This window comes from Delphinapterus leucas, chromosome 17 (genome assembly GCF_059928025.1).
Source record: "Delphinapterus leucas isolate spDelLeu-1000000601 "Yukka" chromosome 17, BTC_Dleu_Yukka2, whole genome shotgun sequence".
NCBI lineage: Eukaryota > Metazoa > Chordata > Mammalia > Artiodactyla > Monodontidae > Delphinapterus > Delphinapterus leucas.
Genome location: NC_143145.1, coordinates 36,325,652 through 36,445,860, shown reverse-complemented (window position 1 = coordinate 36,445,860; position 120,209 = coordinate 36,325,652). Strand labels below are relative to the sequence as shown.

General features: G+C 43.5%; 1 protein-coding gene and 1 long non-coding RNA gene across 8 annotated transcripts; one reads left to right on the top strand and one right to left on the bottom strand.

The window, feature by feature from the left end:
- Window positions 1–9,612: 9,612 nt before the first annotated feature.
- Window positions 9,613–36,176, top strand: LOC111180374 (uncharacterized). Its single transcript, XR_002646202.3, has 3 exons — window positions 9,613–9,846; window positions 28,007–28,153; window positions 29,025–36,176. It is a non-coding gene; the product is annotated as an uncharacterized LOC111180374 (long non-coding RNA).
- On the bottom strand, window positions 26,448–64,239 carry ZNF706 (zinc finger protein 706). 7 transcript variants are annotated; one of them, XR_016388362.1, is made up of 7 exons: window positions 63,934–64,035; window positions 60,672–60,808; window positions 58,418–58,525; window positions 57,570–57,614; window positions 44,083–46,332; window positions 31,815–31,878; window positions 26,448–27,688 (listed from the first exon to the last, which is right to left on the bottom strand). XR_016388362.1 is itself a non-coding variant. In XM_022584677.3 (4 exons), the coding sequence occupies exons 2-3, from the start codon at window positions 60,804–60,806 to the stop codon at window positions 58,430–58,432; spliced, it is 231 nt and encodes a 76-aa protein (XP_022440385.1). In that variant the 5' UTR covers window positions 60,807–60,808; window positions 64,157–64,239; the 3' UTR covers window positions 57,310–57,614; window positions 58,418–58,429. The 7 variants fall into 7 exon arrangements, 3 of the variants coding, with proteins under 3 accessions (XP_022440385.1, XP_022440383.1, XP_022440386.1); XR_016388364.1 differs by lacking the exon at window positions 44,083–46,332; XR_016388363.1 differs by lacking the exons at window positions 31,815–31,878; window positions 44,083–46,332.
- Window positions 64,240–120,209: the final 55,970 nt, after the last annotated feature.

The following is a 120,209-nucleotide window of genomic DNA, read 5'->3' as shown; positions in this document are numbered from 1 at the left end:
GGCCGTACTCCCACCAGCCTGGCTGACACCACATGGAACAGTCCTGAGACAGCACTGCCGAGCTCTGCCCAGAGTCCTGGCCCACAGAATCAGGAGCAAGAAAATGCTTTTGTGGGTTAAGCCACTACGTTTTAGGCTGGTTTGTTACACAGCAATAGGTAGCTGAAGCACCATACTCTCTGGATTCTAATTTCTTCATTTGAAAAATGATGGCTCTGTCTTCCATCTTTGAAGGCAAGCTGATGCTGCCATAGCTGGTGTCAGAGCCTCTCACCATAAATAAGCCTTCTGATATCTGGGCCCCATTCAAGGGTTTGAAATCAAGAAAAATACCTTTGAATCCTAGAGACTACCGTACTAATGCAACCGAAATTCATCAAGGAAAACAAAAGAACACACCATCTCGAAGCATTGATTTTGGACTGGGAGTCCCTGGCTTTGAATTCCAGTTCTGCCTCTTCCTAGCCATCTGATCTTGGACAAATTTCTTTCTCCAAGTCTCAGTCTTCTCATCTGTGACGTGGGGGTAATGATATTACCTACATATAGGATCACTGTGAGGATTAAATAAAATAATGTCCATACATTGCTTAGCGTGGTACCTGGCTATTGAAAGTATTCAATAAACGTTAGCTGTTCTCTTTATTGGCTCGGATAATATTTTTTGCTTTTACACCTGTCTATAGAGGGACTACACGTTAACCAAAACACGATAACCTTGCCCCAGCCAAGAAGAAAATGAATTATACATTAACAGGGGCACTCATGACATTGGTGTATACTAGCTCTGTAGGTTCAGAGAAAACGTGTTAAGATTTCTTCTGTGTAAAGAAATACAGACTGCATGGGAGGGGCAGAGAGAAGATGCTGGGTAGTGATTTGCTTTTGTTTCTAGGAAGATATTGCTCACTGAGTTTATGATTAGAGAGGAAGGTTGGATGGAATGGATTTAAAAAATCAATTCGTGGCTTTGTCGAAATAAAGCACAAGAAAGCGGCGCGTTGGTTAGCACATTTTTAGAGAAAAAGAACAGTGGAACAAGAGAAATTAAAACCTAACCTTCTACCATCTGCCACAGCTGATTCTGTAGCTCTAACAAGAATCTCATTAGCATCTTCTAAGAGGCTGGTTGTGTCACCAGCACAACAGTGATGGGGAGAGGGACGCCCACACCCACGCAGCACACACTCTCACACAACCTGAGCCCGCTCTGGTAGCGAGGTGGCCAGACGGCACTTGGTCCTCTCTCCCAATTCCCTCCTTTGCACACAGGAATTCCATGAGCCTGCGAAAGCTCCGGTTCAGCAAGGAGAGAGTTACCCTTTAAAAAAGATCTGCTCCAGGCAGCAAGCACAGGGAGGAGGAGTGATTGGCCTAGCGAAGACAAGAATAACACCGCACACCCACATTTGCTTCTCGTTCTGGGCCTCCTGGGTCTCCAATCGCCTGGCTACATTTTCAAGTGCTGCATTTTCTGGAGCTGTTTCAACCTGGGCCTGCCTGATTTGAGGTGCTGGGAAAATGTCCTCCCCTCCCCAGCTCCTCAAGTCACCTTCCCATCTCACTTCCCAGAAGAAGGCAAGACAATAGAAGTCTGTTCTTGAAGGGCTTTCACCTACTTAGCTGCTGTGAAAAGAATTTAGAGCTTTGAGATGAAAAATGTCACAGGAGGAAAGGAGGCCAAGTCCAGGAGATGATTCCCAAGGAAGTTTTAAGGAATTTGAGGGGGGCGGGGCTTTTCAGCATCTTTCTAATTCTTTTCTGGAGAAGTGTGTGAGTCTGGAGCCGGGGTGTATATATACGTACATATACATCCCTACACACACACACACACACACACACACACACACACACACATGAATGAAGCAAATATCACCTAGTGATTTACTCTCTCTATGAAGATTGGAATCTATGAGATTCCAGAAATCCACTAAAACTTTCAGGAACTCCTGATTCAACCAGACCCTTTTACTGGGGCCAGAATTAGAGAAACTCAAGACCAAAGGGTCACTTTGATCCATTCCAGTGTGATTTCAATTCAGAGCCACTTGACTCCTTTGCCCCAGTCTCCTTGTCTAGAGACATCCCAGGTCCCCAAGCAAAGCACTGCCCAATTTAGTGTCCCCTTGTCTCCAAACATTCTGACCGCATGAGCTTGGGGCTCCTTTCTTTTAGGGGGTCCCCAAGGATTTCAGAGCCCACATGGGCAGATTGGTCCGTCTATATGGAGGGTGATGAAATAAAAATAGACTACATAAGCTCTGGTGGTCAGTCATTAAAATGCCGTGAGCTCTTGGGCTGGAAGTCTTAACCTGCTAGGTTCATCATTCATGAAACTGAATGATAACACTGAATTGCTTTCAGGAGAATCTCAGCTAAGGCTGTGAAAATTTGCACTACTCAAGTCAAACTTACCATGAACCAGTTAATCCTGTAAGGCTGTGAGGGACCCCAACCCCGACTAGCCTGAGCAAACAGAGGGGATGTATTGACATCTATGACTGAGCAGAGCAGGAGGGGTGGGCTCAGGCAGAACAAAGCCACCAGAGCTCTCGTATTTACCTATTGAGCTCTCTCCTTTGGCTTTATTCTCCCCATGGCTGATGGGTAAAGGGAGGTATGGATACTAACAGTCCCTTTCTTATGGCACCACAGGTTAGCAACCCCCGTGGAAAGAAAGGGTCTTCTCCCAATATCTGTAAAAGCGAAGGGAAATTTCTGATTGGTGCAGCTCAGATCATGCATCCACTCTTTGGGCAAACACTAAGGACATGGGCATGGGTCTGTGAATGGCACGGGGTGGGGATAGGGGCAGTGACTCCAAAGAGCGGAGGGGATGCCATTACCAAAATAGGGGACAAGGGACCCTGTGTGCCCCATGTGCATATGTTACCTTCAACATTTACTAGATTTTTCCCTTTTCTTGCCTTTAGATTCAGCTTTCATCGCCTAGGAGCTAACTGAAGGGATTCTGCGTCATGGTCTGATGTGTGTTTTCCAACACTATCAACCAATTCTCCAGTTCTCAGCGGACACTGACTGGTGTCCTACAATTCACCTCAACTCTGGAGATCGCATCAGATCGCACAGGTTAAGGGCTCAGTCCCACAAGACCAGCCCCCACTTCAGACGCCAATTATAAATGCAGGTTGTCACCTGTGCTCCTGACCAAATGGCTGTAAGTCAGAGGTTCCCACAACCCCGTCCTTGGATTTGAGTAATTTGGTAGAGCAGCTCACAGAACTCAGAGAAACATTTACTAATGCTTCAAAGTTTATTATAAAGGATACAGATAAACAGCCAGATGAAGAGGAATATAGGGTGAGGTCTGGAAGGGTCCGGAGCACAGGGGCTTCTGACCCAATGGAAGTGGGGTGCGCCATCCTCCCAGCACTTGGATGTATTCACCAACCCAGAAGCTCATCAAAAATATTGTTCAGGAGTTTTTATAGAGCCTAATCTGCAGCCACCACCTCCACTTCTCCTCCCCAGAGGTCAGTGGGTGGGGCTGAATTCCAACCTTCTAACCTCTTGGTCTTTCTGGTGACCAGACCCATCCTGAGGCTACACAGGGTCCCAGTCTAAGGCACCTCATCCGCATGAACTCTGTTGTACTCCAAAGGGGCTCCTTATGATAACAGAAGACACTCCTGTGGCTCAGGAAATTCCAAGAGTTTTAAGATCTTTGTACCAGGAACCGGGGACAAGGACCAAATATATTTCTTATGATACCATGCACGGTTAAACAGTAAATGCCAACAAGAGCAGAATAGAAGGCATTAGGCAGTGCTCCTGTGTACGCTTCCGGGGTTAAAGCCATCCCGGGCTGGCTTTGCTCCTAGTCTGGGCCACGGTGCCCTCTGCCTGCAGTCCTGTTCTTACCCAGTTACTGACCTGATCCCAAAGTGCCAAGTCCACCTACTCGAGGGGGATATTTGGGGTTCCTCCACGCCCCGGGATTGGTTATCGGAACAAGTGTCAAAGAGCTCCTTCCTGAGACAGACTTAGCCTCTTCAGAGCCAGGGTGACTCACAGCTAACACCACAGTCTGCCAAGCACTGTTCCAAGCGCTTTAATTATACTCATCTAGTTCATACACACACCGCCCTATGCAGGGTGTTTAACTATTGTAATCCCTACTTTATCGTGGAGGAAATTGAGGCACCAAGGAGTTAAGTAACTCACCTGAGGTCATGTGGCATCTAAGCGGCAGAGCTGAGAAGTCTTAAGGCATTCATGTGAAGCGTGAAGGAGGCAGACCCTGAAGTAAGACGGACTGTCCTACCGTGTGACCTCGGGCAATTTGCTCGGCTCAGCTTCTCTGAGCCTCACTCTCGTCATCTGCACAACGGCACATGGAAATTCTCAGTCTATTCCAAGACTCCTTCTAGGTCATCCCATCCAGTCTGGGAGCTTTAAAAGCCATCTACCTGCCGGTGATTCTCAAGGTCAGATCTTCGGGCTGGCTCTCTCCCTAGAACTCCTGCCTCTTGAACGTTCGCACTTGAAGGTTCCTTTGCATCTCAAACATAGCAAAATGGAACGTGCTTTTCCTCACCGAATTCTTTCCTCGCCCCCCGTCCTCCTGACCTCAGGGCATGGTACCCTCCACCCACCCAGCTGCTAAGGCTAAGGCCCTGGAATCTGAATTGCATTCTTCATGCTGCTCACCCCGTAACCAATCTTCCACTAAGTCCTATTGGCTCAAGCTCCAGAATATCTCCTGAATGCTGGTCATGTTCACTGTTTCCACGGCCACAGCTGTAGTCCCAACCCAGAGTCTCCAGCCCAGATCACTACCTGGCCTTCTAATGAGTCTCCCTTACTGCATCCTTGCTCCATCCCCGTAAATCAGATCATTTTCACATCTCTGCTTAAACCCCTTCTGTGTTTTCCCACTGCTCCAGGATAAAATCCAAGCTCCTTTCTATGGTCTACACACGATCCTACTTAACCTGCCTCTGGTTCCTCCTCCAAATCCTCCCACCTGCTCTTTCCTTCTTGTTCTGTGACAGCAGGTTGGTCATCTCTTTTGTCCCCTGCTGGATCCCCAGAACCTAGAATAGCAGAAGCTCAGTCCATATTTCCCTGTTGAATGAATGAATGAATGACTGTGTGTCAGCCTCACAGACCCCGTCTCTCCCCAAACCCACCACGCTTTTTCCTGCCCCAGGGCAGCTGCACTTGCTGTCCCTCTGCTTCTCACACTCTTCCCCATGCCCTGCGTGGCCACATCCTCCCCATCTTTCAGATGGTGACTCAGATTCAGCTTCTCAAAGACACCTCCCGGAGGGCTTCCCTGGTGGCGCAGTGGTTAAGAATCCACCTGCCAACGCAGGGGACACGTGTTCGAGCCCTGGTCCGGGAAGATCCCACATGCCGCGGAGCAACTAAGCCCGTGCGCCACAACTACTGAGCCCAGGTGCCACAACTACTGGAGCCCACGCACCTAGAGCCCGTGCTCCGCAACAAGAGAAGCCACTGCCATGAGAAGCCCGCGTGCAGCAATGAAGAGTAGCCCCAGCTCGCCGCAACTAGAGAAAGCCCGCGTGCAGCAACGAAGACCCAATGCAGCCAAAAATAAATAAATAAATAAATTAATTAATTTAAAAAAATGAAAACACCTTCATTAAACTCACATGCTGTACACTTGAATTCTGTGTTACCTCCCTCCTTAATTTCTGGGCCTGAATATAAACCTGGAATGTTTGCAGGGTTTGTTGCTGTATTTTTTCCTCCTTCTGAATTGTCCTTTTTTTTCCTCTCTAGTTTTCATGTATTACTTCGATAATCCTGGTGGCCAAATTCCATCTTGGCTCATTAACTGGTTCACCAAGGTGAGATCCCAGGAGGCAGGAGGGGAAGTAAAAATTTTTTTAAAAAATAAAATAAATAAATAAACAAATTCACATGCTGCTAAAAAGAAAAGACACCTCCCAGGAGCTCTGCGCAAAGCAGCACCCTCCTCCATAGAGCTCCATCCCATTACACACTCTATTCTACATAGCCTGTGTCCGCATCTGAAATGATCTTCTCTGTTTATTTAGGTTTTATTGCCTGTCCCCCCGCCCCACGAGAATGTGTCTCAACGACAGGGACCTTGTCTGCCTATTCACTGCTGTATCCCAGCACCTAGATCAGTGCTTAGCACATAGTAGGTGCTCAACTGCAAACTGACTGATGAACACTTAAGACTGTTGTGATGATTAAACATATATTAAAACAACCATGTTGAAAAACTGGCCATTTCTAGTAAAGCTAAGGATACACTTACAAGGACCAGTGCTTCGACCGCGCAGTATATACACCAGAGAAATGAGTACATACATCCAGAAAACGCCTTGTACAAGAATGTTCACAGCAGCCTGATTCACAATAGTCAGAACTGGAAGTAACCTGAATGTCCATCAATAAGGGAACTGACAATCTGTGGTCATACAAGGGAATAAGAAGGGCTTAACATCCTTCGTCTAGGATGAATCTCCTAGACGAAGCGCTGACCAAAAGAAGCCACACACAAAAAGGACACACTGTGTGATTCTATTTATATGAAATTCAAGAATAGAGGAAACTATTCCTGGCTGTGCCTGGTGACCTGTTTCCAGCGCCGCTCACGGGCCAGAGTGACGCAGGCAGCTTTTTTTGGGAGGAGGAAGTGAGACAAACTCAGTAAGAAGGGGGAAGGATTTGCATTCACAAAGGTGGAGGGTCATTGCGGATCCTGTGGGTGGAAAGAATGCTGACAGTAATTTTGGAAAGCTATGTGCAAGGCCGCCCTGGCCAACAAAGGTTTGTGGAACAGCTGGAAAAACACAGAACTTTCAAAGAACACCAAAGAGGATGCTGCGGCTTCACGCAGGAATCAGATCTCAAAATGTAAAGCACACGATGAGGGTGACCTCAGCAGTGACCGTTGCTGTGGCAGGTGGCTTCCTGCTCGGCGTGGGGGAGGGACGAGGGGGGCTGACAAAGGTTGGGTTGGGTGGCAGTAGATCCTTTTCCTGGCCCTTGTCTCCAGGGCTGCACGGGAGAAGGTATTCCTCCATCTAGTGGTGGAGCAAAGCCCCTTTGGGGGCCCTTTTCACTTCAACTGAAACTATGCAAAGTGTGAGCAAAACAGGAAGAGGCCTGTAAGGCATCTACTTAATAACCAAGAGATGGAGACTTCCTTTGTAATAAAACCCCCCAGAGGCAGCACACACAATGACAAGGGCCCTCTGTCCATCCCTTCCCCAGCATTCACCTTGCATTGCAGCCGTTTCCCCCCATCATTCATCTGTCATGTTGCCGCAATGGCTTCAGTGGGTTGGGAAAGTCTGAGATCAAAATTAGCTGCTCAGTGTGTCACCAGAAACTTGTGAAACCTAAAGTAAGCTGAATTCAGAAAACATGCCATGACAGAGCCCCAGAAATAAACCCCAGAGAATGAGATCCTTGGGGGTGCAGATATGCAGGGGAGCAGCTCTTTGATTATGCTGCTTATTCTGTTAATTACACACAGGTATTTACTGTGGTTTGTCTCCTCAAATACACTTTGCTCCAGCTGGCTTAAAAATTCTTTACTTCCTGGAAGGTTGGGAATGTGTTTTATTGTTCTTGATAGTGTCCAGTTTAAAAAAGGGAATCTGGTGAGTGCTATTTATTTACCACATGTGGATGAGCATACTCTAGGATTTTAATACCATGTGTAATTCCAATCATCTTTTGGTTTAAAAAAAAAAAATGCATTCCTAAAAGAGCTCCTCCAACCTGAAGATAAGCAAGTAAAGGAGATGAGAGGGACTTCCCTGGTGGCACAGGGGTTAAGAATCTGCCTGCCAATGCAGAGCACACGGGTTCGAGCCCTGGTCCGGGAAGCTCCCACATGCCACGGAGCAACGAAGCCCGTGCGCCGCAACTACTGAGCCTGCGTTCTAGAGCCCGCGAGCCACAACCTCTGAGCCCACGTGCCAGAACTACTGAAGCCCGCACGCCTAGAGCCCGTGCTCCTCAACAAGAGAAGCCACCGCAATGAGAAGCCCGTGCACCGCAAATGAAGGGTGGCCCCCGCTCACCACAACTAGAGAAAGCCCGCGTGCAGCAACAAAGACCCAACGCAGCCAAAAATACATAAATAAATTTATAAAAAAAAGGAGATGAAAGTTCAAAATTTCGAGGAAATGGAAACTTGGGTTTCAGTTTGAATTGAAATACTGTGTAGTCAGTAGCAAGAGGGACAGTATTGTCAGAAAATGATCCCAGAGTGAAATCACAAAGGAAACTTACGAGATCAGTCATCTGTGGGTGTGACAAGGAATCAGTGAATAAGCGGCTCCAGGGAATGAAGAACTGCAAATCCATCCAGGCAGCCGGGAGACAGACCAAGGGACAGACCAGGCAACGTCCCAGCCAAGCAATAATCTCCTCACTTGCAGTGGTTAAAAGACTTCAAGACAAGACCCCATCAAGCCTAAATCTCATTGGTTACGAAAAAATGGCTGAAGCAAATCACGCTGACAATAAATTACACCAAGAAAAAAAAAAACAAAAAAGATGAAGTGTAACTAGTCTTATTTAATTAGATGATGTGTACAGACTTTTCCTGCTCAGTCCTTTTAGATCTTTGAGGCACTTGCTCTGTCTCCAGGCCAAGTGTTTCTGGTAAGTTGTCAATCAAGATTCCTGACCACAGGGGTGGGTTTGTACCCCAGCCCTTAGCAACAGTGATCGGAATAAAAAGGATAAGGAGACCCAAGCAGGACAGATCCATTGCTATGTGGATGCGGGGAGAAAGAACTTTGTTATTTAAAAATTTTTTTTTTCTGTTGAGATTGTTATGGGAGGACAGACATGGAAGCCGTGGAATAGATTTCTATAGAATGAAACAAACAGAGAACAGCAAAGACCAGAGGCCGATGAACTGAGATCTAGGCAGGAGTTCTCAGCTGGGGCTGCACGTTGGACTTGCCTGGGGAGCTTTAAAAACTGGAATTTTTATTTGATTGGTCAGGGATGCAGCCTGGGCCTTGGGACTCTAAAAAGCCCTGTGGATGATTCTTACGGGCAGTCAAGGATATGAACTCTTTGTCTAGAAGGACCGCATCCGATCCCCAAGGCCTTGATCCTGGCAGTTCTTTCTGATCTCGTAACCCACCTCGGTGCCCTCAGCCGCCAGTGACTTTCCTTGTCTTGCTTAATTTAGTTTGAATGGCATTTCTGTCATTTGCGGCCAAAAGAAATCTAACCGAAAAGCTGAAAGAGAGTGTAATCCTAGCTACCACTGATTCAGCACGAGTGATGGGCTAGGTACTGTTCCAAGTGCTTTCCTTATACTAACTCATTTAGCTTAATCATTACAACATCCCTGGATGTTGTTGTTGTGGGAACTATTATTGTTCCCATTTTACAGATGAGGAAATGAGACATCGAAAGATGAAGGGACTTGCCAATATTTACACAGCTTGTAAAAGCGAAGCTGGAATGGGAACCTAGACACTTCCTTAACCACCTCATCTCAAGGTAGAACCAAGAAAGGAGGCCATTTCTCTGCATGAAGCTCCGAAAGGGGATCTCCAGTGAGAATATGAGTGCTTTTATCAGGAAGAAACTTTTGTCTGTAAAACAGAAAACCCCAACCCCAGCGGCTTGTGCAATTTAACCCATCAACAGGAAAGGAAGGGGGGCAGTTCTGGGGTTGGCTCATTCAGTGGCTCGTTTTAAGTCAGCGGGTACCCCACTTCTTCCCACCGCTCTCCTCTGCCTGCGCCCCGCATTGGCCTCCTCCTTGGGCTGGCTCTCTGGATGACAGCGAGATGATAGCAGTCCCCAGGCCTCATATCGTCATAGAACAACCGCAGGCAGAGAAAGGTACCGTTTACGCACCTTGTGTTTCTTATTATCGGGTAGAAACACCTTGAGCCAAAGGCCGTCAGTAGCATTCCCCTGGTGTTTCATCACAGGACAGGGTATGGGAGCACCGGGGTTCACCTGGATCTGTCCTTCTCAACTGGGACATTGGACAAATGTGGAGGAGGGCGTTGTCTATTGTTTCAATGATTCAAGGCTATTAGTGGCCTTGAATTAGTAGCTAGAGATGTAAAGACAGGAGATGGTTAACGACCCACAATGCATGGAACACCCATTCTTGTGACCTTCATGAATTTTGAACATTCACAAAGGTGAAGAAACTGTTCAAAATATTGGAGCTAAACCTAACTCTTCTTATCTGTAAAACCAAAGCATTTTTTAAATGCACTGTATTTTCAAGGCAAGCAATTACTGCATACATCAAGGGAACACTGAGCTTTGTTTTATTTAGAACTTTTCCAAGAGTTTGTTCCCCATTTTGGAAAATCACATTAGCAATGTCAGCACCACTCATGGAGTCTGCATCTCCACTACAGCAGAACTGTATGGGCCTGCACTGCTAGCTGACACATTCACAGGGATTCTGGGTATCCAGCGCCTGCAACATTGTTATTCATTTCTTCTAGGCTAGTCCTGCTGCGCATTTGCACAGTTGACAGACTCGCTCTTTTACTGTAAATTATTTTCCTTTTAATTCTACTTTGTGCTTTAGTCAGTTCAGGCAGTTGGCTTATCAACAAGAGAAATTTATTTCTCACAATTCTAGAGGCTGGAAATGCAAGATCAGGGTGTCAGAATGATCATATTCTTATGAGGGTGGATGGTCATTTTCTCTTTGTATCTTTGCTTGGTGTAGAGGGAAAGAGAGCTCCCTGGGGGTCTCTGTTATAAGGACACTAATCCTATCCATGAGGGCTCCACCCTTAGGACCTAAGCAACTCCCAAAGGCTTCCACCTCCTAATACCGTCACTTTGGAGGTTAGAATTTCAACATACGAATTTTGGGGGGATACAAACATTCAGTCAATAACACTTTGTAATATGATTATTGAATTTTTAAAAAGATGTGTACATATTATCTATAAAATCCATTTCAGTGTAATAAAGGTGAAGTTATAAAAATACTTGTTATAAAAAGAGGGTGCTGGCTCCAACAGGATGAGAGCCACTGTTTGAGTGCTTGAGACAGGCATCACTGTCATCAAAGTGGACGGGATGGAGCTCAGCAAGTACCTCTTACAGGCGTGATACTTTTTTCTTTATGCTTTTCTGTATACAAATGGGCTTATGTTACTTTTAAAATTAGGGAAAATGTTATTAAAGTAAGTTATTAGAAAGAGTTTTTGAATAAATGTCCATGAAGGAAATAAAAATATAAAAAGGAAATACCAGCTAATTAAAACACCTGCAAGCACAGTAGACTTTGGACCCTGAGGAGGCCTTAGGAGGTGTGGTTAGAAAATCAACAGCAGATGGTTCTAGGGGAGTTGATTCTGAGCTGTTATTGTCAAAGAAATCCTAGGAGAAGAACATTTGCTGTCAGTTAGGCTGGTAAGGTTTCACTCGTTCACTTTCTACAAAGAAAAGCCCAAATAAACCACTTGAAGATACCAAGGCAGAACTGCTGTAACCATGCAGACGTATGGCTTGATTTCATATGCTTTGGGGTCAAATGTAGCTAGCTGGTGCTTCCATCACGACAATGTCCCCCACCTTAAACCAAGGAATTAACTTTCTTTGTGCTCCCAAAGGGCAGACTATTGGTTATAATTTTCCATATGGAGCCGGGCGTGGGGGTGGGTGCAGAAATGTAGGGGCCTCTGCTCAAACCACGAAGAGTATCAACTGTCAGGACAGAAACAGTGCTCCAGAAATTTGATCGTTCGGTCTTACATATTAAGAAACTATCACTAATTTGAGGGACGAGGGTAAGGGTAAACTTGACCCCATTTAAGATTGATCAAAATCTGGTTCTATTCTCCAGTATTTGGGTTCCCAGTAAAAATCTACTATGATTTGCCAACCCCTCATGTCTACAGGTATAATAAAAGAGAAATCACAGATTAGTTTTGATTAATTTCCATCATGAGGGTCAGGTCTTGGTTTTCAGGGAGACAGTAGGGGAGGAATGACATGGGTGATGAAAATCCACGGAAAGCACAGACACCCAATTTAACCAGCAATTCCAAATCCTCCTCCACTGAATTTTTTTTTTTTTTCATTAGAGGTGCCAAGTAGCAAGGCTCAGCCCACCTTTTAGGGCTGGATCTAACAACATGTTAACTCATCAGAAGGCAGGCAGGTGGGTGCAAGTGGAACAATGAGAAGTTGGGGGTTGCTGGCCTTTCTGAAATTGCAGATTGGCCACTCTTGCCTACTCTGTTGGTTTCATTGAGCAGAAACACCACATCAGCACTGTTGGTTTACATTGGGGGCTGCCAGGCAGAATTTTTAGAAAGACCAGTTCACTCTTTGGTCACCGCTAAAAAGCAGCTCACAGATAGAGGACGCCCCTGCGTAAAATGGGTTTGCAGTGACTGTAGGCAGAAAGATGTGATAGAGCAGAAGCTGAGCTCCTAGAGCAGAGGCCCTTCTCATTTGCCTCAAGTTCCAGTTTGAGCTTCTGATATGACTCAGACTCAACCCAACTTGCAACTGCCACCTATTTAGACTTCCTCACACCCAGCCCTTTCCGAAGGCCTTCCTTCATATGGCCTCCCATCTGCCTGCCATCAAGGCTGCACGTGACCTAACCCAAGTCAGACCTCACTTCTCGCTACTCTCTAAACCACACACGTCAACATCTGCCCAGGTTTACCCACTGGTTTTGGCATTTATCTGACTTCCCACCATCTTGCCTTTCCTCTGGTCATTCCTTAAACTCCCTTCTCTTGCTGAAAATGTAGCTATTTTTTCAAGGTCCAGCTCTTCCATGAAAGCTTCCCTGTTTCCCCAAACTCAAAGTGATCATTCTCTCCCATGACAGCACTTTGTTTGTCTTTTATGACACTTACCACATTATGCTTTTCATTATATCACAGTAGCTTATGTACCCTATGACTTTAATGTTCTCCAAAATGTGGGTCAGGAACCACCAGTGAGTTTTGAAATCACTTCAGTGAGTCATGACTTGAATTTTAGAAAATGAAATAGAGTCAAACAGAAGATTTTAGAGTGCATCACATGTAAACATATTTCTCACTTTGGTTTATGGTCAAAAAGCTTGAAAATCACTGCCTTACTTAGTAATGTTTTCAGCTTCTATGTACAGAAAGCCTCCATCCAAACAGTTTAAATAACAAAGGATTTATTATTTTCTATAATGAGAAGTCTGGAGGTAGGGGCAGCTCTAGGTTAGTTTATCAGTAACTTATCAACATCAAGGACCCAGATTTTTGTCATCTCTGTAATCCTTCAGGCTAACTACCCTCATGTTTGCAAGATGGCTGCAGGGGTTCCTTGTATCACAACAACATCCAACGGCAGAAAAAAAGGAGGTTATTCTTTGGATCTCTTTTTATCAGAAAATTTTTTTCCCCAGAACTCTCCCCAAGCCCCTAGTAGATCTCCTTCCATTTCTCTTCAAAATAAATTGAAATAAAATGAATGATATGCTTAGTCAAGTGTGGCAAGGAAAACCAAAATTAGTTTACATGAGGATAAGAGCACCTTCCCTGAGTATTTGTCTGATCAGAAATATGGGGAAGACTAATGAATCTGAGGTAGGCAAACAAAAGTATCTACCAGCCCCGCACAAGGTACATCGGACAGGGGTAGGACTAGGGTCCCTTTCTCTTCATATTCTCTGCAAGGCTTACCATGTAGTGAGTCTAGATAGTCACCTCATTTTCCAGTGATAAATTAAATCAATCACTTTGCCTCAAAGTATAAATATTCATGGGCTACATAGATCAAATATCTAATTTGAGATACTGGAGGCATTCTGCAGACATGATTTGCCAATACATAACTCACCAGAGGCTAGGATTTTTTGTCTTAATTTTTCTATTGAAATTTTAAGCATGAGGGCTAGACTAGCAGCGTTGTACATTGTAATACCATTTAAATAATAAAACACGTATTTGTCACCGTGCAGATGGCAACTGAAAATTCCACAGATGGAATTGTGGCTCTCCAGAGGAGACAGTAAACTTGTGATGGTGGGTGTAGAGAGACGGCTGTATTGGGGTGGAGAGACATTACATCATCCCAGATATGGGTTTTCTTTGGGAACCTGGCAGGATTACTGCTGAATCACTCAGCTAGGCAAATTATTGGCATGTTAGTTGTACGAAGGTCCCTGTAATTAAGCCCTTGTTCCACCACTCTCCTTGGCATCTTTCTGCTTATGTTGCCATTTAAGGCCAGACTTGAAAATAAGAATACATAAAATAATCCTATCTGCAAGAGTCAGTGGCTTGAAGTATGGAGTCAGTGCTATTTCTCCTCTCTTGCATGCACACGTATGTGTGTACACAAATACGCACATCAGAGAAACCACAGGTTCAGAGGACTTTGAACTGCAGAAAGACTTTTGTCTCTGAGATGGTTAGAATCTTTCTCTTTGTTCCTGTTATAAATGCAAGATCTTCCCATCTGACCAGTAGATAAGACTAGCCTTGTTAAGTGTCTTGCAACTCCTTCAAAAGTACACCTGAAACTAACATGATATTGTAAATCAACTATACTTCAATTAAAGAAAAAAAAAGAAAGAAAAGAAAAAAAGAAGAAGAAAACACAGGGGCCTTTTGTTCTGGAGTAACATGGCAAACTTTTTCTCACCTGCTGGACCACAGGATGCTGAGGGTGTATCTGGTTGGTCTGGGGGCAGCAGACTTGGGTTCTACTCTTGCTTCTGCTACTAACTTGTTACCTGGTTGTAAGGCCGTGTTGGGATTGTGGGTGCTCTCCCTGCTCTGCCAGAGCTTGCTTGAAGTTCCATGTTCAGTTTCAGGGGCCTTGTTTTAAGAAGGTTCTTGGCTGGCAAACTCAGTGGTGTGCTTGCAGCTATAACATGAGATGTCCAGAAACTATGGAGAAACTCTGAAGATATGACAATAGAAATAAGTACCTTTGCACAGGGCTTCTACATACATTGTTTGATTTGTACCCTCTATCAACCTTATAAGGTATTTACACTCATTTTAAAGAGATTCTAGAGATCGTAGGTCAGAGAGATTAAGGTTGGTGCCCCAGGCACATTCTTTTCTTTCTTCTTTTTTGGCCACACTGCGCAGCTTGTGGGATCTTAGTTTCCCAACCAGGGATCGAACCCGTGCCCCCTGCAGTGGAAACGTGGAGTCCTAACCACTAGAACACCAGGAATTCCCTCCCAGGCACATTCTTAACTGTGTTGTTTAACAGATGGCTTAGAACTTGGAAAGGAAGTGGCAATTACAGAGGACCACTGGACTGTACCCTCATTTCCTTTCGATAGCATTACCCCATAATAAGAGCTAAGATGTACCGAGTGCTTTCTAGGTGCCCTGCACTATGCTAAGTGTTTCAATGCATTTAAGCTTCACAAAAAATCATGAAGTGGGTGCTATGATTATTTCAATTTACAGATGAGGAAACTAAGCCTTAGAGAAAGAAGCAATTTTTTTCTGGTTGTGGCTATCCCCTGTTTTTCCTCCTGTTCTTTAAAGGACTCATTCTTCAGGACTCAGATCAAACGTTCCCAGCGAGGCTTTCCCTGCCCCCTCTCCATCATCAACGGTTGCCCACTGCCAACCTCACATCCTCTGTCACACGTCCCCTGTTCATTTCATTCACAGGACATATTAGAATCTGTAGATAGCTTGTTTACTTACTGATGTGCTTCTTTATTTTGTCTCTACTATTCAGATATAAACTTGTGAGGGTAGGGACTCTGTCCTCCTGATTCTCCAATGCTAGTGTCTAGCAGGGTGTCTGGAATATATTAAGTACTCAATAAAAATTTGACTGAATGAATGAGTACATGCATAAATGAATGAGTATAGTCAATCAATGGGATTTGGACATGAGTTTGTCTAATGACAGAGACAAAGCTTTAGCCCCTCTGCTCATGCATTTACTCACTCATCCTTTTAACAAGCATTTATTAAGTTTATCAACAAGTGCCAGGCACTGAGGTAGGTGATAAGAATCAAAAGAGTAAGATAGAGTCTCTGTCCTTGAAAAATCTCACCTATGAGGGGTGGAGGTGGTAGCTTGAAGGAGTGATTAAGTGGGGTTTATTAAAAAGCACAAATAAAAGTATGATGTGATATGGTTTAGAATAAAGTACAAAATGACACAGCAGGAAAGAAAGGGACCTCGGTGCCCCTGCTGGACTCTGCAGACTTCTGCAGAGCAGGTGACTTTGAACCTGACCTTGAAAGAGGACTCTGAACTGTGGAGGAGAACTCATGGTACATCTGGGGACAGCATGGAGCCTGTCTCCTGTCCTGCACTGTTGAGTCACATTTTGATCACAGTGCCCAGTTGTTAGAAGGGCTACTGACCAACTGACCTTTCAGTGGAAATGTCACAGAGGGGAATCCTGCCAGGGGTAGGGGTGGGAGGGCACCAGGAGGTAGGTCTGAGTGGCCTCTCGGTGTCCTCCAACCCTAAGAGTGACATGACAGGGAGCACTGTTTCTCAGAGGAAAGTACCAAAAGACAGTACAGCATGGAAACAGCCATATTCCTGTCCTAAATATAGAGAATTTCCTAACGAGAGAGCTGACTATAACCCAAGTGTATATATTGGCTTGTAGTTTTCAAAACATCTTCTCAAACATGATCTCATTTGATCCTCCAATAGCCTGCTAGATATTCTGAGGCTCAGCATGACCATTTATTATTCATTTATTTCGTCCACATTTACAGAGGGCTAAGCCCCATCCAGACCCGGGCAGTGCAAGGGGGAAGAGTACAGCCTCTGGCCCCAAAGCACTTAAGTGCGAAGATGCAACGAGGGCACAGTGTAGAGTGCCGTGACTCCACTCAGCATGTAGGAAAGAGACTTAGCCCCGGGGACGCATGAGCAGAGTGCTGAAGTGGTGAGTGACAGTGTGGGATCCTGAGTCAGGCAGTCTTGGGTTCAGATCCTTGCTCTGCGCCCCCTTGCTCTGCCACCTTGGGTAATTAAATGAGATCGTTAAAAATAAACGAAATGAAATAACACATGTGTACTAGTTAGGCTGTAGGCTGGCTGCTAAAACAAAGACTTAAAAAGACAGTCACTTATCCAAGATGGAAAGTGAATTGTCTTCTCTTTCGCGTACACATTCAGCCAGGCTCTGCTGTAGGAAGTCATTCCATCTCAGGCTCTTTCCACCTAGATGCTCTGCCAGGTCTAGGGGTTTGACCTCATCTACCTGGTCCAAAATGGCTCCTTATCACAGTGCATGCTGTGTTCAGGTGCAGCTTGATACAGGACCTTAAATGGTATCACCAGGACCCCATCCTCTCTCAGCGTGACTTCCTTCTCCTCTGGACATTGGCTGCAGTCTCACATAAGCTCTCCCATCATGGTTGCAGGAGGATTTGGGCAGCTTCCAACTTCATGTGCTCTTAACGTTCTGTCCAGTGTCTCCTTTCTAAGAGTCGAATCGGTAACCTACACTAATCCCAGTGGTCAAGTGGATGAGAGGGGTTGATTAGCTAAGACTAATTAGGGCTCCCTCACAACGGCATCGCTTAGAGTGGGGGAAGGATGAGTCCCTACATAAAACTCTCCATACTGTTTTACCAGGAGAAGGATGAATGTATGCCAGACGGTTAAAAAGAAAAAAAAAAAAAATCCCTCGGGATGCCTTTCTAGTTGCTAAACGGGATGCTGCCTGATTCATGAGTCGTTGAATGAAGGCAATTGAGCTTCAAATTTACTTGGTTGAGAAAAGAAAAAACCTCTATTCCTTCTTTCCATTAATTATATGCTTCTAGAGTACTATAATCCACAGCAATGGTCTTTAAACTTCACCCCAAAAGCCCCAATCTTGATTATGCACCCAACTAGTACATTTATTTCTTTGTAAGTATACATATGTGCTATTCTACTACTAACATATTACTATGGTAGAAACTGCTAGTGGCATCCCGTGTCCATCCTTCCCCGCTTCCTTAGTGTAGCATTTCCTAATGGGCGCATGACATCCTACAATTTCCCAGGACGCTTTGCAGCTAGATGTGGTCACATGACTAAATTCTAGCCAATGAATTGTCAGAAGTGTAAGGTGCAATTTCCAGGAAGTGTCCTCAATGGGAGGAACATGCAGTTCTTCCCTTCTTTCTCCTTCCTGCTGCCTCGAATGTGAACGGGATGGCTTGACCGTGAGCAACAGCCTTGGACAACGGAGTGGAAGCCACATGTTGAGGATGTGGAACAACCAGAAAGGACACTTCACCAGTTCTGGGCGCCCCACCGCCAGACTCCATTTGCACGAGAGAGAAATAAACTTCTCTCTTGTTTAAGCCTTTGTTGTTCTCTTCTCTTCTTTTTCTTCTTTCTTTTTTTTTTTTTGTTTTATAAATTTATTTATTTTATTTATTTATTTTTGGCTGTGTTCGGTCTTTGTTGCTATGCGCAGGCTTTCTCTAGTTGCGGTGAGCGTTGCAGTGTGTGGGCTTCTCATTGCGGTGGCTTCTCTTGTTGCAGAGCGCGTGCTCCAGGCGTGTGGGCTTCAGTAGTTGTGGCTCACAGGCTCTAGAGCGCAGGCTCAGTAGTTGTGGCGCACGGGCTTAGCTGCTCCGCGGCATGTGGGATCTTCCCGGACCAGGGCTCGAATCCGTGTCCCCTGCATTGGCAGGAGGATTCTCAACCACTGTGCCACCAGGGAAGCCCCTTCTCTTCTTTCTTAATCTCAGTCAAATCTGATCCTACGTGATAAAATTTTATACGTTATAATACATGTACCAAAATACATATAACAAGAAGAGATAACTCTAAATGGAGGTTCTAATATTTCTTGTACCCCACCGGATGGAGGTTCACATACCCCTGGGGTGCATACCTTCCCCCCTTCATTTTAGAGCCCTCTGGTCTCCTTGGCCCTGGCCCTGTGGTGCCCCATGGGGTTAGCTGCATTTGTGAGGCTGTTTGCCTCCTGTCTCTGAATGCACTTTGCTCTTTGAGGCAGTGACCCTGAAGCGAGGCCTCTGAATTGCCTAGCCCAGCTGCGGCAGAGTCCCTCCCTGGCCCTGCCTTTGCTGCCTGCTGACTCTGTGTCTGTTTCTATCATCCAGATTTTGCTTTTGCAATGGGGAAAGCAGACCAGAAAATGTGACGGAATCGATAAGATGAGATATGATCTGAACCCAAAGAAGTAGGCAATCCATAGTTGTCAGGGGAAAAGACCTGCCTCTCTAGTCTTGCTGTTGCAGCCCAGAACTTGAGCTAATTGGCCTGGTTCTGTAGGGAAGGAGAGGGGGAAGGGAAGAGGCAAAGAGCTTTGTCATTCTAGAGCTTTCTCCGAGGCCACGGTTTTCTCTTCCCAGGAAGGCGACAACCATGGGCCCATGCCCACCTCACCACATCAGACATGGTCAGAGTGGACCCAATTCTAAGACATCGAGGCTGGGCTGGGGAAAGCTGACCCTGCCCGGTCTCTTTAGGATCTGGGTGAGTCCATTCTCCCTCTCTTCACCCCTTTGAGGCATCAGTGCCCTGATGGTACCACAGCTTCAAAATTCCCTGACTCATGCCATCCTCGGATTTTAAAAGAGCTTATTCAAGAGTGGTGTAGGCAGCATGCTCCACCCTCCACTCAGCTCAGGGGTTCAGTACAGCACTCGTGTGTGTGCGCACACACACACACACACACACACACACACACACACACACACGCGCGCGCACGCGCACGCCTGCGCATGTGGGACAGAGGGACCAGAGAAGGAAGGGGCTGGAGTGGGGGAGAGGGGCTCCTGAAACCAGAAGGAAAATCTCTTGAGGGAAACTTGTGCTGCTCTCATTATGAAAGCAATGAATTGGTACCCCAAAGAGCGGCTGGCCCTTACCCCCTAAGTGGGCAGGTCAGAACGGGAAAGTGCTGCGTAGGTTTGCTCAGGAAAAGCAAACATGCTGGGGAGGAAAGCATCTTCCCTCTCCATCACAGTCTGAGCCGGCTGTTCTCCTACACTTCTAGGGAGCGAGGCTATCATGTGATTTGCTAGTAACCATGGCAACGAACCTTGTTCCGCGAAGTGGCGAAGTGTACGGAGAGAAATCCCACAGAAAGAGATCTGTCTCTTTCTGGATGTTGTCCTGTACCCAAGGGCAGCTCGACTCCAGCACAGTTTGTTCTCCGTCACTGCTGCGGCAATTGTTTGAGGAAATGACAGTGATTTGCTCTCTTCTGAGCTGGAGACCTTGGGTTTTTTTGGTTCTCCTCCTGATTCTTGCATCCCCTACTTTGGAACAGTCTCTGAAGACGAAAGACAAAAATAGCTCTCTCCGAAGGAGAGGGTGCTAATGCATGCTGTGCTTTCAGAGATGGGCTTCTCTTTGTAAAGCGTGCACCTCCAGTAAGTGAAGCCTGGGAGCAAGCTTTGCTTTCTTCCCCGGCCACAGAGAAAGCACTAGTGAAGCTGGGGGAGTGAACGCAGTGCTCTCTGCCAGGAGAGGCCGGAGGAGTGGTCTGTACTGAGGAAACCTAAACAGCAGTGAGTGGGGTGCAGCCAACCTGACCGTGGGCACTCACCACTCCCCTGCTCGCAGGCTTACCGGGAGGAAGCGGCTCTGATATTCTCTGTTGCAAACGAAGGACAAAATTATAACTTGGGGAAACGCACATTGTTAAATGATGCAGCCAAAAGACGGCTGCAGAGAGATGGGCACACACAAGGTGCCCCCTCTGAGCTGCAGCTTCCATCTGCCTTTAGGAGACCAGATAGCGGGCGTTGCCCTTTCAGTGGGATGCCATCACGTTTATTGCCTCAGTGACCTTGAACAAGCCACTGAGACTCTTTGGCTGTCAGTTTCTCCATCTTTAAAAGAGGCAGAGTAATATTTCTGTAGCCTTTCTCACTGGGTTTTTGTAACAATCCCATGTGATAATCTAAGGGAAAGGAGTTTAAAACTATAAATCTCTATGTGGTACCATTATCCTTCTTCTCAGTTACAAAAATATCCATTCTTAAAGGATTCTGAAAGTTGGAATGAGTAAGTAATTAGGTCAAAAAACTATGATAGTGCAAAGCCATAGCTGTTACCAAGATAGTGTTTTTAGCTAATGTTTAATGAATGCAAAGCAAATCGCACACTGCATGTAACCCTAACAACACCCCCGTTGGTATGACAGTTTCCATTTTACGGATGAGGCCCAAACTCACATAGCTGGTGATTCACGTCCTGGCCAGTCTGATTCCCAAGTCTAGGGTCTTAACTGCTGCTGGGGCCTTGTGCTGGGGGAAATTCACTGCAACATTTCCACGCTGCTGGAGTTAAGTCAGCAGGTGGTTTCCTGTCAGTTCACAGAGCAGCATAGGGGTGTGTATGCGTTTATAAAGAGGGGGCTGTCTTCCTTCCCCATCTGGGCGGTACCCATTCATCCCACGCAGACATGACCATCTCTTGGCTCCTCATGGAAAACTCCAGTAGCTAAAAGCTGGACTGCCTGGGTTCCCCCTCCTGGTACTGTCGAACCATCAGGCCTTGCCCTGTTTGCTCTTCCAGAGTCATTCTTGACTTTTCTCACCCTGCTCATGGCCTGAAGGCCCACCCCTCTGGACCACGTGGTTGCGGTTGCCTTTGGCCACTGGGGAGCCCTGGCAGGAGAAGAGTGAGGCCAGGGAGTTTGTTCTTCCAGCTCCCTCCCTCCTGGGTGGCTGCCGCTGGCGGCTCCTCTCATCCCTTCAGGAGGGATAAGGACTCCAGCTGTCACCAGCCCCAGGGACTACACTATTCCTTGCAGGGTTCCTTAAACCCTGCTCAAACTTTTATAAAATCCCTTTATTAAACATTCCTCAGTTCCCCAGCTTGGGTGAGCTAATCTGTCCCCTTCTGGGCCCCTGCCTGACACAGTAAAACAATTTCTCCCTCCTAGGACTATTATGGGAATGAAAGGAGCCCGTGAATGTAAGTGAGCGAGCTGTGTGCTCCGTAGGGGTCAGCAGGTGAAAGTGGGATGAGTGCCTCCCCCAGTGCCTCTGCGGGCATCATCCTCTCCAGGGGAGAGAGTGGCCAGCAACCTCGCCGACTGCCCGGCAGCCTGGCTTGTCCAGGAGCCCAGACTCCATTCTTCCTCAGGCGTTGGCTGGTTTGCAGTAGGAAAACAGTGCACACTGAATAAATAGAAGTCGATGATTTATACGATGTGAAAAAGGAAACAAGAACATTAAGCTCATTGAAGGTGAAAATGAAAAATCAAATAAGTGCATACAGCAGTTATTCATTTATCCTAAAAATATTTATTGAGCACCTGCCTTATGCAAAAGATGTAGCAATGAATAATACAGACCTGGCCCCATTTCCTCACAGAGCTTGCGCTCCAGTAGGGGAGACATACAGCTAAAGGATACTGATAAATCTTTTCCCATTTAATTAAAATTGTGGGGAATTCCCTGGTGGTCCAATGGTTAGGGCCCCGTGCTTCCACTTCAGGGGGCACGGGTTTGATCCCTGGTTGGGGAACTAAGATCCTGCATGCTGCACGGCACAGCCAAAAAAAAATGTGTTGCAGAAGTTGGAATGGTGGTGAGGGAAGTGACTGTCAGTTCAGTACTTACTATGTGCCAGGTACTGGGTAAGGCATTTCATTTGTATCATCTCATTTAATTCCACAACATAGGGTAGAGTCATCCTTTTTCTGCGATGAGGAAGCTGAAACCCAGAGAGTTTATCTGATTTACCAAGGTCAAGGACCATTCAAGAAACATTTATAGAGCACCTGCCTTGCTCTGTCCCTGCTTTTCAAGAATTTACATGTAGTAGGAGAGATAGGTATGCAAACAGATATTTATCAAACGCTTGGTTATGTGTGGTGACAGTGATGTGTTCAGGGCATAAAGGGAGCGCTGGGGGGGTCGGGGGGATTCTTAGCCTCACGTGAGATGTCAGGAAAGACTTAGGGAAGGGAAGGTCTCAACTGAGTTCTAGAGTTGATAATAGCCAAGTTGGAGGTAAGAGAGAGCAGGGGTCTCTTGGACAGAAGGGGTTCCATAAACAAAAACAGGCTGCAGAGCAGGGAGTGTGGACGGGGAACTGTAGGCAAGGGCAAGGCTCTGGCGGAATCTTATTTTATAGCAAGAAACGTGGACTGAAAATCCTATACTTTACCTTCCAGGTAAAGAGTTCAAACAGAGGAGTAACATGGTCAGTTTTGGGTTTTAGATACATCACTCTGGCTGTTATGTGGAGGACAAATTTGAGGTGGACAAGAATGGGAGCAGAGAGACTTTTCAAGAAGCTTAATTGTCATCAAGGCAAGAGATAGTAAGATCCCAACGGAGGTCAGAGGTCCAAGTAGTGGAGAGGAGGCAACTGTTTGGAGAACTGCTTTAAAAGGTAGTGTCAGGGACTTCCCTGGTGGTGCAGTGGTTAAAAATACACCTGCCAATGAAGGGGACATGGGTTCGATCCCTGGTCCGGGAAGATCCCACATGCTGTGGAGCAACTAAGCCCGTGCGCCACAACTACTGAGCCTATGCTCTAGAGCCTGAAGGCCACAACTACTGAGCCCATGTGCCACAACTACTGAAGCCTGCACGCCTAGAGCCTGTGCTCCGCAACAAGAGAAACCACCACAATGAGAAGCCCGTGTGCCACAACTACTGAGCCTGTGCTCTAGAGCCCACAAGCCACAACTACTGAGCCCATGTGCCACAACTACTGAAGCCCGCGTGCCTAGAGCCCGTGCTCCGCAACAAGAGAAGTCACAGCAATGAGAAGCCCGCGCACCACAACGAAGAGTAGCCCCCGCTCGCCGCAACTAGAGAAAGCCCACGTGTAGCAACAAAGACCCAACGCAGCCAAAAGTAAATAAATAAGTAAATTTATTTAAAAAAATAAAAAAGATAACAGGGTTCCATAACTTCTAAGCCACCATCCCACACAAATCAGGTGCTGGGTAAGCATTGTATGGAAATTAAAAAAAATAATAATAAAGGTAGTGTCAGAATGTAATGATTGGACTGGCTTTGTGATGAGAGGGAGAGAGAGAGAACCTTCTTCCCAGTCTAGGTGGTAGATGGATGGATGTCAGGGTTACCAATTGAAATGGAGAATGTAGAAGAAAAAACAGATTTGGGAGGCAGAGGCATGATGGCTATTGTCTGGACCCGTTGCACCTCTTGTCCCATGTTATTGCTATAACAGACCCAAGAAGTAGAGCCATGACCTAAGCTGGCCGTGTCAAGTTCACTCCTGGAAACTTGAATCTATGCAGTGACCTGGTTCTCGCCTCCAATCACTGGGTTGTTCAGTGATTGCTTTGACTCTAGGAACTACCTTGCAATCCTTCCGACTACTCTCTTCTATGCATAGGCTAGTCAGCATCAGTCCCTGTTGCTTACAACCAAAGAGCACTAATGAGAGATGAATTCAGCTCTGGACATGGTGGGTTTCAGGCCCATGTGACAGCCGCCACGGGAAGACCAGCACCTCCAGGAAATACGAATCAGAGGGGAACGGTCTGGGCTGGAGTTATCCACATACGAATCGTGGTTGAAACTAAGAATGAATCAGACCACTGAGAGAGGGGTGTGTGTGAGAATATGTGTGGGCAGAGGGCGGCACTCAGGACAACAAGAAGTAAAGGCCAGGAGAGGAAGAAACAGGAACTTAAATGTTCAGAGAGAGCCCAGAAGAACCAGGAGAGCGTGATTTCATAGAGACCAAAGGAATAAGAGTTTAAAGAATGAATAATTGAAGGTTTCACATATAGGCAAGGGGCCAAAGTAAACAAGGGGCTGAACTTCGACTTGACAAGTAGCTTGTTGATGATCCAGGGGGTAGCATCCCTGGAGGGAGGAGTAGGACGGAAGCCAGACTGTGCGAGGATGCAGAGCATATGGGACATTAGGGAGAAGAGGTAGTGCTCTGGAGAGTTTTAAATGAGAGGCTAGATCGGAGAAACTAGATAGTGATGGGGAGGGGCCAAGGTCAAGGGAGGGGTGTTTTTAGTAGCTCCAATCAGGATTAGCTGACTCAAAGCCCGAGCTCCTGGGACTTCCCTGGTGGTCCAGTGGTTAAGGCTCCATGCTCCTAATGCAGGCGGCCCGGGGTTCGATCCCTGGTCCGGGAAATAGAGCCCACATGCCACAATTAAAAGATCCCACATGCCACAATTAAAAGATCCCACATGCCTCACCTAAGACCCGGCGCAGCCAAATAAATAAATAAATGTCAAAAAAAAAAAAAAAAGCCTGTCCTCCTTCCGTTCAAAATCTGCTTTCCTGTGCCTGGAGAGAACGGGGGTTTGACTGGTGAAAAGAGCCCCGGCACAAAGAGTATTCTTTTCAGGTTGGTGGTTTTGTCTGCTGTCAGATGCCCCTTTGGGGCTTCATATCTGAGTGTGGGAGGGGCTGAGGAGCATTTGGAAAGCTGACAAAAGGACAAAAGCTGGTGGATTTCCTGCGCCTATTTCCGGCCTGACTTGGTTCCATATAGGCCCCAAACCAAAACAACAAGAAAAAGAGGGAAAACTTGATTTGCTCTTTTATATTCAAATTTATAAGCCCCTCTGCCCCTCCCCCCACAACACCAAATTCAGGGGGAAAAAAACAAAAAAACAAACAAAACAAAATCTCAAACCATTCCTGGGAAATGAATTCATATTAGAAGGACAGTAACTGCCCTGTGTTTGGGGAGTTTGTTCCTTCAAGGAAGACGTGGCTTGGCAGGTCCACTGTGCTAATGCTTCAGATAGACTTTTACTTTAAATATTTATTGGCAAAGGATGGATGAAATAGAGTTGAGCCAATGACAAGAGTTTAAAAAAATCATTTAAAAATTCCTTGATATTATAAAACTTATATATGCTCATTGGAGGAAGTTTGGAAAATACACAAAGACCTAAAATAACCTGAAGTCCCATCCCCAGGAGGACCATCTTGGAATACTTCTTTCTAGTCTTTGTACCTAGGAGCAGGGCCAATTTTCGAGAGCTGTTTTCATGGCCGATCCACTAATGTCAGTTGCAAGGCCATTTCTGGAGCGACTGTACGCCAGGATCCTACCCACGGTGTGTGAGGGGAAGGGAAAAGGATGGTAGGTGCAGGGAAAGAATGGTCTAGTGCTAACATCTATGGCAGAAAATAGCGACAAGAGAAAGGCTGAGTATGCCCCAGAGATAGATCTGGAACCCAGATCTCCTGACTGCAGTGTCAGAACCCTTTGCACCAGACAGATGGCTCTCATGTTCCAGGTATGCCTTGCTTTAAGAAACCTGACGTCTGGGGTATCACTTGTATTTCAGTTGCTGTGGCAGGTTGGATTCTTATTCTCTAGTCTCTCCTCCTCCCATCACGTGACCTTGTGGTGCCTCCTGGTAGAGCTGGCCTACTTCCCTGCCCCATTGTCTTTGGACTTGGCCACGTGACTTGCTTGGGCTAACAGAAACATTAGCGTGGGTGATGGGAGCAGGGGCTTTAAATATGCTTTCTTTTTTTTTTTTTGAAGATATATTTTTTTTAACGTGGACCATTTCTTAAATGTCTTTATTGAATTTGTTACAATATTGCTTCTGTTTAATGTTTTGGTTTTTTAGCTGCAAGGCATGTGGGATCTTAGCTCCCCAACCAAGCATTGAACCCGCACTCCCTACACTGGAAGGCGAAGTCCTAACCACTGGACCACCAGGGAAGTCCCTAAATAGGCTTTCATGGCTTGGCTTGGTCTCCAGCACTTCTGCCATCTGCCACAAGATGAATTTGCCTACCTAGCCTCTGGTCCCTGAATGAGGAGACACTTGGAATAGACCTGAACACAACTGGCAGCTTCAGCTGAACCTATCTGGTTCCAGCCATCACAGCCAATCTGCACACCCATAAGCAATAAATAAATGCTTATTGCTGTAATGCACTGAGATTATGGGGCCGTTTGTTACACAGCACTTGAGTAGCAGACACCTGACTACTATAATGGCTCAGATGTGCAACTTTAGTCATCTCTGACATTTGCATTTCCTTTATCCTCACAGCTATTCTTTGTCAAGCACTTGTAAGCTCCTTTGAACCATCTTCCAGATGATTCCCACTCCACTGTCCTCCCCCTTCATCACTTTATACTTGACTTCCTGCAAAGGCTTCTGTTTTTTCAGAGCTGAAGCAGCCCAGCAACTCAGAGCTAAACTTTGTGCGGTTTTAATAACCAGGCTTAGCCTAGGGTTCTGGTACAATTCTTTCCCCTGCTTTCCATAGGTCTTATCTTTTATCTTTATGGGATGGTCCTAGGGATTGTGGGTCATTTTAGTTTAATTCTCCTCAAGTCATTTTTTTAGAAGTAACAAATATAAAGGTCTCTTCACATTGAGGTCAAATTTCTCTCCTTGATTTTCCAAGCCCTGCTATAATTTGGCCTCACCTCATCCATTATTTAAAACAAAATAATAATCATACTTATCCAGCACATTGAATTGCTTACTATGTGCCAGACATCACTTTGTCTTTCACATTGTATAGGTTAAGATTAGGTTCAACCACGTAATAAAGGCCCCAAATCACAAAGGCTTACATAAGATAGTCGTTTCTCTCTCTGTTGTGTAAAAGCACAGAAGTAGGTAGCCAGGGGCTGCTATAGTAGATTTGCTCGTGAAGTCTTCAGGGACAAAGGCTTCTTCCGGCTCACAGCTCCACCATCCTTACGGTGTTACCCTTATCCTCAGGTCTGAAAGGGCAGCTAGGATGCCAGATACCACATCCACATTCCAGGCAGCAGGCTGGAAGAAGGGACAAAGAAGACAAAGGGAGCAAAGAGTACATGCTAGCTGGCCTTTCCAGGTAGAAGCCAAGTAGCATCTGCTTATATCTCACTGGCCATAGTTACCTGGCCAGGCAGAGCCACAAGGGAGGCTAGAAAGTACAGTTTTTATTCTGGGAGGCTATAGGCCCAGCTAAACATTGGAAGCCATTACTATGGAAAAAGAGGAAAAAGGGTATTGTGGGGCAACTAGCAGCCTCTGTCTCAGATATATTCACTCATTCAATCCTCAGGACAATCTTATGAGACAGATACTATTCTTATGTTCACTTTACAGATGGGGCAACTGAAGCATACAGAGGATAACTACCTTGGCCAAGGTCACACAGCTAGGATGAACTCAGGCAACCTGCCTCTGGAAGCTGTGTTCTTCACCCCCAAGCTACCCAATTTCCGTGGGAATGAGCCTGCCCACCTGACTCAGGTAATCCCTCAGCTGAGGTATCCTCTGTCCCGTCCACTGCCCCTCAGGACCCAGGTTCAGGCCCTGCCCTGTCCTCCTGTAAATTCTCCCCCGTGGCTTCACTGTCCTGGCTCGCAATGCCCAAGAGGGAGAGACACAGTCTATGCAACATCAGAGTACCTACTCCATCTAAGGAGTTCGATGTAGTGATTAAGAGCTTGGGCTCTGGAGTCCAGCAGAGTGAAGTTTGAATCCTGTGTGACCTTGCACAAGTCACTTGACCTCTCTGTGCTCAGTTTCCGCTTCTATAAAATGGGAGATATGAGGGAACCTGCCTCATAGGACCATTATGAGGGGCCAATGCTCAGTACAGGGAAGCTTCTGTGATTCTGCCAACATTATAGACGCTCCCACATTCCAAACAGAAGTGCTTTAGACACACAGAGTGGGGGGGACCTTTACTGGAGGCCTTTCCATTTATGCCTCCCTCTCTTCTATCAGGGATCTGCAGAGGCTGCTTGAGAACGTTCATCTGTGGCTCTGATCCTTTAGACATGGCCCTGAATGACCAGGAGGAGTTACAAGTTACGAATTCCTTGATTTGCAATACAAACTGGCCACCAGTGGAATCTGCTTAGTGGGGAAAATGCTAGTATTTAACAGATGTTAAGAAATACCGTTCTTGGACAGAACACAAAGCAACAACGGTATCCACCAAAGAGAATGACTTTTATTATTACACAAAACATTTCCTATCGGAGCACATATAAATCCAGAGAACAGCTGCATTTTCAAAACAAACAGATTAGATATCTTTGATGAATTGAGTGGGGTGGGGACTGGGAGACAGGGGAAAACGAAGCACATGATTTTTTTTTTTTTTTTTTTGCAGTACGCGGGCCTCTCACTGTTGTGGCCTCTCCCGCCGCAGAGCACAGGCTCCGGATGCACAGGCTCAGCGGCCACGGCAAAACAGGCCCAGCCACTCCGCGGCATGTGGGATCTTCCCGGACCGGGGCACGAACCCGCGTCCCCTGCATCGGCAGGCGGACTCTCAACCACTGCGCCACCAGGGAATCCCTAAGTACATTATTTTAAAATTTGGTAATGCTTTCACTGAATTTAAACAGAAATGAAAATTAGGATAGAGTGAGAAAAAAACACTTGTTCATGAACAAAATGCCTTCTCAGGAGCAGAGCTTACTGTGATGCTCATTGTTTTATGCAGGAAGAACTCGGTTCTATCAATATTTCCTGGGCTTGGGAAGAAGCAGCAACACCCATGCCTGGCACGGCAAAGGCTTCCTGGAGCCCACTTTTCTGAATCCCTAAGGTGGCTAAGCTAATGTGCTCCCCAGATCTGCCCTTCCCCTCCCCAGCAGCCTTCAGCCAAGCTCTGTTTATTCTCTCTTACATCTGTTCCTTCCAACCCATTCTCACTGCTCCCACCCTTATTTTCGCACATCGGGGCTAGTGTTGTAGTTTCCAGACAGTTTATAGGAACCTTTCCTCTCCATCCCACTATAATCACACAGCTAGAGTCTTAAAGGCTGACCTTTTACCCATCGTCCTTCTGACTGTATTCTTCTGACCATTTTCAGAGGTGGAGAAGTCTCTCAAGACAGCCCATTCCTCCTTTAAGAGTTCTAGTTTTTTCTTCTAAATTCAAATCTATGCTTCTGATAAGTTCCACGCAGCTGAGATAGAATTAATCCATTGACTTCCTCTTTTACAGTTTTTCTTCTCACACGGAATTCTTTTTCTCCTGTAGCTGATTGTTAATTGTCTTCCCAATATCTATTTTCTCCTTCAAAAGTAATAGTTTTAGCTGGGCATGAGGCTACCAGGGAAGGACTACATTTTGACTTCCTTTAGGCTGGGTGTGGTCACATGACTAAGTGCAGGCCAGTGTGATATGAATGGAAGCCATATAAGCAACTTCCTGTTATGTCCTCAAAGTGACTGAGTGGTACATCTTGGTCTCTATCACCTTTCTGGCTGGGAATGGTGAGGACGGGGGCAGTCACCTTGAACCCGCTAGTGGAAGCCTCGTATTGAGGACAGTGCAACTCGGTTGGACCACCTGCCACCTCAAGCACTGAGAGAGAAATGAACTGTCACTGCGGTAAAGCCTCTGTATTCTGGACTCTCTTTGTTACAGCAGCTTAGCCTGTACCTTAATCTCCTCATGCCCATTTAAGACAGTCCTACTCTGTAAGGCTTCACTCAACCAGAAATGTACCTCTCCATCCTTTGACTCCAAAGCCTTTTGACCTACCTCTCGTGTTGGGCCTCATACTTTACCTTGTACATGAGTCTCATTTGCTCCCTGAAGTTCAAACGGGACAAGGGGCCAAATCCTAATCAACACTTTATATTACACAAAGCCTAGTATGCTGCCTTACACCTGAATTGTTGTCAACAAACGAATGAAACGAATGCAGAGATTACACTTCAATGTCTATGTACGCGATGAATTATAACAAAATATAGTCATATGTGCTTAAATAACCATATCCAAAGACTGCAAGATAAGATGTCACTGTCAAGGGACTTCCTTGGTGGTCCAATGGTAAAGAATCCGCCTTCCAATGCAGCGGATGTGGGTTTGATCCCTGGTCAGGGAACTAAGGTCCCACATGCCACGGAGCAACTAAGCCCACACGCCACAACTACTGAACCCACGCTCCCTGGAGCCTGCGCATCACAACTAGAGAGGGAAAACCCGCACGCCACAACTAGAGAGGAGACCTCACGCTGTAATGAAAGATTCCGCATGCCGCAACAAAGATCCCGTGTGCCACCACTAAGACCAAATGCAGCCCAAAAGTAAGGAAAATAAATAAATAATAATAATTATTATTTTTTTAAATGCCACTGTCAAGCTAGAGAGTGAGATGACAAGCTGGCAAGCTACTGGTCTTTCTCCTGTTCAACATTTGTATCCACAACTGCAGTGAAACAGTCAGCATACCCATCACACCTGTGGGTAACACAATGGGACGACACTAAACTAGATAAGAGAACCAAGAATCAGAAAGATCTGTACAGACAAGAACAAGGGATGAAGATTAAACTCTAACAGGTGAAGTTTCTGAATATCAAGAATACAATGTGACGGCCAAAAAATGTTAGTGCAGTTCTGCGCTGAACAAATTTAGTCAACAACTACTTATTGAGTGCCTCCTAAGCATGAGGTGTTGTGTGGGAGACGAGGATGAGGAAGGGGTGACCCATTTGCGAGGCGCTTACAAAGACATGGCACGTGTCCCACCCACAGTGCCAGGTAGAAAGAAAGCACTTGGTGCTGCAGGAGCAAAGAGGTGGGAGCTTGGCACAAGTACGATGAAAAGGGAGTAGCCGAGTTCAGCTTGAGTGTGGGCTCGTGAAGAGCACGGAGCGTTAAGGGAGGAGAGTTGGATACCAATCTGCAGTGTTTCCTCAGTGCCAGGCTAAGGAGATTGGGATTTATGTGAAAGGAGGGGGCAACTGAGGGATTTTGCAGAAAAAAAAAAAAAGATCAGTATTTTAGGAAGATTTCTTTGGAAGCAGTCTGTTCAGCAGATTGGAGTGGGGAGACACATAGAAGATTAGAAATGGAGGCATCTCTTTAGAGACTGTCTTGTTCAACATCTTCATTTTATAAGTGGAGAAACGGAGGCCGAAGATATAAGTCATGTACCTAAAGCCACAGAGCTGGCAGACGCACAGCAGAACCAGAATCCGGAACTGGGGGTTTCTTGGTCCTGGGGGAGACAAACCAACAGCAATTAGACCTTGCATAGCAACCGAAGTTTAAGAAAGCATTTCTGGAGAGACTTGAGGCAAGAAAAGCAGTTAAGGGACTATTTCTACAGTCAAGGAAAAAAATCTGAGTAGTAGAAGTAGGAAGAGGGTAAGCTGTGGGAGAAATTGCGTGGATGCTGGGGGTTGGGAGAGAAGGAGAGGCAAAGCGACTGCGTTTTTAGGGCTGGGACACACAAAGGACGGCAGTGGGACTCATGGACACTGGAAACATAAGGATGAGGAACAAGTTGGAGGAGTCCCGTTTTGGGTGGGTCCCATCTTAATAAAACTGGAATGTGTCAAAGGAATATGTCCAGAAGACGGTAACTAGAAAGCAAATCACAGGAAGGTGTGATAGAACCGCTTAGTCTGGAGAAACCTAAATTGATTGCTAGAAGCAGAGTTGAGAAGATTTCTGGAGAGATATGGTAGCTGGCTTCACATCTTCACATTTTACAGAACATTTGTGAAACTGCCTCCTAATTAGCATGGCACCAGTGGAGGGTGCTGCAGGGCACGGGCCAAATGATTGGGGTAAATAATCTCTCTGTGAAGCACTGTAGCAGGAGCAAAGGCTTTGCAGTCACACAGACCTGGGTTCTAGGCTCAGCAGTGAGCTGTGTGACTTTGGGCAAGTTGCTGAGCCTCTCTGTGCCTTAGCTTCCCCAGATCCAAAATAAAGAGGCTAGATTGGAAGACTTGAAAGATCCAGTGCAGATATAAAACTCCTTGGTACCAAAAATGTGGCTTATATGCATAAAATAAACAAATGGAAATTTTAAGGTTATCTTTAGATTTTGCTCCTGAACTTGTACTAATATTGGTGATGAGTACGAACAGCCAGCTTGCTTCTGTTGCACTCCACGATGGCATGTAATGATGGAAAAGAGCTGACATGTTCACAAAAGCACTTTTCTCTGTGGGTAGGAGTGGGAAAGAGTCCCATTTAGCTGATATCACTAATTTTTAAAGAAAACCATATGAGCTAAAGAGAACTGAAGATGAATGTGGGAGCTATGAGTCAACCACTGAATTTCAACTGCATTAATTTTACATTATAAATGACACAGTTTTAAAGTTTCTTAGATTTTATAAAACTTGTGATTTTTCTTTAAAAAACCTCATCCAGATACATGCCAGTACATGTTAAAAAAATACTGAACATTTATCCCCATCCTAAAGCATCTTTAAAACAATGACTATGCTCTTAGCTATTTTCAATACAAAATCCATTTTCTAGCAGCCTTATAAACTGATAACAATACTTTTTGTGAAAATTAGCTTCTTCTTATAAAAAACAGTCTGTTATCCTTGTGTGATTTTTTTTTCCTTTTCAAATTGTTTTGTAAGAGATAATGTTGCTTAAAAACATCCAGCATTTCCATTAGAAAGGAAATATTCAGAAGGCTTCTGGATAAGCAATACCTACATATAGTTCCTTTAATCTTAGATATCTAAGTTTTAACAGCAGAAATAAGAGATTGCTTTCCTTTACTGTGGTAGAATCAAAGTAGCATTACAAATGTTCAGGTAGAGAACTAAAATGTAAGACCTAGAGATTATATAAGAGAGATCCGTGTTTGCCATCCACGCTTCAAAGCAAAACAAGACCCAGAGGCAGAAAAGCATTTCAAAGACTGACTTAGAGGACTATGGAAAATACTTCTATCAAATCAAATTTTAGGACAATCTTGAACTGTGGCAAGAAGAAAAGGACACTGTTAAAAATAAATATTCCTTCTCTTTTAACCACAGACAGTTCTGCAACATCTTACATTAGCAACACAGACAGACTGGACCCAGTTTTAGTTCATTCGCAGTCACTTAACTGCTCCCAGCCTCGGTTTTTTTCATCACCAAAATGGGGGTGATGTTATTGCTATTTATTTACTGCCAGGGTGAGCGTGAGGCTGAAATGAGACCATGCATGTGAAACGCTCTGTAAACCATACAGCACTTCACTTCACACCAGGGCTGTCCTGGTGTGGGTGGAACCCGCCTGCTCACGGCCATGCTAACGGCCTGGAAAGAACTAGGAACTGTTGTCTAGTAACACACGCTGCTGGTATCAAAACTGCAGTGGGCATTCAGTTAGAAATAGCATTATTAAGCGGAAAAACTCTGCTCTGCCCGTCGTGACAGCGACAGGGTGCTGCTTCTTGGCGTAGACCTGCCACTCAAGCTAAGTTCCACGCAGGTAGAAAGATTCACCATGTGGACCGAAAGGACAGAATTGTTTCCGGCTTTGGGTTTTTTGATTTTTGTAACAGAAAGCAGAATTCTCTTTGTTTAAAAAAGAATGTGGGGGAAGGAGAGTGTATGTGGGTTTGTTCAAAGGCTTGAGAAAATGGTTTAAGCGGCTGGAGGAATAAAGGAAGGAGCACTGAGGAAAGGATGCGCAAAGTCTAAAGGTGGAAGCGACCAGGAATGGATTGCATTTTGGTGACAAGTGAGGCAGGTAATGATGAGAAGGCAGGATGCTCGCATATTGAAGAGGCGCCCTTGGAAAACAGGCTTTTCCTTTTAATTAGCTCTGCTGCTGGAAGAATCTCCTCCTTCCAGTTCCTGACCATTCTCCCAGCCCAGAATCTTGTTTGTCGTCCTCACGTATCCTAAGGGTGCTGTGGGCCGGCTCTGATTGGGGGCGGGTCAGTAACTGCAAGGCCACTTCACACACTGGGCCCAGAGTCCCAGGAGGAAGAGCTCCTGCGACAGGGATTGTTCCCCCTCCAAAGGAAAACCAGGGGAGCACAGCCTTTTTGATGGTGACTTAGATACTTTTTAAGCCAGATGTCGTTCTTCGGATGAGGTAATGATTCCTCCCTCCCTGGCCCGCCCACTCCCCCTCTGAAATGTTCTATTTTCCAGGAATATGCTGGAGAGACTACTTGTTGTTCCCCAAAGTCTCTTCCCTTCCTCCCTCTTAAGAGAATCTGCTTTTACTGGTTGCCCAAAATAAAGACAACATTTCCCAGCTTTTCCTGTGGTTGGTTAAGTGCTGGGACCATCTTCTGGGGAGGCAGCATGCTCTGCCTCTCTCTCCTGCCTGGGCCGAGGATGTGGACATCTCGACCATGCAGATGAGGGCCATCCCTTAGGAATGATGAAGCAGTAAGACAAGGGGAGCTTTGGTCCCTGACATCATGGAGTCACTGTATAATTCCTAGATGGCCAACCTTCAGCCTATTTGTAAGAGAGCAATAAACCTCGATATTGTTTAAGCCATTGATACCGTAGGTCTCTGTTAGAGGCAGCTGAACCAATAGTCTAACAAATGCACCTTCTTGACTCAGTTTTACCTTCTTACTCTGATGATTTATATTCAGAGAATTCATTTAACTTTCTCTACAGCTGGGGTAAAGACAGTTTTGAAGGACCCAGCAGCTCTTCAATAAATCTAGTTTTCTCCAAAACTATTCCAGCAAATTCATGTGATTGGGAAATTAGTCTACTAAGTAGGGCTAAAAACGGGGTTTTTCACAGGAGATTGTTTGGGAGAGCAAGCATATCCAAAATATAGTCCTCAGCTACGTCTGCAGAATGCTCTTAGAGCCTGTCTGCTCAATTACGAGCTGGTGAGCCTGCGCAGAGACAGAGAATGTGGACGTACACGCATGACAGCAGGCTGGGCCCTGGACACCTATAGGGGAACAGAAATCAGCTCGGCTGTGCTAAAATGGTTCTCCACAATATCTGGATAAGAACTGAGCACAAGTGAGTCACCAAAGTTAAAGATGAAAAACAACAGCTGAGGTTGGACTAAGAGACCAAGAAGCCAAAGCCAAGTCTGTTATATATTATTTTACAGTGTTACAGGGAGAGGGAGAGGTTTTGGAAAGGAGCAATGTGGAAGAATCTGCGTTGGGCTAAGCACCCCCTGATATGTGTGTGTATATATGTGTATATGTACATACATACAGTATTCCAGGGTTAGAGGATAACGTCACTTTGGACAATATTCTTTACGTAAAAATTCATCTCCATAATAAACAATTTAACAACTATAGCTTTCAAAGAATCTTAGAAGTAGAAAGAAGACCCCTTGGGATACGGTTGTTCGAGCAGCTGTAGATTCACACAAGATGCATAATAACTCAGTCTTCATTCCACCTCCAGAGTGAGGATATTCTGAGTAATCTTGTCAGATGTAGGGATAACTTCCATCACCAGCACGCCCCCCTAGTTTACCCAAATAGGAATGGTCTACCCTTCCTTACTGATTCCTTTTTTAATAAAGTTTCATAAATTGTCTTTTTAATTAAGCATTCTACATTTTTTTTCAAGGAAAACAGATTCAAACTCATTGGCTTGTATTGTCCATGAGTCACCTTTTGGACAACCGGGTTGCTGTGTTCTTGGGTCCTGCCTTTGGGTCACTCATTTCTCACAAGCGGTGAGAGCTTATGGCTACTCAGTTATATCTGCAAATCTTTTCAGTGCCCTGAAAGCAAGTTTTTAGGACCTAGAGACAAATATATTTTGTACAGCCACTTATATGGAGTGTTGTTCTCTTTTAACCATGTTTGTTTCATCCTTTCTAATTCTGAGAGCACTATTTTTGATGGAGAAGAAATGGAGAGGAGTTATTGATTTGAAAAGAAACAGGTATCATGTAGAATAGAGCCTTTGAAAAAGTGTTACATTTTTCAAACATTTAAACAGCAGTGGTTCTCCACCCTGGCTGCACATCAGAACTGCTTAGAAAGCTCAAAACAAAATAAAACAGAAGAAAAACCGCACAAAACACAAAAATACCGTGCCTGGGGCCCCACTCCAGATATCCAACTTAACTGGTCTGAGGTGTGGCCTGGGTATCTGTATTTTTCTAATGTGCAGGATTGCAAGAATCACTGCAAATCTAACCATTAGAAAGTATAACTTTTTTTTTAAAGGCCTTATTCTATAGGTAATCTAGAGGTCCCATAAGTTAGGTTACAGCCATGCTTTGGCAGATAAAAAGGCATTTTCAGGCTGTAAGCCCACACACTCATGAGGGCCCTGGGCAACAAGGTGCTGGCAGGCTTGACTCAGCCCAGTGGTTCTGAAATTCTCTGTGGATAGAACCTTCTGAGGACCACGTCTGAAATGCAGATTCCTGGAGCTCCCTCCAAGCTTAGGTGTTCTGAATTGGTTGGGGAGAGAAGGAAGGTAAGGGCGACCAGGAATCTGCATTGGTAACACAAGGGCCAAGCAATTCTGATGCTGCCATCTCACAGACTTAGACAGCGGCACGTGGCCTCGTAACACACATGAACTACACATATTGAGCACAATTTAGGGTATTCAAAGTAGAGCTTTTCAGTGTCAGGTGTGAGCCTGACCGACCAGGGCTGGCTTAGAGTTCAGGTCTGCCCCTTGACCCGCAGACCCAACAGGAAAAAAGTCTGATTCTGGACCAGAGAAACACACTGACAAAGCCATGTTTTCTGGGTGGTGCCCATCATTTCTGGGGTCTGTCTTTACCAATCCCTCCCCAGCACAGGGTTCTGCTATTTCTTCTCACTCTCCTCCTCCCTTAACCTTTGCACACAATTTCTAAGTATTGACTAGCCCTGGTTGGAAAGCCTCAGCCTCACTGGCTTAGGCCTTCCTGCCGGGTTCCCACCGTCCACTGGAGAGCTCCATCACGCTCAGGGTCTTCGAGGCACCTGAGCCACCTCCTCCTCAGGTCAATCATGTGCTCGTGTGACAGAAAGGTCTTCTTTAGGACTCCATCTCTTTTGCACCATAGTCCCTTTTTCATTTCTGGCCATGAAATCCTACCTATAGTTTTCTAAGCTCTGTAATCTACACCTCATGAAAGGCGAGCCTTCTAGACCGCAGAGCTGGACTCTGCCCTGTCTCGGAGCGATATCTCTGCTTATCCAGGCCCTCCCCGGCTAGAAGCTGGGCACAGCTTGTGCTCTTTTTTGTTGGAGTTTTCGCACTTTTCCACTTTGGTCTCAATGCCTTTCTACGCATCACTGTGATCTTGGCAATGATGCATTTTTCCTTCTTGGTGAGAAGTATATCTAAATGCTTGACCCTCATCTTTCCTTCATCTTCTCAAAGACAAAACCGACATGTCAAAAATCTAACAAATGCACTCTTTTGGCAGAGTGAACGTTCTAGTAAGGGTTCAAAGAGCTGAAATACATTCTTATTTTTACCACATCTTGCCCCTCTTTGGATTCGGGATTAGGAAGCCATGGCCTACAGACGCTGGTAATGGCCTGCGGTCCCTAAGTTTTATGGAGCCCCCCATGGTGAGATCGCTTCTGATACTCTCTCCTTTCACCTCCACCCAAATACTCTCCATCACACTTCTTCATGCAGGGTTCCGGCTTTCTGTGTACTTTTATCATTTTTGGACATTTACTGCCCCTCTGCCACCCCTTATTTCAGGGCTTCCATATTCCAGTCTGAGCCCTCTGTTTCAGGGGTATCTGGGAAATGCTGATTTCTTCCAGGCGTTAACATCTCAAGTTCCCTTTGCTTAATACTCACAATCTCCTAACTTGAAATCAGATTTCCCCTTTTTTTTCCGTGCAAATTAAGGGATTCTTCAATTGCTCACTATGTCACTCGTTCTCTGATGAACACATAGCCAAGGGCTATAGTTTCACCTGAGTGATTTTCCCACCTTCGCAAATTCCAGCTCAAGTCTTCTTGGTGAAGTTACTGCAACTCTGACAAGCACATCTTCCCTGACCTTCACAGGGTGAGTTGTGGCCCTTGCCAGAAGTCCGTCTTTCTGGCATGACAGTTGTTCCCCAGGTCATCGGCCTGCCAAAGGCAATCAAGAGTTTCGGAAACCCTTACAAAGGAAATGACAAGAGATGGCTTGGGCTCGTGACTGACCGTGTTGCTGACACGTGGTGGTGCTTTCTGCCCAACGGCCAGGAAGCCCTCGATGGCGGGTCACGGCGCAGCTGGATCTCAGAGCCAGACCTCATTACTTGTCCAGTGTCAGTCTTAACGTTCGTTAAGTCCCCAGTGCTGACCTTTGTCCTGCCTGTAGCTGCTGCTCGCATTTGATGAGGTGGGAGAAGGCCTCTTGCCCCTCCTGTTACAGTTCCTTTATTTGAGTCCTCGGAGGCAGCCTTACTTACCAGTCAGCATTCTTAGAGGAGCCTCGGATTCACCACCTCAGAGCTGGTCAGATGCCTCAAGGACACCACTCAGAGCCAACGTCCAAGGGCTCTTGGACACTGGTTTCCTGCTGACGGGGACCTGCCTCCTAGTCCCTCAGGGCCCGGCCACCCTGACGGTCCTGAGCAGCGGCAGCCCTGCTGACCCGGGCACTGCCCATCCAGTAGTAGCTGGGGGCGGCTTGCGTTCTCTTTTTGTTTGAGAATCTAATCCCAGTGAAGTGGGGTGAAGAGTATGAGTTGCAATGTTCTTTTCACAACTTCTACCTAAATGAGAATTTAAGACTCCCCAGACCCCACGTCCTCCTCCTCTCTGTCCCCTGTCACAACAAAACTCTTGAATCGGGAGGTCTAAACAGGCTGTTTCTACTTGCTCATCTCCCATTAACCTGCCTTCTGTCCTCACGACACACTTGAAGATGATCGTGTTAAGATCACCAGCGTGCCCTGGTGTTGCCAGGGCGTTTCTCGTTCTGTCTCGCTGGCCCTGGTCTCTGCGGCACTGGCCAGCGAGTGTTCCCTCCCTGAAGGAACCCCCTCTCTGCGCTGCTTGACCCCATCCCCAATGCCGGTTCTTCTCTCCTTTCCTGCCTCCTAGCCGCCCTCTACCTAACTTCTGAATGTTGGGTTCCTCAGGGCTTGGGCCTACTACCTCTTCTCTTTTCTAAGTGATTTCACCCAGTCCTACAGCTTTCAATACCTTCCACAGGTTGACAATTCTGGAATTTATACCTGCAGCCCCCAGAATATGTCCACCGAGCATATGTCCACCAAGACATACTTGCTTCAAGTACAATGTACTGGACATTACCGCTTGGCTAACACACATCCCAAACATGTCCAAAGGTGAGTTACTAATTTTCTTGGCAAACTCCTCCCAAATCTTCCTTCTCTCATATTCTCCACCATCTCAGTATATGGCATCACCCTCCACTCAGCTGATTAAGCCAGGAATCTGAGTCATCTTTGACTCCCCCTTTTCTTTCGTCCACAGAGAAGCCATCAGTAGGCCCAGGTGGTTCTACCTCTAAAATACGTTCTCCATCAGCCCACTTCTCTATTGCCCCCACTCAGGTCCAAGTCTCCAGCGTCTTTTGCTTGAGTTAGTTATACTCTCCTAATCTGTCTCCACTACCACACTCATCGCCTTCCAAGTGACTTGTCCACATGGCAGGAAGAATGCTCTTGACAAGATGTAAGTCATAGCATGTCACTCTCCTGCTCTGAACATCTTCAGTTCTTCCCATTGCATTTAAAATAAAGCCCCAAAGCCTCACCACAGCCACCAAAGCCTTGTCTCCTGCTCACCTCTAAACCTCAGCCCATGCCACTCTATCCCTGGAGTGTTTGCTTCTCTCCAGCATATATAAGCCCTCTTCCCATTCTTAGAATAGGCTAAGTTCTTTCCTGCCTCTGGCCCTCTGTACTTGCTATTTCCTCAGCCTGCAAAGCCCAGGTTACCTGGCCTCCAGAGAGGGACCTGATGACCACCCTATGTGGAGGAACAGACACCTGTGATACTCTCATGGCACCTGGCTACCTGTCTGCCCAGCAGACTACAAGCTGCCTGAAGGCAGGGACCCTTCTATCATGCTCCGGGTTGCAGCCCCAGTGCCTGATACACAGATGATCAAAACTTAACAGTGATCTAGATATGGGTCCTTTCACCTATAGGATTCTTAAGGGCCTATCTTTATATGCCACAGTTCCCCAAAAAAGGTATGCAGTTTAGGGTCTGCAGCACCCCTGAAAGTGTACTGCTAAAATCTCCTTCAAGACAACCAACCAGCTGTGGGAAGTCTAGTTGACTGATAGCCCCTGCGGTTGCCTGTTTGGACCCACTACTGTCTTCACGCTAGGCTATGCTCTCCACCCCCTCCCCAGGCTGCCCCCAGCCACTGACAGCTGAGCGAGGGGACAGTGCTGGCCCATCCCTGCCCCACACGGGATTTCTCTCCTGGGCAACTTTTGAGGGCACCCCATGGGTCTGGCAGAAGCTTTCTCAGAACTGCACTGCAATCTGAGGGTTTTGCTACCCCATTCTTCCCTTCTTCTCGCCTTTCTCCCTTCACACGTTTGAGAACTGCACCACGGTCCAAAGGCTTTTATAGGCTATTCCCGCTCTCCCCCTTTTATCCTTCATAGGCTCTCCCCCTAATCTGTTAAAAATTCCAATCCTGTTTTGACATCAGCTTCCCAGGGGCCCCTTCAGAACCTTGAAAGATTTGAGACTATAAACCACGGTCCAGAACAACAAACTCTCCTATTTGACACTATGTATAAAACCATCTGTTCACTTCCCACACCCCTTTTCCAGGCATGACCTTCAACTAAGAGATTAAAAAATACCACCTATGCCCTGGAGCCCTGGTTTACCCCCCCCCAGGGCTCCAGATCACTACAGGTAGTGATCCAGTCCAGATTTCATTTCACATTTGTTCCCACAGGAGAATGGGTAACCACTTGCAGACCTGATCAATTCTGGCACAACTCAGGTCCATGCTCCAGAAAGGCAGCCTTAAATCCATGCTCAGGCATCTATAAATCCCTCAGTCACCAACTCCCGCCCCTGTTTTGGTGCGAGTGACATAATGCTTACAGCAGATAGTGACTAGAAAGCTTCAGTAATTCTGTGGAGGATAAAACCTGCTCTCTTCAGGAAAGAGAACCATATGTGATTTCATAACTTGTATGTATATACAAGTATATATGTGGCATTTCTTTGCCTTCCCTGATTGAAAATCAGTATTTATTTAGTCCTGCTCCGTGTAAAATCCATGAATACCAAAACTGTGTATCTGCTTCATTGCTGTACCCCATAAAGGCACTCAGTAATTATTTGTTGAGTAAACTGTCCTATAGGTTCTTTCACGTGATCTCATTTAAGCCTCAAAACAACATTGGGAGGTAGGTATTATGTTCATTTTACTAAAACTCAGAAGGATCAAGTGACTTTCCCAATGTTACCTGGCACTCTCCAACAATTCAGACACCAAACGTTCAAACAGCTTATATGGGGTCAGATCACTAGGTTGCTTATTGTGTTTGGCTTACATTTATTGAATACTCTGCTCCAAGCACTTAATAATACTTTTATCACATTTAAGAGGTAATTAACTTTTTATCATCCTTATTTTATGGCTACGTTGAATGACTTGCCTAAGGTCACATAGGTAAGGGGCAGGGCTGAAACTCAAACACAGGTGAGTTCAGAGCCTGTGTTCTAAATTCTCACACCACACTGCTTCATTCCAAATGACAAGAAACAATCACTGCCCCCCAGACTTTAAAAGAACAGATAGCTACATCTTTGGGAGACTAACAAAAGGTCTGGCAGAAGCAGTAAACCACAGGGCAGAATTACATTTTACCTTTCCCTAAAAGAAAAGTAAATGGATCTCAGTGTTATAACAGTAGCTTGGGGAGATCAGGTTTGACAGCGATCTTGTCATTGGCAGTATTCTGTTGACACTGACACTACATGACTTAAGGTACCCACGTCAAGATCTAATGATAAAAGGACAAAACAAAACGGGCAATGTCCTCTCAGGCTGCAGTGGAAAAAAAAAATTGTGTATATGAAAAAACGAGAAGGTACGACAGTACAGAAGAGTTCAGAGAGCTAACCAACCATGTGATGTTCTGCCTGAGGTTTGGTGTTCCCAGCAGTTTGGCATTTGACCATTTTACTCATACATCACATTCCTATACTCAGTACTAAGAAAAAATTTGCCAAATGTAGGTTTTTGGATTATCCACTGCTGTGCCATTCAGCCATCCTTGAAAAAGACAGGGATGAACATTCAAAATATGGTATTTAACAACTAGTAGGGCATGGGCTAATCAGACCAGATCCTGGAGCAGTGCTGGTATGTGGTCCAACAAGCCCCTTCTCTGCCAGGTGTCACGCCTCTAACTGCTGCATCATGAGGAGGCTGGTGGGGGGCTGAGGGACAGGATGGCTGAAGCAGTAGGCATCACTTGGGGTAGTCAGGCCAGTGGTTATTCCTAACTAGACAGAAGTATTTTAATATGGTAACTGGCAGGGCCATACAGGTTGGTACGGCTAAAAATCGGCTCTGGACACAGGTTAATTGGGCACCAACTAGTTTCAACCCTTTAAGTGGAAATGTTTGACACTGGACTTTTTCCTTATTTTACTATAATTATTTTAATAAAGAACCAGCTTAGAATATGAGAGAGCCAAACCTCTATGTTTGGACTTAAAGGTCACTTCATTGTCTTGATGCATTAAAAGTATTTTCTTCGAAATGCATTTTTCCTTTTAATCTGTCTTCTCCCAGGAATCTGATGGTAGTCACAACAGCCCAAAACAAGTAGATTTATTCTCTTAGGCTTGTAGTTAGACTTTCAAGAACCAAACCAAAAAAATACTAGTAAACTTCACTTTCTATGGTCATGTTGACATTCTTTATGGAAATGGCATTGAAAGTTGAGCTGTGACATCAAGCTGCAGGCCTCCCTCACACTGGGAGCTTTTGCATGTACCAGCAGTCTGTGGCATTTTGTTAAAGTGGCAGGCTTTCTTATTAGAGCCTAACACAAGCCAATTAAAATCTGGTTTTATACAGAGTTGGTGAGCTTTGTAGTTAGAGCTTGCAACGTGTTTTAAATCACAGTGACCCAGTTTAGTTCAGGAGCAGTCTTTGTCAATAGGTTGACCACTGGTCATAGGACTTTCTAGCTGTAGACAATGCAAACGATCGTTAAAAAATAGTGGCATTTTGAATTTGAAATATCAAAACACAAACTAATCAACCCACCAGCCAACAAAACCAAAACAAAAGGAAAACCACTTGCAAGGTATAACTGAAAAAATGAGGGATTTTACTTATTTTATATCTGTACGTATTGGTTGAATTGTTTATCATGAAGAACTAAAAATGACCCTCAACAAGACTAATAAAAAACAAGATAACTTTGAAGAAAAGTTGCAAAGCATTTAAGAGCTAAGGTATTTCCCACTGCTATTCCTTCAAAATATCACAATCTTCAAATGTTTGGAACACTCACACGTATACAGACTGGATGTCCCGGTCCAGCAATGCATTTGCACAAGTGCCTCTTCCAGGGAGTGGTACCTTGTGGACAGCTAACAAGAAACACATTTTTGTGTTTTAATTTCTACCAAGTACAGGAACAGAGCTCAATGCTCATTACCCAATAAAGCAGGTGGTTATCCTCATTTTAGAGAGGAGGACTGTGAGATTCAGGGATGTGACTTGAGTTTACTATTCAAAGTCACTTAGATTCTAAATGGCAGTGATGGATTTGAACCCAGGTTTACCTATAGGCTGAGAAAGAAGCCTGTGCTATTTCCTCTAATCACTGACTCGAAAATATTTTCTTCCTGCTACAAGACACAGGCCATTTGACATTTGCATGTCTGACACACAGACAGGCATATCTAGGGCCATACATATGATTCATGACTTGGTGGCTTTAATTGGGTTCTTTCTTTCCCTCTGGAGAGAGCATGCTGAAATGCAACTAAGTGGTATTCTTGTGAGGGACAGTCTTGAATCCATCCTAATTCACAAACAGTCTACAAACGCTGGTACATAAAACAATCATGAGTTAACATCCAGCTTTTTACAGCTGGAAACCACACACTAGCACACTGCACACCATCCACCCCTCAAAGGGCTTTACACCTGAACAAAAGCACTTCAATGTACTTTTAAAAACTCCTCACAGCGCTACCAAGAGCTTCCAAATGGCTCCTCCACCACTTCCCCAGGCAAATGTTCCGGACACACAGCCTTGTAACCAATGACAGCCAGTGTGTGTATTTTTAACTCAGAAATTCCTTGTAGGAATTTTTTCAAGAAAATAGCCACTGTTACATTTGTTGATTTAAAATAGTAAAATGGATCTCAGGGGTTAAACTGTGGCCAGAGAGGATATCACAAGGTTCGTATCTCCTTGTTCAACCAACAGCGAATGAGTAACTCGAGGTATGCTCTATTTTCATGCTACCAGTGAAGGCTGGTACATTTTATACATCCCTGAGGTTGGAAACATCCAAGAGCATGGGTTCAGAGGCTATATTTAAATATGGCCTATTTAGTCATTTCTAAATATTTTATGTCAACATTTTAATTATAAATTAAGCCTAAAATTATAAATTAGGCCTAAAAAATGAATGCCCTCACAGTTCCTTTTAAACTGTCAGCACTTCTTCCTGTCAACTACAAACAGGTTTCTCCGGCCATCAGTGCTTTAGGTCTCTCGGAAAAAGGCCTTGGTGGCGTGGATAGACGTCTGCCATGTGACACTGCCTTGCTTTTCCAGTCAGTGGTCTACACCTGCTCCTTCCTTGCCACTCAGCTTCCATCCCTTCTAGTTTCCTGAAACCACACTCCCTTGACCTCAGGGGAACATCTGGAGGATGAACCCTGCTGTTAAGAGTATGTTTAATAAACGCTGGCACAAAGCGGCACTCACTGAATGAATGGTAGTTCACAGCCCTGACTACCCGGCTTTTTTTTTTGCTCACTCTTCGCTTCTGCGGGCCTGTATATCCTGGTACCCCTCCTACCCCTTCGACTGCTCTTTCAGTTACGGTTCCTAGCTCCTTCTCTACCCATCCTCTAAAAGTGAGGGCTTTCCAAAGTTTTATACTCAGCTGCTTGTTCTTTTGACTATATACTGCCTTACAGATATCATCTATTCTAGGTTTCAAAGATCACCCTATACATATTAATGCAAATCTCTCTTCAGTCCTGACTGCTCTTAAGTCCCAGCAACATGTTCAAAACTACATGTGCTAAATACTCAAAAAAAGTTGCCACCCGCCCCTTACCAGTCTACTTTTCAAGGGCATGCATCTTACATTCTTCACATGCTTTGCAAAACATTTCATACATAGCATGGACCCTTCTTACATTTCATATCCTTTTATTAATTTACATAGATCTATGCACCTGTAAGTTGCTAGAAACTCTTCAGCTTAAAAACAAAAGGGAAATTATAAATACATTAGTAGCGTATAGAATTTTTTTTACTGACAGAACTTGCTATTTAAGTATGGAGTCCACTGACATCAAGAATGGTCTTGACACACTATATTTATATTATTACAATACCATTTGCGAGGTGATAAAAAGAAGCACCTCTAAACTAAGTTTGACATCTAAGGGCCTATTAAAATACTGACCGTAAATACACCCTGCTGTCAGATGCACATCTCAAATCCAAATGTGATGAAGGCGTCCTGTCTCCGATCCTCACTCAATATTCCCATTTAAAATTTATAAGCAACTGAGAAAGATGAGGACAAATAAAGATCAAGCAGTTTATATGTTACAATAATAAGAGCAGTTCTTCCCACTACTTTTTCTATTTTCCTTTTGATAAAACTTGATTGAAATACAGAACAATCCAAGCGCCCCCAGCACTGTGAATTACTTGATATCACAGAATTGCGGAGTAAGAAGAGATCTCGGAGCCTATCTACTTTACCTCCTGCCAAGTACTAGGAAATCCGGATGCACTGTCCCAGACATGATCAGCAACACCTTTGCTAAGAACTTTGGGGAAGAGATGCTCATTCCACTAGGTAAGCCATTCTGCTACTGGATAGACCCAGGCATTGTAATGATTCTTCTTACAATGAGGTCATCTCCACTCATGGCTTCAGATCTGCCCCCTAGGACAGCAAAACACTGCAAGGGAGATGCCTGGAAAGCTGCTAACACGGGCTACCGTCTACTCACCATCCTCGACCTCCTCCTCCTTTGAATGGAACCTAGCTAAGCAATGTTTCACTTAAAAACAACAAAGACACCCAAAATCAAACACCAGTTGCAAATGAGAACTGGCAATCAATGAATGAAGACGGCTTTGTGTAATTAATGTGTTCTAAACCAAGGTTGCATTCCCACCTTTTAAGGCAGAGAAATCATGCTTGACCCATAAAAAGCCTGCAATAAACTAACACATTGGCTCTCACGTGAAAAAATGCCAAGACGGATTCCTGTCCATATTTTGGACTTGCAAATGCAATTTCTAAAAATCCTAACTAGATTTACATTTCTCCCACCTAAACTGTTTCTTGTTGGTTTTACTTGTGTTTCAGCCCCAAATCTTTCTGAATTGTAATTCTCTTTTAGCTTCCCTCCATACTTCGTGTCCCCCTAAACTGATCACATGCGCACGCACGCATGCATGCGCGCACACACGCACACGCACACACACACACACAAATTTAAACTGGACAGGACAGAGCTTTATGGAACTTGACATGTTGACAAATAACTATTAAACACATCAAAACAGAAGTTCAAAATTAGTTTAAGTCCACTCAAATGTACTATTGCCTATATGAAATCTTGCTATCACGATTACAATAAATTACTCTGCCTTGCTGAAATTAAGATATATTATCAAGCTGTCCCTTGATTTCTTCAAGTGTACTTTTAAATGCATCTCATAAAAGGACAAATATTTTGCAAACTATAAAGTATTCTACATGTACAGCATTGCCTGTAACAAGCACTCTTTATGGCTTAAGTTATCTAAAAAAGTAAATCCAAAAAAGTTTTTTAAAATAATAACCCACAGGGCTTCCCTGGTGGCGCAGTGGTTGAGAGTCCGCCTGCCGACGCAGGGGACACGGGTTCGTGCCCCAGTCCGGGAAGATCCCACATGCCGCGGAGCGGCTGGGCCCGTGAGCCATGGCCGCTGAGCCTGTGCGTGCAAAGCCTGTGCTCTGCAGCGGGAGAGGCCACAACAGTGAGAGGCCTGCGTACCGCAAAAAAAAAAAAAAAAAAAAAAAAACCCACAAAAGCAATGAGAATGGTTTCTTGCAATTTAGGGAAAGCTCCATTTGAAAACAGTTGCATGCTCTGCCATAAACCTTCAAGTAGGTACAAAAATAAGCCAATTCCTTTTCTTAAGGATCCTAAAAGAATGGTACAAATAATGCTGAAAAAAGACTACTCCAAGTGGCTATGAGAGTTAGAAGTGGACAGTGTCAGGAAAAGTTAGAGACAGGCCTCAAAGGAACAGAAGAGAAGAAAGGTGGCACTCTAATTAAGAGGCAGAGAAATTGTGTGGAGGCAAGAAAGGGGTAGTGAGAGTTACTCAGGAACAGCAAGCAATTCACTGCAGCAGGAGCATGGGATCAAATACGGCAGTGGAAGAGGCTGGCTGCTAAGCATGCGCTGGGGCCAGATGTGGAGGACTCAGTCACAGCGAAGGCTTGTGTGTGCACCTGGTGGGCAAGGGAGACACCTAACAGCTTCGGAGGAAGGGGGTCTGACTGGAACTACACATGAAATTAGTCCAAGTGAGGAAAAGGGAGGTTCACAGTAAAAAGATAATGTACGTATTTACCTAGAGATTAAGAGCACATTTACAATCCTGCACATCCTTTAATATTCTCTTTTGTGCTTTCTGAAAATCAAGACACAAATTACCTATCTCTGGCCTTCTGGGTATCTTCTCATCTGTATCACTTTCCTAGAATGACAGTAGTTCAGATTCAACAATGTCAAGTTCTACAAATTCTTATAGCTTTCTCAGTTGTAATTAATCAAGGCCAAGTGAAAACTCAATGAGACCATGTGTCCCTTTGGTATTTCATCATATTGGGTTTGTTTCATTTTTACAGTGAGACTTTTACAAAATACATGGCATATAAATAGGACTTGCTAAGGCAGCGCTACCCAACACCCATTCCTTGTTATTGCTGTTTAACTCAGGAACTTTGCCCTTCTAAAATTTAGTCTCCTGACACGATTTTTAACAGTTTGTAGTCATGTTTCATGTTTATTGTGTACTCCTCTTTCCCACATTCAGTACATTTTAAAAAATGCTGACCTTCAAGAAAAAAAAATCAGCATTTGAGTTGAGTACCGAAGAAGGGATGGTATTACATCCACATGAAGAGACTGGGCTTAGATGGAGAGAAGAGAAAGCATTTCAGTTAGAAAAAGCACAAGCAGAAACAGGCAAAAAATAAGAAGGGTATGTGTGAGACACATTATGTACTGAATACTACATTTCTGTAGAAGGGCAGGGGAAAGGAAGAGAGTGGGAGGAAAGCTAACAGTTACTGAGCACCAATGACTCGGCAGGTACTCATACTCAGGATGTCATTTACTCCTTAAGTCAGAACAATCCTTTGAGCTAAGTATTAGTTTCTGCATTTTATAAAGGGACTGAAGATACCGTAGCTCAGAAAGGTGAAATAACCTGTCCGAGTTCACTCAGCTAGGGAAAAGAAGAGCTAAATGTGAACCTAGATGTTGACCTTTTTCTTATGGGTCATTTAACTACAGCTTTAAATAATCTCCTATTTAGGAAGGAACTCTGTTCCTATCAGAAATACTCCTGGCTATTCAAAGCAAGGCTTAAATACAGTCTATTTTGTTACTATGAAAATCCATATATGGAATCATGAAATAACAGAACTTAAATGCAGATGAGAAATCGAGAGAGACCTAGAAACACGAAAGGCAATTTTGTTACTGTAACTTGAACCAACTTAACATACTAAAAATTACTGTCCTATTTCTTCATTAACAGGCAGGTATCAATAAATCAAAAACAACTTTCATCAGCCCTGAATAGAAAATATGCATTAAATGCAAACTGTGGTTTTATACTTTTATCTGTTAAGATGTCCAGCAAACAGTGTAGACAGATCCTATAATTTTTGTACTTTGTGTAAAATAAGTTATGGGTTTCACAACCCTAGCTATCTATTGTCCCCTGGCAAGTTCCAGTTCTTCTTAGTTTACTGTGGATAGCAGACTGAAGAGGACCCCAACAAATAAACTGGCAATGGACAATGCACAAAAATAGGAACTATAAACGGTTAACAAATTAAGATGTTCAAGCTCCACTAGAAATTAAGGAAATATGCCATCCTTAAGCTACCAAATTCATGGAAAAGTGCTAGTATTCAAATGAAGGTGATGCAAAAACATTCAAGGTCAAGTGTAACCTGCTCCCCTATACTATCCAGCCTTCAACTCAGGTTCTCTCATCTTCTATTTTAATAAACTACTACACATTCTTCAGAATCTCATCCCCTATCTCCTTGCAAGAACTTTAAAGTTTATGATGCTTAATTCTAAACGGAAATAAAGCCTTCTGTATAAATTTGAGAAAACCTAAATGATCAACAACAGGAGAATTGTTAAACAACACAAAAACCTATAGCAAATCTATGCAATGGATCATCATACAGCCACAAAAGTTCACTTACACGAAGTTTATAACATGAAAAAGAAAACTCCATTTGTTATAATGTGAAACGGCAAAGTACAAAAACATAATGTGCAAAAAATGACATGAAAGTATGCATTAACTTAAAAAATATATTTGCATGTATGCATATGCACATGTGTGTGTATGTGAGAGAGAGAGAATATTCACCAAAAAGTTTCTGTCATGGTGAATTTTTAAAATTCAACTTTAATATATTCTCTAGAATTCAATACATAATAAAAATGTATCACTTTTATGATGAAGTAGACAACAAATATCACAAAGAAACATACTGTGTGTAGCCTGGGACCATTTAGAGCAGAGGCAAACAGCCCTAAACACAGCTCTCTGGGTCCTAGCAGTACCACTGCACTACAGCAGAGCAAACTTCTACCTGTAAATCTGCATTCTTAATGACCTTGAATGATCCAAAGTTAAATTATGGACAAGGAAAGTGCAAGAGGTTGTAAAAAAGATCTCTATCAAAACAGTACCAACAGCATATCTCACTGTTAAATATTAATCCTCCTAATAACCTAATAACATGTCACTCCCCTGTCCCCAAACCCTGAAAGTATCCCCACAGTGTTGTCAGTAACATGAACTATTCACTGCAGGGTGTGCACATCGCACAATCCAGTCCCATTCTAATGCTGCTCCCCGCTCTCACCCCATGGGCTCAAAGGCTCTCATTCACAAGCCTTATGCTCTGGTTGGCCTACTCACTTTCTCTCAAAGAAACTTTATGTACTTGCCTGAGCTTTTGCTCACTCAGCCACCCTCACTTTTCTTCCCCTATTCACTCCTCCTCCCCCCCAGTGACTCCCCATCCTTCCAGGCACAGACCAAACTCTCCAACCCACACATCATCTCCTTCCTGTATATTCCTGTAGAAGTTATTGCCTATAAGACACACAAAGCACTTAACCCTATAGCCTAAAATTACGTAAATAAATATGTTATCTCCTAAAATGCATTTTAATTTCTAAAGATTAGGGACCTTTGTTATATATTTTATAATAATAAATTGCTTTTATATAATGCTTTAATTTATAAAGCAACTTCACATATATTACTCTCAACAAATATGTTGGTAACTTAGAATGCCTTAAGAAAACAGAAACAAAAAAAATTTTTTTAATGACAAAAGATTTTTAAAAAGAGAACACTTCAATAATGATGGGCAGAAAAGTACTCACTCAGAGCCCACCACCTAAAGATCTGGGAGAATGATACTTTTCTTCCCCACAACCCACAGGTATATTTAGCTAATGGTGGGAAAAAGTTCAACATTCATAATTAAAAACAACAAAACAAAACAAAACGACCCTCATACCCAGTGTCCAGATCTTGGTTTCTAAATACCATTCTCCAATAAGAAAAATACCATTCTCCAATCAGGTCTCTCTGGAGAAATAGTTCATTCCAGAGCTGGGGCAGGGGACATAAAAGATCAGCCAGGAGCTTCTTGTAGTAATAAGGAAATGCTCAAAAAGGGATGGGGCATGTCAAAGGGACGTGTGAGCCAATCTGAAAGAGCTCCCAATGGCCAAAGCCAGAATAAACTGAACAACAAAATAAATAAGAGTATTGGACTTCCCTGGTGGCGCAGTGGTTAAGAATCCACCTGCCAATGCAGGGGACACGGGTTCGAGCCCTGGTCCGGGAAGATCCCACATGCCGCGGAGCAACTAAGCCTGTGCGCCACAACTACTGAGCCCGCATGCCACAACTACTGAAGCCTGCGTGGCTAGAGCCCGTGCTCCGCAACAAGAGAAGCCACTGCAATAAGAAGCCTATGTATCGCAACAGAGTAGCCCCCGCTCACGGCAACTAGAGAAAGCCCGCGTGCAGCAAGGAAAACCCAATGTAGCCAAAAATAAATTAAAAGATAAAATTTTAAATAAAAAATAAATAAGAGTATTGGATTATGAGTCCATATGGGTATAAATAAGTGACTGAATAAATAAATGCGGAGAAGAAACAAATCTTCCTTATGGAAGAATTCTAAATTATCCCCTCCAGCAGGTGGAGCTAAATCCCTACGCCCCTTGAGTAAGCGCTGGACTTACTTTGAAAAGATAGCATATGGAAAGAAAAAAATAGTAACTTTCCATTGGAGAAACCTGACAGACAGCACCTTAACCAAGTGACAGAGGCTAACATCACTAGTGATGTCATGTGGGGATCATCCATCCCCAAGATGATAAGAAAGGCACTTCACCTTTGCGGTCTTCTTTCCAAAAACCTGCTACCCCAATGTAACCGTAAGAAAAACATCAGACAAATCCAAATTGAAAGACATTCTACAACATACTTCCATGCATCTCAAAATTGTGAAGGTCGTAAAGAATAAAGTGAAGACTGAGAAACACGGACCACAAGAGACCAAGAAGAAACGATAACTAAATACAATATGATGTTCTGGACTGGATCTTGGAACACAAAGGATATTATAGATAAACTGGAGTTGATGGTAACATAACAAGGATGGTTCCTTAGTTTTGACAAACAAAATAATGTAAGATTATAACATTAGGGTAAACTGAAATTGGGTGAGGGGATACAAGAACTCCCTTGTACTATCTTTACAACTTCTCTGTATGCCTGTAAGAGTTCATAAGACAGAAAATTTCAGAGATCCAGGTCAAATAATATGTAGAAGCATCCTGTATCAAATCAAAAGATTTTCCCTAAGTTTTCAATACTGTTAGCCTAGAGGATGTCTAACTTGCAGCCAATGCTGCAGACTTCCCTTTCTTCCTCAGTAAAAGTGTTCTATACTAACAGGCAGTACCTCTAATCCCAACTGGCATTTCCCCTAAGTCGTTCGGATGAAAGGATGATCAGGAGACAGAAGTCTGAACAACATGGTACAAACAACATAAAGTTTATATGAATGTCTGTAAATAAAGGCATTTCATAGTTTTAAAATCTAGTTAATTTTACCAGATGCTTAAGTCTTGGTAGGATATATTTTTTAAAAATTAAATAAAATAGATTCAAGGCCTTTAAAAGACAAACCTTGCCAGTACACTATATTCCCATTTAATGAGTAAGGATTTCTGGGTATCATAGTTTTCTTAAAAAAACCTACATTTACAAAAGCACTTCAGGGGCTTCCCTGGTGGCGCAGTGGTTGAGAATCTGCCTGCTAATGCAGGGGACACGGGTTCGAGCCCTGCTCTGGGAGGATCCCACATGCCGCGGAGCAACTGGGCCCGTGAGCCACAACTACTGAGCCTGCGCATCTGGAGCCTGTGCTCCGCAACAAGAGAGGCCGTGATAGTGAGCAGCCCCCGCTTGCCACAACTAGAGAAAGCCCTCGCACAGAAACAAAGACCCAACACAGCAAAAATAAATTAATTAATTAATAAAAGGTGTTGTTATAAAAAAAAAAGCACTTCAGGGATTTCCCTGGCGGTCCAGTGGTTAGCACTCAGTGCTTTCACTGCAGTGGGCCTGGGTTCAATCCCTGGTCAGGGAACTAAGATCCCGCAAACCGTGCGGTGTGGCCAAAAAAATGACTTCAGCTGTTCTACACAGGTGACCTTATAAACTGATGACACGTGTGATAAAAAGAGGCAATATTAAGATTTATGAGATACCTTATAAATAACATTACTTTGATATTAAATATCAATTAATATTAAATCAATATTTAAGCCAAAGTGGTCTTTGGCAAACCAGGATGTATGGTCACCTTAGCTATAGACCTCATTGTGAGAAACACTGTTACACCGTTACAGAGGAAATATTATGATGGCCTATTTTCTAATTAAAATTTTAATAAAATAGAATCCAAAATGCAAGTCCCATTCTGAATTTTACAAGGCAGAAGGTAGTGATAAAGTGAGGTACGTATGTCTACAAAACCCTAAGCCATTAGTATTAATATCATGTAAAGGAACAATGATGCTCATAAATTAAAAAATGATTAGAAAGGAATATGATTTTTAACATAATTACTTCACAATATAGATATGCCCATATGGATATAAATAAATGACTGAAGTCTGTTTGTATATGTGCAGATTTTAAATTTGCAGCCATATTACACACAGAAAAACTGGAGCTAAAGAATGGCTGTTCAAAAACAAACAAAAAAACTCCAAAAATATGGTAACTTAGTAAACAGCTTAGCCAAAGAACATTTAAAATAGAAGATATTTAATTTTCAGTTTCATATGGTAATCCACAATTAATAAAGACAGGTTGTACTTTCATTAATAAAACATCTATTTTCTCAGCCAAGCAGACAGATGTTTTGTTAAATCTTCACATTGGGAGCACTTAAGGTTTTTCTGAAACTTTAACAGATAAAATTAAGCTAGCCTGAAAGATCTCAGAATGTAAAGTCACAGTAAACACAACCCCCTAGTGTTGATCTTCATTGCAATACACTCTAAAAAGTATATTATCTGTGACCAAAACTAAACCAGACCAAAAACTACCACCAAAACGAAAATTCTAGCACAAATGAATTAATGCAGATTCATAGGCTTAAATATATTTCAGTTATAGTTTCGACTGTGATCGATCACTGTATTATAGAAAAAGGCCTCTACATTAACCACATTTTAAAACAGGTACAGTATAGTCCACATATTTAAAAAATGAAAAACAAAGATTTGGGGGGGTAAAATAGTAATGTTGGTAAAGCCTATCTTATTCATGCTACATACATCCCAGTATGATATGATTAATTAGCTATACAGTATCTTAATATAAAACCAAAAGTGTTATCTCAAATCTGAGTCAATGTCTTTAAGGACTTATCCATCCATTCAATTCAATTAACTGATCTAAGCATTTTTTGTTTTAGTATTATTTTTATATTAGTAGCTAATTACTTCCCCCTTCCAACAGCTTACACTTATTTATATAGCAAGGTTCTAAGCAACGTTTTTCCTTTTATTCTTAAGAAGTATTCTATAGACCTCAAACAGATAAGACTAAAGGGAAAACCTTGAGAAATGAAAGAAATCTCTTGCCACCCTTAGAACTACCAAGTTCTACACTCAAGAGACAATTCTAAATTGAAAAATGAAAAAAAAAATGGGAAAAGGCAATATAAAAATTTCCTAAAATGTAGAAGAAATTAGACTAATTTAGTTTTCTTTAATATCTTCTTTAATAAGACATTACAGCACACAACTGAGCCCCCAGTGTGTCAGTTAAACATGGGGATGTAGATGCATACGAAGGAGAATGGAAACAAGTTTAATCTTAACCCCGTTCCTTTTGGCAACTAATGGCAATACAGAATACAAAAGGAGCAATTCTGTGTATTTTATCAAGTCTTTGAAGACACCGTAACAGTTTTGTAATGAACTTTGCTGTGATCTGTTAGAGAATCTTCAAATTAATGAGGATGTTTAAAAATTGTAATCTTCCCCTTACACCGATTTAAGCCAAACACAAAAAATGGGGACTGCACTAATAATCCTCGCATGAAAGAATTAATGTCTTATGCTATATCAATGCAGCCATCTCCCTATCACTGAGATCTAAAGTTAAATATGCTGTCCTCAGCTGCTTATAAAAAAAGGGTTAAATACAAGAACATAAAGCTTTTATTCTGAATTAGTCAGTAAAACAAATAAAAATTAACCCAAAACTTGTAAAAGGTTTTTAAATGATTTGTTACTAACATAAACATACATATGCTCAAAGCACTTTTAAAAACTTTTAAATTGTAATTTAACCAGAACTTCTGTTAATAACCACTATAAGCAATTAGGCCAACTCTAATGTTCTGGTAACTAACATACTGGGAATTAACAAATAATAAATCTGAAACTGAGGAAATCAAATACATGAAATAATGACTATTTTTAAAGTAAGAGTATAATAGGAGTTACTAAGAAACTATCACCACTGAAGCTTTTCCTTGGAAATATCTTATTTTAAACTTACCGTGAAGACAAACAAGGTGGGCAGAATATGTACAGTTACAAAACAAATGCAGTGATGAGTTACAGCAGAAAGAGGGAATGCATTTTGTAATCCACAGGATCAGATTTGCGGCTCTAAGCAATTACCAGTAAATATTTGAGTGTTCTTCCTATTCTATCAACTTTAAAATTTAAACTGAGTTACAGCGGTTTCACTTGTATTAATAGTTGGCAAAAGCAAATTAGAAGAAACCCAAATTAGTCTGTTTTAACTGGGTAGCATTTACCTCATTCATCGGAACCAACCCACTTCCCCATCCTTAGAGCCAAAAAAATGTGGATATTGGCCTATTTTAATATTTTTCTAGTTCAGACGGAAGTCATACTGTACACAGCCTTTGATTTTAGGAACCAGAACAAAGTAAAAATCAACTACTCACTTAAAAAGGAAAGGAAGGAGAAGGTTCTGGGAATTAACCCAGTCACAAGCCATTCCAATCTTTCTGTTAATGCAAAATCCATTCATAAATTGGCCAAATTGTTATTAACTTCCAAAAACTCCTTTGAAAATTATATTTCAATTTCAAATGAAAGAACTTGAACCATTTTCAAAGAATCAAGTATAATTTATAAAAGATAGGTCTTTACCAGTTCACATATGTGCCATCATATTTTGTATTGAACAGTAGGCTGATTACTTCATTGTGGCATATACTTCAGAACCTAATTTTTCAGATGGGCTGACTGACAATCCAACCACTTTAAGGAATTTATCAGTTATCTACAAGCTAGACCTGGCTGGCAGGTATAGCCAGGTCACACAGCAAGTTTAAATATTCCAACCTCAATCACAAGAAACAATCAGAGGGGAAAATGACACATGATTGCAATATGCTAAGGCAGCAGGTAAGTCATTCTTCACCTAGGTCAGCAGCTGCCAATAAAATCGTGTGCACAAATTTAATGAATGAGTCTGCTCTAGTTTAACTATGAACATGCCCCTGAACTTAGAAAGGGAGATAAGAATTGCGCTTGCAATTCTAGCTGATGAATTCATTAGATTGTTATAAGGCAAATAATGTAGAAAGTTAGAACAGAATTTCTAGAACCATTTATCCTGTGATGTTGTAAAATCAAAGTACTACTTTATTAAATGAGTTATTTTATACAATATGAACATCAATATAATTACAATTGTAAAAAAATTTTTTATAACAAGGATGGACTGATTTTCAGATTTCCAAATCAGAGTCAACTGTACATTTACACAGAATTGTCTTTGCATGAAGCCCAAAAGGGAACAGCATAAAAATGAATGTTTCTGTAGCCCCTTTATTTTTGCTGATCAACAGTTTGTTAGAAAAGCAGCTGCAGGTTTGTTACCTAAGGTCTGAGACAGGAGAAGAGTCAAAGGTGTCACGAATTCACCTACAAAACATAAGCAGGATTTTCGGTGAACGTAAGCATTACACAAATGTGATTTATATGCCTTTCAAATGTCTTTAAAAAAAAGCACAGGATGAATTGGGAGACTGGAATTGACATATATACACTAACATGTACAAAACAGATAACTAATAAGAACCTGCTGTATAAAAAAATAAATAAAATTCAAAAAAAGCACAACGTGCCTAAGCTACGACGTTAGTCTGACAGACCCGTCAGCTGAATTTGTAGAAACAGACCTTTGATGAATTTACTTTAAAAATAATACTCATGCATATACCACCACCATTTAGAAAAAAAAATCCAACCACACAAAGTATAAACTGATTTATTTTCAAGCAACTGCCTAGTTTATACAGTGAATGCCTACATTTTGCCTTACATTTTAACGTACTCAGAAGCTCTACTAGGCATTCTAAGTAAAACACCTGCAAAAAAGCACTCATAAACTTTGGTCTGCATCACTTCTGGGAGCAAGACTCTCAAATACCTTTATAATAGTTATTTTCTTTAAACTGAAAACTTTCTTCCATTCTTGGACCAGAGTGGGCCAGCATCACCTCATGCCATTTTTGCCTACAGTGGTTAAAAACGTGGATGTTTCAAAGGCACTGAAAGGATACGGTCTGGGAAAATGGACTTTTAACAATTGTAAAGTTAAACATTAACTTCAGTAATGAAGTCTCAGCTAGACGACAGAAATCAATTTTACAATTACAGAAGATAATTCTGCTCTCCTATACAGCCCTGCCATTAACGAACAAAAAGAAGAAAAGGTCAATTACCTGTAAACAACTTTATGCCTGAACATCAGCTAATTCTGGAGGAAGTGGAGTCTTAGGATGCTTGCTCTCAAAGTGCTGCTTGAAGGTCTTAGGGTCTGGCATTTGTGTCTAATTCAAAAAATTGTGCAAAAAAGAAGAGTTAGACCTCATTCATGAAATAAAAATGTGCTAACTTTTAAAGTCCTGAGACTACTCACGATTGACAACTATTGCAAAACACTTTTAAATTCCTATAACTTAATGGCTGTCATATGAAAAAGGACCCTGTAACAAAGAAATTCCTAGCATATTCCCACATTTCACATATAAAGGGTCACACAGAATGAAGTATTCTTATCTGATTAACAGTAAACAATAGGTAACATTTACCGAACACATTATGTTAAGCATGTTACCAGAATTCTCATAGAAACTTCCAGTGATCTTTTTTTTTTTTTTTTTGTGGTACACGGGCCTCTCACCGTTGTGGCCTCTCCCGTTGCAGAGCACAGGCTCCGGACGCGCAGGCTCCGGACGCGCAGGCTCAGCGGCCATAGCTCACGGGCCCAGCCGCTCCGCGGCATGTGGGATCTTCCTGGACCAGGGCACGAACCTGTGTCCCCTGCATCGGCAGGCGGACTCTCAACCACTGCGCCACCAGGGAAGCCCCCTTCCAGTAATCTTAAATCAGGTCCTACTATCCTCATTTTATGTGCTAAGGAAACTAAAACCTAGAGATTAATTTGTCCAATACCTATGGTTAACCTAGTACTAGGTACTTCAGATCTCAAATACTACACTATACTGACTTACCTAGGCAAGGACCTTCAATTATTCTTTAGCACATTACATTAGACAAAACATGAATTAAACATTTTTTGTTGTTTTGAGTTTTTAAATATATGAGCTACTCTAATACTTTAAGGTCAAGGTATTTCTTCATTAGTAATTTAGCGAAATTTACTTTTACCTTGCCTCTTTCCAAACAGAATCTGAAGCTGCTCAATTTCATTATTTTGAGTATATCAAAGCTCACTATGAACAGGTTATTTAACGTAATAGATTTCCTCTCTTAGATTAATGAGAACTTTTATGTAGTTAGGAACTTCTATTTCATCAGTAATGACTTCAATAAATGATAAACTTTAGTCCAGGAATCAAGTCTTATCAAGATCCCTTCCCATCCCTACTACCAATTCTACCTAGGCATAGGGCTTTGGGGGGAACAAAAAGTTTCTTGTAACTGGATCAACCTCACTATGCACTTTTCCTTTGGCACTTTTATTCACTAACTTCAAGGGTAGTGAGCTTGAACAAACAGGCTAAAAAGAGACCCTGGCTTGGAATTTAAGAAAAACTTCTTTAAGGCAGTGTGGTATAGTGGTCTAAAAGGTGGGCTCTGGAGCTGGACCTCCTGGGTTTAGATCCTAGCTCTTCTGCATACTAGCTGGGTGACCCTGCACAAGTTATTCAGTCCCCATGACTCAATTTACTCTCCCGTAAAATGAGAATAAAAGTACTTTATGCCATAGGGTTGTTATGTGAATTAATGGGCTCATGCATGTAAAACACTTCGATCAGTGTCTGGCACCTGGTCAGCACTCAATAGCAGCTGTTATGATTATTCTTCAAATCTAATAAAACACCTTAATTCTAGTAAAAGCCCTCAATGTGAATATACTCTATTTAGTTTTGCAGACATCATAACTATGAATGTAGCGAAGAAAAAAAAAAACCAATTAATATGACCAGAGGTATATTACATAGCTCTAAATTAAGAATGTAAATCTGACCTTTTTTAAAGTTCAAAGTGTTGCCCTTAAGAAGACATCTTTATTCTCCATGAGGAAACGGATTTTGCTTTGTTCACTCCTTTTCACTAACACCAAGAGAGCTGTGCCTGGCCAAAGGAGCTATCCAAAACATGTAATTGTTGGGACTCCTCTGGCGGTCCAATGGTTAGGACTCCACACTTCCACTGCAGGGGGCACAGGTCCAACCCCTGGTCAGGGAACTAAGACCCTGCATGCTGCACGGCGTGAACAACAACAACAAAAAGCATATATATGTGCGTGTGTATATATGTGTATACACGTATATATATAAAACTGTTGAACAGATAAATGAAGACGGGTTCCTAACAAAACCAGTTCTCAAATCTCCTATTTCAAGTAAAGCATTTATCTCGCCATGTTTGCAAAATTTTAACCTATACAAACCAATCTCTAATGAAAGAACTGTCCACGAGAAAGCTAAGTCTTTCAATTCCCCTTACCCTACAGACAGTGCAGGTATATATTAAGGCAGCTTTGGCAGCAGCCTTTTGGTCATGTCCTTGTTTCTTCTTTTGTCCAGCTTGCTTTTTGGCATTTTTCTGCTGAGACTGAATCTTCTGCTGTCCACGAGCCATATCTAAAAACAGAAGTTGAGGCATTAAAGTGAAATCTAAGTATGATAACACTCTCAGAGTTACAAATTCTCATATACAATGCTACTAGAGGATAAATTGATATAACCACTGTAGAAAACTAGTCGTCTACTCTATAATCTCACAATTCCACTCTTGGTATATATTCAACAGAAGTGCAGGTACACTGTTTCTAAAACTGGAAACAATCCAAATGCCTACTAATAGTAAGATGGATACATAACTTGTAGCAGATTTCTACAATGGAATACTATGCAGCACTCAAAGAGAAGAAACTATTGTTAAACAACATGGTTATATCTCAGCATTAAGGAAAGAAGCCAGATACAAAGAACATATTGTTGTATAAAGTTCAAAACAGGCAAAACTAATCTAGGAAGTAACGCTGGGAAGAAAGGGCATGAGGGGGATTTTTGGGGTACTGATAATGTTCTGTGTCTTGATCTAGGTAATGGTTATACAGGTTGATTCACTTGTAAAAATTCACTGAGCTGTACACCTAAGAATTATACACTTTCTTATATGTAATCTTCATAAGTTTACCAAAAACAGTTTAGCCCCTTCCTCAATCATTTGTCTGATCATTTTGCAAAGGTACTCTCCCCTTCCAGTATTCACTGTGCAACCTGAGATTCTTACAACTTTAAGAGAAATAAAAGCTGTCATCTAATGTCTCTAAAGGAGCTCATATGAGCAATGGAAACCGTTCTCTTAAATACTCAGGTTTCATGAAACTACTGTGCTATTCTTTCTTAAAAAAAAAAAATGGTATTCATAGGATTGCTGGACAAATTATTAAATAAGATTAAGGGTACCTTTACAAAAATGAAAGATACCACTTTTTACTACTGATTATCTGAAATGAACATGGGTTAAAAATTAAGGGAAAAGAACTACTTTTATTTTTTCATTAAAATTAAAGACTCCTTTAAGACAACACAAGTTAAATCTGTTCATAAAAGGTCTATAATGAGTCTCAGCTGCTTTTTAAATACTTTAAAATAGGATCTAAGGAGAATTCCTATGGATAGTTTTGACTAGCACTGCAATTAAATTTTAAACTTTTAAGTCATTGCAGGACATGAACACACAAAGGATCTATAACTTCACCCGAAAATAGTGCTAGCTTTTTCTGACTGGAACCTTAACTAGTTAACAGGTATGAGGTCAAAGCATTTCATTGAAACACCTGAGCTTCTCCCAAAAAGAAAAAGGGAAACTGAAAAAATAAACACATCAATTGGACGAGTTCCCACTAGCATTAAACACTGAACCAGAAGTCAAAATATAAGGAAGGATCAATCCTTTTCTAGGAAGCTGGCTGAATATTTTAACAAATTACAAAAATGTTTAGTATGCTAGCCTAATATTGGAACCCCATTCTCACCAAATAAAGGTAAATATTACCAGACGGCTTAGCCCTTGAAGACTATCATTTCTGTTATTTTTTAAAAACCAAATTCTTATTAATTCCAAGCTGAATGAAATGATTTTTTTTAACGTATATTTATGGCACGCTTACAAACCAATTCCCATGGAAACAGATTTGGATACTTTTGTATTATTTGGATGATAGGTATTCAATCTTTATGCATCCTAATGTTTATAGCATTCTTAATGTCTCAATGCCTTAGTATCAATACCTTATGTTAGAATACTTCAGTTCTCTCATAGATCTGAACTCTTCCACACGATGTATGCTATGCTACGTATGTTAATACACTGTGTGGGTAACCTCTTAATTGTTTTACATAGGAAAAAAAACTTATAAAATTCTAAGCTACTAATTCTAGAGGTTTCTTTGATATCTAGAAGTTATTAGCTATTTTGATAACATTTTCAAGCAGTGATCTGTAGAAAGCAATGCCATTAGATACACATTATTTTTAACTTTTGCAGTTACCATTTCTCCTCAAATATAACATTAACAATACATTTAACCCATTTTCATTGTCATCTAACAAAAGTAACAAAAAGCCATAGAAGTTTTAATAAATAGAAGACTGTGGTTGCTTGTTCTTATTTTTAAAACAGAAAACACCAGGTAAGGGAAACTGAATCAGTCTAAACGCCTGAGGTAGGCCCCTAAGTTCTAGCAACACGCTGCACTGATTTCCTTTCTGAAAGCAGAAATGCAAACGAACAAACCACCTGCTTTTGGACAGCTCGACTTAGGACTTACTCTCAAGCCAGCTGAGTTTTCTACAAGATCTAAGCGTAACCAAGCATAACTTCTCCTTGACTAAATGCAACAAACGGAGGAGCAAGAAGTCCTTTATAAGCACCTAAAAGCTGGCTTTTAATATAACTCTTATTTTGTATGGTCTTCTGAGGGGGCTCCAAAGAGGGAAGCAGTAGAGGGAATAAGGAGTTCTTCCAAAATGAGGAGCTCTTACAGGAGGCAACAAGTAAGCACTGTCCCAAAGATCCTCTTAAAACCAAACAAACGAGTAAGAGAGAAATAGATTTTGGATCCAAGAAGTAGGATCATTCTCCACAAGCATCTAAAACGAAGAGGCCCAAGCAGTGACCAACATCCTGACCCTAGCCTTTTAAATACATCCCTTTTGGCGAGGAGAGAGGATGAAAGCACCAGCAGTGAGATCTCTTTCACCCAGCACTTCGCTGAGCCCAGCTGCAGCCCAGCGCGCCTTCCTTCCCAAACCGACCTCTCCCGCCTGGGAGAGCTCCCTCCTCTCTTCTGCCACCCAGAGCCACACAACCCCTACCTACCCGCCACTCCACACGGACCCCGGCCCGAGACGCGCCTCCTGGAGGCCTCGGCTGCCCGAAACCCGGCCCCTTCGGCCACAGGGAGCCCCAGCCTCGAGAAACCGACCAGCTGCTGTCGCCGGCGGGTTACCGCTCCGCCGCCGCGGCCGGCCTGCGACCCGGCCACCTGCAGGGCCTGGCAGACGCCCGAGCTTCCCGTCCTTCCGCGGCCCGCGCCGGGACCGGACGGGCTCGGCCACCCCCAGGGAGGCGGGGCAGGCCGGCGGCCCCTCGCGACCCGCGATGACCCCCCACGGTCCCCGCCGACCCCGCCGGCAGGGCCCCCACCCGGCTCCCAGGAGTCCTGCGGCGTCAGCACCGCCCCACAGCCGCTCACCCGGGCCGGGACAGTCTTGCGTCGGAGGAACCGCGCAGCGCGAGAGGGCCGGGGGAGGTGGCCGGAGGGAGAGGAAGGGGAGCGCAGCGCGCCCAGTACCGCTTCGGCCTCCTCCACCCGCCAAGGAGGGGAAAGGGGAGAGCCGGGAGCACAACAGCCCGCGCCTCGCACCCGCCGCCGCGCGCGCCCGCCGCCGCCTCAGCCTAGGGGGAGGCCACTACACCTCGTGCTCGCGCACACCGCACAGCTCTCCCAGTCGCCCCAGCGCAGCCTGCTCAGCGCAGCCCCCGCCCACCGGCCTTCCTGCCGCGGCCTCCCTCCGCCCCCACCCGCTTGCGCGCCTGCGCCTCTTCCGGTTGCGCGGGCCAATGGCAGCGCGCCCCTATTACATAAGCGAGAGGGGGCGGGGCCTGGCGGGGACGGTGGCCCCTCAGAGACTGGAACGGCGGGGGACGTCGCGCTCTGTCCCCGGCGCACCGCCTCCCCGTTTTCTTGCGTGCTCCATCTGGGCGGCTTCAGCCGGCCCTAGGAGCCGCGTGATCTCGGTCCTGGCGGGTGACGGCCCGCAGTGTGATTCACAAGTCGCTTGCTCACTCACTGGGGCGGCGGCCAGACTTCTACCCGTGCGTCCCCTCTCACGAGCTTCCAGTCTCGGCGGCGTCCTCCTGTGCCCCGGCCTGGGGAGGATCCCGGAGAGGGGCGCCAGCGCCGCGGCGGTGTGGGTCACCGACCCCGGAGCCCGCCACCCTGGCACACCGCCGCTTCCGCCCCCAGTGCGGCCGGCGGGCCGGGAGGCCCTGAACTGGGACGCGCGGCCTTTGTTCTCTCACCACCTACCTTTTACCTCGTTCCCATGGAAACCTCAGTTATTTGACCATTCTGGGGGTTTTAGTGAGTTCAAGATTCACGCCTGACTGTCTCACTGAAAATTGCCGGCTAGGCCCCCCTGACCGTTTCAGGCTGACTACTTAACAATATACTGAGTTGTTAATACTTAGGGAAATGGATAAGTTGTGGGTTTTTTGGTCTTGATTTATAGGCCACGACAGCTAATTTCCAATATCAGAATCAAGAGTGATGGCGATTGTAACGATTATTAAATGTTTATCTGGAAAGGGCAGCATGTTTAGACGTCGGCTTTTTCTTAACCTTCCCCCTCCCGCCCCCCAGCACACATTGGTTTGTAATTAGAACTACAGATAAAACAACAAAGGAGGGTCTTGCATTTGACTGTCCCACCTTGACCCATAGCCTCCGCTCTCCCAAATTTGCCTGTCAGTGCCCCAGGAAATGTTAGTTGAACATAAGTACATAGCACGTTTTCTGGACTGGTATATGTGTATCGCCAAATTGTTTAAAATAGCCAGGAAGGGGTTAACTGCTTATTGCATTTGGGTGGCATACGACAACGATCTGGTTGTTCAGTCCTTCCTTTTCAACCTCATTTCAGATCCTCTCGCCTTCACTTTGCACGCCCTTCCTTCCGTATTGCAGTTTTAAGTTACATGTTCAAATTTTATTAATATCTCTCCAGTATTCAATCGTAAGCTCATTTTCACCACTATATACCCAGTGCTTAGCAGCGTATGAAACATGGTAGGAATTGAAAAGAAAGCAGGACTTGAAAAGAAAGCAGGAATTGAAACATGGCAGGGATTGAAAAGAAAGCAGGACTTATAGTGACATTTCATGAAACCATAGCTTAATTATTAGTAGTCACCATAACCATAATAACTATATTAACCTGGCTAATAGGAGGTGGATGAGGTACTTGGAAAACCTAAAGACAGGAAATCTGTGTTTGTCTACCCATGAACGAAATTGGACAACAGAAAGGGATAGGGAAATCTGATTGGCAAAGATAAGTCTTTTTAACTAGAAAGGTGATTTCTGTTGTGAAATAGGGTTAATATGTCACTTGTTACCAAGGCCTAGATGATATATTCATTCATACCAAGGCCTAGATGAAATATTCATTAAAACCAGTGTTTCTTAAATTTTTGAGTTATACCACTTTCAAGAAATCGGTAAATGCTATGGACTTTGCCCCTAAAAATTTCATGTACATATAAACTTATCCCCATTGGTAAAATTTCTGAACCTTGGTACTAATCACATTTTGGGCCGGATAATTCTTTGTTATGGGGGCTGTCCTAGGGACCATAAGATGTTTAGCAACATCCCTGTCCTTCTACCCTCTTGATGTCAGTAGCACTTCATCTCCAGTTGTGACAACTGAAAATGTCTCCAGACATTGCCCAATGTCCTCTTGGGTCAAAATCTTCCCTGGTGGAGGACCACAATAGAGGATATGGTATTATGATAACTTTATATGATGGTTAGGGCATTAAAATACAAAGGGAAAAAAATGAAAGAAGGAATGAATAAGATTCAACACCTGTGAAGTGACAAACAGTAAACGAAAGGCAGATGATTCGCATAACTACCAGCTGGTGTCCTACTTATGTTATAGAAATGTGACAGCGAACGGGATATGAACTCCTTAGAAAAATTTTTATACGTAGTTCTGGTTTTAATCGTGAATGCTACAGTACTTCTACTGACTGTTTTTCCTCTTCTGCCTGAGACAATTACTCTAGGTTAATATGCAGTAAGCCTGTGCCTATTTTCTATCCCAATCAGATTATAATGCTGCTCTGAAGACCTGAAAGACTTATTTATTTATTTGTATTCATGTCAGATTTTCAGGGGTGAAAGAGCTGGTGGTTAGTCAATATATTATTTCTCAGATAAACATGGATTTATCTGTGGCATGTAGGTTAATATCTAAATGTAGTGAAGTGCTGGGAATTCCCTGGTGGTCCAGTGTTTAGGTGCTTTCACTGCTGAGGGCCCAGCCTGGGTTCAGTCCTTGGTCGGGGCACTAAGATTCCACAAGCCACGCAGTGTGGAAAAAAAAAAAAAAGTAGTGCAGTGCTCAGCTCAAGGGTTCATTGGAGAACAAAGGAGGCAAAGGAGGCGATTTCATGCCCCTATAGTCCCTTCCATCTAGTGACAAATAATAACAACAGCAATAATGACAATGATAGACTCAAAACAAAAATGTTACCTTTGCTGGCTCTTCTTCCTCTGCTCAACTTCTACTTGTTGAGATTTCTCAGGGCTGCAAGGTGGATTCTCTTGTCTTCTCTACCCGCTTAGCCCAAAGGGAAAAGTTGTGGCTTTAAATAATGAACTTCATACGGCCCCACATTTCTATCGCCAGTTCAGACCTCTCTTCTGATTCCAAATTAATATACCCAAATGCTTATTTTTCATTTCCACTTCAACGTTTCACAGACATTTCACATTTGGTGCTATATGGTATTGAATCTAAGAAGCAATTGATTGTAAGTCACATTTATGTCCACCAAGATAAAAAAATTGCTTCCAGTTGAAGGCATTATACTAAAATACTCTTGATTGTAAGACATCACAATTTCAGAGATGTTAAAGTAGGTTTAAAAATAATGTGATGTATTAGAATAGCATCAAGAAGAACAAAATACTTAGAAGTAAACTTACCAAAGGAAGTGCAAAACCTACATTCCGAACACTAAAAAACATTGTTGAAAGATATTAAAGAAGTCATAAATAAATGGAAAGGCATTCCGTGTTCACGGATCAAAAAACTTATTATAAAGGTGGCAATAGTCCCCAAAATGCTCTGCATATTCAACACACTTCCCTATCAAAATCTCAACTGATGTCTTTGCATAAATCACCAAGGTTATTCTGAAGTTCATTTGGCAGTTCTAAGGACCCCAGATGTGGTATAGTAAGAAATGTATTTGGTTTTTGTCCCTGTCCCATTCCTAAAAAGTTTCTAAAACCCCCGGAATGTTTGAATGATAGGAGTGTTTTTTGTAATTTATAAGAAGCTCCTTTTGAGCATACCTGAATTTATGCTAATAAGGTGATTTAGGTTGGGGGCCATAGATAGCCTCAGAATGGGGCTGGTCACCAGAAAAACCCAGTTATTAAATGATTAGAACTTTCAGCCCCACACACTGACCTCAGAGAAGGTAAAGAGGAGAGGGCTGGAGATCAAGCTCTATGAAATCTCTTGAACAAGATTTGATGAGCCTTCCGGTTGGTGAATGGGGCCTTCACATGCTGGGAGGGTAGCACATCCCAGTTCCATGGGGACAGAGGTTCCTGTGTCTAGAGCCCTTCTAGACCTCACCCTCTGTCCTATATAACATCTTTTATAATAACAGTTTAAACATAAGTAAATGTTTCTTTGAATTCTGTGAGCTGCTCTAGCAAATTAAATCAAAGCTACAGAGTAGATTGTGGGAACCTCTGATTTATAGCCCATCAGTCAGAAGTGCAGGTAACAACCTGGACATGCAATAGGCATCTGAAGTGGAAGTGAGGGCAGTCTTGTAAGACTAAAACCTTGTAAGACTAAATCCTTAACCTGTGGGATAGGGTGCTATCTGTAGGTAGATAGTGACAGAGTTGAGTTACATTGTAGGACACCTACCCGGTGTTGCAAAATTTCTTGATGTTTGGACAACCTACATATCTGGTATCAGCAGTGAAGTAGTGTAGTGAAGTGGGTATTGAGAGTAGAGGAGACACACACAGGAGTGTTCTTCCTCACACCAGAAGAGCCAAAACAATGTTGAAAAGAGGAACAAAGTTGGAGGGCTTACACTTTCCAATTTCAAGACTTGCTACAAAGCTACAGTAATCAAGACTGTGGTACAGGCATAAGAATACACATATAGATCAATGGGATAGAACTGAAAATCCGGAAGTAAATCTTCACATTGATTTCAAAATAGGGGCCAAGAAAATTCAATGAAGAAAGGACAGTCCTTTCAATAAACGGTGCTGGGACAACTGGATATTCAAATGCATATAATGAAATTGGACCCTTACCTTGCACCATATACAAAAATTAATCAAAAATGGATCACAAACCTAACTGTATATGCTAAAACTATAAAATTCTTAGAAGAAAATATAGGAGTAAACCTGCATGATCTTGGGCTAAGCAAAACCTTCTTAGATATGACACTTAAGGCATTGATAACAAAAGACATAACCCAGTTAAAAAATGGGCAACAGATCTGATTAGATATTTCTGCAAAGAAGATATACAAATGGCCAATATGTACAAGAAAAGATGCTCTCCATCATTAGCCAAAAGCAAAATCAAAACATTGAGATAGTACTTCACACCTACTAAAATGGCTATGACTGAGAATTCCCTGGTGGTCCAGGGTGGCCTCAGCCTGCAGCAGCTTGAGGCAGGATCTCAGTTCCCCAGCCAGAGATTGACGTCAGGCCGCGGCAGTGAGAGTGCTGAATCCTAGCCACTAGACCATGAGGGCCAGTGGCCAGTGACAAGGGCCCTGGCCCATCAGCTTTGTAGAAATGAATTTCCACAAAGAGGCGGAAAGTACTGAAACAAGTAAAGTGTTTATTAGGACCTAAAACAGTACGTGTGAATAGGCACACGTGGGCAGACTCAGAGAGAGGGTCGCGCCCTCATGGTAGTTTGAATCACTTATATGGGACATTTCTTCCACATTTCCTCTGGCCAATCATCTTGCTTTGCCTGGTTCTGAGTCCGTATTTGGTTTATCTCTGGGTCCTCCCCTGTGTGCTCACGCATCTCTTAGCCAAGATGGATTCTAGTGAAGAGGCTTATGGGTAGGTTGACATCACTTACTATGGGGTGGTGCCGCCTCCCTTTTAGGCCCCCAAGAAGGCTTTCTGCACGTATGTAGTTGGGAAGGTCTCCTTGACTTCGAGAATTAGGAATATGTGGTCTCTATCTTTTATCTCGACAGGCTCAACTCCTCTTTGCTTTTGCCATTATCTCTATCTTGGAGTATCTGTCCACAGGGGACAGACTCCAGCTGCCCATCTTGGGGCCCATCTATCTCCTGCCTCAGTTAGGACTCGGTGCTTTTACTGCCGTGGGCCTGGGTTCGATCCCTGGTCAGGGAACTAAAATTCTGCAAGCAGCACGGTGCGGCCAAAATCAATAAATTAATAAAATAAAATAAAATGGCTATAATAAAAAAGCAGATAATAAGTGGTGAACAGAATATGGAGAAAGCAGAACCCTCACACACTGTTGGTGGCAGTGTAAAATAGCGAGTCCTTTGGAAAACATTCTGGCAGTTCCTCAAAAAGTCAAACACAGAGTGACCATATGACACAGCAATTCCAATAGTAGGTCTATATCCAAGAGAAATGAGACATACATCTACACTGAAACTTGTACATGAATGTTCAAAGCAGCATTTTGGCTATTCATAATAGATGCCAAATAGAAATAACTCAGATGTTCAGCAGCTGACATATTGATGAATAAAATGTAGTATATCCATAAAATAGAGTATTATTCAGCCATAAAAAAGAATGGAGTTCTAACACCTGCTACAAAATGGATGAATCTTGAAAACATTATGCTACGTGAAAGAAGCCAGTCACAAAAGATTAGATATTGAGTGATTGGATTTATATGAAATGCCCAGAATAGGTAAGTCTATAGAAACAAAGTAGATTAGTGGTTGCCTAGGGCTGGGAGAATTGCGGGAAAACGGAAGTGACTGGTAATAGGTATGAATAAGTAGGGATTATCTTTTGAGGATGATGAAAATGCCTTAAAATTGATTGTGGTGATGATTGCACAACTCTGTGAATATACTGAAAACCATTGAATTGTACACGTTGAGTGGTTTGTATGTGAATTATAGCTCAGTAAAGCTGTTATATATTGAAAAAACCACTTGCTTTAGAATAATAAAGAGCATAATGTCCAATATTCTCTCCATTGCCATGCCCAAATCTCCTTTTCATCAATCTATCCTATCTCAGTAAAGGCACTGCTATCCACCGGGATAATCATTTCAAAAGCCTCATTGTTAGTCCTGGTACTTCTCAGTCCCTGAGCGGGCACTTCCAATCTATTGCCAAGTCATGTTGATTCAACTCTAAAATATACATTGACTCTGTCCACTGTTCACCACCTCCACTGCCATTATTCTAATCCAAATCACCATCTTTCATCTGGTTTGTCTGGGGCATGAACTTACCAGGAAGTGGAGAACTTCTCCAGCTCCGCCCTCCCACCCCTCCTTTTTTTCTTTTTTCTTTTGGCCGTGCCTGACGGTATGCAGGATCTTAGTTCCCCAACCAGGGATTGAACCCGGACCCACGGCAATGAAAGCGCTGAGTCCTAACCACTGGACCGCCAGGGAATTCCCTCCAGCTCCTCTTTAATACAATCACTTCTAGACAATCAGATTGACCTCTCTAAAATAAAGATCTGCTCAGGACACTTCCGTGCTTAAAACCCTTCACTGGCCAGCCATGGCACACAGAATAAAATCCATTACTCTCTTCATGGCTCACAAATCCTTGTCTGGGTTCTTGACACTCTTGTCTCTTGCTGTGCTCCAGCCTCAGTGGTCTTTCAGTTCCTCAAGCCTACCAAGTTCTTTCTGACCCTGGGGACTTGATATATGGTCTACCCTCTTTTGTGATATTTATAGTGTGCTTCTACCCCTCTGTCTACTTTCTAGTCACTCTTTGATTTCCGGCAGAAATGTCACATTCTCAGAGAAGCGTTCCTTCTTTGAGCCCCCATCTAAACGAGGATTCCTCTGGTTCAGTGCTCTCATAACACCCTGTACTTTTCATCCTTAGGACTTACACTATGTAATTTATTATAAATACAGTGTATATACATGTATATAGGTATATGTGTGTATGTATATATATCTGTAGAATGTACATAAAATGTCTTCTTTCCATTTGACTCCTAAAAGAATAAAAATATGTAATACTTATATAGTTTCCACTATCTACCAGGCACTGTTACATGTGTTTTACATGTTTTGATTCATTTAATCCTCCCAACATCTCTTAGGTAAGTAAGGTACAAAATGGTTAAGTAAATGACCTAAGATTACATGGCTAGGGAGTAGAAAAGCTAAGATGTGACTCCTGGCACTCTGGTTCCAGAGGCTGGGCCACTGTCCTACACCATATAGGTAGGTTCTGTATGAGTTCTTTTCACCCCCCGTGTGTAACCAGCATTGAGCATAGTGTCTGGCATGCTGTAGGCATCCTATAAATACTTGCTGAATGAATATATGCCTGGGTGATCCCTCCAAGCTCGGTGAGGAGCCCTCTTAAGTACCAGAGAGAGTGCTATGAATAGCATTTATATAATGATAATAATGTAAGTATGGATCTAACCACAATTATAAATACAAATATACTCTTCCTGGGAGGATGGGGGAATGAGAAAACTCTGTGTGTGGTGAGGCCATGTAGGGGGATGGGCTGAAAGAGAACTAAATTCTCCCCTACTGTAAAGTCCCTACATAATGCCCAAAACCAGGAAAAAACTTTCAAGAAATAATAGTATAAGAAGGCTATTCAGAGATATAGAGAAAAATACCAAAAGAATTGACTTAAAGAATTATAAGTAGCTGTGGTTGAAAAGAGAATCTGGCAGGTGGGAAAGCACTGTTTTTCATAATTAGTCTTGTAGGACTAGCTGAATTTTTAAACTGTGTGCATATGTTACTGTGATAAAACCAAAACTCAATCAATGAAATGATTTTTATTTCAAGTAATTTTCTATCCATGTTTGTTTTCAGGCAGTATGCCTGTCATCACAGTGCTTCAGAAAGATACGTGAATGAGGCCAGCCATCTCAAGCACCCTTGGCATCTCTCATGGTTAGAGCCTCTACTTTTCTCTCCCCATGAGGATATGCCTCAGGTTGCACCATGTCATTTTTCTGGTTCTCTGAGTACCATCTTTATCATTAGACTCTCAGGCAGCTGAATGAGCAAAGGAGAAGAGACTATCCAAGTTTAATGTGCTTGCCCTGCTGTCTTTCCATTATTACTCTTAAGCAGGGGGAAAGCCAAAACAAAACAAGGAGATCAAGGATGGAGTGATTCATTCTTCTCCAGACACGAATTCATTGTCTATTGGGTGAGGACCTTTGCCTTGTTCTTAAATGTAAAGCTGTCTCGGACTGGTCATGGTCTTGATGTTGTCTGAAGTCTGCTGAGAGCACTGGTGATGGCGGGATGACTCCATAGAGAGAAATCTGTCTTGAGAATGACTCTTGTAGTTTCTCCTAACTTCTGATGACCTGCAGAGACTTTTTTCTTACGTCTCCACTTTGAACTATTACTTTGGAGGAGAGAAGACAAGAAAAGAAAAAAGCTTCCTTACTCTCTGAAATTTAACCTCTTTTTGGCTGAGAATGGTTATTAATGCTTTTAATTAAGTGCTTAATTATATTCTGTTTGATTTTAATAATAGTAAAGGCATTAAGACTCAGAAGAATTTTTATTTTATTATTATTTTTTTAACCAGAAATTTTTATTCTTTTTTTTTTAACATCTTTATTGGAGGATAATTGCTTTACAATGGTGTGCTAGTTTCTGCTGTATAACAAAGTGAATCAGCTATACATATACATATATTCCCATATGTCCTCCCTCTTGCATCTCCCTCCCCCCCTCCCTATCCCACACCTCTAAGTTCAGAAGAATTTTTGTTTTTTGCGGTACGTGGGCCTCTCACTGCTGTGGCCTCTCCCGTTGCGGAGCACAGGCTCCGGACGCGCAGGCTCAGCGGCCATGGCTCATGGGCCCAGCTGCTCCGCGGCATGTGGGATCTTCCCCGAACCCGTGTCCCCTGCATCGGCAGGCGGACTCCCAACCACTGCGCCACCAGGGAAGCCCCAGAAGAATTTTTAATGACTGATTCCCCAGATATAAACTGAAAGGGTTGGTCTGAGTAACTTCAAGACCCCTTCTAGCTTTTGAACTTCTATGACTTAATGACTCAACATGAAATTCAGGGTCTTTTAAAAGAACTCTATTTATGAAAGGCAGCATAACAATCACCACAAACTCCCTCCAGATGAAAATTTGAAAGCAAGGTTGCTTGCTATTTACATATAAAATGAAAAGGTAATTTCTGTATACCATAGGAGAGAACTAAGTGATGGAAGGATGAGTAAAAAATGGCATGGGGCTTCCCTAGACTCCCCATCCCCCTTGCTCCTGCACTGCCTCCTGACCACAATCAAGTGGTCCCCAAGTGGCCCTGTGTGGTGTGGCATGCCCTCTCCTCTCTGGAGACGTAAGTAGTCAATTCTTCTTTCAATGGCATTGATCTCGCTGTATCCTCATTCAGTCACCTCTATAAATTAAAATCCCATGGGTACCTTATAATGGAAAAACTCTAGTGTTTAAAGTACTAACTTTTGATTACTAATAAAAGTATATATCCAGTGTGACATTCCCTGTAGGTTCATAATGGCTGAGATTTTCTTGTATTTTTGTTCAAAAAATTAAACTCTAATTGTTCTAAGTTGGTCAAATTGTTTATAAATACAGAATTCACTTAGGTCAGAGGCTGAAATGAATACATCAAAAAACACAACAAATCCAAAGGAACTTAATGTTGTGTGATTCAAATAAACCTCACATACAAATTCTAAAAAGAAAAAAATCCCATGGGTACAAATGAGACAGTGACCTACGTTCAATTACGTTGTCTGTGTGAACTGGGACGGGGGGGATTCCCTGTCCTCCATGTGTTACAGAGTCTAAGCTCGTACTGCTCACCATACGACAGGCCAATGATCAAGAGACAAACTGTTGGGGCAAGGAATAATGACTTTATTCGGAAATCCAGCAAACTGGGAAGATGGTGGACTCATGCCCCAAAGAACCATCTTGCCTGAGTTAGAATTCAGGCTTCTTTTATACTAAACGGGGAGGGAGTAAAGTCAAACACTTCCTGGTTCCCATCGGCCTCCGAGGGGTGTGTTAATTTCTTCCTGCCTGCAGTCATTCACAGGTGAGCCTGGTCAGGATGTTTCCTGTGAACTAAACAAAGGTATTTTAGCTTAATGCTCACTACCTGGGAAGCAGGGTTCCCAGAGATGGGCCATTACATATAATTTAAGGTTATAGGCAATATCCCTTTAGTGATTAACTTGTAATAGAATACATAGGTTCTTCCCTATTAACACATGTTCCTTATGGAGCTGAGAGGTTGGTTCACTTGCTTAGGACAACTTACAAAGGTTCACCCAGGCTTCTAATTCAGTCCCCATATGTGCCATGTAGCTTTGCTTCATGTTCACACATCAAACCCCTAGACTAGGCCAAATTCTCAAAGTAAATGACTTATTTCAAAGTACAGGGTGACAAAGGCATTTGGAGATAGGGAAGAGAATGACAGATCATCACTGCAGCTATGACTTGTTTTTTCTGGAACAGTTAGCCATAGAACATGCCCTACTGAAGCTGGGTCCCCAGTATAATCTTCCCATATAAAATTGAATTCATTATTGCTCAAAGCCTCCTAATGATAATAATAACAGCTATAATTTGGGCCCATGCTGTGTTACTCTAATCCTCACGTCGGACCTTCACAATACACCTCATTGTCCCAATTTACTGATGAAGAAACTAAGACTCCAAGATATTAATTTTCTTATCATCACACAGAAGGAGAACTAGTAAGTAAAAGAGCTAGGACTGAGAATCCAAATCTATCTGATTCCAAACCTGACCTTCCTTCCCCCACACCACACAGCCTCAGGAATGAATTCCAGTGCGGAGAGTTCCTCTTCCATTTGGCTGAGAACCGCTGACGCCAGACTTACAATGGCTAACGTGGGCACCATTGTTCTTTCTATTGTCACGACCATGCTCTGCTACTCATCTGGGTTGCACAGAGAAATTGCTTATCATTTCTGGCTCTTGTTTCTTAATCTGAAAAAGAGTGAGGGACTTGGAGCAGGTGTCTTTTATGATAACAATTTGGATTTTTAAAATATGATTGTAACTTGAAGTATGATGTATGAGAAAATTTACATTTTATACACTTCTTATTCCCAAAGTAGATTTGGAGTACCTAAATACCCAAGTGTTAGTTTTATTTAGCTGACATTTTAACTTTTTTTCTTTCTTATAGTTTCAGAAAGTCAACAGGGAACATGAATTGGTTAACATTAAAGAGAACTATCTTTAGTGCCTAGGAATTTAAAATACAAATAAGAGAAGGATGTCTTTAATAAACAAATGATGTGTCATTTGGGACAAATGTAATATGATGTGTGGGTTCGTCCAACACAGTCATCAGGATACTTCATCATACTTGGCATAGTTAAAATTTCCAAGGTATATGTGTGTTCGTGTCAACCTTACTTAGTGTGTAATTTCACCACTGATTGGCCTCAGTAGGGCTTGTGCTTTCAGCTGTCTTTCTGTCAGTGGGGTTGGATGGATATACACAGAACCTTCTCTTCCCTGATCCATCTTTTGATTTATGGCTTACTGTGTCAGATGTTTGGCTCACTAGAAACTGTGATCATAATAGTGCATGATTATCTGACCCTCCAGGGGCCTAGTCCCATTAGCCTTAGAATCCAGTCAGCTATCTTTACCTATCACTCTGTTCAGGAGATGTGAATTTTATGCAACAGCTGGGCAAGTGATGCTACCTCATTATGCCTTAGTTACTACATTTTTTCACAGGAATCATATTCTGTGATACTTAATGGAAGCCAATATTTTGCCTGATGGTATATGTTCACTGCAAGTAGTTGACTGGCTAATAAAATCATCCAATTAACTGGAGGGAAAGGCAGTGTACAATGTTAAAAGCAGTTTTATGGACTAAAACCTAACTAAAACTAAGTTGAAAATTGGCTTTTTTTTTTTTAAAAAAAAGGAATGTTTTAAATTTGGGGGAAAAAGATACGGGGAAAAGAAAGAGGAAGAAATTGAGAGAAATAGGAAGATAATTTTTTATTTTGGGGGATCAAAAGTTTTTGAGGAAATCTGCATATTCTAACCCCTGACTTTTCTTGCTGTTCAATAAAATTTGTTATAACATGATGATTCTGAGTTCTTTAATTGTGAGACAAACTGTCTTTTGCTGTTATATTATTATTGTAATTAGAGTGTATTTTTCAGCTGACACAGCATTTCTTTTTTCATAACATAAAGGCTAAGCCTGAATTGTGACCAAGAAGTGGCAGAGTTAAAACTACAGATCATAAACACGTATTGAAATGTGACTGACGGTAGCAGGTCCAAAATATTGGAAATGCAGCTGAATAAGCATTTGAAGCAGGGTGTGATTCTAAATAACACCAATATATCTGGTTCCTGCCTAGTTAGGAAAGGGATGAGTAGACTTGCTAGACGAGTTGAGCAGAGACTAACTCGAAGCCCTGAAATTGTGAGAATGTTCTCACGTTCTGTTCCCATAGGATAGCATTTGTCAGGCTAAAAAGAAGAAAAAATTGCCATGCAATGTACTTTCAACAAAACATAAAACAGACTGCAGGGTTTTAATGTTAAATTGGAGTTTTGGTATTATCAGTGCAGTTAGTTTCTGAGAGCAGTTGGTTGATGTTTTTCATCTTATAGCTCAATACTCCACAGGCCATGTCACTGACTCCTTTATGCCAAAAATCTCTTGAGCATCCCAGTATCATGATTCATCTGCAGAATTACTAATAGAGAGTCATTTTCCATCATCCAAAAAGATGATCGGTCTATTTGCTAAACAGAATTCTGGCTCCATAAATTTGATTTTTACTTTCTTATTCATCCTCTTCTTCCTTCCAAAAAAAAAAGAATTTAGGCAACTGTTGACATTTTCTTAATGCATCATTGCTTCACTGCCATCTTTTTTGCTTTTTAATAAATCTATTATTTATTTATCTATTTATTGGCTGCATTGGGTCTTCGTTGCTGTGCGCTGGCTTTTCTCTGGTTGCAGCTAGTGGGGGCTACTCTTCGCTGTGGTGCGCCGGCTTCTCATTGCGGGCGGCTTCTCTTTGTTGCGGAGCAAGGGCTCTAGGCGTGTGGGCTCCAGCAGCTATGGCATGCGGGCTCAGTAGTTGTGGCTTGCAGGTTTAGTTGCTCCACGCCATGTGGACCAGGGCTTGAACCCGTGTCCCCTGCATTGGCAGGCGGATTCTTAACCACTGCGCCCCCAGGGATGCCCTCATTGCCATCTTAAAGCATGTGTCAGAGGAGGGATTGTCTTAAATCAGGGTGCAGACCAATTAGGAATCCCTCTGGAAAATTACTGGAGACAAATCAGGGCCTGCTTAAATGCAATAATCATGAGCTCCATCTTATGTATAAAATGGATGTTGACTTCTATGAATAACTCAAATTGTCTAGTCTACGTATTAGCCTCTTTGCAATTATATGTAGAGAATATTTTTTCTTTTTCTCTTTACATAGCTACTTTGAAATCTTCAGCACAGCAGGTTAAGCATTTGAGAGGAGGAGTACTTAAAGATCTGTTAACAGTGGTAAAGAATTTAGAAGCTCCGTGGCTTCTGAGTTCTGGCGTAAGAGAGGAGGCTGAAAGCACCGTGAGATGAATGAGAGTGATGGATGTGCTTGGTTCATCATGTGAGCAGTGAGAAAGGATAACTGCATAGTCATTCTCTCACACATAAATAAAAGATAACCTCTGAGAGAGAGAGAAATTGTGCAAATGAGCATGGCAAATTAGAATAATCACCATTATTTTAAAAAGCAAATATCCTCAGGCATATTTGCTTCAGATTTAGATTGTACCTTTAATTGTGTCCTGTATAGTGAATTTCATGTTAAAAGCCTGCAAATCTTTTCTATTAACAGAAGTAATAAGATATTTTCCACTACTCACTTAAATTAGAAATGTGCAAGTTTTCTGTGATTCCATTTCTCTGCCCCCTGGTGGATTATACTTAAAACTGCAGTAGTAATGTCCTGGGTATGAGCATGTCAGCTGATGTTTATGTTTTATGATTTATCTCATTTGAATTTTTTCAAATGATTGACACTGTTAATAAACACTTTTAAAGCCCATCATAGGTTGTAATAAAAATCCCAGGGATACATAGGTCCCTTTTAAGACTCTTTTTAAAGAATTTTTATTATTAGATTAGTTTTTACTTAGGCCCATTTCTAAGCAGAAATAGAGTGGTCATAACTTTGGGCAAGAGCCTTGGTTAAGGTTTCTGATTTCTTTCGGAATTTTTAAAAGGCAAAAAAAAAAAAAAAAAACTTTCAAGCATCCAGGAAAGCTGAAAGACTTTTACAGTACATCACTGTATACTCCCACAGAGATTCTACCATTCACATTTTACTTTACTTGTCACATATCATGCATATACCTAACCTTCTGTCCATCCTTATTTTTATTTATTTATTTATTTTTTGTTTTTGTTTTTGTTTTGCGGTATGCGGGCCTCTCACTGTTGTGGCCTCTCCCGTTGCGGAGCACAGGCTCCGGACGCGCAGGCTCAGTGGCCATGGCTCACGGGTGCAGCCGCTCCGCGGCATGTGGGATCTTCCCGGACCGGGGCACGAACCCGTGTCCCCTGCATCGGCAGGAGGACTCTCAACCACTGCGCCACCAGGGAAGCCCAACACCTATTTTGCTTCTTCTGTATTTTGTAAACTTCCTCAAATAAATTCTGGACTAAGGTTAAAATAAAATTAGGCTGGTCTGGTATACTGTTTAAAGCATTGATTATTCAAAGAGAATGTTGCTAGTAATTTCCATGTATATCTTTATAAGAAATTGGAAACGTTTGTAACAGAGGTGAATCACTAGAACAGATTAAATACCATTCTTTTGTAATTAGGGTTACTAGAGTTGCTAGGCATTTAATAGTAGCAGCATTATTCACAATAGCTAAAAGGTGGAAACAATCTAAGTGCACATGACAGATGAATGGATAAACAAACTGTGGCATATACATATGATGGAATATTATTTGGCCATAAAAATGAAATTCTGATACATGCTACAACATGGATGAACCTTGAAAACATGCAAAGTGAAAGAAGCCAGACACAAAAACACAAGTATTGTATGATTCCACTTGTATGAAGTATTTAGAATAGGCAAATTCATAGAAACAGAAAGTAGAATAGAAGTTATCAGGGCTGGGAGAGGGAAATGGGGAGTTACTGCTTCATGTTCATAGGGTTTCCGTTTGGAGTGATGAAAGAGTTTTGGGAATTGATAGTGGTCATGGTTACACAACATTGTAAACGTACTTAATGCCCCTGAATTTTACACTTAAAAGTGATTAAAATGGTGAACCTCATTTTATATCTATTTTACCACAATAAAAACTTTTTTAAAAAGCAGGTTAAATATCATTCTTTTTGCGATTAGGACAATTAGAGTTGCTAGTCTTTCAATGGGTTGTTTGTAGTTGCCATGCAGTTTTTCCACAAGGCATCCTAGAACTCATACCACAGAGTTGATCATTATAAATAAGGTAATGTTTTATTAAAGGAACAATTTTATAATTGAAAATTACATTTCAGGGTACATGACCAAGGAAGCAGTATTAAGTAAATTGCAGAGATGACCAGAAATATGCCGTAAAAGCCAGGACACTACAATAATTGTTGCAACTTGGGGCTAATGTGTGTGTTCCCACACAAAGAGGACAGTAGGGAAAGGCAGCCTAATGGTGACCCTGGGTTTGTTCAGAAAAATGGTCTGCCCCAGGGGTCAGAGCAGTGGGCAGGTAATCTGGAAAGGGAGCCATGACGGACAGACAGGCAGACAGTTCTACCTGTGTTACATTACCTCTAGCCATGACAGGTAAAGGCAGACAGGAAGTAGACACCCGGAAGGCTTACATATGAGGGGCAAGGTCCCACCCACTGCGAGGAGCACAGAGTAGGACTTCAATTCCAGGACAGAGCTAAGGATTTACTCAGTTTCACATATCAAGAGCACAGAGAGAGAGTGCCTGGGAAAGCTATCAAAAGCCTTGATAATAATTATATACTTCAATATAAAAACTTATTGATAAGGAATTTATTCCACAGAAGTAATTATTTAGCATAAAGATGTAACTATTAGTACAAAGATTCTTATAACAACAGTGCTTAAAATAATAAAAAAATTATGATTAACTTAAATGCTCAACAATAAGGATATCCATCCAGCAAAATAACTGGAGCCATTAAAAATGCTGTCGTGGAAGCATTCGCAGAGGCATGTAAGTAAAAATGCTTCCATTTTTATATATACTACAACTATTCCTTGGTTAGATATGCAAGTACTCCACCGAACAAATCAAAGGAGATTACACTGCCAACGTTTTATATCTGAAGCTATCTACGTTACTCAGAACTTCTTTTGGTTGCAGAGTAAGCTCATGGGATAAGAGGGGTCTTTCTTTCACTCATTTCATCTAACGATATTAAAGTATTTTACTACCTTTGTATATTTTACAGAAAGAACACTTTTATAAAGTTTTGTGTAAATGCAGAGGCAAAAGACTGTATTAAAAAGTTTGCTTCTATTATTGCAGAGGGGAGAGGGGCCCTGCTCAGTAATAAATCCACTTTCATTCATTCAGTCATTCATCAAACACCTGCCATGTGCCCAGCATTGGTTAACACCAAACAGAACTCTTGGTTACAGGCTGCTTACATTCTAAGGGGGAGGGTGGGACAGACCACCAATAAGTAACCATACAGTATTGTAGTAGTGATAGATGCTATTAAAAAATTGAACAGGAGAGAGCAAGACTGGATGGGGAGGCTGTTTGGGCAGAGTGTTCAGGAAAGTACTCTCTCTGAGAAGCAGATATATAACCAGCCATATATGTCATTGCCAGGAGGAAGTATCCCACACTTGATACTTCTATAAAATAATAAACCATGTCACTTCATACAATCTATACTTATTTGCTCTGTGTTAAAGTATGACACGATGCAGGTGGTGTGTTATTGAGAAAAATTTTTCAATAAATGTCATTCTTGACTCTTTGGTCGTCTGCAATTAGATCACTTCAAAGTGATCTTTGGTGAACTTCACCAAAAAGCCGTAAAAGGGCTTCCCTGGTGGTGCAGTGGTTGAGAGTCCGCCTGCCAATGCAGGGGACACGGGTTCGTGCCCAGTTACGGGAGGATCCCACGTGCCGCGGAGCGGCTGGGCCCGTGAGCCATGGCCGCTGAGCCTGCGCGTCCGGAGCCCGTGCTCCGCAACGGGAGAGGCCGCGGCAGTGAGAGGCCCGCGTACCGCCAAAAAAAAAAAAAAAAAAAAGCCTCAAAAGATATTGCCAGGCGATTAATTCGGACTTTACAAAGTGAGCTTCAAAATTCTGCCCAGAAAATTTCTAGGACACGGCTCTAAGTGGACTCCGTCCCAGAGCTGCCGGCTCAGGGCACACATGCCCGACTTTGGCTGGGGAGATGGGCAGGGTGTCCCGGGCACCCAGCCAGTGCCACAGTAGCTCCTCCCCTTCCTCACCCATCCCCCATCAGACCCTACATGAGGCCAGATTTGTGCCAGCCGATCTGTTAGAGACGACAGAGGTTTTTTTTGTTTGTTTGTTTTTTTATCTTTTTTTGCGGTACACGGGCCTCTCACTGCTGCGGCCTTTCCCGTTGCGGAGCACAGGCTCCGGACGTGCAGGCTCAGTGGCCATGGCTCGCGGGCCCAGCCACTCCGCGGCACGTGGGATCTTCCCGGACCGGGGCACGAACCTGTGTCCCCTGCATCGGCAGGCGGACTGTCAACCACTGCGCCACCAGGGAAGCCCCGCCCATTACATTTTTAACAGGAAAATTTTGAACATACACTGAAGTAGAGAGAATAACGTAATGAACCCCTAAACCCAGCACCCAGCTTCCATAATTTTCAACTCATGGTCAATCGTGTTCTCTGTACCTCTTCTGCTTTACCAACCCCCCCTCCTCCACTCCTTGGGTTATTTTGAAGCACATCTCAGGTACTGTTTCATTTGTAAATATCCTTTTATTTATTCTGTATTACTTCTTCTCTAGCTCCTGGTACAGTATCTGCTCATGGTAGGTGCTCAGTAACTAAGTAGACTTGTTGGGTGAACCAATAAACTATTGAGTGGATGAAAGAAAGGCAGGCAGGTGACGGAGTTTAGACTCAGTTCTGTGGGCACTGAGAAGGCCGTACAGGGTGTTGAATTGGGGAGTGACATAAAGCGGTCACTGTACTGAAAGTGGAGGAAGAATTGGAGGTGGACACTGCCACCACAGAGGGATTTCTAGGAGGCTGCTATACAAAGCCTGGCAACCAGATTACAGTTATGTGTGGGAGACGGTAAGAAGTTGGAAGAAGGGAAGGGAAGGGCAGAAAAAAAACCTAAACACCTAGAGAGAGAGAGGAGAGGAAGGAAAGTAGACCGGGAGACAGAAAAAAGGAAAAGAAGTGAGTCAGAACAAGAAGAAGGAAAGGTATAAAAGGGGAGGATGCTAAGAAGTGCTAAGGCAGAGGGGTGCAGAGGGCATGGGGGACAGGGGCAAGAGGCTCTTACAGAGATTCTCACTGTGCCAGGCCAGGCCAATGCCAGCTGGAGGGGCTCGTTTCCTGCCAGCTCTCTTTGCCACTGTGGGTGAAGTGCCAGCAACACTCAAGGCGAGAAGTCTGGTGTCAGTACTTGATCCAAGAAGCAGGGGTGGTGGGGAGGGGCGGAGGATGGGCAGAAGTGCAGCATAGTACTTCTCAGGCTCGCGTGGGTCTCCCAGGAGCATCCGGACCATACGGGGGAGGTGAAATCCAGGCAGGAAAAGAGCTGGCAGGAGGCAGGCTGAGGGGAGAGCCTCCAGCCAACTTCGCAGAGGTTCAGGGCCAGGTCCTCTCAGGGAGCTGGAATGGGAACAGAGCATCGGGACTCTGGGCAGATGACCAATGTCCATGGCACATCCAAGTGCTGTTTAATAGAATGTCAGCAGTTCAAGGATCTCACAGACACTGGCAGCAGGGGAGGGGGCAGCCACCCTGTCCCCAGGCGCACAAAGGTATAGGAGCCACTTGCTGTGTGTAGGTCCCACTTCCCGACCTTCAGCTCAGGGCATCGGAAAAGCAGATCTTGAAGTGAACAGCCTTGAAAACCCAAAGCTTGGCAGGCAGGGGACCACTATTTGAAATATTCCTATTTTCTAAACTGGCAAGATTTAATAAGGTTTCCTAACCGTTGTGAATATTCATTTGTTTTAGGGTTCGACAAACACGGGTGCTGCCTCCGCTCTCTGAGCCAGACGGTGCTGCGAAGGACTTCCCTCAATTCAGCTGGCCTCTTAGCCCACCCCTTCCTCCTTGGCTAGTAGGTGACAGTCGTTGGTCTGTGTTTGTTTATTGTGGGGAGCTATCCCCACCAGCTCCTAAGCATGCATGGGTGGAATTTGTTCCTGGTCTTCATTTTCTTTTTTTTTGCAGTACGCAGACCTCTCACTGTTGTGGCCTCTCCCATTGCGGAGCACAGGCTCCAGACGCACAGGCTCAGTGGCCATGGCTCACGGGCCCAGCCACTCCTCAGCATGTGGGATCTTCCCGGACTGGGGCACGAACCCGTGTCCCCTGCATCTGCAGGCGGACTCTCAACCACTGCGCCACCAGGGAAGCCCTGGTCTTCATTTTCTTTCTGGACCGGCAAGAGGCTGCCACCTGGAAGTGCATTTGCAGATTCCACCTTCCCCTGGGTGGAGGCTGACCTTGGACGGAGGTTAGCAGGCCCTGAGCTGTGCTCCCTAACGTAGCCTTCATTGGCAGCAAAGGTGGCCTTTGGTTCGCTCTCTGCCACTTCTCCAGTCCAGAACTTGGGGACTTGCCGTTCTTAGGCCTGGGAAGACCTGGAGAATGCTATATGTAGGCAAGCCTTGGCTTCCGGCAGAAGAGGAAGACGTCCTGACTCCCTCAGGGACTTTGGTGCTCCCTCAGGACTGGTGGTGAGATCCCCTGACACTGGCTTTTTGCCTTATTGGTGATATACATGCACAAGTTTCTCCCAAACTCTGTAGGGAGACAATTGGATCAAAAGAGAAACTAACAGGAACAGTAAACAAAAGAGGCCCTCAGCAAGGGACTGGTGGATGTCATTCGTATTCCCTTGGTACAAACCACATATACCTAATAGACAACGGAACAGCACACTTAGATTTTCTCGCTCAAGAATGCTGGTCACTCTCTACTGCGTTCTTCGTTGCTGTAAGAAAGATGGTCTGTGACACTGCAGACGCTGCGAACTTCAGGGCCCGCTTTGACATTTTTCCTACTTCTCCCCCCGTCTCTCCAGGTGGGGCTGGATCAGATCGAATGTGAACCTCTGCCCTCTAGTCTGCATGTCTGTGCTTTGAGCTGGTGCCCCTAATGGTACAATACAGTAATAGCTTATCATGCATTAGCAGAGAATGGTTCTAGATAAGGACGTTTTCTCTGAAACATGACAATTTAATTCCTGAAATTCATGGTTTGTAGCCATTTTAGAAAGAAAGCTTTCAACAATACGTACTCATTACTCTGCCTTAGTTAACAGAATGAATGGGGTATAATTTGAAGTTCTGTTAATTTAGGATTGCTGTTGATATCCTATTCGGCCTGTGGAGGAACGTGGCCTGTCTTTTCCCTGAATTCCACCAGATTGTCTCCACCGGTCAAAGAAGCAGCCATCTTTGTCTCTGCTTCTGTTTTAGTAGTTTAAGTTTAGTGGTTTAATAGTTCAATGGTTAAGTTTAAGACTTTGGCACCAGTCTCCCTTTAGTAGGCTCTCTAAACCTACAGCTACTCATAGAATGAGAATTTTTAGAGCTAGAAGGAAATGGGAGCGTTTAGTCTTTGATTGTCACCGAGGGTGGAACTGCAGGTTGCCAAGGAAACCAGAGAATGCAGTGTTGTTTGTAACATGAAGTCAAAATTGTTCTCTGTGTATCTGAAGGAATAAAGTATCAAGACTTTGTCACAGGGACTTCCCTGGTGGCGCAGTGGTTAAGAATCCGCCTGCCAGTGCAGGGGACACGGGTTTGAGCCCTGGTCCGGGAAGATCCCACATGCCGCGGAGCAACTAAGCCCGTGCGCCACAACTACTGAGCCCGTGTTCCACAACTACTGAAGCCCACGTGCCTAGAGCCCATGCTCCACAACAAGAGAAGCCACTGCAATGAGAAGCCCTCACTTGCTGCAACTAGAGAAAGCCAGCGCAGTAACAGAGACCCAACACAGCCAAATATAAATAAATGCACCTTAAAAAAAAAAGAGAGAGATGACTCAGTTCTAAAAAAAAAAAAAAGACTTTGTCACAGTTGCCTTTTTGAGGTCAGAGTCTTTTAAACTGATTTACAGTTTATTTTCATGGTCACTGTAAATCTGGAACCAGGCCCAGATTCTATCCCCCCTGAAGCAAAAGTAAGCGTAATGGGGTTTGCAAACATCTCCATTCCCATCTAAGGCTCACGTGCCTCTGGAGTCAATGTCAGATGCAGTCAGGGGTAACACTGGGTACTTGGGAGGCGTACGAAATAGTCCAAGTGGAAGGTTAGGGAATCATGATGGGAACAGAGGAGCACTCATGTTCATCAGATGTTCCAAAGTGAGAATTGGCAGGTTTGATGACTGGTTTCTGGATAAAGTGTGATGGGGTGAGTAGTCCCAGGTAAGCCAGCAATCTAACTTGGCTGTGACACAAACCAAGATTTAGAGCACAAAGATAGGAGCTATATTAAAAGTGTAGGGCTTCCCTGGTAGCACAGTGTTTAAGAATCTGCCTATCAATGCAGGGGACAGGGGTTCGAGCCCTGGTCCGGGAAGATCCCACATGCTGCGGAGCAACTAATCCCGCATGCCGCACAACAGCTGAGTCCTCGCGCCTAGAACCCGTGCTCTGCAACAAGAGAAGCCACCACAATGAGAAGTCCGTGCACTGCAACGAAGAGTAGCCCCTGCTCGCGGCAACCAGAGAAAAAGCCTGTGTGAAGCAACGAAGACCCAACGCAGCCAAAAATAAATAAAATAGAATTAAAAAAAAAAAAGAGTGTAGATAGCAGGTTTCTCTTTGTACATGGGTTTGGGGGGACATGCAGGGGAAATACAATCATCCCTGGCTTAACAAACATTCAGATCACAACTATTCTGAAAGATATTTACAGAATTGCCCCAACTGTGAAGATCAGGTGGTAGATGCAGGACATTAGTTCTCTTGGGCCAGGTTCTTCCACTAACCAGCTATGTTCCCTTAAGCAGGTCATAACTTTTCTGCAACTTCCATCTTTTAAAGTATCTAAAATGAGAATATTTTCAAGGTGTGTTTTAACTGTGACAGCTGTAGCGAGATGTGCTTTGATTTGCTCTGTCTCCTTTCCCAGGGTGGTATACTTGCTTGTTTTTTCAGTCAATACATTTGTGTATTGCCAGGAAGACAGCTGTGTCAGTCAGTCTCACAGATTTCTCAGCCAAGTTTATTAGAATCCTTGTGGCTCTGTCAGTGTACTGCTTTCCTGGTAGGGATTGAACTTAGCGTATCGTGTGATGGTTACTTTCTATTTCCTTAATTTCTCTTTCTGATACTTCGTTGTTAAGTGTATAGAAATGCAACAGATTTCTGTATATTAATTTTGTATCCTGCAACTTTACCGAATTCCTTGATGAGCTCTAGTAGACTTCTAGATTAAAAGGTGGCATCTTTGGGATTTGGGTTACTTTCTAAAACAGTGAGAGGACTAGACTTCCAGCATTGTGCTAGTTCATTTGCTAAACCGTCTCTGGGACTCATTTGTTATTGTTGCAACCTTAGGAAGGTTTTTTTCTTTCTTTAAATTGTGGTAAAAAAAAATCATATAACATGAAATTCACCATTTAACCATTTTAAAGTGTACAGTTCAGTTCACAGTGTTGTGCAATCATCATCATTATCTAGTTCCAGAATGTTTTTATCATCCCCAAAGGAAATCCCATCCTTATTAAGCAGTCACCCTCCATTTCCCCCTCCCCCAGCCCCTGGCAATCACTCAACTGCTTTCTATTTCTATGGATTTTCCTGTTCTGAACATCTCATATGAATGGGATCATGCAATTTGTGTCTGGCTTCTTTCCCCTACCATGTTTTCAAGGTTCATCTATGTTCTAATATGTATCAGAGCTTCATTCCTTGTTATGGCTGAATAATATTCCATTGTATGGATATACCATATTTTGTTTATCCATGCATTTGTTGATGGACATTTGAGTTTTCTCCACCTTTTGGCAATTGTGAATAGTGCTGTTATGAACATTTGTGTACAAGTTTTTTTTGAACACCTCTGTTCAGTTCTTTGGGGTATATAATCGGGAGTGGAATTTCTGGGTCATATGGTAATTCTATGTTTAACTTTTTGAGGAACTGCCAAACTGTTTTCCACAGCAGGTGAACCATTTTACATTCCTACCAGCAACGTGGGAGGGTTCTGCTTTCTCTATAGCCTCACTAATACTCATTATTTTCCATTTTTTGATTATAGCCATCCTTCAGAGTGTGAAGTAGTGTCTCAATTTAGTTTGAATTTGTATTTTCCCGGTGACTAATGATGTTGGTTATCTTTCCATGTGCTTGTCAGCCATTTGTATATCTGTCCATTGAAATTTTTTGCCCATTTATTTTTTCATTGAATTGTTTGTCTTTTTGTTGTTGAGTTGTAAGAGCTCTTTATATATTCTGGATAATCACACTTACTACATATATGATTTGCATATATCTCTCCCATTCTGTTGATTGTCTTGTCATTTATTTAATGGTGTCCTTTGAGGCACAAAAGTTTTTAATTTTGTTGAAGTCCAGTTTATCTATTTTCCTTTGTTGCTTGTGTTTTTGCTGTCATATCTAAGAAATCATTGCCAAATCTAAAGTCATGAAAATTTACCTCTATGTTTTCTTCTAAGAGTTTTATAATTTTAGTTCTTATATTTAGGTCTTTGATCTAGTTTAAGTTAAATTTTGTATATGGTCTGAGGTAGTGGTCCAACTTCATACTTTCCCATGTATACATGTAGTTGTCCTAGCAACACTTGGAAGGTGTTTACATCTATTGGTTTAATTCCACAGCAGCTAACCAACTGTGCTATGATTTCCATATATTGTGGCCATGTGTAGTGAACACCGTTGGTTGCCTATCAGTATTATTCCTTCTTTCTTTCTAACAGAATCCTACTTTTGTTTAGGTATCTACTTCTCTCCCACGTGATTCAGGGTAAAGTGATCCCACTGTGTGCCCTAGATCCTGCTAAACCTAAGCCTGCTGTTCTCATAGTATAGTCCCTAGGGCCCTTTCAGGAGTTCCGTGAGATCAAAGCCATCTTCATAATCATACTAAGGCATTATTTGCTCTTTTCACTTTAGCTGACATTTGCAAGGATGATGCAAAAGCACTGATGGGTAAACCTGCTGGTGCTTTAGCGTGAATCAGGTCAGTGGCACATACTGTACACTCCATGGTGGTATCGACGTATTCTTGCATTCCACCATGCACTTGCAGCGGGAGAAAAAAAAGCAACTAGTCTCACTTAATGTCCTTGATGAAGTAAAAAAAATGTAATTCTATGAAAAGTTGATCCTTGAGTACACATCTTTTAGATCTCTGTATAAAAAAATTTTAAAGTATTCATAAATCCCTTCTCTGCATATTAAAGTATGATGGTCCTCTCGAGGGAAAGCACTTGTGTGATTGGGCCGTGAGTTATTTCAGTTCCTCTTTTACTTGAGAGAATGACTGATAAACTATGGTTACTTATACTTGAGTATTTGGGAGACGCCATCTGGAACTTGGACAAAATGAGCCACTTCAGGGTAAACAATTGGCAGTATTTGTTATCAGTGATAAAGTCAAGTTGTTGAGCAAAATTGAATTTTGGAAAATTTGCATGTGCACAGCTTCCCAATATTTACTGATAGTTTCCCAATGTAAAGACTTTTCTAAGATCAGTGGTGGTATTAGTTAATTGGATTATTTTGATATGTTATAATGAAATGTGTCAATATTTGGAAGACCTGCCTAACGCAGGGGACTAATATTTTTCAAATGACCAAAGGCTTTACAAAATTATGCATGGGCTAAAGGTCCATTCAAGGTGCAAGATACAGACCAATGGGTATTAATACCGTTTGACAGAATATAAAAAGTTATTGATATGGTTTCAGACCCACATTATAACTAACCTTCAGGAAACTAATCTTGAGTTTGAGTATACTATCAAAGAAGAATATCAACAATTATATGAAAAGGCTATTAAAATACTTCTCCCTTTTGTAACTATGTATCTGTATAAGACCAATTTCCCCCATATACTTCAACCAAAACAACGTTGAATATTCCTCAGTTTTAGTTTTTACTACAACAAATCTTAATAGATATAACCCACATAAACAGCGTAGAGGAATCCTGAGACCAAAAGTTTTGAGAACCGCTGGTCTAAGCCGTAATGGTATCATTGAATCAGTAATTTTACTGTTCCTGGAGCCTGCCCTAGCTCTGCTATCTTGTTCTGAATGATATTAACTTTCTTCCGTGTTTAAGTCAGAGTCAGTGAAGGTTTATTATGGCTTACAGCCTAAAGCATTCTAAATGATACAGCACGGTACAAGGTTCAAATCAATAGACTATTTTTCTCTGATGAAACTGTATCTGAAACATTTTCAGCTGTTTTTACTTTCTATGTTCTTCAAAGTCATTTCATCATGTTTTTTTGTATCATAAGCAGCATAATTATTTAAATCCAAGTAATTTAATTTTTGGTGTCTACCTTCTGCAAAATACAATGAGCTTAACACTACACATAATTCCTTCTGGCCAGATCCTGCTTTGCTCAGCTTGTCCAAGATGTTATTATCATCCTATTTGCACTCTCAAATTCTTCCAATTCCTGAGCTTGTTTTGAGTCAGGCAATAAATATCTCACGAACCTTAGCTTAGAACCCAGTGGGGGCTAGAAAGATATTTGCTGCTATTTACGTGGAATTGGTGCATAGCGGTGAGCTCTGGGCTTCAAGGAGCTCTTCTTGCTGTTACGTTCTCTGACCCTGTCTCCTTATTGGTTTCCCTGTCTAACCCTTCAGTTTCCTGTGAATCCAGTAGTGGCCACCCAAGTTTTTTGCATGTTCAGCATCCATATTGCTGCTTCTGGAAACAGCATTAACAGCATTCTGATTTTCCTTTGAGGAACCAACTCTTAAGTACATGCGGTTTTCTGGGGACTATTATTCAAGGTACTCTGTCCATCACCTGCCAAAGTGAAGGTGAGTGGCCCAAGCTAAGCCATCAGGCTCTCTCTCCCCTTGGAAACTGAATCTTGGTTGAAAAGAGGAAAGGATAGAAAACTGCTGAAGTTGACACTGGGAGAGATTTTTCCCTTTGTCCTTGCTACCTGAATTCTCAGAGTTGCCCTAATTCCTGTCCCTTCTGAGGGCTGAATGTTCAAGTTTTCCATAGATTTGTGAACCACCTGTATTTTTAATAAATTATTTTTTGCTTAAGGGAGCTAGTGTCTGAATCTGTTGCTTTTGACCAAGAACTTGGACAGAGATGTGGAAAGCTGCTCTGAGCCGCCTCCTAATTGGCTGGAACTCTGATGCTCTCCCTGTCTTGTTGGGACTCTTGTGACTCTAACCTATAGATTAGGGACTTATGAATAACTTTGTGGATGGACAATGGATGGAATTAATTAACCTGACTTCCAGCTAACTCACCTGTTTAAACATCCAGCATCCATCCATCAGATCACATCACTGTGCATAAGGATCACCTTTCTGGGCCAAGCCTTCTCCCTCAGTGTCCATTCAGACAGTGTATAAGTAATATCCAGGATATAAATAATATCCTGGATGCCTCCTTGAGGACTAAGTACAGCCTGGTCCTGATTCCTTTCCCTCCCCACCAGTCCTGTGCTTATGAGTCCCACCTTTTTTCAAGACTTCCGTACACTTATAGTAGAGAAAGGACATATACCTGTTTTATATACATCTTCATAATGCATTGGAAAGAACATGGGACCCAGCATAAGAACACCTGAATTCAAATCTCAACTTTACTACTTGCTATGTAGCTTTGAGCAAATCATTTAATTTCTCTTGAGTCTCAATTTTCTCATTTGTGAAATAGGGGTTGTAATTTTTCCTGTTTTACTTAACCTTTCAAAGAGGTTGTAAGGATCAAATTAGATGATGGATGTGACAGCAGCTAATTGTATCAGACTGAGTTTCTTTTTTTTAATTTTTTAAAAAAAATTTTATTTTATATTGGAGTCTAGTTGATTAACAATGATGTGTTAGTTACAGGTGGACAGCAAAGTAATTCACTTATACCCATACAAGTATCCATTCTGAGTTTCTAAAGGATCAGATTTGTCTTTTACCTGCATTCCAAGTACATGGCACAACACCTGGTTCACAGCAAACACTCACAACATATTGGTTGAATTCATCCACTTTGGGTGGGAGTTGTTCCAAAGCTCAACTAGAATTGGGACTAAATTGGTGATGGGAAAAAGAAGCAGATCTGGGAGCATGTGGCTTCATTATTCTGTCGTCTTATTGGTTAGCTCCTCTTTCAGGGTCCTTTACACTGGACTGAGTTTCTGTAACACTGAAAACCTGGTTTTTTTTGCTTCCCCCAGTTGCTGTTGAAATCGGAACTGCCTGAAAGAACAGCTGAGCAATTCATCAGGCTCTTGTGGCTTAGAAGGAGCTGCTAGGATGAGATTTCTAATGACACACAGGCTCCAGTGGGGATGTTACAATTTCACGGTCACACATTATGGGCATTGTTCAAAGCCTGCGTGAAAGATTTTGCTAAGCCCAGCTGCCTTGGGCTTTGCATCAACCATTTGGGCAAAGTGTCAGCCTCTCTGCCACATTCTTTCCAGACCAAAAAGATTGTTGAGTATCCCTCACAGATTTTTCTTGGGTGAAACAACCCAGCAGATATAGGTATATGTACCCTTGGGTTGAGGCAAAGGCCAATTGGATTTTTGTTGTTAATTAAAATTTTATTTTTATTGAGGTAAAATTTATATACAATAATACTCAGAGATCTTAAGTGTACAATTGGATGAATTCTTTCAACTGTATATACCTAACTAACCCCCCAAATAAGGTGTGGAACATTTCTGTTGCCCCAGAAAGTTGTCTTCTGTTCCCTTTAATCTCTGCCCCACCCAGTAGGCAGCAGTTTTTGCTTTTTCTAGAATTTCATATAAATGGAATCATGCAGGGTGTCCTTTTTTGATCTACTATTTTTGTGTGTCTGTCTTGTTTTTGAGAATTTACCCTTGCTGTTGCATATATCCATAGCTCATTATTTTTTAATTGCTGACTAATATTTCACTATATAAACATACCACAATTTGTTTATCCATAATGTTTTGAGATTTATTCTGGTTTTTGTGCGTATCAAACTTTTGTTATTTTTTATTGCTGAGTAATATTCCATTATGCAAATACACCATAATTTGTGTATCTCTTCTCTTGTCGAAAGACATTTGAGTTGTTTCTAGTTTTTGGCTATTATGAATAAAGCTGCTATAAAGATTCCTGTAAAAGTCTTTTTGAGGAAGTATCTTTTACCTAGGAGTGCAATTGCACTAGGGTCACACAGTAAGTGTCTGTTTAACTTCAGAAGAAACTGTCAGACCTTTTCACATCATGGTAGTACAATTTTATATTCCTACCAACAATGTATGAAGTTAGGGTTGTTCCACATCCTCACTTATACTTGTCTTTCATTTTAATCATTTTAGTGGATGTAACATGGTTCGTATCTCATTGGATCAGTGGGATCTTAATGGAATTTTCTATATTTGCTACACACAGTTCTAAGCTGGACAGATGAGAGCAATAGGAGAACCCTGGCAGTAGTCAAGGGTTCTGGTACTTTACACTCACCTTCTCCCTACCCTTCACCAAGTTCCGCAAACTTTTTCCTTCATAGTCTCCCACAGATTTGGCCCTTTTCCATTTTCAGAGTTATCACTATACTTAGTGCTCTAATGGTTTCTATTTTGGAGTTAAATCCCTGAACCTAAGAAAAACTCCAGCTCCTGTTCCAGGAGAGACGGGGTCCTTGAGGGGAAATGATATCAAAAAAGGTGCTTCCCTCTCACCTCCACCTCATCTCAGCCTTTTGGCCTCCTTCAGGGTTATAATTTCACTGGAATATGCAAGACAGAGCAGACACCATGGCTGTTCTATCATGTGGAACAGGAAGTTCTTTGGGTATTGAAGCTGATTCCCAGGAATTAGAGAACTTAATCCAGTTATCATCAGAGCTTCACCAAGAAAATACAGTCAAGGATGACTTCAAGGTTTTGAGTCTAAAAGGCTCTCTCTATAGACCCTTAGACTTTCATCTTTATAAAACCCTTGGTTTCTGGGAGCTCTCCAGGGTACTGGACTTCTTCCTGAAAACATCTCTAATACAGAAGACTAATGTTCCATGTCTGCATCTAACTAATGGTTCTCTGTGTTTTGAACATTGTTCTCCTTATTCCAACTTTTAATTCTAAAGCTAATTCTGCATGCCTATGACTATCTTTAAGATATCGCCTCTACTTTTCCATCTCCCAGCCACTATGTTAGGCCAAGCTACCTACTGTGGTCTTCCAAGTTAGCTCTACTCAAACTTTAATGTGCAAGTGAATCACTTGGGATACTGTTAGAATGCAGATTCTGATTCCAGGTTTGGGGAGGGGCCAATATCCTGCCTTCCCAACAAACTCCTAAGTCAATTTGTGCTGCTGGTCTGTGGGCCACAATGAGTAGCAAGGCTCTAGTTTTCTCACTTCCACCCTTGCCTCTCAACACTAGAGTTATCATTTTGAAAACGTAAAACCTTTCAGTGACTTCTAGTTATGCTTAGAATGAAATCTAGACTCCTTATTGTGGCCAGAAAAATGCTGCTGTGTGGACTGACATCTGTTTACCTTCCTCGCCACATTAGGCTCACCCTTCCCCTCCTCCTCTACACTTCAGTCACACTGGACTTTGACTGCACTTACAGAGAACCACATTCACTCCAACCCCAGGGATTTGTGCATGCCATTTCCTCTCCTTGTAACCCCCTCTTCTTGTAAGACTCCCTCTTTCTAATACCACAAGCTCTACCAAACTGGTCTTGGTTAACACAGTCTTTTATCAGTTACAAATAGATAACTTGTTTTTCTGTCTGGTACTCCAATCACTGATTATTGTGTCCTGAACAATTGCCCATAGCTTTCTAACTGTATCTCTAGGATTTCCTGCTTGTTAACTCGTCATATGTTCCATCGTCAGTTAATGAACCTAAAGCACCTGAATATGTTTATATCCTAATGCCCAGAACCTGTTATTCTGGAACCACCCATGGCAAAAGGGACATAGATGTGATAAAGTTAAGGATCTTGAGATAGGAAGATTTTCCTGGATTATCTAGGATCAGAGTCAAAGAAAGGTGATGACAGAAGCAAAGGTGAGAAAGAGATTCGAGGCTGTTTTGAAAAGGGAGGAGAAGCGGTCATGAGCTAAGGAATGCAGATGGCTTTTGAAGCTTGAAAAGGCAAGGAAATGGATTATTTTCTCTAAAGCTTCCAGAAAGAACACAGTCCTGCTGACCTATTTTAGACTTCTGATCTCCAGAACTGTAAGATAATAAATGTGTGTTGTTTTAAGCCACTACATTTTTGGTGATTTGTTACATCGGCAATAGAAAACTAATGCAGTTAACAACACAGGGAACTTTTCAAAAACCAAGTTCCCAGCCAAGGGGCAGCTCTGTGAGCAGGTCCTTCTAAAGAGCATCAGGCCTACAGTGTTAACTCTTTCCTATACAAGCTGATAGCCAGCCAATTACCGAACATGTGAGAGTGATCAGCCAAGATCAGCAGAGCTGCCTAACCCAACCCGCTATGAGTGAGCCCAGGCAAGACAAAAAGCACTTCTCAGCACAATTATTACCATGGACAATAATAAATGCTTGTTATTTTAAGCCACTGAGTTTTATGGTGGTTGTTATGTAGCAATAGCTGGCTGAATCACATGGAATTTAAGGCCTTTGAGTAGGAATTCATGAGCCCAATCCACATATCCCACCTTATCTCTTGTTTAGAACTGTTTTATTTATACTGTCTATTTCTTTTTTTAAAAAAAAATATTTATCTATTTATGGCTGCGTTGGGTCTTCATTGCTGCACGTGGGCTTTCTCTAGTTGCAGCGAGCAGGGGTTACTCTTTGTTGTGGTGCACGGGCTTCTTATTGCGGTGGCTTCTCTTGTTGCGGAGCCCGGGCTCTAGGCACACGGGCTTCAGTAGTTGTGGCGCGTGGGCTCAGTAGTTGAGGCTCACGGGCTCTAGAGCACAGGCCCAGTAGTTGTGGCGCATGGGCTTAGTTGCTCCACTGCATGTGGGCTGGAACCCGTGTCCCCTGCACTGGCAGGAGGATTCTTAACAACTGTGCCACCAGGGAAGCCCTATACCGGTCTATGTCATGTCACCCAGGCAATCTTTGTTCCTTCCTATCACTGTACTTTCCTCCATGTCATTGCTGTATCTGGAGTGCTTTTTCCATTCACATCTGTGCCTCCTATTTCAGAATGTACTTGACAGGCAATTGGCATGTACTTGCTTGAGCATCCAAGCTTCCAAGCCTAGTCAACTTGATGCCATTTGGAATTTGGTCAGGATCATTCAGTGTGTTACTAGTATTAAAAAGGCTTTTAAGGCATTGCCATCTGTCAGCTCTCAAAAGAACAAATACTTTAGAAAACACTTTCAGCTTAGATAAAAAAGTAGAGTTGGTGAGAGGGCTGCCAAAGTTATTTGTTCTTCTGTTACTGAGAGGGAGGTTTATTGATTTTTTTGAGCGCTTACGGAACTCTTGTTTCCTACGTCCCATAGCTGAGCACTCTGGTACCCTCACTGACACTTTATTATTCATTGCCATATAAGAGTGAAACTAGCTACAGCGTCTTGAAACCAGGCAGTGTTCTAAGGTAAGAGCTGCAAATCTTGTTGCCAATGACAAAATGGCGAGTTGGCAAATGCTCACACTGGGTCGTAAAACAGAAACACAACAGCTAATATTTCTGGAGTGCTTACTCTGTGCCAAGCCTTGGGCTCACTTATGCGGGTACAGAGGTGATAACACAGAACAAGTCCTTAACCTTATGGAATTTATAACAGAGAGTAAAAGCAGTAATAGTTAAAGTCAGAAGAAAATCTTTCCTAAGGTCAGCAATGAGCTATAAGGGCATTTGAAGGTGAAAAAAAAAATCTGAGAATAGTGATGTAATCCCACGAATACCCTAATATCTTTTGTATAATATAACCTATTCATTTCTAAATTTTGTGTCAATATTCCCCTACACAACAAATATGTCTTGAGTGCTAATTATATCAGAGGCACTCTGTCTGACACCAGGAAGGCATGGAAAAGACCAATATAATCCCTGCCCTCATGAACTGGATATCCCATCCAAACATTAACAGCAATGGGGACAAAATATCTGGGGCCACAAAAGTGTGGTTCATATTGCATTATTTGTATATTTTGCATTATTGAAATTTGTATGTTTTGTTAAATCATCTAACACACTCCTGAAACTTAGTTCTTTTTCTGGCTAAACTCTTTGATATATATGTAGATTAATCGATGGTCAAAGTTAGATTATGAATGAACTGCACCAGTAAAAGAGCTGGGACTTCCCTGGACGTCCAGTGGTTAAGACTCTGCGCTTCCAATGCAGGGAGCGCTGGTTTGATCCCTGGTTAGGGAACTAGGATCCTGCATGCCATGTGGCATGGCAAAATAAAAACAAATATGAGAGCTAACCCTGGGACTTCTGGTGATGTTTTAAATGGGTTCCCCATGTATCTCACTATTTGGTGAATGTAAAAAGAGTCCTGGACTTGAAATCAAGTGTTCTAGTTTCCATTTTGCCATGAAACACAGCTGTGTGATTTGGGGCAAATCACTTCACCTCTTGTGTCCTATGAAAACAGGAATTTCAGCTCCTCTCAGCCCCGATAGAGCTGTTAGTCCTATAAGACTAACATCATATGTTACTATCACTCATTTCAACAGCAAGAACATGAAATGGCAAAGAGCAGTTGCTCATGGAAGAAGGCTTCTTTGTATTTAGACAAACGGGATTTGGAGCACAAGTCACAATCAGTGGGATCACGGATTGTGAAAGCCTGTTCTAGCAACTGTTTCAAAAAGGACACTTGGCTTCGATTTCAGGATGTTAGCCCCGGCATGGAGAACAGGAGAGGGATGGGGCCAGGGCATGTGCGGCTTCTGTCGTTCTGCCCACCCACAGACCCAGGGGCTGAAAATAGTGTCTGGATTTGTCCTTTGAATTTTTTTTTTCTGCTGCGGAGCCTGAATGGTTCTGCTTTAGCAGTCAGGTAACCTCTGGGGATTCCGACTTTGCAAGCCGGTCACAGCAAAAGCCACCAGGGTCAGGTTAGGGAGATTTCTTAACTTGAAGATGTAAAGAAGAGTCAAACAAAATGAAAAATATAATAATATTAAAACCCCCTGAACAGGTAGTGATGCTTTAAGGATTTCAGGATACTGGTTAGAGGGAGCCCATCCGATTGCTTCTCACTGAGGAGTCTTGCCCATAAAATCGCTGACAGCACCAAATTGATGGCTCACTCCTTAAACCCTGGGTGAAGAATGATGACAAGGGGAAGTAAATATTCATGAGGCTATCTGAGGCATCAGTATTTATGAAGAACCATTAATGTGTTAAACTCAGAGGGCACAGGTAGCAGAGGGCACACTCTCCCACAAGCTGCTACCTGGCTGCAAAGGAATCCCTGCGCCTCACTGAACTGCATCCTCCCAGACACTCACTCTCTCCCGCCTCACACCTCCGAGGCGGCCTCTTCACTTAGACAGTCAACTTCTTGTTTTCACGAAAGGTGTGTTTTGGTTATCCACGGTTGAAAATATCTTCCATATATCTTCACGGCAAATATCTAATCCAAATGTGGTATCTCCTGTGCCCCAGTGGATTCTGGAGTCTTCTCCGGGTTTCTGTCACTGTTGCTCAGTGGACGCAAGAACATTTTTTTTTTTTTTTTGGCGGCACCGTGTGGCATGCGGGATCTTAGTTCCCCAACCGCAGATCGAACCCACGCCCCCTGCAGTGGAGGCGCAGAGTCTTAATCACTGGACTGCCAAGGAAGTCCCAAGAACTTTTGTTTTTTTTTTTGGCTGCGTTGGGTCTTCGTTGCTACACGTGGGCTTTCTTCGGTTGCGTCAAGCGGGGGCTACTCTTCGTTGCAGTGCACGGGCCTCTCGTTGTGGTGGCTTCTCTTGTTGCAGAGCACGGGGCTCTAGGTGCACAGGCTTCAGTAGTTGTGGCACGTAGGCTCAGTAGTTGTGGCACACGGGCTTAGTTGCTCCACAGCGTGTGGGATCTTCCCGAACCAGGGATAGAACCCGTGTCCCCTGCATTGGCAGGCGGACTCTTAACCACTGCGTCACCGGGGAAGTCCTCAAGAACATTTTAACATTAGTCTGAATAAAACCCACTGTGAAGGTGAGTCTGCTCTGTGCGAAGACGCCTTTTAGACAGGCCAAACACCAGAGTTGTGAGAGCAGGGTATCTAAAGTAAGAGGGACCTCGGTGTGCAGGCCAGCTCAGGTCCCTGCTGGCTGGGTGAGGCCAGGCCAGTTAATTCGTTAACCTAGCAGCCTGCTTTTTCCCATCTCTAGAGTGGAGACTCTAAAGCAGTGCTACTTAAGTCACAGGGTTGTCATTAGGATTAAATGAGCAAATGCATATGAAGTTCTTAGCACAGCCTCAGGCATATGGCAGGCACTGATGCACCGCATCAGTTTATCCGTCAGAGGGGGCCCTGGCAGGAGCCAGACAGCACATGCAAACGGGGTCATCTGAGCAGGGTTTAGTAAAGGGTCTTCGGGCGCTTACAAAGGTATTGGCAGGGTTTAAGGGTTAAGGACTAGGGACATTGCAGTACAGCGAGGGTCCTGACAGTGTAACCACCAAAGGGGTCGGGCGGGAGTGGCTCACAGAACCCAGAAAGGGGGGCCTGCGTGGGGAGGCCACCCCCATGGCAGCTGTGGCCCTCTTAGAAGAACACAGTTAGTCCATGTGATCTGAAGGGAGGGAGCCTCAGACCCTGGGGAATAAATACTCCTCCTTCACTCTCTTGTCTCCCTCCCTCAGTTCCTGCCAGTACCTCCTTTTGGCTGAACCCAACTAGAAATGAACCTATTTTTACCGCCTACGTGGGTCAGCCTCCCATGGCTCAGAGTAGAATAGAGAGACAAAGCAGAAAATACTCAGTAGAATTAGTATTAAAAATCTCATCTGGGGGCTTCCCTGGTGGCACAGTGGTTGAGAGTCCGCCTGCAGATGCAGGGGACGCGGGTTCGTGCCCCGGTCTGGGAGGATCCCACATGCCGCGGAGCGGCTGGGCCCGTGAGCCATGGCCACTGAGCCTGCGCGTCCGGAGCCTGTGCTCCGCAACGGGAGAGGCCACAACAGTGAGAGGCCCGCGTACCACACACACAAAAAAAATCTCATCTGTTCTAACTAGTCAATCTAGGTTAGAGAGACATCTGAACCACTGACTAGCCAACAGAGATCCAGCATGGGAAACAGGAGAGTTCCCTGGTGGTTCACCTCAATAAGTGAATAAGAAACCACTTCTAACTAGTACCTCAGTTGTATGTAAATAGTACTTCTAAACCAAATGAGAGTTTGAAAACAATTTGTTCTCTTTAGTGATGTATACTTTCTCTTTTATATTGTTTATTCAGCAAACACATAGATAACACAGGGGCAAAATTTTGAGTGATCTTCTGAATTCATCATAATTCCTGATCCAGTTGAACACAATGAATAAAAATTCTGGTACATCTCAAGACTTCCCTGGTGGTCCAGTGGTTAAGACTCCGAGCTCCCAAGGCAGGGGACCTGGGTTCGATCCCTGCTCAGGGAACTAGATCCCGAGTGCTGCAACTAAGACCCGGAGCAGCCAAAAAAAAAAAAATTCTGATACATCTCAAAGATCCAGTCAAATGATTCTGGAATATTCAAATATGGAATTTGTATTGGTTTGCTAGGGCTGCCGTAACAAGGTATCACAAACTGAGTGAACAGAAATTCATTGTCTCGCGGTTGGAGGCTGTAGAAGCCTGGGATGAAGATGTCTGCAAGGCCATGCTCCCCCTGAAGGCGCTAGGAAAGGACCTGGGCCGACCTCTCTCCTGGCTTCTGGTAGTTCTTGTCTTGTAGCAGCATGCTCCAGTCTTCACATGACGTTCTCCCTAAGTGCTCTGTCTCTATGTCCGCATTTTCCCTTTTTATAAGGACATCAGTCATATTGGATTAGGGCCCACCCTAATGACTTCATTTTACCTTGATTACCTCTGTAGAGACCCTATATCCAAATCAGGTCAAATTCTGAGGTATTGGGGGTTAGGATTCCAAAACATATCTTAACGGGGGAGATATAATTCAACACCTAACAGAATTCTTGGGACCACTGCTTCCTCTTCAGGATACATAATGAGAGCTGGCTGTGGGTTTGGCTCTGTGTCTACTTACATCGAGCTATATAAGCATCTTCCTACGTGGAATGATAGCCTCTAGCTAGGGGGAGCTTCATGAAGTGCCGGGTCCCAAATGGGATGACTCTGTGATACTCTTCAAGAAACAAAGAATAAGGGCAAAATTAGTATAAATCAACCAGCTTAGAGGTAATTGAGGGCTGAGCGCGAGAAAACAAAGTACCCAGACAAAGCACTCCACATTTTCGGTAGCAGCAGGACACAGGGCCCCTCAGGGGCTTACAGAATGCTTATCCCTTCCGGACATTCTTGGAGGCAGTCTTTGCCCAGAGCAGCCTTCAACGCCTGCAGCAGAACTTCTGGGAGTCTGCCACACATCTCAGGCCAAGTCAGACATTACCTGAAACAGCTTAGACTGTTTTAACTCCAAAACAACTTGAATGTGGTTAGCTAGGTACTTCCTAAGCCAACCTCTTGCCCTTATAATCCTTGGTCAAGGGCAAAGGCAACCCACTTTGTCTCCCTTTCCCCAGGCCCCCTCTTTTCTCCTTGCCCCCCTCATCCCAGTATCTCCTACCCTTTCTTGTATGCTTATCCCCTTATTGTTAAACACCCCACTGAATGTTATCGTTTCCAAGGATTTTGTCCTTGGCCCATCTACTTTCTCCCTTTGTACACTCCAAAGATAACCGTATTCAGTGTCATGGTTTCAACCACAGTCTATCCAGTTTCTCTATTCTCCAAGTCTGTGTCAGACAGAGCCCTGCTAAACAACTTGTCACAGTGAATGTTTTTTGTCTCCTCCATTAAACTATGTCTTGTTTGTCACTGTATTTCCTGGTCCGTCAGAATGAATTTATTGAATGTCATTCAGTAAATATTTGCTAAATTGTGCAAGACATAATGACTCCAGAATATTTATCTTGACACCCCTCCTGAGCTTCAGACGTCTCCTTACGTCTGCCATCTTGTTGTTTCATAGGTGCCCATGTGTCCAAAACTGAAAAACTCTCAGTCTGGTTAGCCTCTCTCTGGATGACCCCACCACTGCCCTGATCTCCCACACTGGAGGCCTGAGCATCCATTCTTTACTCCTCTCTCCCGCCCTCCCATCTCCAAACAATTATGAGGCCCTTCCAAATAAATCTCCTAAATACTTCTCAAATCCATTCCCTCTGTCCAGTCCACTCCCCTACTAGAATATAAGCTCCATGTAGGCAGGAATCTTTATCTGATTTGCTCACTGCAGTATCCCCAGTGCCTAGAATAGAGTCTGCCACATAAGACGTGCTCAGAAATGTTTGTTGAATGAATAAATACCACTAACACCCTAGTTCAGAGCACATGCTATCTGTATCAGTTATCTGTGCTACATAACAAACCTCCCCAAAACTTAGGGGTTTCAAATAACACTAATTTATTATTTCCGATGGGTGGGCCTTAAGCTGGTCTTGCTTGGGCTCACTTATATCGTTGTAGTCAGAGAGCTGCTTGGATGGCCACCTGACTGGTGAGCCTCAGCTCTCCACATTGCTTCCCACCCTCCAGCTGGCTACACTGACTTCTCTGCAGTATGGTGGTCTCAGAGTTCCAAGACAAAGAACATGAAAACTGCATTGCCTCTTAAGGGACAGCCTTGAAAGTCACCTAAGGTCACATCTGCAGCATTCTACTGATAAAATCATGTCACGAGGCTAGGGCAGACTCAAAGGTGTGAAGAAGCAGACTCAGCCTCTTGATCGGAGGAGTGGTGGTGTCATATCACAAAAGGGTGTGAACACAGGGAGGCATGGTTTATTGGATGTCATTATGATAACGATCAACCACACCGTATCTCCCAGTTCACAGCCTCTAATTGCCTGGGGTTGCGCACACTTCAAACCTGTTTTTCACATAGCTTCCAGGACCATCTTCCTGAAGCACAAATCTGACCTGGCTGTCGTCTTCCTTCATTTTCTTCTAAAAGATAGAAGATACCAAAGAGATATCTTTTGAATAGCAAATGATTAGCTATAATTACAGCTCCATCTACCTTCCACTGACAGTACTTTGGTGCACTGGAGAAGGAAATGTAGAGACACATGCTTCCCCAGGCTGGCTCTGGTGGTAGCCCACGGGGACACTTGAACGCTCCGTGGATGGCACAGAGACACCCCCGCTGAGCATGGCATCGGCAGCCTGTGGTGATCTTACAACTTTGCCAGCTCCCCATTTTGACGGTGAACTGAAATCTTACAAAAAAGGAAGTGGTGGAGGAAAAAACTAAATCAAGTAGAAGGAAAATTCAGAAACAAATGGCAGGTGGTTTGGAAAATGTGAAACCTGTGGGAAGAGGGGGCAAGAAGGGGAATGAAACCAAGATCTTTTCTCCCTCCTGCTTCAGTTCTCTTCCGGTAACTAAGACACACTCTGAAGCTGCAATTTTAGAGAATGTGCACTTTCTTTATCTTTTTATTATTTTAAAAAATTTCGGCATATGGATTTTAAATGTTTTTGTTGGTTTTGTTTTTGTTTTAAAGACAGTTGATTTTTTTTAAAAGTATTTCTTTAGGCTGCCCAGGTCTTAGTTGCGGCATGCAGGATCTTCATTGTGGCATGCGGACTCTTAGTTGTGGCATGCATGTGGGATTTAGTTTCCCGACCAGGGATCGAACCCGGGCCCCCTGTATTAGGAGCACAGAGTCTTACCCACTGGACCACCAGGGAAGTCCCTGGATTTTAAATGTTCGAAAGACATGGCAGGAATCTTAAATGTTTTTGCTGACAATCTTCATAGAGCTGAGTTGCCATCACGAGCATCTTGGGGAAATACTTCCTGAGCGCCCACCAAATGCTCCTGTGCAGTGTTTGCTGGTTTTATTTCTGCACAGGCTGCATTCTCAGAGCATCCAGCAGGAGATGATGGAGAATCCCCAGATGAGATGAATGAAGTAATGGCCTAAAATGTATCTCTGCTTATCCCATTAGTCCCGTTCATGGTGAGACGCTGTGGGATTAATGGCAGATGGATCTTGGTTACAGGGAAAGGAGACAGTGGGCAGATGAGGGATTCAGCTCAAAATGCAGCTCCTCCAACCTTCATTCATAGGCCCCAGCACCAGGGGTGGGGTGAGGGGGGCACTTGGAAGTTCTTAACATTCTGAACAGAAGGACAGAGCGGAAGGTGTTAGCAGCTTAAGTAAAGAATTAGGTGTGGATTTAGGACAATGAGGAAACCAGAAAAGAGGATGTGCCCTGGGGACAATCGGAATGGGGCATCTGAGGCCAGGTGTCAAATATTTGAAGCCTATCTACTTCCCTACTTTAACCGGCAGGATCGTGGGAGCTATAATGTCCACTCGGTGGCCACCAAGACAGATAACCTTGGGGCTTCAGGAGTCTGGGGCCTTGGAAGCTGAAGAAGCTGGAAGAAAACGGACATCCAGGCTAGACAGGATGGAACTGGAGTACATACCGGCCAGCTGACTCGGCCTTCACCCCTCCCTGAGACTCGATCCTGAGATAGAGCTTTGGGAATTGGGGGTGCCAGTTCCCACCCATGGGACAAGCTTTCCTAGTGTAACCACAGTCTCTTTCTCTACCGGGCTGGGGACGAGGACTCCCTAGAGCTGTGTCCCAAGGTGCACCCCTGAAGCCCCTCATGCCTCCATTAGCAGGAAGTCCACACTTTCTCTCTCCAGGTCATCTTTCACGGTATCCCAGAGCCCCAAGGGGCTTCCCCAGTGCAAAGGATCAGTCTTTTCATTCCAACCTCGTGGGAACCAGAGGTCTGGTTGTTCCATCAAAGGGACTTCTTCTCAGCTGTCATTACCACTGCATGGTGAAATCAGAAGGCCATCATCCCTGCAAGGTCTTGCCCACTGTAAAAAAGACCCACATCATCTTCAGTAGCCTTCAGGCTTCATAGATGAGCGGTTCTTGGGCAGGACTGACCCTCCTCCATCTGCCCTAGAGCTGTAGCTCGTCCTTCTGTGTTTCCATAGCAGTCCTCTTTATTTATTTATTTATTTATTTATTTATTTATTTATTTAATGGCTGCGTTGGGTCTTGTTGCTGCACGTGGGCTTTCTCTAGTTGCAGCAAGCGGGGGCTACTCTTCATTGCGGTGCGCGGGCTGCTCATTGCGGTGGCTTCTCTTGTTGCAGAGCACGGGCTCTAGGCACGCGGGCTTCAGTAGTTGTGACACGTAGACTCGGTAGTTGTGGCTTGCAGGCTCTAGAGCACGGGCTCAGTAGTCGTGGCACATAGGCATAGTGGCTCCATGGCATGTGAGATCTTCCCGCACCAGGGATCGAACTCGTGTCCCCTTCATTGAAAGACGGATTCTTAACCACTGGACCACCAGGGAAGTCCTCATAACAGTCTTCTTAACCACACCTCTTTGACAGCGCTTTCCACATAGGCTTGCTATTATTTCTTTGCATATTGCGGTCATTTTGGGGTCTCAGAACTTGAATAGTGCCTGACATAAAGGATGAGTGTTTGTGGAATGAATCAGTGAAAGAATGTTACTTTAGGAAATATTTACAATCCCAGCTTATATTCATATAGTGCTGCAAATGGGTCAAGGAGGACTATGAAGAGTACAAGTAGGCTAAAACCTTCCAGTTCTGTAGGGGGCATCAAAAGATATTTAATTTCCTTACATTGATAATTAGAAAAACATATGTTCAAGTATTAAATAAATGGCTTCTTTGGTCCTCTGCAGTTATTGGTTCAGGTGTTTACTATGACTATGATTTTATATGAGGAACGTGAGACCCAGGTTGGTTGAGTGACTTCCCTAAGGTAGCACAGCTAGTAAGCAGTGCAGAGTACTGAGACTCCTCCCCTCCAAGTCTCTTTCCACAAACCACACTGCTTCCCTCTGACCCATCACATAAAATCATTGATCAATGGACGGATTCATTCATTCATTTGCTAAACTACTAGCTTGGATTTGGCACTTTTCTCAGCAATGTAGATAAAAAGATACATAAAGTTCATAATCTGGCAGCACAGAGAGCAGCAATTCCTTCTGCCTGGTGGGTCGAGAAGGCTTTACAGAGAAGTGACATCTGAGCTGGGCCTGCCCCTCCTGATTAAGCCGATAAATCACCTTTTTGACTTAAGCCATTATGAACGATGATACGGTCAGTTGCAGCTAAGAAGTTCCTTGTGTATGCTGTATGGATGTATCAGAATTTACTGACCAACTTTGTAAGACATTGGGGTTGTTTCTGAAAGTTCAGTATTATTAACAAGATTATGAATTAACTCTTTGCATATCCGTCTTTCTGTGCATGTCCTGTGGGGTCAGAGGTTATATCTTTGATCCCTTTACCTTATTGCCTTCCAGAAAGATTTATCAATTACTCTTCCACCATAAGGTAAAAGGATGTCAGTTTCTCCCCAGCAAGCTGCCTCCTAATTGCAAGGCTCTGTGTTAGGATCAAGATAATATGCATACAATACTTTACAAATAGTTATTAAATTTTTATTCATTATAAAACAGAGCTTTTCTCTTAAGAAGGGAAACTCTCATTTATTGAGTGCTTCCAATGTTCCAGATACTGCACTAAGAACTATGCATTATGCTTTTTAAACTTCACAGGCCTTTGAGAAAAGGATAATTATTATCCCCACTTTTACAGATGAGAAAACAGGCTTATAGAAGTGAAGCAATTTATCCAAGGTCAAATGCAAAGCCAGCATTGGAACCTGGGTCAGTCTGATTGCAGACCCTCACTTTTATCACTGCTTATGTAGGTCAAATGTGCAAGTATGCAATAGTGGGTGTGTCAGACATACACACAGCTAACAATACTACCTGGCAAAGTTAGATAACAGGCAAGTTAAACAGATGGATAACAAGCTAAGTTTGTGTCCTTTCTAGGATGACTCAACCCCGGCTCTATGACGGCAGTTGAAAGCGAAGAAATAAGCAGGCTGGGAGATAATACTTTCCCAAGATTCCCCTCAATTTTCTTTTCCACCAGTAGACACACCCCTAACTCATCCTGAGCATCCCTCACTAAAGACAAGGCTGGATGATCCAGAACCTCTTTCATCTCATCCCCAGCAAAATTCCTTAGTTCATATAAAATCTTAAAAGGTTTTAAGGTTCCTAATTTATTCTTAACAGCGGTCAATTAATACACAGTTGTTAGCCCAGTAAAGATCAGTTTTCCTCTCTCGTCCCCTTGTATTTTTATTAAAATAAAAGAACTTCACCTCATTATAAAAGTAATTCATTTTTAAAATTATTTATTTATTTATTTATTTGGTTGCACTGGGTCTTAATTGCTGCAGGCGGGCTCCTTAGTTGCGGCTCACTGGCTCCTTAGTTGTGGCATGCGAACTCAGTCGCGGCATGCATGTGGGATCTAGTTCCCTGACCAGGGATCGAACCTGGGCCCCCTGCTTCGGGTGTGCGGAGTCTTATCCACTTCGCCACCAAGGAAGTCCTGAAATTCATTTTTATGCTACTACAAAATGAAAACATGAGTCAAATATACCAGAGGCAAATACATTTCTCTCTTAGCACCTATTAGGTTGCTTTGCAAACTGCGCACAAACTGGTCTCCAGCCTCCCAGGGGCTCAGGTACCCAAGTCCCAAGCTATGGCTCTCAGTTAACACAAATAAATCTTATCAGACTGGGGCCTGAGGCCTTGGACACACCTGCCCCACTCCCATGTCAGCTCTGTGGGGCAAAGTGGAATGAGCTGGCTGGACACTGCCAGGGCGACGTGAGACCTTGTAGCTTCCTGGGAAAGGGAGACAGGGACTCTGCCACTTTACTACATTTATGGCCTTAGACCAGCTTCTAATTTGTTTCCTCATCGGCAAAATGGTGATGAATGTCCTTCTCAGGGCTTTTGTGGGGATTATGTGAGATAATGTATATGAAACTCTTAGCCCCATAAGAAATCTCTTTGCACCCTACCTGGCACACGCAGTGCTCAAAACATAGGCATTCTGAGCGGCTTCACACTGAGAACAAGAAGAGAAAAGATGTCCATTGTGACCGCCATCTTGAAAACTCCAAGAGCTATGCCTCCCCATCCCCTTGGTTCCATATTCCTCTGACCTTTGGGGAGAGGAAAGCAATAATGGAGGAGACCACAGCACCCCTGTTAGCAGTCTCCCTGCCTTCGTTGTAGATTTAACCACTGTGCCCTACCTCAGCTGCATATTTTTAGCTATTACCCCTGTTCCCCTTCTTACTTGGCCTCTTGCACTGTTATTGCATGAAGAACACTTGGAGCTGCAGGATTTAAGATAAAGAATGAAAATGATGAAAAAAACGCACAAAAAACCAACAAAAAAAGAAAATGATGAATTCATATCATTTGCACATAAAAAGCACCTGCTTTCATCAAAGCAGAAGGTAAAAGAACATTTCTGATCTGCTTCAAATTATTTGAAGTCCCGTTCTTATAACCATAATAGGCAAAAATTTGCTTATAGTTCTTTGATCATGTTCTACTCTATTTTAAATCAGCATTTCTCAAAGCATGCTCTATGAAATACCTGTTCTGAAGAATATTAGGGGTTAACACAACATTAAAAAGAATCCCTCGCTAGTAAACTATAAGAAAAGGTGGGCTCAACAAAATTTAAATTGTAGGACCTCTCAGAGCTTTGAAATGATATTGCAAATGTCTAAGGGGCGTCGTGGCATGCAATATTTTCCAAATTAGAGTGCAAGCTCTGTTTGTCATAGGACTCGTGTTCTTCTAAATCCACTTTGGAAAACAGCTATCAACCCAAGGAAGATGAAACCACATTTACTGATGATTCTATCAAATTAAAAGTGGAAGTAAAGCTGAAAATGACATACATGGGGACAGCCAGAGAATCTGTCCTTCTGTTGCCAGGAGGATCCTTAAGAGGGAGGAGAGGACAGTGGTTATTGATGGACCAGCCAGTCAACTGGGGGCAGCAAGTTCTGGGGACAAAGCAGCACAAATGTAGAGAACTTTTCTGGTTCTTGTTGTGGAAAGGGAAAACAAAGTGTGCCTAAAGAGAGTATATGTCATGTCAACACGGCATGGGGGAGGGGGCAGAGAGGTGTGTGTATGTGTATGGGGTACATTCCTCTCTTTACCTTTTTGGAAATACGGTAGAACTGTGCAAAGAAATTAGTGCCATAAATTATTAAATAAAGGCCCAATTATGTATTTCTGAAACAGTATACAAACATCACAAAATGTTTAACCACATGGAAAACGAAAAAGAAAGCTATGAGTGCTTCACTTTTGCCTTGTTTAGGCTTTTCACTGCTAAATCCAAGTAGCTTGTACCTCTCCCCCAAGCCCCTCCACATTTCCGTCAGGCTATGTACTTAGCCACTGAGATTATCCCCACCTGTGTGCCTCATCCCACTCTCAGATAAGGTATATCATTTTGTTCAGGACTATTTCACTTGCTTCTGGCAACAAACAAAATGAAATGTATAAACAAAGCCTGGCTTGGACAAAAATAGAATTTATTGGGTCACCTAACTGAAAAGTTTAGGAGAGTCTGGTTTCAGCTTTGAGAGGACCTCAAACAAGGTGATCAAAGGCCCAGGTATTCTTTCCATCTTTTGGCTCTACTGCCCTGTGTGTTGACTTCATACTCGAGCTCCGTAGCATGGCAAGATGGCTGCAGTTCTTCCTCGCGCTCCTCCAATCCCAAGTCCGGTAGATAGAGTGGTCTCACACCCAGAAGTCCTTGCAATGGTCACCATTGAATCTCATGGGCTCTAATTGGGTCCAGTCCCTGGGTCTAGGGAATGGGATGTTCTGACCGGCTTAGGCCTAGGTCACATGATCCACCATTCCTACCAGAGCACGGGATGAGCCTGGGGAAGGAGCTGATTTCCCAGAGGAAAATCGGTGCTCTATTAAACTACCCACAGAAGGTGAATGGCTGCTGGGGGGCACAAATGAGAGACCTTCACCATGTCAGGCTTGAGAGGTCATTTAGTGCTACAGTCTGAATGTTTGTGTCCCCCCAAAATTCATATGTTGAAATCCTAGCTTCCAAAGATGATGGTATTAGGAGGTGGTGCTTTTGGGAGCTGCTTAAGTCATAAGGGCAGAGTTCTCCTGAATGGGATTAGTGCTTTTATAAGAGTCTTCAGAGAGATCCCTAGCTTCTTCCACCATCTGAGGACACAGTAAGAAGTAGGCAGTCTGCAACCCAAGAGAGGGCTTTCCTTTGCCAAATACAACCATGCTGGCACCATGATCTTGAACTTCCAGCCTCCAGAACTGCGAGAAGTAAATTTCTGTTGCTTATAACCACCTAGTCTGTAGTATTTTGTTATAGCAGCCCAAACGGACTAAGGCGTTTAGTGTACAGGTGGTCCCAGATTTATGATGGTTTGACTTAGGATTTTTCAACGTTACAATAGTGGCACCTTCTCAGCTCCGGGTCTACATCTCTCTGGCTCCCCTAGTCAATGTCTAATCCCCAGGTTCTGAGAGAAGAATCTGATTGGTCCAGTTCATCTGATTCTGCTAGGCCAAAGGGGAATTATTTGTTTAGGGTTTTCCTCTCTGTTGACTATAAATGTCCAGAGGAAAGAGGCTTGAGACTCTTGTTCACCACTGTATCCCCAATATTCGTCACAGAGGTTGGCATGTGGTTGGTCCTCAAAAGATAACTGCTACATGAATGATGGCCAGTTTGTGGAAGGATTGCCTTCATTTTTCAGGCTATGGGCATAAGTGACAGTGGGCCCAAGAGGGCAACAAGGGCCCTGGACACAGGCAGCGTCCTTTGCAGGGCCAGTAGGCATAAGGCACAATGACTGACATCTCTAGTGTCTGTTAGATCATTAGAACATCACTGAGTTGCTGGCTTAGACTTGGTGGCTATAAAGCACAGATCTAAATGTTGGGTTTAATTTTAGCAGCCATCTTCAGCTTAGGTTTTTCCTATACAAGCATTCCTATCTGCTCCTTGGTTGACCGTCCTCTCCATCCAAAATTTTATGAATTTTTCATTAATGATTATTTTAATGGCCCATTGCCTCTGTGTCTTTGTGAAGTTCCCTATGCCTTCAAAACATTATGTCTTAACAATATAATAACAGTCATAAATGATAGCGTGGAGACAGATGGTTCATGGCCACGAAGGTCTGGCCCCAGAGGCACTGCCTGGCTTGAGGGCACCTGAGAATGATTCTATACTCCAGGCCCTGAAGGAGAGCAAGGGCTGTTGCCTTTCTATGCCTGAAGAGGGCGTTGGGCTCTGCAGGTCAAATCTGATGGAAACAGAGTAAACAGGATCTCTGATCAGACTAGTAGTGAGAGTAGAGGCAGGTACTTTCTCATTTTAATACAGTTGTCTCCTTCTATCTGATCTTTAGAATATTCTAAAACCTTCAGCTTTATCTTTCAACCACACTTCTGGGGGTTCATTACAAGATTAGCCAGGCTAATACACATAATGGCTGGTGTGAATTTTGTGGCTGGGACGATGTCCTGGATGCTCTTGTTCTGTGCCAGTGATATTCTGGATCCAGTCTTCATCTCGCGAGGTAGCTCCTGTCTCCCCCTACCCCAGACTCCCCAGCTCACGAGCATCCCTCCCTTTCATCCCACTTCTGCTCATAATCTGTGCCTCCCCAGCCTCCCCTGTCTGCCTTGCACCCTCTAGGAGTGTGTAATAGGGTCCCCCTTAGAAGTTCCCTGGCCATTGTTGACACAGGGTATTGTGCTGTCCCTGTGGCCTTTTCAGGGGAGGCCTTGGAGCTTTGGGCATCCCTATCCTTCCATCCCATTTACTTCCTACTCGCAGCACAGCATGTAGATAGATACGCTGGGCTCCCCACACCCACACTGTCCCGTTGCCTTGGCAACAAGATTGAGAAAGTTGGGTTTCCTGGTATCCAAGGTTACACTGTGTTCAGACAACTGCTACCTACTACATGGACATATGGATCTACGGTTGGTTCGATGAGAGGAAGATTTAACTGTATACAGGTATATACAGGTGACACAGCAAATCTGAGTCTGATCATGAGATTCCCTTTCATTTGTAAAACTAGAGCTCAGGGTTATAACCAGGAACATTTTGCAGTGTTTCATGTGATCTTCTTCAGTCAACAGAGAGAGCTTTCTCCCTAGGAGTAAGGAAAGTGTGTTCTTAAAGGCAGGGAGGAGAGCTGAGGAGAGGGTAGATGGAGAGAGAGGATGAATATTTTTATTACTTTTTATTCAGTAACGTTAACTTACAAAAGAAGAAGAGATGGGGGCATCTTAGTGCGGTATAGTTCATAGTCCTGGGTACTGTTTCTGGGGTCCCACAGGCCATCTCCCCCAAGATAGCCAAGGTCAAGCTTGTAGTTCAAGGGACACACAGCTCACTCCAGATACTGGCATCTGAGCAGAAGCGGCAGGCCCTCAACCCACAGTCCTCTGGTGCTTGGCCCTGAGCCGTCCTCCCAGCTCTCTCCTGCAGCCCAGGCTCCGCTCTGCCTGTGGCCTCTCGGCCCAGCTCAGCTGCACAGCTTTCTCAGCCGGGCACAGGTTCTCAGGCCCTCGGGTCCAGGGCACCTGGCTCCCTGCTCAGTTCACAGCAGAGCAGTTTCACAGGCATCACATATGATCTTGCAAAAATTCAAGGGGGAGGAAGGTATTCTCAGGCTCATTTGGCAAGTGGGCAAACAGGGCAGCCCTCTTGTTAGCTTGGAGCCTCGGCTGGACCTTGCTGCCCCGGGTCCTGAGGCCTGGGATCTCCTCTCTCCGGGAGATCCCATGACCTGGGAATGTGGTCCTGCCAAAGCCATATTTGCCATCCAGTTGCAAAGGAGACTTGGCATATCCCTTCTACCTGGGGTAGAATTTTTCTTTCAGGGAAACTGGAAGAAATTAAAATGATTCCATCAGCTCTAGTAGTATAGTTCTCAATAAATACTTTATAGCCACAGTGATTATATTTCCAGACTCAAAAAATAAGACATGTGGTCTCACCAAGGATTCTTGCTAATTTCTCTGAATTTGGTTTTATGAAAAAGAAAGCTCATAAAATTGAAATCTCACTGAGCTATACATTTAAACGATTGCACTCAGTAGAAAAAATAAAATGACTTTGATCAGGATTATCTCAGAAAGTTTGGGACAATTTTGGCTGTATTTATGATGCTATGTGGTATATAGCCATACTTAACTTAGTTTTTAAATTCTCTGAGGGAGATTAAAGTGATTTATGAACGACTTCTAGGTATCCTTTTGTGAATATTGAAATTGAGTTCAGTAGAAATTGGTTACTTACTAGGCTTCTTCAAAGAAACCTGGCAGAATTAATATTTAAGAGAACTGTAGAATTCTGATTGTTAATTATACCTTTTTAAAAATTCAGGTTAGGAAATTAGTAAAGTTGACCATTCAAACTTGAAAAAAAAATGTGATCTTTGATTTATGTCATGATACATTGTCAAGGCTTTTAAATGAAATTTTATCCTAGTTTTCAGTTTTTGTTTTTTTTTTTCTGGTTTCCTCTCAAGGAAGTTTTGGAAGGATTTAATAAACATCTAAGTCAGGTAAATGTCTGGAATTTCTAAGAATGAGGTTGTAAATTCTTTGGCACCAGAGCTCTCCTTAGAAGGAAGGCTGGTGATGGCAATGGGCCAACAACTTTATTTTATGACGATTAGAAATAGTGAGATTTTATTATTAATCTGATTAAGTTCTGCTCCGGAAACACCGGCAGTCACATATTTCTTATAGGTTTTAAAATTAATAAAAACCTAATTGCAGTATAATTTTATGACATTTCTATATTGCTTATAAAACTATAATTATATAAATATGAAAATGGGCTTCATTATTTGAGTTCTGTCATTTTATGCAGCTCTTGGAAGAATTCAACCTCCAATATAACACTAAACACTTTCAAGCTGCCTATTTTACAACATCAACAAAATTAAGCTTCCTGTTTGTCTTAACCTAGACTATTTTGCAAGAAGCCATTCTTAAGATTTTTTTTTTTTTTTTGCTGTATGCGGGCCTCTCACTGTTGTGGCCTCTCCCGTTGCAGAGCACAGGCTCTGGACGCGCAGGCTCAGCGGCCATGGCTCACGGGCCCAGCCACTCTGTGGCATGTGGGATCTTCCCGGACCGGAGCACGAACCCGCGTTCCCTGCATCGGCAGGCGGACTCTCAACCACTGCGCCACCAGGGAAGACCCAAGAAGCCATTCTTAAGCTTTAATAAGTGTTTTACAGCTTTAAAGGGAATGTAAGTAAACAGAGTCACATGGTAATTTTTTAAAATAAGTTTTGCGGGACTTCCCTGGTGGTCCAGTGGTTAAGACTCCATGCTTCCACTGCAGGGGGCATGGGTTCAATCTCTGGTCAGAGAACTGGGATCCCACATGCAGTGCTGTGTGGCCAATTGACAAAAAAAAAAATGAGATTTGCATTCTCTCTGCAGGTGACTATAAAAAAATATTTTTTAAAAAAACAGAATGAAAACTCAGAAACATAACAAATGTCATGGACACTAAAGCTCTACAGTGCTTTCCCACCTTTACATACACGTTTGTTCTTGCTTGACCTTTAAAATTGTAAATTACTAACTGCCATGTCCAGTGTCGTTCATGGCCACGTGTCCAGGAACTTAATTTTCTTCCACTTTGGAGATGCCCTGTGTGAAGCTTATTTATATACATATTCAGAACTCGCAACGTGCACATGGCTACATTTTACAAAGATAGTCACACCTCGCTTGCATCTGACTGGTGTTACCTGTTCTGAATGTGAACAGGTGAGACACGTGGTCTCTTCCAGGTCTGGGGTGATGAGACTTTAGTAACTACACACCAGAGAGAAACCTGGTACCAAATGTATCCAGGTGGAATCGGATTCTAAAAACAGCCACCAGATTTGCCCGGAGTTGACTCTGATAACACACAACCAGCTGCAGTTAAAATGGGTCCCAGACACAGTTTGTGTTACAGAAGTGGCCAGGTTTGGGCACTGCAGCAACATCTTCCTTTTTCCCTTTTCTCCTCCTCGCTTTATCTCTTAGCCACACCAAAGGCTCTACACCAGCATCACTGGGCCTCTGTTTGGCTGCCCACCCAGCAAAGTCAGCGGGGCTGCCTATTCTTGTGTTTTCCCTCCATCTGCACAGAAACAACCCTCCTCCTAGCCTCTAAATCAAGATTCATGCCGTGGGCAGCAGCTTTTGCTAATAGAACTTGAAGGATGAAAGAGAAAACAGAATTGAGTTGCCTTTTGGGAGGTTAATTGAAATTAATCCTGGATGGAATGAACGGCTTGAATGTCATGGCTCTCCTCTTCCCCGGCCCAGCCCTCTCCTGCCCCACACTCTGTCCCCAAGGCTGTGACACCTGGCTCCCGACACACAGTCCTAATGCCAGCTTCCCTCCAGAGCCTCTGCACAGCACAACATTCTCTCCAGTCCAGCCAAGTCATTCGTGAGTTCAACACATTTACTGGTTTTTCCTATGGGCCAGGCATTGCGCGGGGGAGGCAAGGATCCATTCATTCAATCAATCAGTTATCAATATTTGTTAAACCACTCTTATGTGTTCTAGGCGCCAATTATACAGCAGAAAACCGAACAGCCTTCATGGAGTTTATAATCTACAGGGAAGGTGGTGGAGACAGAGGAACAAATTACACACATAAATGTATACTACGTTAGAGAAGTGCCTGAAGAGAAACACAGCTGGAAGAGGGATGGGGCATCGGGAAGGCCGCACTGTAACGACTTAAATGAAGACCTGTGGGAGGTGAGGGAGCATGCCATGTAGACATCTGGGGCAGAGCTGTCTAGACAGAGGAAAAGCCACGCAAAGGACCTGAGGCAGAAGGTGCTTGGTGAGATCAGAAAGGAGTCAGTAATGTGGCAAGGGATGCGTTTGTGAGGGGGGCAGTCGTAGGAGATGGGATCAGAGAAATAAAGGGTGGGGGTAGGTCACATAGGTCTTATAAGAACTTTAACTTCACCTCTGAGTGAAATGGGGGCCACTTGGGGATTCAGGGCAAAGGAGGGACAGATTTGCTGTGGTGACACTTGGCTGGTTGGGGAGGGGGAACAGGGCCCTCCCTGAAGGGTAGAAACAGGGCCACTGTAGTGACACAAGGGAGAGGTGATGGAGGAGTGGGTGGCAGTGGTGAGAAGCACCCTAAGTCTGGGTAGATTTTGAAAATAGAGCTGACGGGATTCGCTATGGATCGGATATGGGATGTGGGAAAAAAGAGAGGAGGTATGACTAAAATTTTAGGCCTGAAAGCTGAGAAATAAGACTGAGACAACATACCTGCCCCTGAAGAGCCCACAGTCTAACGAGGGCCTCACGTGCTGGGGGAGAGCTTGTGCAGGACACCAGGGAGGGGTCTGGGTGGGCACAGAGTAGGCACTGAGCTGAGCTGTGAGGGAGGAGCAGGGATGTGCCAGGCTGGCAAGGTGCGGAGTGGCGTCCAAGCTGAAACCCCACAGAAGGGCAGGGAGTTCCGGGAGCCCTGGGTCAAGTCCAGCACACTGGGCCAGCAAGCAAGTGGCCTCCCATGACTTTGAAGCCAGTGTGGCTTCAATGTTGCCAGAACGAGCCACGAGTCCTTCCCACCTCCTCCTCCCCTGGCAGCTTATCATGGCTGGGAAAGCTAGATCCCCATCTTCACCATGTCCTTTGCAGGTTGGAGTGACCAGATGACACAGTTCTGGCCAATGTCACGTAAGCTTGTATCTGGCTGGGGTTTGCAGCGGAAACGTGCTTTGCTCTCTTAATGAAGGTGACAGCCGTGGCTGCTGGTGAGGAACTCATATTCCTGTATTCTTGTCCTGTGTTCCTCTAATACAGACGTGATGTGGAGTTGCAGCAAACAGCTTGCAGCCTTGAGACAGTAAACCCACCTGCAAGGAGGGAAGTGGGAAGCTGGAAAGAGAATGAGACTTGATGAGGGTGAGCCACTGCTCCAGCTCTGATCGCCTACGTCTAGACCGCTCGTATGTAAGACGACGAAAGGTCTTTGCTTGCTTAAGTCTCTGTAAGTCAGATGTTCTTGAAGTGTCCCAAGGATTCCTGAGTCATGGGGTCAGAGCTTTGCAGATCCTGCTGGGCTGCTCAGACTTGTGGGCAGTGGGGAACCGCCGAAGAGATTATAGGGGAATGACGTGATCTGCTTTTTATTTTAGAAAAATCCCTCTGGCAGCAACATGGAGCTGCATTAGAGGTTGGAGGCAGGGAGGCCCAGGAGGAGGCTGCCTCACCCAATCAGCAGAGCTTAAGGTGGGGGCAGTGAGGGGTGCTTCTCACAGTCCTGTTGGCCTGTCCCCTCTGGCCCTCTGCTCTCCCTTCGTGCAGGGCCTCCCCGCAGGCTCCCACCGCAGCCAAACTCGCAGGAGGCTGTGTCTGCCTTCCCTTTCCCCTCATGACCCTTCCCGAATTCTGGCCTCATCCACCCACAATTGTGACTATGCCCTGCTAAGAGTTCGGAGGGCTGGATTCTAGCCCAGGCCCTGCTTTTATTGCGCTGAGGAGCCTCGGACAGACTACTTTAACCTCTGCAGGCTGGGTTCCTTTACTCTAAGATCAGGGTGTAGAAATAGAGGGTCCCATGCTGCTCTAACAGTCTCTAATCCGGAGACATCTGGCCCTAACAAGCAGGCAGATGGGTGGCTGCTGGGCTGCGGGGCAGCCCCTGGAGGCTGACCATCTCCAGACAGTGTCCTCTACTCTACATCATGGGGCCTGAAGACCCACCAATAGTCATGTTCTTCCTTTGGGCCCTGAAGAACTTAAGCCTTTCCGTATGCTCCGGCCGATGTGCATATACCCCTGGAGGGGGCTCCCTTTAACCTTCATCTACTAGCTGGAGATGGGGAGGAAAGAGAGGGACTTGACAAGAATCTATAAAACTTTCCTACTACGAAAGGAAGCCGGGGGCAGGAAGGGGGGAGAGGACTGATTTGAAAGGTCCAGAACCAGACTATCCTTGCTTAGATAGTGGGACTATCCTCCCACTGCCTATGGCTTTGTCCCACTGTGACTCTCTCTGGACTGTATAGACTAGACAATGTGTAGTCTATTCCCTTGGAAAAACCCCAGCCTAAAACCACGTGGCCCCAAGAAACTTCTGGTCGGTAAAGGAGATGTGCTGTAGTTTCCAGGTGCCCACTGCTCTTCCATCCTGGAGTTGTGCCTCCACTATGACTAAATGATTCTCTAAGCTCGCATATGGCTTCATTTCCTAAATATTGTAGGGTCAACTATCAAACTAGCTGCCTTTCTTGAAGAGACCAAATACTAAAGGCCATGTCAAAATGCCAAGAAGCTGTGCATTTTGGTACATTCTTTTTCCCCTGAACTGTTCAAGGGGATTATATAATAACTGCTACCTATGTGCATGGGTGTGCATGGATGGGTGTAAGGTGTCACTGCATCTTTAGCTGAAAGATGCTATTCTCGTTCCATTCCAATGCTGTCTCCCTGTTAACTTTCTCTTTTTTTACATGTATTATTAGCTATTGCAGTAGCTTTTATTTTGGATTTTACTAGTTAATAGGAAAAGCATTTGGCTTTATTTTTTTATCTCCTAAAACTTTGAGTACTAAATTTTGCATTTAAATGAAGAAAATGAGTTTCACTTTCTTTTAGGTTGATGGTTTCAAAATTTTGGTCTTGTACCCCAATCAGTAAAAAGATGTTTTAGTGTGAAAAAGAAAGGGGGCATGAGTTGTGCCTCATGTCCTGCCGTCTCTCCATCATCAGCCAGCCATCCGCACGTCTTCTCAGTCAACTCCGTGACTCAGTTCTTGAGTCCACTTCTTATCACCACCTCCACTCCCAACTGGCCTCTCCTCATAGATGACAACTTGCCCATTTCTTTTCAAGGCCTTGGGACGTCTGCCAAATGTTTGTTTATATTGTTAAAGAGAGAGGTTATATGAGATACTGGAAGGTGGTAGATTTTTTTGCTCTGAATAATTCCATACCCTGTTCCCCCGCCACGTATGCCCTCCAGGTCTCCCAGACCCATCAGGTAGTGATGTGACGGTGTGGTCTGGGGTTACCTGTGAAGAGGCTTTAGTCCCCGGTGGAGCCAGAGGTGTGGAGATCCTGTGTGCTCGAAGCTGGAAGACTCTTAACCTCAGCAGCTCCTCCTAGGCTTCTCTAAGTACCGTCTGTGTATGTAGGGGAAGCAGGAGAGGGGCAAGAAGAAATTCTAATCTCTGCCCTTTCTCACTGAAGTAGTTTCTAGGCTGCACAACAAACTACCATAAACTTAGCAGTTTAAAACAACACCCACTTATCATCTGGGAGTTCCTGTGGGTTAGGAGTCTGGACACCGTGTAGCCAGGCTCTGGGCTCAGGGCTCGCCAGGCTCTGGGCTCAGGGCTCACCAGGCTGAGATCAAGACAGTCAGCTGGGGCTGTGATCTCATCTGGAGCTGGGGATACTCTCCCAAGCTCGTTCAGTTTGTTGGCAGAATCCAGTTCTTGGGGTTGTAGGACTGAGGTTTCTGCCTTCTTGAGGCTCTCAGCTAGGGTGGCTTTAAGCTCCTAGTGGCCTGTCTCAGGTCCTAGGCAACAGGCCCCATACGCAGTCCTCAACATGGCAGCATGCTTCCCTCTCTGAGGCCAGCAGGACAAATCTGTCTTGCCTATCTGCTAAGATGGAGTTGCATGTAACCGAAGTAATCCCAGAATGACTATCCCATCACATTCCCAGGTTCCGCTCACAGAAGAGAACGGGGTCATACGGGGCATACCAGGTGGAAGCTGGGGAATTCTGACTCCTCTAAACCCATTGTCCTCCCTACCTCTTCTTTCCCCTGTTCTCTGCACTCTTCTGGGACTTAATCTCTATGTACTTCCTGCCTCTAGAAACATGTGAGTCATATTCTAGGATAGGAGTTTTATTGTCAAAAGGGAATTTTAAGTGAATCAAAGGATTTCAGATA

Coding starts and splice junctions, on each gene's coding strand:
- ZNF706 (XM_022584677.3), bottom strand. CDS start 60,806: ATGGCTCGTGGACAGCAGAAGATTCAGTCTCAGCAGAAAAATGCCAAA. Junction 58,526..60,671: donor ATACCTGCACTGTCTGTAGG/GTAAGGGGAATT, acceptor TTTTTGAATTAG/ACACAAATGCCAGACCCTAA.